The sequence below is a fragment of the Erigeron canadensis genome, chromosome 8 (genome assembly GCF_010389155.1).
Source record: "Erigeron canadensis isolate Cc75 chromosome 8, C_canadensis_v1, whole genome shotgun sequence".
Classification (NCBI taxonomy): Eukaryota; Viridiplantae; Streptophyta; class Magnoliopsida; order Asterales; family Asteraceae; genus Erigeron; species Erigeron canadensis.
In genome coordinates this window covers 22428214-22538026 of record NC_057768.1, presented here as the reverse complement: position 1 = coordinate 22538026, position 109813 = coordinate 22428214, and the positions used below count along the sequence as shown (strand labels likewise).

Below are 109813 nucleotides of genomic sequence, written 5' to 3'. Positions count from 1 at the left end.
TATCAAGTATCAAGCATCTCAAACTCCAATATAAGTATCAAGTATCACAGTGCACATCATACAGTACAGTCAATTAGCCATAAATGATGATAGAGTTAAAGGCACGAGTATCCTTCCACCCCAAAACGTATTAAAAGAGGGGCTACGAACTAACCTGACTACTAGCAACAAGATCAAGCTACACAAGATATCAGAAAGCAAGTAACCGGTACGCAATCAATCTATTACAAGTTATCACAATTAAGTATTCATTCAATATAGGTGAACGTGCTCAAAATTGTCGCCAAGTGTTGACCAAACTGTCCAAAAGCTTACTAGTTTGACTTTGACCAGATTTTACGAGTTTGACCAAAGTTGACCAAATTTCGAGTTTGACTAAGTTGACCAAATCGACTAAAGTTGACCAAACCGACCAAAGTTGACCAAAGTTGACTAAACCGACCAAAGTTGACAAAAGTTGACTAAATCAAGGTAGTTATCAAAATTCGAGGTCTCAATTGAAAGTTGGGGTCTTAAATTGAATTCGGGGTCTTAAATTGAAGTTGGGGTCTTAATTGAGAATTTAGGGTAGTATTTCACTAAAAGACAAAATGAAATTGAGAGGCTAAATTTGAGAGGCTAGTAAATTTGGGGTAGTATTTTCCAAATACGAGGTCTGGGGTAGTATTTTCCAAATACGAGGTCTGGGGTAGTATTTTCCAAATACGAGGTCTAGGGTAGTATTTTCCAAATACGAGTTCTGGGGTAGTATTTTCCAAATACGAGGTCTGGGGTAGTATTTTCCAAATACGAGGTCTGGGCTAGTATTTTCCAAATACGAGGTCTGGGCTAGTATTTTCCAAATACGAGGTCTGGGGTAGTATTTTCCAAATACGAGGTCTGGGCTAGTATTTTCCAAATACGAGGTCTGGGGTAGTATTTTCCAAATACGAGGTCTAGGGTCGCAAACTGGGATGTTCTTCCCCAAAATTCATTATAGAAAACCCTAATCGTATCTTTCCATCTAGAAGGTGTTTTTATCATCGGTTTGTACTTTAGACTCCCTAATATGACGCGAAAACAATACTAAAGTCGGAAATTCGATAACGGACTTAAATCTTAAAGACCCATTTGAACAAAGTTTATAAAAAGTGTACAAAAATTCTTATATCTCAAGATTTGTTTTTGAAATCACACGAAACTTTGACAAAAGTTGTAGTATATGATTCTAAACGTTTTGGACGTAAAAAGTTTGATACTTGGCTGGTGTAGTGTGTGTATTATAAGAAAAACCGAAAATACCAAAAAGAAGAGCATTAAGTGGGTTTTGATTTTATACCTTAAATATGTAAAATACGTGTTTGTAAAGATGTTTAGAACGTAAAAACACTATTGTTAAGGCTAAATCTAACAAATTAAGGTTGGATTTTCATAAAACTTGATGTAAAATGGGGTAATAATGGTGAGGTAGTAAAAGTGGGTTTGTAAAGTGAGGTAGTAATTTGGGGTAGAAAAAGGGAGGTAGTAAAGGTTTGTATGTGTTTTCTTGGAGGCTAAGTTGATGGAATGAGAGTTTGTGAAAGAATATGAGTATTTATATGTAGGGTAAAATAGAGGTGCTTCCTTGCTAACACATAATTACGATGCCAACAGAATACGATCCAGACTCAAATACGAGGATACACCAGAAATACGAGGCCAAGACATAATACGATGCCGAATTTAAAATACGAAGTCGATACACAATTATGGGGTCGTTACACAAGTACGAGGTCGTATTACAAATACGACGTCGATATAAAATTACGGGGTCGTATTTTCAAGTTTTAAAATTTTGATTTGACTAAAATTTTTCGTGGTCAACTCACGGGTATTATACAATCCCAATTTTAGTTCACCAATAATGATAGTCTTATTATCCCTCCGTGTTAGATAGTGTTAAATATTACTCGTATTACTTTGTGAAAAAAAACTATAATTTACTTTTTAATAAAATAATTTACGACATGAAATTATTAACGTATAAAATAATTATACTATTACTTTTACATCAATTGATTTACAAACATGCTTCTAGTCCTAGTATGTATATGTATGGTAATGCAAATGGGTTGGTGTTTATTGGTAAATTTTTAGTTTTATTGCGTTTTTTGTTCTACCTTGATTGTTACTTCTAAGATTTGTAAGACTGCAATAGATTGAGATATATGAGGTATTTTAAAAAAGTATTATGTTTCACTTTAAGCATTCGTATAGTTTCGGAGTAAGAGTCGGATTATTTGTCCATATAAAATATGTATAGTCGGTTGTATTAGGTCAAACTCATTACATATAACATTGAATAGACATCCAAGAAAAATCATACTAAACAAACATTTACTTAGAAGATTATTAGGGATTAGGCATTCCTCTCGTCTAATATATGAAACTTGAGTCGGGCTAATATTATTGTCATGTTTTCCAATCATAGTCAGTTTATGTAGTTATAACCTCTATTTCTATTTATGTGACATAATTAGTTATTTAGGAGCTTGTGTTTTTATTTATTGTGACATAATTAGATTGCTTCAAAATCGTTAAATTATCTACAAATTGGTTAATTAGTAAAAAAATTGCCTTATATATGCTCAAACTTTATTAAACCAACCCACACCCAAATTTTAAAAAAGTAAGAAAACATTTGGTTATAAAAAAAATATAATAAAGAATGAAAATAGTAGAAAAAAAAAATAAGTATTTAAAAACATAATTAAAAAAAAAAGAAAAATAAAAAATCTATCTCTTCAGACAAATAGATAATATAAAAATTTTTTTAACTTAAAATAACTAAAACTAACACATATAACATCTTCAAATATTTGTTTTTTTTTTTAAATTTTCACTCGTTATGAAAATCATTCCATATCCTCATTTTTAATAACATTTTCCAGTGTAACTAAGTAAAGGAAGTGATGTGCAAAATCGAGCTTTAAATTTATAAAACTAGAACTACTTAAAAACTCACTACTACGCACTCACGGGCAGTGGACCCGATCGTTTGTAATATAGTTAAGAGATAAGTCCGAGTTTGTTCTTAGGGATTGGAAATGACTAGTCGCTTATGAAATGGTTTGGAAAACGGGAGTTACTTTGAAAATCCTCTTGACAATTAAAGTAAAAATTGATTTGCAAGTCAATTGCATAAAATTAAAAAGAACTTTAGACAATATAATTAAAAGTCATCCACCTTGACTTCCCTCGACTTCAAATGTGATTGCATTTAATTAAGAACAAATTCTCTAGAGTTTAAAGATAATCGTGACAAGATTAAGGTGCTCACATGGTACCACCAACCGTGAACAAAATATCGAATCACCTAACTGCTAGTTAAATTACCCAAGCCGGTACCACCAAAGCAAAGACAATTCTTCCAACAATCAGTTTTATTGACTATCAAATTATGAATTGAACCTAAGTGACAATAACGTGGTACCACCAACTGATATCAATCACGTTGACAAAATTAATCTTTTCTTAAAATGATATTCACTATCATACCATGAACTAGTGATAATTACTCATAGACAAGTAACCGTTTTAAAATCACATACGCATTCAACTGGTACCACCAACGAAGAATCATATGCAACCAATACCAAAATTAATTAATAAAAAGAATTAAAGTCATCAAGATCACTGAACAACGATAATTAAATGAACTCTTTTGAATTAAAAATATTGCAATCACATTATCCGTCTCGTTCATCAAGGTGGATGATTAAACGTTTAGCCACTCATGATTAATCCACAATAATAATTAAAATAGAAGAGAAACATGATGTACCAATCGTTTGATGAAAAATAAATTGCAAGACAGTAAGTAGATACGATCTAGATGGGTGCTCGTGAATCTTCAACGATTCCGCCACAGAAATTATCTTGATTGGAGATTGAAGAACCCTTGTAGAACAGCTCCTAGAAAGAATTTTGATAACCTATTTTCGAACTAGGGTTTTTGCTTTTATACTCCTTCAAAATCTAATGCAAAAAACGATCCAACTCTTCAGCCCCCGTGCACCCACTGCGGCGCAGTGGGTAGTGCATCCCCTCACTGCAGCGCAATGAGGTAGGTTTGACTTTGACTTCAAGGTGACTGCGACGCAGTGGGCTTACGCACCCTCCACTGCGGCGTAGTCTGATTCCTCGGCCTTCTTTCCCTTTGATTCGACTGCGGCGCAGTCGTCCTAGTGCATCCCCCACTGCGGCACAGTGGGGTGTGTTCCACTCTTTTCTGTGGATATGGACTGCGGCGCAGTGGGCATGACAACCTCCACTGCGGCGCAGTCACAAGCTCGGTGACTAAAATTCTTCTTTCGATCTTTAAGCCTGCTGAACTCTTCAATCTTCTAAACTTTATCAACTCTCAATCTCATAAATCATTGTCCTTACCAAAAATCATCCGAAAATGTGCCAGATAAACGCGTAACCTATTTAGAGCCTGTAAACACTAACAAACACCATAAACGCGCCAAATGCACACAAAATAGACTTAAAACACTTGAATAAACGGTCAATAACGATGTGGGTAATGGGTATAAATTAGTCACATCAGGAAGTCATCTTATTTTCGAGGGATTATGACCTGGGAATGTAACTAATATGCCAAAATTGCTATGTTATGTAACTAACTACAAAAAAGTTTATGAAATGTAACAAACTACCTATATTTGTCTATAGCATGTAAATTACCGGTTACCATTGAAATGTAACCGGTTCTGCCTAAAATTATCCAGGTCAGCTGCCACGTAATACCTTATATTGCCTATAAAATAAGTATTTCCTTCCCTTTTCACACAATAATACTTCCGCTTATTTCTCTCTCTCTTTTCACACAATAACCTTATCTATACTCCTTATTAATAAGAATAGACCCCCTGTTGAAAGTTACAGGGGGAAAAATGTCAAAATTGTCCTCCATTAAAACAATACCTTCTAAATACAATACAACCCCACTCTAAATGAAACAAAAACACCATTAGTCCCTCAACCTTTAAAATAACTATACTAACCATTATATTAATTAGATTTACATAATAGTCCACACTATTCGTTGTCACCACCGTCAGTCGCCACCGCCGCTGCATTTGTGCGGGTACCATGCTAGTATTTTTATCATAATTACATTATGTTAAGTTTCGTTAATATAACAAACTCTGCAACAAACCGCGGGTGAAAAAAACTAGTATATACCAAATAGTTCTCATATATTCATTTATTTGTTATTTTTATTTTTTTACCAATAGCTATATCCGAAATCAGTTTTTACAAATTTTTTTTTTCTTTTTTTTTTGACAGCAAAAGTTTTTAGTTAATTAATTTGGAAATAGCCCTATCATCTTTCATATATTTTGTTTCATGATATAATGATAAAGTTTTTAACATGCTAACATGAGTTAAATTGGTGAAACACGTATGATGTGTTCAAATGTGTTCAATAAAATGTCTAAGTGAGTGTAACATCCTATATTTTTTTAGACCAATGAAAATTAACCTTTATTATAGTTTTGACATTAAAATAATTTCCTAGTATTTTATTTTTAGATATGTGGTTAAATTAGTTGGAACATTAGCGGATAACAGGCGAAAATACCATTTTTATGTATTAGAGGCGTGACACTCAGGAGGAGTGCCAACCATTTCTCATTTCATGACTCACCCCCATTTTCTTCCAAATTCTTCTACTCATTATTCTACCAAATTTCTTCACCTTACATCTCATATTCATCTAGGAACTTTCATAATTCCAAGTCAATTAATCAAATTCCTATGTAAATAATAATAATCTTAACATCAAATTAAATAATTTGGGAGAGATTGAGAGTATGGGATTGTGTGTGTATGGGCTGAAAAATAAAAGAGAGAAAGAAGATGATGATTGTGATTTCCATCTTAATTTCCAATTTCCTAATCTTGAAGGTAATAATTTTTCCTTTAACCTAATTCTTGTTTTCCTTTAGAAATTAGGGTTCATGCAACTATCTTTTTATTTAGAATTTGGGGGTTTTCATAAAAATGAGTTAATTGCTATAATACAAGTTAGGGTTATTGTAATTTAATCAAATTTAGGGTTTTTAGTTTGGTTGCATGAAGGTTTTGATGAATACTAGTAAGAACAATGTTGGACAGATTCTGTCCCTGAGTTTGAAACGAGTTAAACACCTTCATGACAGCATTTTCACTTGTTGAGTCCTAAAAAGAAAATGTAGGTTATTGTGTTAAGTAAATTTTCCCACTGGAATGAGTTAAAAAGACGAAGTAGAACTCTAGATTTGAATTTTTGAATCCAGTGGCGCAATGCTGATCTTTCAGCAAAAATGATTCTGATGTCTGTTGTTAAAACGGGTAAAACACATTCTTGCAAGTTAATTCATATCTTGGTCACTGAATATAAAATGTACCTAAATGTGTTAAGAAAAAGTGGCCACTAGAATGAGGTCAATATATGGTGTAGAACTCAAGTTATGGTCATTTGAAGGCAGTAGGGTCAAAGCTGTTTAACAACAGCAATTTTGATTTTTAAAACGACCAGAAGTCACCTTTGAAGGACAATTAACATATTGGTCACTAAAGATAAAAGGTAGGTGTATGTGTCATGAAAATTTGGCCTCTGGAATCATGTTAAAAGAGTAAGTAGAACTTGAGTTATGCTTGTTTGAAGTCTGCTAGGTCAAATATGTTAAGGACGATTTTGATACGAAAGTAACTCTTGGCCAATTGAAAATGATATAAGAGATACATGTTATGTGAACCAACCCAAGATTAATATAAGATTGTAAATGATGGTTTGGGTGTTGAAATGTTAGTGATTATGGCTAGATGGCCTAGTATGTGATTCATGATCCTATATGCGTTGTGATTTGTTGCTAGGTTGAAGCATACATGTTTTGTGTTCATGCGGTCTTCTTGAGTTATGATTTTGGTTGTCGCGGAGGAGGTGAGTATATTTGCATACCTTTATGTATACGTTGGGCCAATTACCATGAGATGTGAATGTTCCAAGCATGGTAATTGGTTTGGCGTTAAGCCCATGTGGGGCATAGTGTTTATGAGGCCTAAGAACCTCCGGGGCCTAAGTATCCCGATAGTTAATCATGTTGATGATTGTTTAGCGTATGTGGATCCATGTATGTTTTGTTAGCGCAAAAGTGAGTACGCAAGTGATGATATGACGGTATCATTGGCTACATGCGAGAGTCTTTTGTGTTTTTGCCCTCCTTCGTATGTATATTTGTATGCAAGTTTATTCACTAAGCATTCGCTTACTTTTTAGTTGTTTACCATTTTTATAGGTAGTTCCGGAAGAAGGAACTAGTTGTTGATTTAAAGCTTGAAGTATTAGAAGTAAGGATTTTGCAAGACTTTGAGGTATTTAGGTCATTCATGGATGAATGACAATCTTGTGGTTTAGAGGCTTAGTCATCCCTCTCCTTATGGCTCTTGGTACATTTTGTTTTGATGGTCATTCTATTGTCAAATTTCTGTAAATGGTCAAGTGTGGTTCCATGAATTTGCAAAACTTGTATTTTGACTTAAAAAGCGTCAAAATGGGTAAGATGACCCATTTACTTGTATAAACTTGGTTTGTATAAATGGATGGTATGGAGACTTTTGGAAATGTTGTGTTAGTTGATTTATGTCAAAACTAAGTTGCTAATCAGTCGTCGGAAGCTCGGTTTTGAGAAAAAGGGTCGAAAGTTGTTCAAAGTGTCAAAAGTACGAAACCTGAAGAGGACGGCCTTTGTGCAAAGGACGGCTCTTGTGGACGGCCTCTGCAGGACACAAGAGCCGTGCTCCTCTGTAATTTTTTTACATTTTTTTACATTTTTTTACCGAGGCTTCGTTTGACCTTTCCGGGACCTGAAACTCATACAATAGACTTATATTAACATTCTAAGGAGGTTCAATTTGTGATTTTTCAAATTTGAGAACTTTGATTTTTGGCAAAAATTGGCTTAAATTTTATAAGTATAAAATTGTCTAGCTTGTTTAACATGAGTTTTCAAATGATTGTATGCCTTTCGAGTTAATATGGTTTGGGGCGTTTCAGTGAGTATGTTTTCTATTTGTACACTAGCTAAATGCAAATTATATGGGACTTTATAGTCTAATGTTTTATATTTATGATATGAAATAGGTAAATACTCCTTTGAGATTAGTTAAGTAACACAGAATGGTGTTTCACCATATACAAGAACTTTAGAATTTATAAAGAATGTTGTTTCATAATTAAGTGTTTCACCATATACAAGAACTTTAGAATTTATAAAGAATGTTGTTTCATAATTAAGTATTTTTCATGTGGTATATCTTTCACATCTTTCATTTTTTCGAACATTCAGTTGGGATACGACGTCAGATAAACCTCACCGTATAATGGTGAAGCCTTGCATGTACCTTAGACAACGAGAGATTGACCATGGGGCGTTACAAGTACTTAGAAGAAAAAACCTCAAGGTTTGTCATCCATAAGAATCGAACTTAAGATCTTGAGTAAAACACCAGCTGAGCTGACATCTATGATGCATATATATATATATATATATATATATTAACTATCGTAATCAACATGGTTTGCATTATATTATGTAGTTTGTATTTGCTATTTGTGTCGCAATCAACATTTGAGAAGAAATAAACTTCATATTTGTGCAAAAAAATATAATAATTTTTGTACATTGAAAACAAAAAGTCTATACAACCGCACATCGTGCGGGTAAAATACCTAGTATATATATATAGGGAAACGTGAATATATATATATATTTATATATATAGAGAGAGAAAAGTGAATATAAGCTTAGATGTGAAACACCTCATATATACTAGCTTTTTTAAATATTCTTTGTCTAATGAATAAATGTTTGGCCCCCATGAATTTTATAGATTAAAAAATAGAGCTTAGATACCTAACAACCTTATAGAACCATCCCCCCCCCCCCACACACACACATATATATATATTGTTCAAGTATATTTTTTATAAATAAAAGAAAGTTTAAACAAGCTTCATCACCTTCAAAAATATTATTAAACGATCGCTTAACCCACATATATGGTAGAGCCGCTCATGCTACTAACCATTAAAAATGAGTACGGATACACGTTGGTTTCACATCGGAATGTTGTGTTTTGGGTAGAATCATTTTGGAATAGTTATATTTTTTTGTATTCTTTAAATTTTGAAGTCTAAAGCTAATCAGGGTATAACTTTACCCTTTTACCTAATTTTTTTTGAAGTTTAGTATCTTGCATGAAAACTGTAATAATTTGGAGGGGTTGGGGGGGGGGGGCTGGTTAAGTGTACTATGGGATAAGAAAGGAGTGTTTGTTAATATAGAATGAAAAAGGAGAGAATAGAAAATAAGATGACTTCTTTTACTTAGTTGTAAATGTTTTTGAAAATGAGGATATGGAATGATTTTCATAATGAGTGAAAATGAAAAAAAGAAATATTTGAAGATGTTATATGTGTTAGTTTTAGTTATTTTAAGTTTTTTTTTTTTTGTATTATCTATTTGTCCAAAGAGATAGATTTTTTGTTTTTCTTTTTTTTATTATGTTTTTAAATACTTATTTTTTTCCTACTATTTTTATTCTTTATTATATTTTTTTTAACCAAATGTTTTCTTACTTTTTTAAAATTTGGGTGTGGGTTGGTTTAATATAGTTTGAGCATACATAAATGTTAGGTCTAGATTTACTGGACTCGCTCCAGACGTGACTACTGGAGTCCTCTGAAGATTTGTCCAGAAATTATGTGAAGACCAGTGAACAAATTACTTGTATAGAAATCTGGATTCCATCAGATTTGTTCACTGGACTTCACTCCAGTCAAGATCTTTCCACTGAAGAACATTCTCATTGAAGTCGAAGACTGAAGTCTGAAGAAAGAAGTCTGACAAATAACGGAGCTCACTGGAAGACTTACCAGATCTCCTGACTGGAGTCCTTGTCAGTGTTCTAGACCTTACAAGTCTGAACACTTATTACGAGGAATTGACTTTATGCCTTTACATGCCTTTAACCGGACAATCCATTTGTCTTTTGTTAAAAGCCTTACACGCATGTAAAGGTGGTTGGTTAATTAGAAGACAAGTCACTATCATGTGACTTTATTCTTGTACTTTAATCAATGCTTTTAAGGAATTAAAGTAATTTCTTTAAATGCATGCAACCATATTTGTACGGCAAAAAAAATATTATATTTATTCTTTTTGCCTATAAATACCAAGTCACTTCCTCGTCCAAATTACATACTTTTGCAATTTGGTGCCTTTGTTCAAATACTCTCGATCTAAACAGTCATAATTCACAACTTTAAGTATTTCGATCAAAGAGTTTATTTAGCAAAGATTAGATCACTTGTAATTCATAGGTTGTTTAGATACTTACTTTGTAATATCTTGTTCCGCAACAACCTTGTATTTTATTTAACATCAATAAATAGAATACACTTGAAAATTACATTGTGCCTCACCACTTACTTACTTGCTTATCTTTATATTGCTTAAGTACGTATTACTTTATATATATTCTTGCATTTATATTTCTCGTAATACTAGTCCAAACTAGTGCTTACTTGAAATTTCATACTAGTCCTACCTAGTGATTACTTGACTTGTTATTCTACACTTGTGGGTTAAACCATCGAGTGAGGGACTTTACAATTGGTATCAGAGAAGAAGGCTAACATACTTGCCTAGATCTGCATTCTCTCGATGGCCAACCCAGAGAATACACAAGGAAACCCTTTAAACACTGGACCTCCACCCATAAATAAATTTGAACAAACCAATGGCCATGCTAACAATAATCCACCACCACCACCTCCTATTCCTGCTTCTCCACACGTGCATGTGCACTACTCAAACACTCCTGTTCCCAAATTCAGTGGGAATGGTGATGAATTTGGCACGTGGAAAGCTAGGATGTTATTACATGTTACTGGTATTGAGAGGAATATGCTTAAAATTTTAAATGAAGGACCCTATATTCCTAGAAGTCCTCTCAATCCACTTCTTGATCCAACTGGAGCAAGATCTGGGAGGGAAAAGAGAGAGGAACACTGGTCTGAAGAGGAAAAGAGACTGGTCAATATTGACACTACCCTAAAAGTCATGATCCTCGGGGCCGTTCCTGAAGCTCTTATTCCCACACTAGTGCTTTATCCCAGTGCCAAAAGCATGTGGGATGAACTAGTGAACCTGTATGAAGGTGGTGATGATACTATTGTTACCAGGAAAGTGGCTTTAAATAAGAAGTACGAGTCATTTTTTACCCTACCTAATGAATCATTAACTGGTACCTAGACCAGATTTATGTCCATCATAAACTAGTTGAGAGGGCTTGGGGTAGAAAAGGACAAGGACATACTTCTTGAAAAATTTTGTGATATTCTTCCTTCAAAATGGTCTCATATGATCGTGGTCTTGAGACAAGGTAAAACCTTGCATTCCCATACTCTGTCATCTTTGTATGGAGCCTTCAGATTCACTGAAGAGAATCAAGCCCGAAAAAGATGTTATTAATCATGCTTCCAGTAGTTCCCCTGTGGTTAGTCATACTGAACCACCATGTGCAGCATTAATGTCTCCCGAGAATGTATTTTCGATGAAGAAGATGATGTTTGAATTAATGGATTCTGGAGTCATGAATAACATCTCTCTAGATTATGATGAAACTGATAGTGATGATCTGATGGCTATGATGGCTAAAACATTTAACCGTTTCAAAGCCATAGCTAACAGACCCCTAGACACAATGCACCCAGTTCTTCCACTGACAAGACCAATCTGACATGCTTTAAGTGTGGCAGAAAAGGTCATTTCATGAAAGAGTGCAAGTCCAATCAGTTTGTCTCACAATCTAGTCCATCAACTTCGTATAACAAGCCTAATGATAGCTACAGATTAAAATACAAAAAGCTTAAGGCTCAAATTGCTCTCATGTCTGCAGAATAAGATAATAATAAATGCATGGTGGCAAAAGAAGAATGGGTTCCCTCTGATGACTCATCAATTGATGATGAAGAGGAAAGAGATTGTTGTTATATGGCTCTAGCTGATGAAGAGCATCTGGTGAAAGAAGATGTCATATCTGGAAGATGGGTAGACATTGTCATTAAAAAGGTAAGATCGAAAATCCCTCACAAAGACTAGAAAAAGTCGTAATCTTCTTCTTCTATTAATAGATTATGACAAAGAAACTGATCCTGAATTAAAATTGGACATTGCTGAAGCTTTAAACTCTGATTTAATGTTTGTGGAAACTGTTCGTTCAGAAGTGTCAAATAATTTTGAAACAGATTTTTCTAAAATGACAAACTTACAATCTAAGTTAAAAGAATTGCAAGATATTGAACTTGCTTTCAAAGCACAAGTTTTGGTTACTGAACAACTGATCCAAGAAAAAGAAAAACTGGAAAATCTTTTATCAAAAGAAAAACATGTTATCCAGTCATGGCTTGAGACCAAGAAACCATATGATGCTGCACGTAACCAGTACCCTTCCCAAAAACGTGCATATCTGGGGGGTGATGTTAATGTTGCTGCATTAATACCTGTTGTTGACCGACTGCCTGAAGTGTTAAAACCTAGCACTATCTATGATGAACCAACAACACCCAAAACTTGTATTATTCCTCCTGTTCAATTGTCTGAGGTTAAGACTGGAGCTCCCCAGATGAATGCTCCAGTCAAGAAGGTTAAGCAGAATAAACCTTTGCCTTAATCATCTTCTAAAGAATCCCAGGTTCAGAAAAAGAAGAATGTTGTTCCTCCACCTAAGCCAAAAGTACAGTCAACTGGAAAGGCTTTGGTGTCATCTGAAGAAAATATTTTGTTAAAGCTGGAGAGTAAGTTTCAACTACTGGCTCGTCAAGTTCAAAGTTGTAATGCAAGAATTAACAATTTTGAGGGTACTTCATCTGGCCCTAAACAAAATACAAAACCTTTTTCCAAGAAAGAAAAATCGAGCACACCTTTTGACAAGAAAAAGAAAAAGGTTTCAAAACTGTCAGTTCCAGTGGTGTTTACTGAGAAACCCACTATTTTTGAAAGTGAAATCAACCAGATACCAGCTGGGATCCATCCTCGTGGATCTAGAGAACCCATCAGTCGATGGGTTCGCAAACCTTTAAACTAATAATCTGGTGGATGTGTAGGGCGATCGAAAGAAATATATTTGGTATCCTGACAGCGCTGCTGACAGGACAATGACCGGATGTAAGACCCTGCTGGAGGAGTTCGAAGTTTCAGACGGACCTTCCATTACTTTTGGAAATGATGGTTTTGGAAAGACTGAGGGATACGGTGTTCTGAATAATGGTCAAGTCAAATTCAGAAGAGTGGCTTATGTAAATGGGTTGAAATATAATCTCATAAGTATGAGCCAGTTATGTGATGATGGCTATCAAGTGTTATTTAACATCTCTCAAGACATCGTATTTAATAAGGATTGGAAGGTAGTATTGATTGCTCCCAGAAAAGGGAATGTGTACGTAATGGATATGGAAAGCTCTCCTTCAGAGCAGTGTTTCTATACCAAGGCTGATGAAGACACAAACTGGCTATGGCATAAAAGGTTGTCCCATTTAAATTTCAAAAATATCAACAAGTTGTCCAGAAAACAACGTGCAGATGGGATACCTTCTGTCTCCTTCAAAAAGGAAAAGCCATGTCCAGGATGTGAGATGGGGAAGCAGAGACGCACCAGTTTCAAGACCAGACAGAATTTTAGCATATCTGAACCTCTTCATATGCTTCATATGGACCTCTTTGGTCCAATGAATGTTCAGACTCGTGCTGGTAAGAAATATACCCTGGTAGTTGTTGATGAATACTCCAGATATTGTTGGGTAATATTTCTTAGGTCAAAGAATGGAACTGTTGTTGAAGTCATCGCTCTTATCAAGCAAATTGAACTCAAATACAAGTGAAAAGTGTGTCATTTAAGAAGTGATAATGGAACAGAATTCCAGAATGCAACTCTGGAGAAATTCTGCACTGACACTGGCATCTCCCAGAATTTCTCATCAGCACACACTCCAGAGCAGAATGGAGTTGTAGAAAGAAAAAACAGAACGCTGATAGAAGCTGCCAGGAGTATGCTTGCTGAATCTGGTCTTTCTAAAATATACTGGGCTGAAGCAATTGCAACTGCTTGTCACACTCAAAATCGCTCAGTATATGTGAAGAGACACAAGAAGACATCCTATGAAATATTAAGAAATAGAAAACCAAATATTGGTTATTTTCACGTTTTTGGATGTCCAGTATACATCCTGAACGACTCCAGTCAGTTAGGCAAATTTGATGCCAAAGCTGATGAAGGATATTTCTTAGGATATTCAGCCATTCGCAAAGCCTTCAGAGTCTACAACAAAAAATTGGAAAAGGTCCAGGAGTCAATTCATGTCACATTTGATGAGTCAAATGAAGCAATCAATAAAAAGCCAACCCTTAATTCTCCCCCAGAAAGTCCAATTATCTTTGGTGAATCTGATCCTATCAACTTCAATAAAGATTCATCTGAAGATGTTTCCAGTCATCCTGAATTGGAACCAGTGCAACTTGAAAAACCTTCCAGTAATACTTCATTCTATTATTCAATAAGTTTCAAACTACCCTCTAAACTTGTTATTGGATCAGATGTTCGTACTACTTCTCCAGTATCAGATTCAATTGATTTTGAGCCAGTAATCCAAGAAATGCCTTTAAATGAAGAATTTCATGATGCAAATCGTGATCTTACAGATTCTGATAAAGATGCTGAAGTTGTCTGGCAAGATCCTACTCCAAAAAAATCAATTGAACTCTTGCACTGATATTGTTGTAAGAAACAATCTTGGTCAATACTCTAAGTGGACAAAAGTTCACCCAATCAACCAGATTATCGGTGACTCCAGTAGAGGGGTTCAAACCAGAAGTGCCTCTAGTGAACAATGTTTATATGTCAGCTTCTTATCACTGATTGAACCGAAGAAGATTGACGAGACAATGAATGACCCAAGCTAGGTGATAGCTATGCAAGAAGAGCTTCACCAGTTCGAACGAAATAAAGTTTGGAATCTGGTTCCTCCTCCAGTTGGCAAGAAAGAACCAATTGGAGCCAGATGGGTCTTCAAGAATAAGGTTGATGAAGATGGTCATGTAATCAGAAATAAGGCCAGATTGGTGGCACAAGGGTACGTCCAGACAGACCTTGACTTTGAAGAATCATTTGCACCAGTAGCAAGGTTAGAAGCCATCAAAATGTTTTTAGCCTTCGCTGCTCATCATAAGTTCAAGGTCTACCAGATGGATGTAAAAAGTGCATTTTTGAATGGAGAATTAGAAGAAGAAGTTTTTGTCAAGCAACATCCAGGCTTCATTGATGAAAAGCATCCACATTGGGTATATCGTCTGGACAAGGCACTGTATGGCCTCGGACAAGCCCCTCGAGCCTGGTATGACACTCTAACCAAACACTTATCAGACAACGGTTTCAAAAGAGGTGCAATTGACAATACCTTATTTATTCTTCGTGAAAGAGGTAATCTTCTGTTGGTACAAGTTTATGTTGATGATATTATTTTTGGTTCTACTGATGAATCTTTGTGCAAGAAATTTTCAAAAATCATGTCTTCAAAATTTGAAACGAGTTTAATGGGTGAATTAATATTTTTTCTTGGACTCCAGATTAAATAAACCAGTGATGGTATTTTTATTAATCAAGAAAAATATGTTAGAGATATTTTAAGAAAATTCGATATGAATTCTTCACCTTCAAAATCAACTCCGATTTCTGCACCTTTAACAATAGATTTAGACCCTGATGGGAAGCCAGTGAACACCACTGCCTATAGAGGCATAATTGGTTCACTAATGTATTTAACTGCCAGTAGACCAGATATAATGTTTGCTACATGTCTTTGTGCCAGATATCAGTCTAACCCAAAAGAATCTCATCTGGCGGCTGTAAAGCGCATTTTGAAGTACCTTAAGGGTACTCCCAGTCTGGGTCTTTGGTATCCCAAAGGCTCAGGCTTAGATCTAATGGGTTATTCAGATTCAGATCATGCAGGTTGTAAGATAGACAGGAAATCCACTACTGGTGGATGTCATTTTCTTGGTGGCAAACTGGTGAGCTGGAGCAGTAAGAAGCAAACTTCAGTTTCTTTATCCACTGCTGAAGCAGAATATGTATCTGCAGCCAGTTGTTGTGCTGAGATACTCTGGATGAAGCACCAGTTGCTTAATTATGGTATTAAGTATTCAAAGACTCCTATCTTTTGTGACAATACCAGTGCCATTGCTATCTCAAACAATCCAGTCATGCATTCCAAGACGAAACACATTGATGTCAGGTATCATTTTATTCGTGATCATGTAATGGTCTCTCCTCTTCTTCTTCAACCGAGGTCCAAGGCCTTTTTGATAAGGTGGCGGACCTGGAAAGATCACTTCAGGTTTCTTCTCAGGTTATTTCTGACTTCAAAACTCTAATCTCCAATAATCTTAAGTCAGAAATGAACATATTTGCTGGAAATAAGAAGATAGTCTTTGAGAAGCTGGATGAACTTGTCGTGGCAACAAATAGAAATTCTGAATCAATACAAGTTGCACTCCAGGGAATCAAGGGGGATGTGGTGAGAACTGTTCAGGTTGCCATTCAAAGTGAAGTTGCTCAACCTCTGGCAAGTCTGACTGGTGATGTTCAGAATTTGACCACCAGAATAAGCTCTCTGGAGAGCAGGCCAACCCTGGAGAAAAACTCAGTGGTCAGCACCCTCAGTGATGAAGTTGTTAGAAAATTCAGGGGAGATATGTTGAAAGAAATCACTGAGGAGGTGTCTGAAACTCTCCTTAGAAATCTTCGTGATGGGTTGCTGCCTGAAGTAATGAAGATGATCGACGCCTAGTTGCCTCGCCACTTTCCTCAAGATCTTGAAATAATTAAAAAGGAAGTGATGTAGTTGAGGAAAACTGTGAACAACATTGCTCGAGTGTCTGGTCGAACATTTGACTCTGCTGACAGACATAAGCTGGATCAGGTATGGAATCATCTTCAATCTGGAGATGCTTCCAAGGGGGAAGGTTCTGGTTCTGGTACAGAGAAGGTTGTTGATCTTAAGAAGAAGATCGAAGTCTGGAAGAAGGTTATTGGAGAAGATGTCACTGGTACTGAAGCCAGTGGACAAGTTGATGAAGAGGTTGCTGGTACTGATGCCAGTGAGCCAGTATTTGAAGAGTTCCCAGACATCCCTACTACAATGAAAAGTCTCAAAAGAAAGAAAGTGGTGTCTGGAGAACCAACAGATGAAGCAAAAGAGGAATATGTGTCTGCTGATGAGGCCAAGGCAAAGAGACTGGAGCAAGAGTGCATCTTAATTGAAATTTTCAAGAAGAACTTAAAAGATGACTTGATTGCTCACCAGTTAGATATGGCCAGGCATGGGACTCTGGAATCTTACAACGCTGGCAGGTTGGGCGTACAAATTGAAGTTTACAAAAAGATGAAGGATGATCCCAGGCTGAAAAAGTGTCTGGATGCCTTGGATGACGTCTATATTCGATCCATGTATGCTCAGGATGAACAAGTATATGATTCTGAAATTTATGGTGTGAGCATACTAGATCTTATTGCCCAGAGAAGAGAAGAATTGAAAAATCTCCAGCAACAAGTAAGGAGTAATGCAACTGCTCTGGAGCATGAATATAGGAAGAAGGTTAAGGGTTTGCCCAAGGCACCAGCCAGAAAATCCAAAGCTGCCAGAGATACAGATCTTAGCACCTTCATTCCCTTGAATACATTTGAAAGGATCAATAAAGAAAAATTTCAACAAGTTGCTGAACAAAGAAAGGTGTCCAGGGAAGTGGATGAAATGGTGAAAAGGGCTCAGACAAAGGAAAAGTATGAACATTTGTCACAATTAAGAGCTGATGTCCGATCAATACTGGGTGCTGAGATCCATCTGGCAGAAAATCATGACAACTTCTCTAAGTTCCATGTCAAACTCTTCAGAGAAGGGAACTTTACTGATGAAAGAAAAGACACTTCAATCAGGGCTTTTAGGTGGTCATAATTAAAAGAGATTGGTCTTTCATTCAGGGGTAAGGATGTCTCCCAGGATGTTAAATACTTTATGAAGAGGATTGGCAAGGAATGGATGAGGAAGGAATTGATGGAGATGGAGCTGGGCTTAAGGACTTCTCTTACTACGTCTTCATCTCTAGGTGTAAAGAGGAAGGCCACTGAAGAGCCAGCTGGGCATGCTGAAAAGAAAAAGGCCTGACTCTGATAATGTACTTGTATTTATTTTATGTTGATAAAATTGTAACTTTCCTCCAGTTGATGTCTGTAAATATAAGTTGCAATTCCTATTTTTTTCACAAGTACTTATCCAGATTAAGTCTAGAAATTAAAATGTACAAACTGGGACCACTAATGATCTATAAAGTGCTCTCCAGAAATTCAAATTAGACTTAGTCAAAATTTTCAAGGATTCTTCAAGCACAAACTTGTATAAATAAAAGCTTGAAAATTCTTGCATAATTTCTAAACAAATAGGGGGAATTTGTTAGGTCCAGATTTACTGGACTCGCTCCAGACGTGACTACTGGAGCCCTCTGAAGATTTGTCCAGAAATTATGTGAAGACCAGTGAACAAATTACTTGTATAGAAATCTGGATTCCATCAGATTTGTTCACTGGACTTCACTCCAGTCAAGATCTTTCCACTGAAAAACATTCTCACTGAAGTCGAAGACTGATATTTGAAGAAAGAAGTCTGACAAATAGCGGAGCTCACTGGAAGACTTACCAGATCTCCTGACTGGAGTCCTTGTCAGTGTTCTAGACCTTACAAGTCTGAACACTTATTACGAGGAATTGACTTTATGCCTTTACATGCCTTTAACCGGACAATCCATTTGTTAAAAGCCTTACACGCATGTAAAGGTGGTTGGTTAATTAGAAGACAAGTCACTATCATGTGACTTTATTCTTGTACTTTAATCAATGCTTTTAAGGAATTAAAGTAATTTCTTTAAATGCATGCAACCATATTTGTACGGCAAAAAGAATATTATATTTATTCTTTTTGCCTATGAATACCAAGTCACTTCCTTGTCCAAATTACATACTTTTGCAATTTGGTGCCTTTGCTCAAATACTCTCGATCTAAACAGTCATACTTCACAACTTTAAGTATTTTGATCAAAGAGTTTATTTAGCAAAGATTAGATCACTTGTAATTCATAGGTTGTTTAGATACTTACTTTGTAATATCTTGTTCTGCAACAACCTTGTATTTTATTTAACATCAATAAATAGAATACACTTGAAAATTACATTGTGTCTCACCACTTACCTACTTGCTTATCTTTATATTGCTTAAGTACGTATTACTTTATATATATTCTTGCATTTATATTTATCGTAATACTAGTCCAATCTAGTGCTTACTTGAAATTTCATACTAGTCCTATCTAGTGATTACTTGACTTGTTATTCTACACTTGTGGGTTAAACCATCGAGTGAGGGACTTTACAATAAATCAATTTTTTTTAGTAATTAACCAATTTGTAGATAACTTAACGATTATGAAACAATCTAATTATGTCACAATAAATAAAAACACAAGCTCCTAAATAACTAATTATGTCACATAAATAGAAATAGAGACAATAACTACATAAACGGACTATGATTGGAAAACATGACAATAACATCAGCCTAACTCAAGTTTCATATATTAGACGAGAGGAATGCCTAATTCCCGATAATCTTCTAAGTAAAGGTTTGTTTAGTATGATTTTTCTTGGATGTCTATTCAATGTTATATGTAATGAGTCACACCTAATACAACCGACTATATATATTTTATATGAACAAACAATCTGACTCTTACTCCGAAACTATATATGAATGCTTAAAGTTAAACATATTACTTTTCTAAAAACCTCATATATCTCAATTAGACCTGGCAAAATGGGCGGGTCAGGCGGGTTTGGGTAATGGGTCTAAGCGGGTCATTTTAGGAATGCGGGTCAATCGGTGCGGGACAAAGCAGGTCAGGTGCGGGTCAACCCACAATTTTCATTAGTTAAACTTTATTTATTTATTTTAATTATTTAATTAAAATATCTTTTTACTGTAAGTAATATTTGACATTTGATATATAAATAAAAATACTTTTTTTTTATTATAAACTATTTCTCATTTTGAAATAAAGAGTTAACATAAACAGGTAAATAATCATTAAAAAAAAATTGTATTAATATATTAATGTCGTATGTGTACTGAGTAAGTAATACACCTATCCCAATGATTTCATCTTTCATTCTTTATTTGATTTGCCAACACTGCACCCTATCTTCAACTTCATCTCTCTCACTTTTTTTTAAAAAACTTTTCTTCAATCACATATTTATATATATATATAGATCTGTTATTTTTCGTTTCAATCATATATTTAGAATTTAGATATAGGTTTATATGTGTAAAATAAGGTTTGGGTTACGTGTGACGATGGAAACCGGAGGTGACGGCGGTGACCAGAGGCGGCGGGGGTGACTGGAAATGGCAAGCGGCAGTGGGAGTCAGAGGTAACAGTAATGGCTCAACCCATAATCGGTACGAAATAAAAGTTTCTGTTTCTGGATTTTTTTTAACATTACCCATATAAAACCCGCAATTGAACCCACTCGACCCACAATTACTTCACTGGAGATGTTGAAGCTGCCCAATTGAACCCGTTTCCTTGATTTTAAGAACACCCGCTACGCTCATGAGCCTTAAAAATTTACCCAACAAGACCCGCTTTTGCCTTTGCGGGTTGAGATTGCCAGCCATAATCTCAATCTATTGCAGTCTTACAAATCTTAGAAGTAACACACAAGGTAGAACAAAAAAGGCAATAAAACTGAAAATTTACCAATAAACACCAACTCATTTGTATTACCATACATATACTAGAAGCATGTTGTAAATCAATTGATGTAAATAGTGATAGTATAATTATTTTATACGTTAATAATTTCATGTCGTAAATTATTTTATTAAAAAGTAAATTATAGGTTTTTTACAAAGTAATAATATTTATGGTTAAGTGCATCGAAATGTGTATGACCAAATGTCTACAGTGAAAACTAACTATTAGATTGGATATGGTGTGTTGTTTCAAAAAATAAAAATAAATAAAAGTTAGATATTGTGTGTTAAGAACTTAATAAAAATGTCACATGGCATATACCATATTACACATGATTAGAAAAATTTATCAAGTTATTAACCTATAATGTCTAAAACCTAAGTTCATTTTTATTCCTCCCTCCGTCTCGCTAAATGTGTCCACTTTTAAATTTTCAAAGTCAAATTTTTGCAACTTTGACCTTGAATATCTTTGTTTGTGTTATATAATCTTTGATGAAAATTATATAAGTTAATTGAGTTTTACATACGTTTACATCAATATAACTTTTATCGGGTATTATATAACACAAACAAAGAACAAGAAGGGAGTATAAACATTTGGATCCATGGTAATGTTTTAGAACCCAAGACAAGGGCCGGTTTTCTTTGAAAATCAGCATAACAAAAAACCCACCAATTCTCTCTCTCCGTGTTTATTTCTCTATTGTTATCTCCATCTGTTTTAACAATACCAACTGTTTCAGGTTCCAACAACAAACACCAAATCAATTCATTTCTCTTCAATTCTATCCTTTTATTTTCTTTCTTTCTTGTTCACTATATCTATTATATATATATATATATAGGGAAGTGATATTAGTACCACGCAACTTGATTAATTTACCACAATCATGCATTAACTGTTTGTACAGTATGCTGTAATATTTGTATTATGTGGTAAATTAATCAAGTTGGGTGGTACGAATATCACTTCCCATATATATATATATATATTATATATATAGGGAAAAGTGAGTATGGGATTGTTCCCCATCTAAGCTTAGATGGAGAACCCCTCACATATGGTTTTTATAATCATGAAAATCATGGGGGGCCATGTATTTGTTTTAAATTCAAACAAATAATAAAATATTTGTATGTGAAGGGTTCCCCATCTAAGCTTAGATGGGGAACAACCCCATACTCACTTCCCCATATATATATATATATATATATATATATATCAGTTTTGATATAAAATCTAGTTTGTTAGTGAAAAAAATAAATAAATAGATGAAATGACAACTAGTGTTGCTTCTTCTTCTTCCTGAACACAACATTGTTGTTTAGGTTCTCAGTATAATACTTATCTAAATAATAAATTCTCAAATTCTTCACCATCAAATATTGTTTTTAATAATAATAATGGGGAAGTTCTCAAAATCAGCTTCAATTCTAGATCATCATCAATTTCTTCAAAGGTTAGTAGTACACCCTTCTGATAAATTGTTTAGTTAGGTTTACAAATCTCTTTCCATGCAACCTTAGACTTATCTCTGTTCAAAACTCCCTCACACCATAAGAACCCCTAAGAATCCTTTCAATCTATTTCAAAACAGTTTTGGGTATTAGAACTATAAAGGCCCAAACAATGTGCATAATTGAAAGAACAGAAGTTATTAATTGTAACCTGCTAGCATATGATAGGCGCTTGTTCTTCCAATCCAGAATTATATTTTTTATCCTGTCTATGAGCTCTTATTATTATTGCCTCCATTTCTAGTATCATAGGGTTTCCCAATTTATTAGGCAATCTTTGGTTTGATTTTTTATTAGACATTTTGGGTAAACAAAATGGAATCAATTAGTAAAGAAATTAATTAAGGGGATTGGTTGGAATCAAAAGGTGAACACAATGATAGGATCAGGAATCGAATTTTGTAATTATTGGTAAAGTAATTGAAAAGAATATGTATCCCGGGTTTGTTTGTTTGTTTTATTGATAAAAATGTTAATCTTGCTACCTTATATAGTTTGACTACAATGTGTGGGACGAAATTCATTTATCTCATTAGCATCGCTAGCATTGTGATATTGTTTCTCTTTGGTTACGACAACTTTCAGGCTGAGGAAGCATTGAAAAATCGTACAATGATAGTCGATTATCCTAGATATACTGCTAAGTGGAAAGTACCTGGGTTAACTAATATACCAACAAATGAGTTGTGGTAAGTCATTATAATCATTGTAGTTAATCTTTATATTCAGAATAAGGGTTTGATGGGCCATAGAGCCAATTCCTCTACTCAAATACTGAAAATAAAAAATATCTGAAAAGTAAAAAGTTACATTATCAAATGGTTTAGAGATGTTTGTAATTGTATTAATATAGTTTAGAACTTTAGATCTACTATTCATGTAATTGATTTCTTCACCTTTTTATATGTTTTTTGTCTTTCTTATTTTTATTTATTGTCAAATTCTGCTAGGTTTGATTTTAGTTCAAATGGCAAGGAGCAGAGTATGACGGTTTATGAGTACTTCAAAAGGAAGAATAGACCTCTCAAATTTCCATTTTTACCTGCAATTGATGCAGTCCAAGACGGGAGGCGGAATAAACGACAAGCAAAGAGCCAAGATAAACGCACCTACCTCCCGTTGGAAGCATGTTTGATTTCAACTTCAGTTAAATCATTATCAACATAAACGCACATAAAACTATAAATGAAGGAAATACTATCCTGATTTTTAACTATTTTACTTTTATCAATGAAATAAACAATTGAATGTCAATGCCAAATAAAACTATTACAATTGCCTAAGAATTTTATTATTTCAATAGATTATATAAGCATTTTGTTATTTCAATAGATTATATAAGCATTTTATTATTTCAATAGATTTACATATGTGCTTCTCTAACGAAATACTGATACTATAATGCCCGAAGATTTGCAAGTTAAAGCTAGTGAATAATGTCGATATTGCAAAGGAACTAAGCACTCCAGAAAAAATACTGGATTTGGTTATTTGTAAAAATGCTAAAGTGTGACATAATCATATACCTTTATAATCAAATCCAGTATATTGTCGGGAGTGCTTAGTTCCTTTGCAATATTGGCATTATTCACCAACTTTAGCTTGCAAATCTTCAGACATTATAGTATGAATATTTCGTTAGAAAAGCACAGATGTAAATCTATTGAAATAATAAAATACTTATAAAAGCTATTGAAATAATAAAATGCCTAGCCAATTGTAACAGATTTATTTGGCAATGACATTCAATAGTTTACTTTATTGATAAAAGTAAAACAGTTAAAAATTAGGACAGTATTTCCTTCGTTTATACTTTTATGTGCGTTTATGTTTGTAATGAATTAATTGCAGTTGAAATCAAACATACTTCCAACGGAGGTAGGTGGGTTTATCTTCGTTTTTTGCTTGTCGTTTATTCCATCTCTCGTATTGGACTGCATCATCTGTAGGTAAAAATGAAAATTTGAGAGGTTTATTCTTCCTTTTGAAGTACTCGTAAACGGTCATACTCTCCTCGCCATTTGATCTGAAATCAAAACTAGCAGAATTTTGACAATAAATAAAAAATAAGAAAGACAGAAAACATACAAAAAGGTAAAAGAAATCAATTACAAGAACAATAGATCTAAAGTTCTAAACTATATTAATACAATTGCAAGCATCTCTAAAGCATTTGAAAATGTACCTTTTTGGTTTCCAGTTCTCTTTTTATTTACAGTTTTGAATAGAGGAATTGGTTCTATGGTCCATCAAACTTTTGTCTGAATATAAAGATTAACTAACAATGATTATAATAACTCACCGCAATTGATTTGTTGGTATATTAGTTAACCCACATACTTTTGAGTTAGCAGTATATCTAGGATAATTGACTGTCACTTGTACGATTTTTCAATGCTTCCTCAGCCTGAAAATTATCGTAACCAAAAGAAACAATATCACAATGCTAACAATGCTAATGAGATAAATGAATTCCGTTCCACGCATTCTAGTCAAACTATATAAGCTAGCAAGATTAACAATTTTTATTAATAAAAAAAACAAACTCGGAATACATATTATCTTCAATTACTTTACCAATAATCACAAAATTCGATTTTTGATCCCATCATTGTGTTCACCTTTTGATTCCAACCAATCCCATTAGTTAATTTCTTTATCAATTGATTCCATTTTGTTTACCCTAAATGTCTAATCAACAATAAAACCAAAAATTACCTAATAAATTGGGAAACCCAATTATACTAGAAATGGAGGTAATAATAATAAGAATTAAGGAGCTCATAGACAAGATAAATTGGGAAACCCAATTATATATATTTATGGCTCCCAGAGCTGAGAAAAATAATTATTTTGAACTTTAAATCTAAACCGTTGAAATTGATTGAACAAAAAAATCCTAACCTTTTAAATCAAAAGTCAAACTTACTAAAATTAACATAGTTCCAAGTTGTCTGATGTTTAAATATACTGACATTAAAAACAAATTCTGTACATGTGTTAAACTAACATGCGAGGAGTTTATATATTCAAGCTTTAATTACTATTTAAAAAAGTTACAAGACAGTGTAATGTTTAAACACTGGGTTGTTGTTTCTCAAGTTCATATACTTAATTAACTTTCTAATAAAATACCGTGTCATATTAGCCTTTCTTTAAATAAATGATCAAGTTAGTTAATGTCATTATCATTTTACACCAAACATTAACAAAACTATAAATTGTTTATGCACAATAAATATATTAAATTTTGTTTTACTTAAACTAACACGATACCCGCACAGTGCGGCGGTGTTCGTGGCGGCGACGGTGTGGTGGTGTGGGACGATGGTCAGTGGTAGAGGCGGCGTCGAGTGGTGTAAATAATTGATGTAAAAGTAATTGATGTACATGGTTAATAAAAATATTTTAAAAGATAAGTGACTGAATCATTAAGAGTATATTAGACATTTTTCCTCATGTAACCTTCAACATGATACTATTCTTTTTATAATATAGTATAAATATAGAAGTATGGATAGGTTGGTTTTGAGTCAATTTAATTTAATTTTAATGCTTCTAAGTGGGTTGATTTTGTTCAAATATGTCAAATGAGTTGTTTTGGGTGAAGAGGGTTGACGTTGACTAATTAAATAGATCAGATTGATAGTCACAAGAAAAAATCATTATCTGAGTTTACATTTTAAACTTTTCTATACAAATTAAGAAAATTAAATTTCTTCATATCAAGTCAAGTTTATATTAAAACTATCAATGGCACTAAACAAGTTATTGTGACCGACTTTATTGTTATTTTTGGACTTTGATAGATATTTATGGGTCAAATATTTAAAAATGAAAATAATCATGTAAAAATTAAATTGTATAAATAACATGAATATAAAAACTCAAAAAAGGAGAGAGAGAGAGAGAGAGAGAGAGAAAAGGGGGGGGGGGTAATATAGTAAAATGCTTATACTGGAGATTTAAAAGCTAAGATCAAACCATATACTTTATAATATGACTGTCAATCAGTTTGACACGGGGTTGTTGGATTGAAACTATTTAACTGTAACACACTTACTAAAAGTTTAATGCATTATAGATGTTGAAGTTATTATTCCTAGGCTTATCTAGGTATATTTGTGAAAACGGGTGGCGACAATCCACTTCATCAATCATCGACTTTAAAATTTCCATTGCACGGGTAGATAACTTTATATAGAACCCTAAAAGTATAATTATAATATAATTAAAACGGGTTTAGACTTACAGGTTCGGGTTGATGGGTTAAAATACCCAATCCGAACGCTACTTGATATCAAAATCGACTTGGAAATCTCAAACAAAACCTACCAGCCCGTCTACCCGAACCCAACCACAAATCCCCAAAAAATCAAGTTAGAAAAATAATTGGTTGGTGAGTAGATTTTAGATCACATAGGTTGGTAGGTTGGGGTTGGTGGGATATATGGGTTGATGAGTTGATTTTAAATCAAATGGGTTATGAGTTTTCAGATCAAATGAGTTGGGCCAACCTAATAAAAAACATTAATTTAAAAACCATTGAGTTCATGGGTCGAGTTATTAACCCAAAAGATCAACCCAGCCCCGACCCAAAAAAATCAAGTTGGCGGGTTACCGGGTTGAGATTCCACTACCTTAAGTCTGTTTTCCAGGTCGGATTGAAGTCAAATTTCGGGTAAGGTTGAGTATTGACAATCTTAATATATATCAAACCGACTTATGTTATATTGAAAAGTGTACAAGATTTAAAACTTTATTTTCACATTATGCTGGATTTCATAATAAACTTGATTTTTGAATAAAAATTTTTAAGTTTACTTGGTATCCGATCACCGACCGGGTATTAATCTAGTTATACTAGAAATGGAGGCAATAATAATAAGAATCAAGGAGCTGATCATAGACAAGATAAAGAGTAAAATTCTGGAATGAAAAAACAGGCTCCTATCATATGCTACATGTTACAATTAATAACTTTGGTTTTTCAACTATGCATATTTTTTGGGCCCCTATAATTCTTATACCCAAAACTGTTTTGAAATAGATTGAAGGGATTCTTAGGGGGTTTTTATGTGTGGGGGAGATTTGTACAAATGTAAGTCTAAGGTTGCTTGGAAAGAGATTTGTAAGCCTAAGAACAGTGGTGGATTAGGTTTTAAAAAAAAGTTGCAGAAGTGGAATGAGTGTGATTAACTAAACATGTGTGAAATATTTGCACTAAGCAAAATTTTTTATGGGTGAGATGTGAAAGATTAAAAGGGAGGTCTATATGAGTTGTTAGTGATACCTTACACGCATTTTGAAGTTGGAAATGAATTTTGAAACACATAAATGTTATGAAAAACTAGGGATGTGCACGGGTCGAAACCCGGCCTGACCCGCCCCGAACTTGCGTGACCCGTGACCCGAGATTACATGAAAAACGAAACCCTAACCTGAACCCGTTAGCCTCCTGAGCGGGTCGGTTTGAGCCCGAGTGAAAGCTGGTCGGGTTCGGTTTTTAAGAGTTGACCCGAAAAGCAACAGTTTTAGCCAAAAGCTTGTAAATGTTTCATCTTTGAGTTTTTTCTTCAATCATCTTCTTTCATCATGCTCTCCGATTAGTTTTTTTTTTTTTAGAAATTACGTTATGAAAGAGATATAAAATTGGGGTTTTGCGTTGATTTTTTAGATGTTTTAGACGTGGGAACGTTTTCAAAAGTTTTTGAGAATGATGAGAAATAAGGGGAGATGAAAGGGTAGAGTGAAATGCTTTGGAAATGAGATCTGTCTATAGTCAAAGTATGAAAATAGTATATTTATTCATTTAATTAGTTGATATCTATTTAATATAGAGTTGAATTTGTGTGACTTATTCTTTGTCCACGTATGACATTTTATATTTACATGTATCTATGTAACAACCGTCTTAGAAATGTTCTAAATAAGTATTTTGAATCGTACTTTCGCCATTAGAACGGCTAGACAGTTCAATTTATTTAAGTTCTTGACGTGCTTTAGACCAAAATATGTGCTTATATGAAGGTCAATTTGATCTTAAATCTTGATTTATATGATGAGTTTATGATTAAAATACAATGAAATATTAATGTTCGGTTCGTAAACGTTCATGTTCATAAAAGTTCTAGTTCAAAATGTTGCAAATAGTCCTTGCACTATTAAGTTCATTTAATATTGGAAAACTATAAATAGAGAGTTAGAGAGAGAGAAACCCCATTCTCCTCATCTTCTCCATCTCACCACTCTCTCACTAAAACACACACTCAGCCACCATAAAACACACACAAGAGCATCTTTTGATTTTGATACATTTAATCGAAATCATTTGTACTTTTAGCATCCTTGTGATAATCAAAACACACTTCTTGAATCATTTCTCAGGTAACAACAACATTTGATGAGTTTTTGATCAAATTAAAAGTGTACTTTTCAAGTTCATGTTCTTGATGATTTGGTCCAATTTTTGAATGAAAATCGTGTTAATAGTTAATGGGTTTGTGTCTAAATGTGTTTAATAACATTTGTGTGAACAAATTTGGGTCATAACATGCTTTAATCTACAAAACCCATTTTTGAAAGTAAAGGTACAACTTGTTCTTGAAGTCACAACTTGTTTATGTGATATTTGATCTTGAAAACTAGTAATGGTGTTAATAGATAATGTTATTGTGTGTATATGTGCATGTGCAATGTCCAACCAAGTCCTGAAAATCGATCTAGACATTCGTTTGTATACTTGTGCTTGTTCAAACCCATTTTGAGGCTAGGACGGTCCTGAGGGGACGATCTTGAAGCCAAGACCGTCCTAGGGCAGCCCCTTGTTCCTTTGGTGCTCGCTCGTTGGATCTTGTGCTGTGTTGTGATGTTGTTTCGTTGTTGTGGTTGGGAACCATGCACTTCTGCGTAACTCATCTTTTGAGATTGGTTTTGCTCAATCAGTGTTCGTGAACTAGAAATGATCATGTACCTCGTTCTTGTTCTTAGTCACTTGAAACGATCCTGAACCCTAGGAACCTAGGACGACCTTGAACCCTAGGCACCTAGGACGATCTTGAGCCAACATGTAGAACGATCTTGACCTAGTAACCATGAAACGATCTTGTACTTGTACATCTATGAAATGATCTTGGCCAGACTGTGGGACGATCTTCACTTTGTTCAACACCTAAAACGATCCTGATCTTGTTCAGATATCTAAGACGATATTTGTCCTAGAAACCCTAGGACGACCTTGAACCTAATAAAACCCTAGAACGACCTTGACACTCATGAAACACTAAGACGACTCTGAAACTAAGAAGATCTTGAACTCTAAAACGAACTTGTCCTATAACTTATCATACTTAAACTTAAAACGATCTAGAGCTATGTACATTGTGCAAATCCTAATCGAGTACATTGAAGTCATGATTCACCGTAATCATTAAAGTGCAAGTTCTATGAACAATTAAATTAAGTTCTTAAGGCTAAAGTTCATTATTAAAGACACGTTCAACTAATTAACATTGTAATTACTTATGTGTGAGTTCAAAGACGTTCAGATCGAGTCCATTTCAAGTACCTAAGTTCATTCAAACTCATTTTGAGTCAAAACGCTCAAAGATCATCAAGGACCAAATCATCAGTTCATCAAGGACATTTTAGTGAATAATTAATCACATGAACTAATATACGTACTTATTTATGACCAATGACATGTACATAGGCTTCCATCAAGACGTGTTTGGATTTTGATAGATACAACTTATCTATCTCTGTACTTGTTCTCTGTGCTTATAAACTGTGCTTGTGCCAGATCACTATGAGTTCATTAATCCCCCTTTCGTACATTTTGTTCAAGTTCTTTTATCGGGGACTGAAGAGCATGAAAACTATTTCGTACTTGTACATATGTTCTTGAACTATTTTACGTACTATTATATGAACTTATGAGATACTCATGACATGATTTTTAACTGTTTAAAAGAGTATTTAAGTCTTGAATGGGCAAGATCCTTAAATACATTTATACTACTGTATTTGTTCATTATCATGTTCTAGTTCTTATTTGTACTTGTACAGTTCTTGTTCACTGCTATCAATTCACATCCCACAGTTCAGGGATTGAACCGTAGGTAATTATGGACAGCGCTGTTTAGGGTAGGCCCACCCTCATTGTCCGCAGTTCTAGAGGATGCATATTATATGTTCTTGTTCTGACCTAGATCTTACTTGACGTACTTGAATATTATGAGTATATCTTTACATTACAGTTCAATCGGGTTAGCAGTGACAAAATATACTTACAGTTCATTATATGTTCTTGTACTGTTCTTACTATTACAAAGTACTTATGTGAACGTACAGATCTTATGACCTAGTTCTTACTTTTCTACTACCACAAAGTACTTTTTTTAAACGCACGAATCTTGTGATCTTGTTCTTACTCTACATATTATTTATATGTAAACTAAATCGTATTTTATGTGAATCTCACCAACTACTTTTGTAGTTGACCTTTTGAACTTACATGCTTTTCAGGCTAGACTAGTAGATTTTTTAGAATAGGAGTCTTCCTCTTTTAAGCTCATCTCATTTGGCATTTGTTCGAGCATTCAAGATCAGGAGCTGTGAAGACTTTCCTTTGCTTGTTCAGTTCAAGACTTGGTACTTTAAGACAATTGTTCTGTCTTTCGAATATTAGCTATTCTGGGTATATCCCATGTCCTGTAATAACCATTATACTTCTTCTCTTGTTAATGTTATTGGCTGTGTTGGAACTTGTACTGTGTGCAATTGTGCTTATTTGTACATCCCGTATATTCCGCTTTAGCGGGATGTTACAATCTACCTTTTTAAATTCAACAATCCAAGAATCCTATCCACTTATCCAGGCCACTATTCATTACCTACCTTTTAAAATCCTAATCCCTTTTATTCTCTCACTCATTCACATAATACCATATCTTTATTATATCCAAGTTATGTCTTAAAAACTTAATTTAACATCTCTTTTGTCTTTTATTTTCACACACCAATACATACGTGTACCTTACCCTTCACCCCAAAACTCCATTACTACACATACATCGAACATATATGTATACATACTAGATTAAACTCATGCGTTGCATGGTAAGTCAATTAGTTATGATAAAATTTTATAAATAAATGACTCGCATTATATTGTTATACAAACAAAGAATGTATCTACCAAATTTGGAGAATGAGATAACAATAGCTAATAACATCAACGACAATGTATACATATTTATAATTACTTTTTAATATATAAAATGCAGTTAATAATAGATTTACATAAAGGAAAGTTCAATTTAAATGCATAAAGCTTAAATAAATTATGATGTGTATTTTCTAGTCTTAAATTTATAAACACGAAATACTTAGCTACACACTTGCGGGCAGTGGCCCCGTTCATATGCAGTATAGTTGACTTAGTAAATCCAAGGTCGAACACAAGGACTAAGTAAAGTAATTGCTAAAATAAAGTAATTCAACGGAAGAGGGGGGGGGGGGGGTTGTGACCGAATTGTCACGTTGCAAAAGTTAGTAAATTGTTAGTAATCCCGAAAAATTAAACAAAAGAAGTCCGGTATGACCGGGGCTGGGACCATCCTCAAACGATAGTAAAGAAATGATTGTATGACAATATTAATAAAAATGACACCTATTTGGATTACCTCACATGCCAACATTGGGTCTAAACATTACTTGTATTTGTTGAACGACTTAAAAGGTAGACAAGACGAAATTCTGTTATACTTGAAACTTTAATTGCAAGAAATATAGTTATCGCTTCCGCGAATAATTTTTACTCAAAACAATTAAACATTAAGAACCTAAGTTGATTTTTATGATTTAATCTTTAGAAGCTTTCTTCCGAACTGCTTATTCACCTAATCAGATTCCTCTATAATAGATGTTTACACACTCAAAATGAATTTAATTGTTTAAAATCTTTATCGCTAGTTTCTTCCGAACTCCAACGACTTAAGGTTAATTATAGACAGATTAACCGTTTCATAAACCAATTGATATTGACATAGATTTCTTCCGAACTTGTAATTACAATCATCAATCAATAAATATAAAAGATAAAAACAATATTTAAACTCAAATAAATATGGTTCTTTGATTAAACATAGAAATCTTATTCAACAATTGCAGGTAACATCAATCGACCCTATGACATGTTCACTGCCCAAGCGAGTGCTAAGAGATTTAGCCTTTCATAATGAAAAGAGAAGAACAGATTAAATAAACAATAATCAAATAGATGAAATCCTTAATGATAATTGTATGATGATAAAGTCTCACAATAATAATATAACTAGTAATAACGAAAAAAGTAAAGAGTTCAAACGATGTGCGCGATCGTGGCTGCTGTTATTGATAGAAATTGAAACGTAGAAATCCTCCACGTAAAACCTTCTGCCTGGACAAAAATCAAAGAGGTTTTTGTTTTTAGCCTTTTTGTCTCTTGCGGCCTCAAATCGCACACCCTCTCCTGAATGTATATCTCTACTCCTTAATAAAAGAAACCCTCTATTAAATATTTCTATATTTGAAATACCTTATTTACCTTTGAACTTTTTTTTTTTTTTTCTTTACGTAACTACCCAAAATCTCTAATAAAGCAGACCATCTTCCCCACTACTACCGCCACATTGCACGGATACCATGCTCGTATTTTATTATATATATGTTGAATTTTGTTGTGCCAAAACCATTCTGCCGACATCCAAAATTTGGCCCACTCCAAATTGCAAAATATAAATCTCCTTGGTAGTACATACATAGATGCTAGGGGTGAGCAAAAACCGAACCAAAAAATCAAAAACTAAAAAAAACCGACAAAACCGAATGAAATCCATTGGTTTGGTTTTTGTTTTCCAAAAACCGAACGGATCGGTTCGGTTTTCGGTTTCATATGTTAAAAAACCGATCAAAAATCGAACCGAACCCATTATATTTTAATTTATTTTATATTTATATCATATTACATTTATATTTATTACTTATAATTTGTAAATATGTTAATATATTTAAACTTCTTGTCTTTTTAGTGTACAAATCTATATAAATTATATGTTTTAGATGAAAACGTATAATAAAATCAATTCGTTGTATAAAAGCTATATCAATTTTAACACCTAAAAAGTATAATTAGTTACTAAAAAGCATATCTATATTTTAGTTTCTATATCATAATTTTTTTTGTTAACAATTGAAAATTAAATATATAACATCATAAACAAAAAAGTAATTTAAAAGAAAAAAGAACAAAAACCGAAACCAATCTAAACCGAACAAAAAAACCGAAAAAACCGAACCGAACAAAAACCGAATCCAACGGTTTTGATTTTCTAAAAACCGAATTGATCAGTTCGGAGGTCGGTTTTAGCCAAAAACCGATCCAAACCGACCCATATTCACCCCTAATAGATGCTTGACTGCTTGAGATGGGCTGTTCACGTGAAGCCCAATTATTTGGCCCTTTGCTTTTCTCGGCTATGAGGCCACACGCACCACATACACTCTTCTTTATTTTTGGTCCAACATTGATTAACAAATATATATATATGCATCTTATTTACAGCCAAGCCGCTCCAATCTTCGTATTCTTCGTAATTAATCTTTATTAAGCCCTCTTTCATCATATTTCATCTCATAGATCTTTCGTAAGAACTCATTTCACTTTAAAATATCGTTTTCTTCAGAATTATGCTCAAGTACATGTTAATATCCTGAAACACTAACAAATACCATTAACGCATCAAATGTATGGAAAACGACTCGAAAAGCACTAATACGATGTGAGAAATGGGTATAAACATATCAGTATTATCATTGAAGGGGACCAACAAAATTGTTAATAGCTTTTACTACATTCGATGGCTGAAACCAAATTTCGACATAAGTGTATATATCCATATATCAAAAACTTTGCAAAATATACGGTATAAGATTTGCACAATATTTTATCTGCAACATGTTTGAGAATTTATAGTCTATTAATACACTCATTATGTATTAAATTTAAAATAAAATTATTACTAAATATATATATGTTTGAGAATTTATAGTCTATCAATACACTTATTATATATTAAAATTAAAAGAAAATAATTACTAATATAGAATAAGAATATATCATCATCATTTTCATGTGTATAAATTAACTTGAGTAAAAATTGGCACAAAGTTCTATCATGTTTGAGAATTTATTTTTATTAATTAATGATTAAGAGTAACATAGATAACATGGTTAAACACATGGCAACTAAAATTTAAAAATTAAATGGATAATGATAAATCATACATAATCCAATGTGGCATGCTCTTACAAATGCCAAGTAAGCGAAAACATATCATCTTTTAGTTACGTAGAGATATATAAAAGGAACAACATGTTTGAAGGCGAGACAAAGTATAGATTTCGGGTTTGGCCAGGTTAGCCAGGTTTTGGACCGACCCGCCTCGAGAACCGATAATCCATTAAAAGTTGAACTGAAACCTGACCCGTTAAGCTCTCGGGCGGGTCTGCTCGGGTCGGGTTCAGAGGGTCTGGGTCGGGTTACAAGATTTTAGGTCATTTGCCCATGCCTAATGTGATAAGGATTAATTCTGATATGTATCAAGAGGTGGCAGGGAGTTAGGTTGGGTTTGCTGTTTCATATTTACTAGGAAGATCTACGCGCGCGTTGCGCGGCGCTAACTTGTCATATTGTTGATGGTTTGTCCGACGTCATATAAGAAGTATATATGTTACATACAGTAAACTACGGGATGATTAGATGTGGATATGAGTTTTTCACAAAAGTTAGTGTTCCACTTTACTTACAACCACTATCATGTCATGATCTTTGTATCTAACTGATCATGAATATGTTTACAAAAGATTTGTTGCAAGTTTTAGCTACAGAGTGTGCCATGACTTTCATATGTAACCCATCATGGACATCTTTACAAAGGGTTTGGAGCTAGTTATGCTAATGTTGAACTATTTTCACGTCTTGTGGCAGGCATATATTTGTATCAATCATTGTTTTGTGCCTTTTTGAGCCTTTTTGAAATGTTGATCTTATAATCTGCATTAGATCCAAACAACCATAAAACAGCCCCCAAATATCTTTCAAACAACCCCTAGAAATCAGTAAAAAAAACAAAAAGAAAAAGTTTCAATGCAGCTTCCAAACAACCAATGTATTGCGAAAATGTAGTATAAAACTATAAATAATACCAAAATAGTTTGGAACATGGCGATGACATACAACATGGCTTAAGGGAAAACATGGCAGCAAGTTCTATTATTGCCAAAGAGATTGCAGAGTCAAAGTATCAATTTATCATTAGATTTTACTCAACATACTAAACCTCCCTAAAACCACAACAAAAGCTAATATTTTAAAATTCATGTATTTAAGTACGATGGGTTTGACCTGTTTAGAAGGTTTTCAGTCTCTGGAATTTCTAGATCGAGGAATAGAAACATGTTGGTTGTCGACTGAAGTTGCGGCCTCTCTGCATTTAGTTAAAAAATTTCGGTTACTGTATATAAATGTTTTAATGCTAAAACTCACCTTCTTTTATTTATTATTAACTTATATGTGTGACCTTACCTGAGTAGCTGATGACCCTCATTCCGTGATAATTTGTTTGATCATCTATGGTGTTTGAAGCCCATGCTCTGCAATACATACACGAAGAATGGTCGTTGTGAATAAAGAAGGCCAGAGTAAAACATATATCTTATTCATAAAATAAGGTAAAGGAAACTCTAAAATGACCTTTTTTATAACATTTTTTGTGCTTTATAGAATGATTAGTGCTTTACATATTTGACTATTTGTCAATAGTGATGTGTGTTTGGAATCGTGGAATCCATCTTTTTAAAGCTCTGATGCGTATTGCCTTTGCTGTGATTCCTGACCTAAGTGAGGTGAAACTTTCATCTTCCATTCTAATAGAGTTTCTTATGACATTACAATATCAGTAGTGTTAGATACAAAAAAAATATAGATAGTGACCAAAATTAAATAAAGTCAAAGACATAAAAGAATAGTTCACAAAAAACCTTTTTTGCATTTATCTTATGACTTTGTGACAGATTTCTCTAAAACCAGCCGATATGAAATCTGCAGAAAAAAGAAAACATATAAACTGATTAACTTGTGACAATGCAGTATGTACCTATACCTATTGAGCTAAGCAACTAATGAGACCCATCACAACCAACTACAATTTATTTGGTAAAGTTGAGCCACTAATGCAACTATCACATCATCTAATGTTTCCTGCAGATGGTTTCTATAAGTACAAAACATATGCCATTCCCACCATAATATAAATATGAAACGCATTACATACTCAGAAGCACATTGAACCTAATTTCAAGCATATGCTAATTTTGGACATTTTTTGGAGTTTGGATAATCTGAGAAACCTTTTGCAATGACCTTTATATCAAACAAAAGGCAGCCCATGCATATGATGATGGTGAATGAGGACAATTACTTACATCATGGCAATTTTCAAGTGCCAAAGTTATTAGAAAATAATTCTGGTCCAACCATATCAATTTTCTCCCCTAATAGGTTAAACAGCTTCCACGTGGGTCTTTTACATTTAAAACAGACAGGTTACTATATTGGAATAAATGCCACCAGCACTCCAAAATTTTCACCATCATCACTCTTATAAATATTTCCTAGTTCTTTCATTCCATAGGCGATGAAAACCTCTACAAAAAGGTCAGTTATTATACTACACTTTGAAATTTTAATTCATCTTATTCTAACGTTTTAGCAAAAATGATGTATTAATTATAATGGTATATTGTAACCCCGTATCAAATCTTTGTTAATAAGAAAATCTCAAAAATAAAATAAATGTTGAATGTAAACGTATCATATATTTGTCCACCCAATATCAAATCTTTGTTAATAAGAAAATCTCAAAAATAAAATAAATGAAGACACATATAGAAAAAAAAAAGAATATGTTGTATGTTAATTGATGAATGAAAAGCATAAAGAATTAAAGATGAATGAGATATAAAAATATTACCTAAATAATAATGTTGGAGATAGATGACAGAATTAGATGAGGTAAAGAATCTAATTTAGATAAGAAAGAGTTGTAAATTAAAAGAAAATAAAGAAATAAAGACAGGTGGCAGTAAAATATTAACCCTGAAAAGGCAAAAACGAATTAAAAGGCCCTTGGAGTCGAACCAGGGATCACAAAATCCAACGGCAGAATCTCAAACCACTTTTTTCAACCTCTAATTTGTTTACAAATTACGTAACTTTATATAAATAATGCTGATGAACAATTACTGTTCATAAACATCGCCGTTAATGAGATTACAATTGTGTTGTTTGCTGTTTATTTGCTGCTATATTACGGTTGTTACCTATTAAACCAATTAATCTAACGTTTTGTTTCCTTACAGAGGAACTTAAATGCCATCGACCATTCTTTCATTTAAGGTGCCTATTAATTAATACATGTTAGTAAATAATAAAATTAAAAATACAAAAATTTTCACGTATTTAACAATAAAGCATAATCTTAAGAACTAATCAACAAGATACGTCATATCAGATGGTACATGTCTCTTTCCAGTTTCATCTTAAGCCCAAGGCATCGATATCTTACCTAATTGGAAGTCCTTGTATGCCAGTGTCGCTATATCTTTGTAAGCTTGCCCTTTAGCCTATTCTTTTTATTTCTCATGATATCTAATAAAATATGCCCAAAAGATTGCCTTTTCATTCTCATTGAAACAATATATAGAATATTTATTTACACTTAACTACCCTCAATCAATACATAATAACACGTCTAATATCTATCTATATCTATATCAGCTAATTTACCCCCTCAGGATAAGGAGGTAACCGAATACTTACACTAGAACGAAAATCATGAAAAAGAAATCTTGGGAGCCCTTTGGTGAAGATATCTACCAACTAATAACGTGAAGGAACATGAAGAACACGAACAAGTCCCTGTTGAACCTTTTCTCAAACAAAATGAATATCGATCTCAATGTGTTTAGTGCGTTGATGTTGAATTGGGTTGCCAGACATGTAGACAGCGCTGACATTATCATAATAAACAATAGATGTCCACTTAGGAGGATGACTGAGCTCGAGTAGTAAGTTGCGTAACCAACAAATTTTTGCTACAACATTAGCCACACCTCGATACTTGGCCTCGACATTTAAACGAAATATAGTAGGCTGCCGTCTAGAGGACCAAGAAAGTAAATTGTCACCAAGATATACAGAGTACCCAGACGTGGAACGTCGGGTATGATGTGCGTTTTTAAATATATAAAATGTTGTACAAGTAACTATCTGAAAACACACACACTTACGAGCAGAGAACTCGGTCAGTGTAGTATAGCTTAGTGATAAGCTACAAGATTGTTCGCAGGGACGCTTTGCACTACCTAAGCTAGTAATACGTGTAATTCTATTAGTTGTTGGGGTTTTCACGATTTTCTAATAACTAATTAAAAATAAAATGCAAATCCGGTGTTACCGGGGCAGGTCGTTTATGAAGAAACAACGTAAATATTGGAAAAACCTAATAACAGTAATTAAATTAGAATACTTGTTTGGTATCTCCGATCTCATGGTACGACCAAGTACTATTCTACCCGTTTACTAGACTGTTGGAAACTTAATCACGACTCAAATTCTCGTTAGATTCACTTTGCCTAATTACTAGTGTTGTCGCTAGACTCACATTAACCTATAAACAAATTCTCGTTAGATTCATTATTTAAGCATTAATGACCTAAAGTTTGTGTTACTAATTCATCTTTTAGTTACTCGGCTCTTAAGCCATGACCAGATAATAATGATCTCCGGTGACCACAGTGCTCGTTTCCAAGTCAAAGAATCGCGTCTGACATTGTTAAGCTTCATGTTTTATTCATCCTAATTACTATGGTTCTGAATCCATCGGTTACAAGTGAATCACCTTTTACAACTAGTTATAGACCGACTAGTGTTTTTTTCCATCCTTATGTATTAATCCTAGTGTATCATTATAGACCGATCATCAGAATTAAATCAATACATTGAGATATAGAACCAATAATAATATGAAAAATTTGTAAAACATGAATTTACGATAAAGAGTAAAACACACTCCAACAGCTTCTAACAAACAAAGAAAAACAATAAAGTATACATGATCACATTGATCCAAACAAGTATTCAACCTACTAGCCTGACGTTATAAAAGGAATAACAAAGTCTGAAAAGATGAAAGACATTGTTTACTAACTTAAAGTAAATTAAAAGAGTAGATCTAGACCGAGGATGAAGATCGGAAGGTGTTAGAAGCTCCAAAACCTCCTTGGAATCTGCAAAGTCTATCTAGGGTTGAATATGGGCGGATAGGGTTGCTAAACCGACTCTCTCTTAAGATTTTGAGGGTTAGTTTGACTTAAATAGGTGTTTAAGTCGGTTGCTAATATGGGCCACCTAGCGGCGCTGGCTGTGGATCAATGACGGCAGCAGGAGCAGCGACCGGTGGGGGCTGTGGTTGTGGATCGTGAGCAGCAGCAACAAGAGTGGTGGGTGTGGTATTCTGAGTAGATTTTCTAGCTTCCTCCAATATTAATTTGGAGCGTGCAGTAAAGAAATCCAGCAAAGGACCGATTTTTTTATAAGAAAGTGGCAATACCTTCATAGGAAGAGCCGAGACCAGATACAAGTTGTAAGACCAGTTGTTAGTCACCAACAGGTGCATTGACATTGCCAATTGATCTGAGAGGTTCTTGAGTTCTTGATAGTAGGCAGCAGCAGAAGAAACAGAATCCATTTTTATGGTTGAAAACTTGTGTTGTAGTGCGAGGGCTCTAAAAGGTTTGCTGTCAACAAAGATAGTTTCAAGTGCTTTCCATGCTTTTGCAGCAGTAGTGTTTTTGGCCAGAATGGTAATGAGTAGATAAGAAGAAATCGTGCTATAGATCCATTACAAGACAATGGCGTCAAGTCGTTTCCATAGTAGATCGATTGCCTCATCTTTCCCGTTTGGTTTTTCTTTGGGTGGTATGATATAATGAAGGACTTCAAACGCCGTACAATGAATCTGGAAGACTTCAACCCAAGAAGAGTAATGAGCGCCTTCAATGTCAAGAGTAAAGGGAACATAATTGCGGATGTTTGTGACTGTTAGTGCAGGATGAAGGGGGAAGATCAACTAGAAAAACCTATTCCAGTCATGATGATGATGATCAATCAAAGAAGAAAAGGGGATGCTGTGTTTTAGAGAGAAGAAAAAAACAAAAAATAAAATTTGGGTTTATGGTGGTGTTAGTCGGGAAGGATTTAGGTCGACAGAAAGGCTGCTCAGATACCTAATTGAATATGACCCAAAAGATTGTCTTCTCATTCTCATAATATATAGAATATTGATTTACACTTAACTAGCCTCGATTAATACATAATAACACATCTAATATCTATCTATATATATGTCGGCTAATAATATCTTAATGGGCCTAGAGTAGGCGAAATTTTTTTCTTTCATGCGTTAACTTTCTCTTTTCACGTCTCGCCTTTTTATGGTAGTAAAAAGAAGTATTAGAAACATATTACAAGACTTTAACAAAATATTCGAGTATAAAGACGATAAACCGCTCTTTTTCAACTGTGCGGCCTGTACCTCTTGTACGATGAAAGCATCCCATGTATGAGGTTTTATAAGTGAGTTAAAATTGCAAGGACTTAATCCATGATTCATATTCTTACTTCGAAGTCTATTCTTGAATGTCTTCCACATTTCATCCCCTTGTCGTAGAGCTTGTTTTTTTTTTTTCTATTTCATTTGGATTTTATAGTATGCATGCTATTTGTGAATGAAATATAATTAGATTTTGATACATACATGTATCTTATAATTGAAAACACAACTATCAATCTTACGTTTATACCTTCAATTCTAACCAAATTTGGTTATTTACTTTTGTATCTACCTTTTTTCATGTTTCATGATTAGATGGAACCTTAGTTCTAGTGATTAATCCATGTTTTTGTGCTAGGGAAGGGGGACGTCTGAACCCTGAAATTTTTTTTATGATGTAGGGTATATATTTTTTGAGTATAAAATTTTTGATATATTCAGTTTCGACCTCATTTTAGTTGTGAATTTTTTTTAAAAACCAAACAATACACAAGCTCACACAAAATTAGTTAGCTCAAACTAAAACCCATTAAAAAAAACAAACCGCTCTAAATAAAAAAAAAACAATCTCGTTCCCTCCATCTCTATCCCTCCCCCCTTCTGTTCTGTCTTCTGCCAAACGCCACCCACGGGCCACGACCACCTGACCTCCACTAGTCCACCTGCAGTCCGGCCACCCGCCACCGTCCTCTCCGGCAGTGGAGCCGCCGCCGACCACCAGGTATGTTTCTTTTTCTTTTATAGTTTTATTTAGGGTTTTAAATTTTCAATAGAAATTAGGGATTTAAGTAGAAATTGTTATTGAAATTGGGTAATCTTGTTAATTGTTAATGAAATTGGGGTTGATTACTTGATTTATATTTATTAACTTGATTTGTTGATTATTATTTGCAATTTTTGTGGTTGTAGGACATATTTTAAAAGAAATAATGAAGAACAAAACAATAACTTCATTTTTTAAAAGAAAGAATCAAGAAGAACAAGTAGAAGGAATTGATGATGAAGAACAACAAGAAAGTAAACGTCAAAAAGCTTCAACAAGCGAACCGGTTAGTAGCCTAGAAAGAGATCCCGCTAAACGACTTGAAATGTGGAAATATCCGGTTAAGGTACGTGAACAAGTAAGGCTAGCATATATATCATTAGGAGTGTATCAACCTAATTTTGAAGTGTATAAGCCTAGAGGTCCAAAGAATAATCTTCGTCGATTTAAATATGCTTGGTTTGGTATGTTCCCCAATTGGTTAGAGTATTCTCCAACAACACACAAGGCTTATTGTTTTTTATGTTATTTGTATAAGGATAAACCAAATGAGCAAAGTGGTCATAGTGCATTTAGTTGTGAAGGATTTGACAATTGGAAAAAGGTTAATGATGGAAATAATTGTCCTTTTTTGAAGCACATTAAATCTTCAACACACAAAAAGGCATTTGTGTTTGCTACTAATTTAGTGAATCAAGAAGCACACATTGAAAATTTCATAGAAAAAGAAAGTGAAGAGCAAAATTTTCTCGATTATTATAGAATCTATAATAATCGAGAAAATTTTCCCAATTGGTTGCCCATTTTGATCACATTGGGACATTCATGCTAGTATACTACCCGTCTTTCTTTTTGTTGGGCCTTTCTTTGACTGTTTTTGTTTTGGTTCTTGTTTTGCATCAATTTTCTCATCAGGTTCTTTATCATGCTATATATGTTCTTCATGATCCTGTAATATGAAATATCAAAATGTTTGCAAGTACAATCACTTTAAAATAATGTCTGATTTACTTTTTATATTGCTCAACTCGGACAACCTTGACATCAAATAAGCTGGCAGCAGGTTGACTTTTAGTAGTCTGATTTACTTTTTATATTGCTCAATAAGCATGCTAGTCATGTCTTATATGTGAGCCTATAGTTACCTATAATGTTCGTAACATCTTGATCAACTGGCCTGTTTATATGTCGGTATATAGTTTGTTGCTGTTGCTAATATAATAGAGATTTCAAAATTGGCAGGTCTAACCAGTTGGCTAATTCCATTATTTGTATTCTTTTGTCACTTCGATCACAACTCAGTTAAATTGGATTTTATATCAGGCCCATAATCAAAGACTTATAGCTTTTAGCTAAAAAATTTTGCTCTATATATTCATGGGCTATTGAATTTTGGCTTCAATAGAGTAGATGGGATCGCTGCTTACATTTATCACTTTGTGGTTTTTGTTCATGTTTATTACATTCAAAGTCAGAACCTTCAAATTTTAAAGCATCAAAATACACTTTAACTTATTGTACCTACAGGTTGCAAATTATATACCGGCATATTAAGCTATAACCCTTTCTTTCCATGTTGTGAGCAACTTATTGTACCACAGAAATGTATGTTGACTTTAGACCAAAACTCAGCTATTATTGGTATGCCCACAAGCTTAAATGACATGAAGCAGATTATAACACTAGTTACGCTACTTTCGTACCTGAAACTTGAGGCGTCTTTAATAAGCTTTTGGCGATTGAGTTAGCGGCTTTGAGTACAGGGTTCTTGTTGACTAAAAAATTTGTGGTGTTGACTATTTGATCAGCCAAATCTTTTGGCCACTAAAGATTGGTGACTACAAATTGTGCTACATTCCCCACTAATTACAGGGTTACCTCCTGATATAGACTTGGTTGTATCCAGTGTTTTGTTTGCCTAAATGCTTTTGAAATCTGATTATCCCAACCCAGACATGCATCGTTGACTTTTTATATATGACTTTCCTCTGTTTGACAAATCTTTTTAGTTTTATTTTTAGTTTTGTGTTTTATTATAATAAGTTAAATTTGGAATAATATATTGTAGAATATTTTTATTGGTATTCGATGTACCAACAATAATTTATTTTATTGACTTTTCAAACTTACTATTCTATTTGAAGATATACGCACATATAATATAAATTCATATATATGTATAACAAACCATGACACAATATTATTTTCTCAAGTTTTATCATTTTTTTTTCTCATTCCTTACAACTATGTTCACCTTCAAGCTTCCGTGCTCCCTTCTATGGCTTCCTCATTGTCTGCTAATGCTGCATTTCATGGCTGTTGTTCGTTGTGACGTCGGCACAGCTAGCTTGTATAACCCACCTTACACACGTAAGTTCACATCTTGTGCGCATGTAACTTTTATATATGGGAGGTGGTCAGTACATCATCTTTTTTTAACCGTACACCACCAAACATGTATCAAGGTATCGTGCAGTATAACACTCTAATAAAAAAACATTTGGTGATGTACGACAGAAAAAAAAAATAAAAAATGATGATCTGTAACAGATCATCACGTCCTAATATTATATAAGTATTCAAAATGTTGTTCTATTCTTGAACATCCATCTGAATCAAACTCTCACTAATCACATATGATATATAAATTCACATGTACAGCTTCGGCATGTTATGGAAATGATGCTTCTCAATTTCCAACTAGTAATTTGTTTGCGGCGGCTGGAGAGGGAATATGGGACAACGGGGCTGCTTGTGGGAGGCAGTACTTGGTGAGATGTATAAGTGCAACCATACCGCAAATATGCATTCCTGGGCAAACGGTTCAAGTTAGAATAATCGATCGGGCTCAAACCTCTGTTTCAAGGCCTACAAGGGAGGGTACGACTATGGTCCTTTCAGATACTGCTTTTGGTATCATAGCAAATCAAATTGCATCAATTAACATTGAGTTTCAACAGTAAGTTTTCTGTTGTCTTCATTTTTCATATTACTGTACTAGTATATAGGTTTCTTGTCAAATATGCATATAAAAATTCCTTAAGTTGGTAAACTAAACAAATGCATATAAAAATTGTCATTTACAAATAAATATTGAATATTAATAGGTAGTACCAATAATCAAAATAATATTAATGTAAAAGGAACAACATTTTTTTTTAAACGGCAACAAAATAAAAGGAACAATATATGATGTTCTCAGTGACGTTCTATGATATGAAGGGATATATATGAATATATGATTCCCTCTTAAATTTTTTTTTTTTATATATTCTGATTATGCCATGACGTAGACATAAGCATATTTGACCAATTTATATGATACATTGGTGTATGTTCAAATGAAACTTTTTTTAATGCGAAATGAGATTTTTATTTTTTTTTAAAAGCACATGAGATGCTCGATCTAGAGGTTCCAACCAAATCATTCGCCTGAAGTAGAGTCGTCCAGCTAAATGCACCACACGCTAATTAATTCACACCTTTTTTTTTCCCGTTATTTTAAATGCAGAGTATTCACCAAGGTGTATCATTAGACAACTTAAGATACATTTTAAGAAAAAGGAATGTTATACATATAAAAAAAAATCTTAATACGCAATATTAATTATCTTTATCTTTATTTTTCTAACAATTATATAAAAATTATCCACCCTCCCATTTAAAAAATAGTTATAAAAAGATTACTTCAGAACTAATCCAATTATCTTTGATGATATGGAAAGAGTTTTAAGAATTTATTCAAGTTGTACTAATGAACTAATTTAAATTAGAAATCTTCATTTTACTAATTTACATTAAAAACCCTTATCTTTTAAAATATCTTTAAAATCACTGTTATATTAACATACACCACTCGACGCCGCTATCACCGGCCACGAATAGTTGCCGCCGTCACCAGACCACTGTCATCACCGTCACTACTGCTGCATTACACGACTACTGTGCTAGTGTAGGTTTACAAATTATTGTCATTAACCTAATATTTAACAGGAATTGTTTTGTTAATTTACATAATATATATATATATATATATGGAAAAGTGAAGGTGGTGCTGTTATAAATCCAAGTATATATATATAAATATATATATATATATATTTCATTGATGAGATTTCAAATGTTTCACATGCAGGGTGTGAATATTAGGATCGGACGTTGTTTTTTTCTTCATTAATTTGAGCGGCAATACTTTGATATCCATATTTAATGAACGACATGACCGATTCTTATATATAGCTTCTGGAGAGCACCTACTTTTTAGGTTTGTAAAAGTCAAATAGTTTTGACAAATATGTAGTTGACATTTTGTATCACATATTTGTTTGAAGTATCTAGATCTAGTTTAAATTTCGTATATTAATTTGTTTTCTAATGCATGGTCATGACGTATGTAGCGCAAGTAATCGATCGATCTTGTTGCTAAGTTGTTTCAGGTGAGGTGATCCAAATATGATCAGTGTTTAAGTGTACACAACTAAATGTATTTAATAATATTATATTGTACAACACATCACGCATTCACGTGTGTCGTTGAAAAAAATGAGGTATAAATCATCGACTTAATCGAAAACTTCGCTCAAGTCCATTCCGATTATACTATTTATTGAAAAACTGATTGCTGTTTTATATTTATCTAATCCAACTAAAATAAAATTATACATTCTTATCAGCAACCTAATTAAACTCGATTTTTTATTAGATTAATTAATTCAGTTTTATATTATAAGTGAATTCAAATTTATAAAATCATTGAATCACTCTACATTGATAAAAATATTAAATAATACAAAATTAATGTCCAACCATAATTTATGGACCAAACAAGTCCATGGGATTTTGCAAGCATAAATTAAAATAAAATATAAATTCTAACAGACCGACTTTATATTCGGGGGTAGACTTAGCCAGCTAGTAACTAAAACACACGAAAATCTATGTACAGTATGAGGCCGGCTTCATGATGTACGTTTTGTATGGGTTGTACTTTTATGTATAAATATATTATATTATTACGTCTGAGAAATCAATAAGGCCGGATTCCATTTTGATGGGTTTAAACTTCGTCAACCGGGTCACACATATAGACAAATTTATTTCTAGAAATCATCTATCTGTAGATATTTTTCTAGAAGATCACATGTTATAAAGAGAACTTTATACGCAACTGGTCAACAAACGAAAAAGAAAAGTTTTTTTTTAATAGAATGTCCGTATTCAGCATCAGAGGACACTCCGCATAATGGTGAAATCTTGCACGTACTGTAAACAATAAGATGTAAATCATAAACCGTTACAGGTGATTAAAATGAGATCATAAACCGTTACAGGTGATTAAAAGGAAGAACCCCCAAGACATATCAATCTAGAGAATAAAACCCATGATTTTAGGTAAAACCAAGAATGACTTCCGGTTTATTATTATTATTATTATTATTATTATTATTATTATTATTATTATTATTTACTATTCCTTCCGTCCCATTAGAATTGTCCAGTTTTAAATTTTCAAAGTCTTTATTTTTTAACTTTGACTTTAATTACTTTTTATTGCATTATATAATAGTTGATGAAAATTATATTAAATAAAACATATTTAAAACTTAATCAATTCATATATTTTTCATCCAATATTATACAATACAAACAAAAATATTTAAGTTTAAAGTTAAAAAAAAAAAGATTTTGAAATTCAAAACTAGACTAGTGGGACGTAGTACTATTTAGTATGTTGTGTAATAACGGTAAAGTCAAGGGTTAGTATGTCAATAAGATGAATCACAATTATAGGAAGTTAGTGTGTCAAGTCTACATTATTTTGACCTTTATATTATTGTTGAATAAACAAGTTATCCATACATGATACTACAAATGATTCTCTTGATTCAATCCTCAGTTTGTCACTAAAATTATCTACCGGATACAATATGACAATAAGAAATAAATTACTCATTGCTAGTTGTGCCGCTGGTGATCTAAGCAATCATTGAAGTATGGTCTCAATGGCTATAAGTATATTTGTGTTACCGTGTTTGGAAGTTAAATGCCTTGATGGAGTATGCAAAAATGAATGCGAAAAGGACAGTAAATCCAACGATGATTATTGCAACATAACCTACAAAGGCATGTTCAAACCCAAAGTAACTGTTGATGAAGTCGGAAACCGTTTCCCCTGATTCTAGTTTGTCTGACATATCTCCAAATTGTGAAGCAACTAAGCCATATAGTGTCCAAGCAACAGGGCAGATGTAGTAGTACCATCTCCACCAAATGGGTATCCTCTGTTGAAAAGGACATTAGTGTAATTTAGGAGCAGGGGTAGGATAGTATGCCGTTATAAGTTTTTTGACTGAACCCTAATATTAATGCTTAAAACATCCAAAATGAATATTTAAGACAAAATATATACAACTATTTACGTTACAAGCTAAAATCTTGGAGAAAATTGAGTTTCTAGTCAACCCAGCCCGAACCAGAAACTAATTGTTTTGAGTCAGGTAACTCGGCACAAACCACAATATTTCCAGTCAAGTGATAATAATTCAATAGTATACTTAAGCAAGATTTTTGGTACTTACCGTGCGTGGAATAATGAATCCCGAGAATAGGTTCCATAATGCAAAAAAAGCAGATGAGATTATAGCTGCGATATTGTGGTTAGGGGTGACTGCTACGGTCATCATCCCATAAAATGTGAAGTACAGCAATGTGAAGTACATAAAGAAGAGATGCCAAAATAGCTTCACAACCGACCACTCGTATCCAATCATCGCGTATACAATAATGCCATAGACAATCGTTTGAACAAAAATGTATGGTATCTCGATCATAACCTGCATAAGAGTTCAGCCACAATATTTGTTAAATTCTAAGTTGGCTCCAGATTACGTGAATACTAATTTATGTTTTTGAAAAAACAGTTAAGATACTTGTCCAAAGGCGTATGGGAAAGCCGAGTACATCCCAGCAGCTCTTTCCCTGTAAAAGACTGTTCTCTCAATGGAAACAACAGGCTGTACTGAAACAGCATTTTGTACCCCAATAAATGTTACAGCAGCATACATAGAACCCATTGCATTAAAAAGATCTTGTTTCTTTTCCCTGGAAAACCAACGATTTTTTGAATTAGAAACAAGACATCTCCGTTCTCATAAAAACAGAAGTAGAGAAAGAAGACACAGGTTAAATGGGTCAGAGGTTGTTCAATTCGCATTTTTAGTACCTAAAACTTATAAAACTTCTGCCATACTATGTACAGAAAAGTAGGAGAATATGAGTTTCGGGTCATCCTAACCCAACCTGGTTTGACCTGATTAGGTTACCGCTTATGAATTAAGCCCGATTTGGACTGATTACTCAACCATCCTGACCTCTAGAAGATGGTTTTAGTATGAGGCGTATACCTTTTCTTAATATTGCTGGCTTACCTTTTGGAACCCATATTCCAGAAAATTGTGCCAAACATTATGGCTATGAATGTCGTGAAAAGGAATCTGACTGCAGTGTAGGGCGGGTTTCGCCAATACGACCAATTTTGTTTCCATAGACATGCTATACATTGTGTCCAAAATGATTGTGAATATTGAGTACGGAAATGTATATCAGTGGAACCAGGTATAGGCTGACTATTTATGTGTATCAACTCCTTATTTCTCCTGAACCAATCAAGTGAAGTTTTAGTTAGAATAGAGTGACAGTTATAAAATGCATTGAGTTATATAATGAGTGCTGGGATTATCTTACCTGTATAATTCCGAGTTCTTGTAAATTTGAGCGAAGTCAACACCTAAAGCTGCTTCTTGTGCTCCAGAGGTCACTTCCAACATCCAAGTTGCTGGATTGTAACCATCTTTAATCTTATTCACTCCATCCACATCCTTAAATTTTATTGATTGATGTTAATTGCTGATATGATGATATATATACGGGTCGAAAATTGGCATTTACTCACCTCAAAGTACTTGATCAGTTGAGAACAATGACGGCCTAATGGACCAACATATATTTCTTCTCCTCCTCGTTTCAAAAGAAATAGCTACAAGTGGAAAACTTATTTATTAGTTTTTTTGTTATCTTTGATTAGAGGTAGTAATTTCGAACCATTTACTTAGCTAACGGTCAATTCAATGAGTCAACTAGGAGATTCCATCATGTTGGAACAAAACCAACAAACCTTAAAGTTAGTCGAACTGCAAAGAAAACCAAGAACAAGAAGATGCCTGAAAACTAGCCTTGTTTATTAACCAACAATCCCAGTCTAATAACAACAGCATATCCTCCTAGAATATAAACACCTACTTGATTTAGAATCCAAGTACCACTATGTGTACATTACCTAATCTTACATGTAATCAAGTTATCATAATATTCTTTACACATCAAATGAGCAAATGTTTACATTCCAACGGAATTAAATTCCTTCATTTTCTAGACAACCAACGTGATAAAGAGGTGCGTGACACACTGCTGCATGTTGGCACAAAAGAAAAGGTGAAGGGATTTGCGTTGGTGAGTCTGGCGAATGGGATTTTTTTAATTATTTGTTTGTATTCTAATGGATATAATGGAGGTAATTGGGTTTAAAATTGGATTTTAGTGTGAATTGTTAGAAGTGAATAGTTTAGTGTGAAAGGTGATTAAGTTGAGTTCGGTGTGAATAGTTGGAGATGACCCTACCCCACACCATACAAAAATAGTTGTTTGACATGAATTGACCAAAAGTTACCTCGTCAAAAGCGTCAAAGATGTCGATGCTTGGCTGATGTATGGTGCAAACCACTGTTCTACCTGTGTCAACTGTGTTTCGCACCGTTCTCATGACTATTGCAGCTGCTCTTGCATCCAATCCTGATGTGGGTTCATCCATAAAAATTATAGATGGGTTTGCCACTAGCTCAACTGCAATTGTCAGCCTCTTTCGCTGCTCAGTTGAAAGCCCATTCACACCAGGTAATCCCACCAGTGCCCCACTAAGTGTATTGAGTTCCACAAGCTCCATGACCTCCTCAATAAACATCTGCAAATCATAATATATTATTATATATGTCTAATATTCGCAACGGGGTTCGGGTTAAAACAGGTTGGATGGGTTTGGGTTGACCGCTTACTCACTCTTTTAATTACATCATATAATTAGTTGAAACCTTATCAAGATCACTGAGGTATATGCATAAAAACAATACACTTTGCGACTTTGAGTGACATTTGGAAAAAATGTATATTTAAATTTGCTCTTTGACCTGTTTGAGGTAAAACACAACCCTATCCAACCCATTGATAAGTAAACTGAGGTAAAATGCCACGTCTAACTATTAGTACTGACTTGAAGAGATTTTTACCTCTCTGGTTGCTGAATCAACTTCAGGAGGTAACCTTAGCCATGCAGAATATTGCAAGGACTCAAAGACTGTGACATATGGGGAGTGGATGTCGGTTTGCTCACAATATCCTGCTATGCGAGCAAATGTTTCTTGCTTCTTTGGGTAACCAGAGATACTGATCGTCCCCTGTATGTACCCTCCTGTCTTGCGCCCGGCTAAGACATCCAATAAAGTGGTCTTTCCAGCACCACTGATTCCCATTAGAGCTGTGAGAACTCCCGGCCTAAAACAACCACTAACATTCTTTATTAGTTCTAGTTGGTCTTCCGCAACACCTTGTGCTTTCATTTCCTGCAACATCATGTTATTTTGTTTGAGAATGATGGAACTACAGCTACATTTATTCCAAAATCTTTGATATTTTGAAAATACGGTCAATTGTCCTTTCACCAAGTTACCTGAGGCATATCCACTGCATATCTGATTTCATCAAATGTTAGGGAAAGGGGAACAAAAGGTAAAACCATCCCGCGCTTCTTTTTTTTTTCTCCTTCAACTACAGTGCCTACTCTTGATGACATTGACCTTGATGATACACTTCTTTGAACTTCATTTTTTGTTTCTGCATGTATATATATTTTCTTTCAGAATGCTATAAGTAGAACTACGGTGACCTCAGTGGTTTTTGAGGACAAACCTGATAACTCGATTGGATCTCCTGATTTTATAGCATTTCTTGCCGCCAATGTTTCTTCAGACAGAATTGCCTGAGGCGTCCCAAAGGCTGCATCCAATCACCCATTTCATCATCACAAACTTTTTTCAGTCCATCATCTCAAATTTAATTTCGTTCAAACAGTAATACTTCAGAATATAAGGTATAGATCATATCCTTACGGTTCAGGTATGTGAGAGCCAAAACATTGAAGATATTGAAGAGGAACACATATCCAACTAAAGCACCTACTGAGATCCAATACCATTTTGGTTCTGCAAATAGTCCACGGGACTTTAGGACAGCAACACCTACTGTTTCTGTGGAGTTCGGTAAAACCTTCAAGAGAAAATTACTCCATAAGCTAAGATTGTAATAACGTTTTCATAGAATACACAACCATTTTGCAAGATTAAACAAACTCTTACCTGTTTCCAACTCTTCCCAAGGAGTTCGTTGACAGCCAAGCCAGTTTGCCCATACATCAGAGGTGAAAGCCAGTAACCCCACGCCCAGTAGCTTTTTATGTCATCTGAGGTGCAAATGGGGTTGATCATAAACGGATTGAAGTGTATTTTAACAATATATAGGAGTAGGCTTAGGTAATTGACTAATACAAAGGCTATCATGAGGGGATGCTTAAATATGATCATACCATGGATACTATTCTATCGATGATAGCTGACTAAAGATGGAAACATTCTGTTTTGTTAAAAGAAACATTTTACAGGCCGAAAGTTCATGAACAGGATTCAATTTAAGCCATATATGATTACCACGTGATAAGACGAATCCACCAAGCACAAGAATGGCAAGAAGTGAGACTGAGCCAAATGTGTTGGCAACAATGATATTTCGTCCTAATGCTGCCATGAAACGAAATAGTGCAGAAGCCATCTGATGAACACATATGAGCAGAAGCAACTGTCTGAAAAACCTGCAAAGGTATAATGTTTTCGTTTCTTTCTAGCAATAAGAGGTTTGCACTCAATTTCCAAGTCTAAGTTAATTCAGATATGGTTACCTTCCAACATCTGAATCATACCCTACGACATAATAAGACATGATTACCCAAGTCGCAACTTCAACAAACGTGACTGGTATCTTGAGGACCCATGTGGGTAGTGCGTATATCCAAGCAGGATAGAAAAGAAGGTCTCTTTGCTTGTAGAACACTGGAAGTTTAATAATGCTCAACCCAAGCTCCGAGAATCCATTGAATGTAATCGTTAGTAATGTGAAAAACAAAGCACCCATGTAAACCGTTCCATCCAGTACTGTTTTCTTATGCATCTCGGTGCGTAGGAATAATGTCATTGATGTAGTCGCCAAGAAAATAAGCTAACACATTACAATGGTAATTAAGAATAATGAAATTGTAAATGGAGATGACATTTCACTTTACATATAATGTAGTAGTACCTACTAACCAATCCAGGTCACATACCTGGGTCATCTTGAATATATAAACGAAAGAATTCCGTTTCATTAGCAAGTATTCTCTAGATATGCATGCTTTCAACAATTCCTTTCTGCTAACACCATATTTTTTTTTAGTCAAAGCGGAAGGGTGGCTTTTGCTTCTATCAAATGGAACAGCAAGTTCATCTCCTAGCCTTCTCCCCACATGGAACAACTGGAATGCTTGTGCAAATTCTTGTACCGTAACAAAACTGTAATGTTCATTAGTTCTGACCCAATATTGCTCTTGGTCTTTCTTTGAGGTTACCTACAGTTTCACACATTAGGATGATCATATATTGAAATCCTATAATTCCAAACAATACTCTAGTAATATGGTAATATGAACATCCTAAATGTGAATGGGCAGACTCGGGCCCTGTTATATCTCCAATGGGTCAATCAGAGTGTTTGATGTTATCTTGGTTGAAAGTCATCAACAGTGTATTTTAGTTCATGAAAACCTCACAAGTCTTTTGATTCAAGAAACAATAATATTATTAAATTAAAGTGATGTTAACATGCTTATTTAGATGAATAACTATGGACAAAGAAAATTTTGAATAGAGCCAATCTGACATGTCTTGATCCGTACCAAAAATACCCAATTTGATTCGTTACCCAACCTGCCCGACCCACACATTTTGCAAAAGTAAATGGAATTAGAGAGGTAATATTACTTCTTGTAAAAAGTCGGCAACTGCTTTTCTCTCGGGACATTTGAAACCCATGTACTCAAAAAACTCTAGCACATTTTCTCGAGGACCTTGATAGACAACTTGTCCATCTGAGAGAAGTATCACATCATCAAATAAGTCGTAGGTTTCTGGTGCGGGTTGGAGGAGTGAGATAACAGACGTTCCTTGAAGAATATGAATTGATTGCCTAATTGAATTCACTATTTGGAACGTTGTTGAACTATCCAAACCAGTAGATATCTCGTCCATTAAAAATGCTCTTGACGGCCCAACCATCATTTCACCAGTTGTAACTCGCTTCTTTTGCCCTCCAGAAATACCTCTGAACATTTCATCTCCTACTATGGTATCAGCGCAGACTTCAAGACCTAAAATCTGCATATGTCAACACCAGAGCCTCAGTTATATATTCTCAATAAGTTAACGAGTATTCTACATTTGTAATTTATTAACCTATTACCTTGATAACATATTCAGTGACAACACTGGCTTTTTGTCCTTGTAGTGATGCTGCCTAGTTTATAAATCAAATTAAAATATCAAATTCTAGTAGGTTGAAAAATCTCTGCTTCTTATGGACATAAAAAATGATGGTTTAATCTCTCACTTTCATGTAGACGTCAAGATCGGGATCAGGCTTGATGTTTGCTTCTTTTTCTCTCCTTGCCAGGTCGGCCAACATTTCTGGAAAATTTCCATAATCATATGAACTTAATTGAAATAGAGGCGGTCATCTTGTCATATGTAATCACCTCAAAGGTGGTGAATTTTGTATTATGTAGGAACATTTGTTAACTTAAGATTTGTATAGTATATTAACCGACCATAGTTTGCTCCAACTCCTTGGCATCTGGCAGAGAAAGCTAGTGTTTCCCTAACTGTCATTTCTCCGATATGCAAATCATGTTGACTTATGTAAGCAGACGTACGTTGTGGAACAAATTCGTTCATTTCATGTCCATTGTAGGTCACTCTTCCGGATACCTGGATAATGTTTTGATATAAATTCTGAATTTTTTAGTGTCGATGATCGAAAAACAGAATTAGATTCTGTTCACTTACATGTAAATCTGACCCAAGCTTTCCAGCCAAGGCTAAAAGCAATGTCGTTTTCCCAGAGCTTGGTGGGCCTAAGAGCAATGTCATTCTGTAGAAGCGTATATATCACTGACAAGCATAGGTTGGTAAAACGGGGGGGGCAGGTGGGTTATATCTTAATGGTCAAAAAGGGTTGGGTAAGGAAACTGCCAATGACTTTTGTGCATAATTAGTGATTATTAAATATGTTTAAATAGCTATGTATACAAATAATGATTCTTTAAATCAGAGGTTAGGTGGGTGTAAAGCATATATTACAAGTATACTAACTCACCGGCCAGGCTTCACGATTCCACTCACATCATGAAGGATTGGCAATGATTTCTTTCTGTTGGGAAGAAAATGCAAACAATTTAAGGACCCCTGTGTGTGTAAGAGATAAAGAAACATTTAGTTGAAAGAAGAGTAACTGGGTCTGGTCGTGTCAAGACACGAAAATATTTTGTCATTAATAATGTGTGGTTTTCATTTTTCAACCCAATTTTGCTGCTTCCCAAATTATGTGACTTAGACTCCTGATACATGTAGGGGTAAATATGATCATGTTGAGAACTAGAATTGAAAGAAGAAGAACCTCTAAGATGTTAACTACAAAGTTGAAAATAGTAGGCAATGCTCTGCCACCAACATATGCTTCTGCATCAACATTCAAATGCTCAAACCGTATCTCGATAGTGGGAAGTTGAAGTCCAACTCTGCATTCATTCACTCGAACCTCTCAGATAAACAAAAAGAAAAACACGAAAATTTCACAAGTTAATTAAGTTGAACATAAATACCGGTCAATTCGTTCCTTAAGTTTTAACAAGAACTTCTCATTGTCTTGCTCAGCTATTCTAACGAGCCTCTCAAGTAAATTCATTTTGTCCACCAGACTCAGGTTCTTTATATCGATTTCTTTGGGTTGACCCTTTTCTTCAGTGAGTATGCCTCTTTGTATTCGAAGATTGGTTGGAAGTCTCTCGATTGCAGCCCATTTAAGCGCTTCTTCATCATCATGTTCTTCATGAAAAGATCTCGAAAAGAAATCTCTGCCGCTGTTCCTCCAGCTAAAACTGTTTACACGCGCACTGCTGACTCTATAGACTTCCCCACTATCCATCATATTATTATCACATAAAACTTCTGATCAAATCAAGAAAATGTGATTTTGTTGTAATATAAGTAGTTTTCACTTGGGTGCTAAGTATAATCACTTTATACTCATGCTTAAAGTTGTGTTTTCTTTTTCAGTAGTAAATATAACACATTGTGGTTAAGGTTGGTGAAACTTGTGTATCTGTTTTGGAATAATGTTGTCAACAATGTTTTCATGCAAAGTTAATTTCAAGTTGTTTGGTGGAATCAATCATCACCACAATCCTTTCTGTTTGTAATATATGTCATCCTGACCACATAATTAGACCACTCACAATACCCTTCCCACCACTAATTAATGATTGACTAGTCTTTGTCAACGTCATATCATAACCAAATCGGACACAACCACCCTCCACACCACCACCCCAAAATCAGTAATACCATACAACATCCTCAATTCATCACTAAACAAGCACTAATCTCGGTTCCACTTTTTCTTTTATATATAATTAATAAAGATTAAGTCTTATATTGGTTGTTGTTTTGAAAATTTGGTAAAAGACCTCCTAATTAAGTTTGCGTGTGATAATTGTTTATCAAAAAACGGGTCATTTTAATTAAACATAACTATAAGCAATCTTGTTGACGGTCTACTTACGGGAGAATTACATCCACTCATGGTCAGGCCGAACACCAGTGGGTGATGAGGGAGTTGTGACCCTTACCTCTACTTATTCTTTAATGTTTTATACATTTCTCCCTCCTCTCTACCTTTATCTTTATATTATATATATATGAAACAAAGTACCCGCGCATTGCGGCGGTGATATGGTGGGTGATAGGTCATAGGAGGTGATAAGTCATAGAGTGTGATAGTCAAATGTCTTAGCCGAGCTCTACTACCGGATTTAAAAATTCGTCGAAAGTATATCGAATGACATCTCTAATGAAAGGGCATTAAATTTTAAGAACACCCACACAATTTTTATAATTTATCGATCTACGGTTTTTGAGATAAAAGATTTTAAATGAATTAGAAGAATAAAATGATTTATATAGGAGAGAGCAAAAAATTAATGGTTGAGATTTGAAGAGATAAAGAAAAAATAGGTGGTTAAGATTTAAGGGTATTATAGATATATTAGGTAGAGATATTTAAATTAGGGAATTAAGAAGGGGTAATTTTGGTAGTTCAAATCATCTTTTGAGATTTTAAAAAAGGGCAAAATACTTTATAAGATAGTATAGAAGTATAGATATAGATATAGATATAGATATAGATAGAGATAAGTATTTTGGAATGTAAATGTTTATAGTGTGAAATAACTAAAATTGTATTTATTGTATGTAATACATTTTGAATTCTGTCTATTGCATGTGTTCAAACATACATGACAACTATATAAAGTTGTCACTTGTTAGTTTTTATTAGTCGGATACACATGGATACAAGTGTATGCTTGCATAAGATTTTACAAAAAAAAAACACTTAACATATACTCGTAGTTATAAGACTAAATTACACAGAGGGTACCTATAGAGATATTCCAAATGAAAAAGTGTAACTTTGGGTATGATCCGAATATATTAAAAAAATAAATTAGGGTAGACTTTAAGTATCATTTGTGTAATTTATTCTAGTTATATAAAAAAAAATTTGGAAGGTGAATTTCGCTTGAAACTTCGTGTTGCGATTCGACAACGAGAGGTTTAGCATACGTTGTCTTAACCGGGTCCGCGCTAGAGAGCTCACTCAAAATAGAAATGTTATTTCAAATATTCAATGGGGGAAACACCCTACTTTTTTTTTTATCCGCCCAAAAACATGACGATTAATAGAGGTAAACTCCGTCACCTCTGACTTAAACTTAGATATACCCAAGTCAAAGTCTCGTAAAAAAACTACTTATATCTCAAAGTTGTTCGAATAGAGATTTGAACTAAGTCACTAAGGAAACCATTACACCAACTCATCTAGTTAAATAAATAAGTTGACCAAAATAATAATCTATTCCAAAACCCATCTCAGAAGCATAATGCACTTGTGTGACTCGTCTTTTATGTGTCATGCCTGGAAAGCCATATTTGTCGAGAAGAATCTTTCAATAAAACGCATATAACAATTTCATCGATAAAGACACTACTATTTGTTTTTTAAATTGTATTAATACAAATCAAACTCGGTTACCTTCTCAGGAATCATGAATGTATATTTTTAGCTGAGAACACCTCTAATATATATATTTACATCCATACGTTTGCAACATTTTAACGTAAAAAAGAACTTTTTTAATATAGTGCCAAATGCAATGGTTATTAGGCCGCTCGTAGTAGGGAGGTCATCAGCTCGTCCAAAAGTGTTCCAAGCTCATCGAAATTGGAAGCTAATGCTAGCAATGGTTAGTAGCTCGTCGAAATCAAGGTTGTTCGGAAATAGGAACGGCTTGGACGAGCGGTGTGGGGCCATGGTTTTATAAATAACGTGGTAACTTGTTTTCAAATAGAATAAAATAAGTTTAGGAAGAGGTGAGAAAGATGTCTTAATGTTAGAGGTAGTTCTTAAATAAGAACATGCTGACGTGGCAATGAGGATAATGTGATGACGAGATTTAAGAAATGACTTTAGTAAAATAGGCCTTATATATATATGTAACCGAAATAAAAAAACTTGCAAACTAACAATGTGGTGCCACACATATATACCCACATACAATAACCAGAAACTCAAAATATGATAAATTATGTAAAGTTATTTACATTTTGAAGTGCTAAACACAAACATATATCGTCATATTTGAATTTGAGATCGACGGTAAGTTTTATTTTAAAGTTTAGAGTTAAATACATGAATGATGCTCGTAGTTTGTCCGATATTACAAATTTTACTGATATATTTTTAAAGTTACACCGGACATCCATATGATAAGTACTTTTCCACTCGGAATGTCTCCACTCAAGTCTCAAACATATGCTTACACAGGTCATCCCTGTCGTTTGTCAAATATTATAAGTAGCAAATATTAAAGAAAAATAATTCGTACTGTAGACTTTAACTAAATTTAAGTATTGTCATTTTAAAAAAAGTTACAAATTAAACCTTTGAATTTAGATAAACATACATAGCCTTCTGAATTTTACATAACCTCCCCTGAATTTTACATAATCCACCCTGCTTTACCTGAAATAGATATTATATGCTTTACCTAACATTTCCCCTTAAACTAATATGTTAAAAAGACCAAACTCCATAGTTCTTAAATTTGTAAGAATAAGGAGTCTACTCATATAAATCGAGTCAAAACGAGCTGACTTGGTGGATGACTCAAATTTGCTTCAGACTCGTAGCATGACTAGTTTTTTGTGTTACGAATCGGTCCGAGTCGTGTTCCGATTCACGAGTCACAAAATATTTTATTATTTTTCTAATTGTTTTAATATTTTTAATTTATCTTTAACTTGAAATATAATTCTTAAATAAATATTTGTATATAATTATAAAAATTATATATATATTATCAAATATTCTGACTCTTACGTTTCGAGTGATGTTTCAAGTCACAAGTCAAAAATAAGATTTTCAGAATCGAATAAAAACGACCAGTCAAACAACTATGCCAAACTCTAAATTGAACTTTCTATATACTCTAACTTAATTAATCCAGATAAACATAATGTCAACAATGGCATTAAAAACGACAATTGCACATTTGCACCTACTCTTTGAAGACCTTATCGATCGAAATTAAGGGTATGATACCATCATGTAAATCGCTTCTAAAACATCTTTATATTTCTTCGATACCATCAGTTCCGAAACCCAGTAGAGGCAATCAAACTTATTGTTCTTTAAGAGCTTCTTCCTGATGGCTAGCGGTTTTTCAAATTTCCGTACATGCTCGTTATTAGCACTAGATATATTTAATATTAGCCTATGTTTTATATGGGCGGCACACCATTGATATTGACATTTTAGTGCATGTTTGAGTTGTAAAAATAAAACGACTTTTTGAGCATGGGAATCAAGAATTGTAATAGACCAAATTATAACCTTAGGAAAAAGTAAGAAGATTGTTTGAAAGTGGTTGCACTGTCATCTCTAAATGATTAACACCGTATCCGCGTAATGCGACGGTAGTCGTGGCGGCGACAAGTGTGGTCGTGGCGGCGAGTGTTGATGCTGCAGACGACGTCGAGTGGTGTAAATAGTTAATATAAAAGTAATTGATTTAAAGGGTCAATGGGAATATTATAAAGATAAAAATCTGATAGTGTAATTCAATCATTAATGTTAAGAGGATAGTGTATTTTAAAATATTTGAAGGAATGTTAGGTGAAAATATTCAATCTCGAAAGGATGTTTCGAGATGAATCTAGATTGTGTAATTGTTGTATCTCTGGGTTGTTGTAATTGATCACTAGCACCTTGTCGTGCTAGTCGACTTTATTATTTAATATACTTCTATTTCTGTCGTTCAAAAAAAAAAGATAAAGAGGACATTTCAAATATTTCCTTCCATCCATATAACTTTCAAACAATGGGAAAATGAAATATGCAGCTAACAGTAAAAATTATTAATGTGGCAAGGAAGGTTATTTCCAACAATTTACAAACTAACTCTTTTAATTTTCAAATATACACTTTTGCCTTCTGAATTTTACCTTTGTTGCAGCCAATTAGATGTAGCTAACAGCATGGAATTTTCCCCTAGATATAAATATGAATATCATTCTCTATTTTTTACTTAATTTTCCGTCTACATATGCTAACAAATAAACTCATTAATCACGTAATACACCCCATAAATGCTTTCTTAGTTAGGGATCTTCTTATGTTTTCCTTTTATTAGAGCATCCCAATGTCTCTAGTATTGCTCAGTATTGGGTTTCGAATACGCCCACATCATTGGGTGCGAGCTGTATTCCCGGCATATTGGTTGCATATTGAAGGGCTCCGTGGTGGCTAATACGGACGTATTCGAGAGTTTTGAGCCTTTCTTTTTGTTTTTTTAATCTTTATATCTATATATATATATATATATAGATATATATATTATATATAAATTTTTGTGTGTGTGATGTTACAGATTTTCGTGGGTGCATTTTCCGGCCACCAAACGTAGGTGATGAGAGTTTGGGAATAGGATTTCTTTTCTATATTATATTATTATTACTAGATTATTTTTCCGCGTAATACGCGGAAGAAACATATTAAGTTTTGATAATAAGATAATTAATAACTGAAAATTACATATTAAAATAAATGTAATACCATAACTATAATATCCATAATACGTATTTCACATAAAAATATTGTAAATATTTTTTTGCAAAAAGTAATGATTTTTGTAAATGCATGTCATTTTTACTATGAACACTTATTTGAGATAAATGGGGTAAATTTATCGACCTTGGACATTGTAATGTAAACTATATTGCGAATGTCAGATAGTTTTATTAGATATATACATGGGATAATTATGTCATGCACTACTACGTTCAGCAAGATTTGAGGATTCACAATCGCTACTATACCATGTTTAGCATATCCAATAAATACACAATCAACAGTTTTTGGTCCTATTTTTTGAACCTTTGGTGGTGGAACCACCACTTTTGCTAAACACCCCCATACTTTCAAGAACTTATAGGATGGTTTTCTATTAAACCATAACTCATAAGGTGTAACATCCTTTTTCTTGAAAGGAATTTTGTTCAAAAGATAGTTTGCCGATAAAATGACATCTCCCCACATATCTTGGCTTAAACCCGAGCTTATTAACATAGCATTCATCATCTCTTTAAGAGTTCGGTTCTTTCTTTCAGCAATGTCATTATGTTGTGGGGTATAAAGAGCTGTTTGGTCATGGATAATACCATTTTGAGCACAAATTTCAGCAAAATGAGAAACGTATTCACCTCCTCTATCGCTCCTTAATCTTTTAATCTTTTTGTTGAGTTGGTTCTCAACCTCATTTTTGTACAAGACAAACTTGTTTATTGCTTCATCCTTGCTCTTTAGCAAGTATACATAGCAATATTTAGTACAATCATATATAAATGTGATGAAATACTTGAAAGGACTAGACTCGATAACCGAAGAACACGACTTTTTTTTTTTTATAATACCCTACTGCGCCGCAGTGGGAAGAAAATCATTCTTGGCCGTGGATTGCCACTGCGTCGCAGTGGGCAAAACCACCCCCATTGCGCCGCAGTGAGCAACAGTCCAGCAACCTTAAAACCATTTTAACACTTAAACCAAGTTTCAACCTTCTCATAACAACATGAACTTCACAAACTACATTCCAGAAGTTACTAACAACATTATAGACACATTTCAAACACAGTTACAACATAACTTGTTTCAAATCCCAAGGAAACCATCAAATGGGTCATTTACCCATTTTGACATAATTTTCGCCCAAAATTCAATTTACAACCTTCTCAAAAGACTTTCACTTGACCATTTGCACAACTTTAACAGAAGCAAGACCATCAAGACAAAATGTATCAAGAGCCAAAGGGAGAGGGACCTCTAAGCCTCTAAAACTAAAGATCATCATTCTTCCACGAATGACCTAAATACCTCAAGTCTTGCAAAAACTTCACTTCAAGCTCTAGATCAACACTTTCCAACTGTCAATACTAGTTCCTTCTTCCGGAACTACCTATAGAAGGGTAAACAACTAAAATATAAGCAAAGGCTTAGTGAATATACCTGCATACATTTACGAATACGAAGGAGGGTAAAGTACAAGGACTTTTACATATAACCTATGACATCGTCATGTCACATTTACATATTCACCTTGCACACTAATAACACATATATGGATCCATATAAGCTAAACAATCATATCTATCGGGATTCTTAGGCCCCGGAGGTTCTTAGGCCTCATGAACACAATGCCCCACATGGGCTTATGCCACATCAGTTACCACACATGGATTTACAAACTTCAACATGAAATGGTCAAAACCACCATGGACAAAAGGCTTCAACATGATGTGGTCAATTGATCCAATATAAACATAAAGGTATGCAAATATACTCACCTCCTTCGCAACAAAGACAACGCTAAAACGAATAAGCACAAGCAAGCTTCAACCTATGATCATATCGTAAAATGCATAAGCTTACATTCACAACTTGACTAGTTCAATCTAGCCATTCTCAATCACTAGCATTTTCTAAACCCAACCCATTTGTCATTGAGTTATTTCCATCTTTAACTATAACATTAGGTAGTTCAACTTACCATTTTTATTCACATATCAATAACTAGTAATATTCATCTTTTCTTACAAACTCAATTTATCACATTGAACTCATTTATTTTAAGATCAAACACATCATATAGCTCAATGACATCTAGGTTAACTAAGGAAATTGGGGATAAATTAATCATCATTCATATTCTAGCAAAAACCCCCCAATTTGGTTCATCCATGAACCCTAATTTCAAAAGAAAGATAAAAAAAACTAAATTAAGGGAATTCAATACCTCAAGATTTAATGAGCTAATTCAAGACTTAAATTGAAAATCCTTCTTTCCCTCTCTTCTTTGAAATTTTCGACCACCACCACTCAAAACCCACAAACCCTAGCTTTTCAATTTCTTGAATGAAGATTATATGATGGTGATGTTTAGTATAATGATTTCCCTTTTTGAATTTGAGAGAATTAGGCTTTTGATTTTGAAAGAAAGGAATGGAATTGCATAAGGAAAAGAAGAAGAGTTTAGTGGAAATATGAGTAAGGAAAAATGTATGTGGCTCGCACTCTCTATGGATGCCACGACCCACCTCCAAATTTGTGGGTATTTTACCCGCTATTCGTTAAAGTTCCAACTAAATTAACCCCATATCCAAAAATAAAATACTAGGAAATTAATTTAATGTCAAAACTATGAAAAAGGGGATAATTTCTTTTACCTTAAAATCTTTGGGGTGTTACAATACTTGTTAGTTGTTACCACCGCGAGTGAGAATTGTTCTAAAATCACATACATCGGTATGGACTAAATCAAGTGACTCGGTGTTTCGTTCAATTGATTTGAAAGATTTCGTGGTTTGTTTTGATTCAGCATAAGTTAGACATGGAAAAGCACTGGAGTAAGAGAAAGTTATGTCATATGACTCAGGCTAATTTGCTACACAACCCAAGAAAAAGAAAGTTACAACGTGTGTTAATCCAAATAAACGAAACATATACAATATATATAAATAAGTCATCGTTTGTTGCAATGTTATCCAAAAACTATACATTGGTTTGATGTTTCTACAATGACTACAATCAAGTAAATATATTTGTATCTTTATATATGTTAAAATACAACTTTCCTAACGAATTATTAACCAACTAAAATATTTGTTTAAATTATATATATATATTATATTATAAAGCAGATTTTTCCTACATTTTCAACATTGAACTTGAAATTTTCAATATTGATTTTAAGTACTTCCCCAAAATGCCCCTCCTATCTATTCTATATTTATCTAAAATAACTATAATATCATTTATCTCTCCTCAAATCTCAACCAATCATTTTTTTTTTCTCTCCTCCATAAATCATTTATTCCTCCAATTCATTCAAAATCTTTTATCTCAAAAACCGTACATCGATAAATTATAAAAATTGTATGAGTGTTCTTAAAATTTCATGCTCTTTCATTAGAGATGTCATTCGATATACTTTCGACAAATTTTTAAATCCGAGGGCGGAGCACGTACGGCTAAGACATTTGACTATCATACTTTATGACACATCAACTCATATAACCTATCATACTCTATGACCTAGATATCACCCCACCATCTCACCTCCGCAACGCGCGGATACTTGTTCTTTTATATATATATATATATATATAACATTTCAAGTCTTGCTTAGCTACAATAGCAAGACTTAAAATGAGATATTTGCCCTTGCCTAAATCATTTGCATAGGATAGAGAATCGACTTTTACATCTTCATATTTATTAATTTAAGAGCTATTTAGATTTAGTTTTATCAACTAATAATAATCATATGTTTAAGGTCATTTCCCGTTCATTACACGTAATTTTACACAATCCGCTTGTTTTAGATAAAAAAATTTTCCGAGTGATATGAAAAGATAAAAACTTATTAAACCAAACTAAAAAAAATAATCTAATGATAAATATTTTATATAATGTTTGTAGCCCCATATGAAAAAAAAAAAAATAATATTCGATTTTATGACCATAAAATAATGTTATTATACAAAAACATACAATAACTTTTTTTTTCATGTTATAAAATATTATTGTAGATAAAACCTTTAATTACATTCGTAAACATTGTTAAAGGTTGTAATAAAAAAAAGTCCTCAATTTTTATTTTATATATATATATATATATGTGATAAATAGATTATAATTATAATTACTATAATTAAAAACTAAATAAATATTTTAAAAATTGTAAACAAATATAAAATAAATATAAAATTTCTCATTGAGCTACTATATCCTTAATTAAAAAAATAAACAAATAATATAACTTTCACAATTTTGTAATACCAATCACAATCTTAATTTAGTTCTAGTATAGGAGTTCGGCTAACCAATATATAATGTTATTATATTATATATCAATTATTTATATATTATTTATATGGTATATTATAATAATTAAGAAGAGTATATTTTGAAAAATCATATAAAGTATTGAAGGGTATATATATTTTGACAAATAATGTAAAGTATAAGTATTAATATTGTCTTTTAATAAAGATAAAATTATTAAATTTGATCTAATGGTTATAAATTAAAGATGAAATTCATCTAAGTGTTTTTATGTAAAAACATTATTTTTTTCAAATTCCTTTATAATAGTAATCACAATAGTCATGCATATTTAGAAGTTAAATTATATATCATTAATTTCGATAAATTATTTTATGTTGTCTAATAGAGCGTAACTTTTTCGTCACCACATGCTCCAAAATTGCAGATCAATGTTAAAGGTTGACATTCCCAAAGTTGTCACTCACCTAAGCTAAACTCTCTCTTCCCAACATTGTTGTTGATAATTTCTAAACCCAACATTATATATATATATATATATATATTGTAGATATAAGGTGTTACGATATTATTAATTTAATTTTATATTATTATGGTTTAAAATATAGCTTACTATATTTTTATTAATAGAAAATTGATCTATATATTTTATATGAAACATATTTTAAATATTTCAAATTAAAATATGTTTTTTTTTTTTTTTGATATTAACTTTTATTCTATTGGATAAGATATAATATAGATAGTATTCTTTTATTATTAGGATATATATTAGCTATTAATATATTGAATATATTATATTAGAATTTATGGGTAAAAAGTATAAATTTGTGATGAAAAATCAACAAGTGTAAATTAAATATAAAGGAGGATTTTTTTGTATAACTTAAAAAGTATAAGTATTAATATTGTCATTTAATAAAGATGAAATAATTAAATTTGATCTGATGGTTCTAAATCAAAGATAAACAAGGATTCTTGTTTGTTTAGTAATTAATTTAGCACCTTGTTATATAAATATTGGTAGATTGTTATATTTTTATATTAGTCCTTATGATTATACAGTAATTTTAAATCTAACCTTATAGTTTCATATAAATATTACTACCATTATTATTATTTAATAATTATTATTATTATTATTATAATTATTACTATTATTTTATAAATAAATATGATTTAGTTTTATTTAATTAAAAGTTTGAAAATAAATATATTGGAGTGTATTGGATGTATTGAATGTATTGGGTATTGAGTGTGAATTGAAAAAAATATATTGCAAAGAGGTTTTCTGATGTGCCGCTGATGTGACAGTGTATTGGAATGTATTGGAGATGAGCATTGTGGGTGCTCTTACATTAGAAATGTTATATTTTAGATTTTCAAAATCTTTATTTTTGAACTTTTATTTCAAATATTTTTTTGTGCTATATAATACTTGATAAAAGTTATATAAATTGATTGAGTTTTAGTTTTAGATATATTTTCATTGACTATAATTTTTATCAAATATTATCTATACTATATTGTAAAGCAAAAAGTCGATGTCTAAAATTTTAAGTTTTAACATTTACTTTCCCTAAATGCCCCTTCTAACAATTATTGTTTCATACGACCAGGGGGATAGAAGCCCACGGAGGGGTAGGCTAAGCCGGAAATAGAGAGAGATGTGATTAGATTAGCACGAGGAAGGGAAACCAAACACACTTTCCCTCTCCTCAATTCTCAACCAATCATCTTTTTTCTCTCTCCTTCATAAATCATTTATTTCTCCAATTCATTCAAAATCTTTTATCTTACAAATCGTTCATTGATAAATTATAAAAGTTGTATGGATGTTCTTAAAATTTCATACTCTTTCATTAGAGATGTCATTCGATATATTTTCGACGAATTTTTAAATCCGGGGGCGGAACTCGTATGGTTAAAATATTTGGCTATCACACTTTGTGACCTATCACCCACCATCTCACCGCTGCAACGCATGGGTACTTACTCTCGTATAACATAAAAAGTATATTTAAGGTCAAAATTAAAAAACGTGTTTGAATATCAAAATGTGACACTTCTAGTGAGGCGAATGTAATACTATTCAACGTAATCAAAAGAAGGTTAAAGTGATTGAGGGCATTATACTCACGGCTTAATGGTGCATTTGGAGCGAAAAACGGGAAAGCTTTTTCTCAAACCATGGTTACAGCTTGCAAATTTTTTGATCGGCAAAGAAAGTCCACTAGAATATATACTTGTGTATGTTGTAACGACTTGCTGTGAATGTTGTAGTTTTGTTCGCACTAAGCTGGTTTCTTAAATAAAATTTGCACTAACAAATTTTTTTAATGATGAATTTCGCTTGAAACGCTATGGTTTTAATTGGGTCCGCGCTAGAGAGCTCCTTCAAAGTAGAAATGTCTATTTCAAATACCGAATGGGGGAAAAATCCACTACTAATTCGTCCGAAGGCACGACGATTAATAGGGGTAAACCCTGCTCCCTCAGACTTAAACCTGGTTATACCCAATCCAAGCCCTCATAGAAAGAATAAATATATCTCAAAGTTGGTGGAATGAAGATTCGAACCTGAGACCTATAACCAGGGGACTCCAAACCATTCCACTAACTCATCATTGATGTAATTTGCACTAACAAATTGAAAACATAATTTAAGATTTCATTTTGACTTGACCAGATTAAAAGTTTTAATATATGTATAACGTAAAATAGTACTTTTACGCTGGAGGGTGCACATTTTAATCAAAGTGCATAGTACATGACTACATGGTGTTACACTATTACTCTATTATATATACATATTCATTAAAGTACTTTCCAAAAGCATTCTTCTTGCATATTAATACTCATTAAAGCACTTTCCAAAAGCATTCTTTTTGAAATTGCATGGTGGCCATCTTAGGAATTTGGCATATCAATTATTTGATTTGTAATATGTAAAATATCACAAAGATGCCGCATATGAAACACGAGTTATTAGTACTAAAATGATAAATCTTCTTAAAATAATAGTCTAAAAATCCTCCTAATTATTAGATTGAAACATGTGGCAAAATCAGAGGGTGAGATTAAAAAAGAAAGTTAGTGAATAACACTTTATGTTTAAAACCTTTTAAAAAAAATTTAAACTAATTTTTAAAAAAATTAGTCATTTAAACAATCTTATCTTTACGTTGACAAAAAAGACCAACAATCTTATCTTTACATTAAACACTTAATCATTTAAAATGTATGGTGTTCAATGATTGAAATATTTAGATTTTATACGAATCAATTCATAAATTTAACTACTAAATATAGTTAGGGAAGAAATTCTTTTAATTATTTAACTTTACTAGACAAAAATTGGATAGATCTTAACCCTTAATTTAAAATCAAGGGTTAAGATTAAAAGATATTTGAAACTAATGGTTAAGATTAAAAGATTTTTTAGTCTTAACCTTTGATTTTAAATCAAATGTCAAGATTGCTCTAATTTAACCCTTTGAGTTATTTGTAACTTAAAGGGATCTTCACCTATATAGCTAAGAGTGTTGATGGTTAGGGACCGGCCATCACCTTTAAGTTATATAATACATAGTTATATTATATACTAGATTATTGACCCGTATAATACGTAGAAAACATATTAAAAAATATACATTAAAATTTATGGTAGATGAAAAACACTACATAGTGAAAGCCTCTGAAAACTAGTGATTTGACTTACATGGGTGAGGTTTTTTCTCATGTTTTATTTTGTAATTGACACTAGTTGTTTATCTTTTTTTCACTCCCCACAATTCAAGCCTCAAAAGATATTTAGATTCCGTTGCCATTGTTTATCTTCCTAGATAATGTAATTGTGATTGTAACTTTGGTTTGCTATCTAGATAAAACTATATTAGTTTTTTAAAAAATATATCAAAAGTAATAATAATAAAAAATCTTAAAACTCATAAAAAAAACCTCATATTTATTTTCTTTTGTCTGCTCAAATTGTAATTGGGGAAGTTCTCGTTCCTTCCCCTTTACAATTCGGTAAAGCGGCTTACAATTACAAATCATTTTTTCATTCCTTTAGGTATCCAATTTTGTTATATAATCCATAACTATATTAAGAGGTTGTATAATCCATAATTATGAAAATGATACAATTTAAAAGGGTTGGGTGGGGAATTGAACCCGCATCCCATTGTAAACTAAACTATCTCATCCAACATTAATTTAGGTTATTTTTGCTGTTTATAAAAAAGTATTCGCAGTAATACTAATAGGAGCAATATTAAGAAAGGCATGTGCTATTGGTATTGTTATTGGTACACACAAAGGCCAATATTAACATTAGGAAGACTTGATGATCAAACATTCAAACCTTAGGAAGACTTGCATATAAAATGACATAAATTGACGCATAAACATTAGCAACTAACAGTAAAGATTTACAAATAACGATACCTAAATTGACCTGTAAATATTAGCAACCACAGCTCTTCACATCAGTCCATTTTAGACACTTTTATTAACTGGATCCAAAACTTCTGTCTTGTACAGAGAAGGGTGATACATTAATACTTTCAGTCAGACCGATAATATAATCGTTACAAACTTCAATTTTTTTCAGTCAGGCAATTAGTGTTGATGTCTCTTCGATCTGTTCCGCTGTCGTTATTCTTATTGAAAATATGACGAAGTTGAATGGACGATGATATAATATTGAAGTTTTCAAACATTTCAAATTGGATTTATGGAAGTAAAGCAGAAAGTATATGAGTACCTAAAAATTCTAATTATAAAACCAGTTTCCATTCTCTCAACACAGTAAACACACAATAACATATTGAACTGGTGATCTAAACTCTAAAATAGCAAGAGATTAGTTACATGCACACCTCTGGTGCAGTCACAAATATTCTTAAAAAAACCAATATAGCAAAAACTAATGGCATACTTTAATTTTCGCATATAATTACTTCATACACATTGCCTTGACAACCACTACCTTTAGCAAACATAGTGCTAGAAATTAAAGGACTACTCACTGAGGCATTTCATCATACACTTGTCATGAGATTAAAACACAACATTTTTCAAGCCTAATTGAACGTCTTGTAAAAACCCAATGAACTATAACTAGTCCGAACTATACAAGAGCTGCAACAAACGTTAAGAAAAAGAAGGGAAAACATCAAAATTTGTAATTAGGGCATATCTCTGGTATATCTCAATTTAAACGAAATTATCCCTAAAAATGGAAGACACAATCGATTAGATCTTTATCTTCATCTTTATGCCCTAGAAAAAAATTGACTGTAAAAACACCTAAAGAAAAACCTAAATAACATGATTCATATAGGAAAAATTCAAAAGAAAAAAATATTTATATTTAAATCATTGTGACGACGAAATTAGAACAGGTGTAAATCATATCATCTTCTAATTAATATATTAGGGATTTTCTTTAGGGAAAAAGGAATGAAAAAAGCGAAGAAGGAAGAAAGAATGAAAGGGAAAAATCTGTCGGTCAATTAATCCAAAAGTTCAGTAATACTCGTAGTAATTTTAAATTAGGACAATGATGTAAGTCAATTAATCCAAAGGTCACAAACCAAGATCCTTTTCCATCCAAGGGTTGTGATTTTTTTAAAAATGAATTAAAGGAGCTATTTTATTATGACTGGGAGATTGTGTTTTCACACATTGATAACATCTATTAAAATACATATAATTGACCAAGATTACTAAAAGGGTTCGTCTGGAAGTGTAATGAACTTACATAAAGAAAAATCCATTAAAAGTAACATTCTTACATAAATTTTTTATTATGGAGAATATATTCAGTTTTTATCTATTTAAAGGATCATATTTCTAAAATTTTTGCAATAAAGAGAACGACATTAGATTTTAACACCATCCCCCGTTATGCGTCATGTTACCACTGTCACGTTATTAAAATTGCTTAGGTGGCCTTTCACTGAAAATACATATATATGTGTTTTTGTGTATGAAAAAACACATTCAAATCGCGAAGTTTTCAGTCAGAACTCCTTTTATACACAAAAACACATATATATGTATTTCAAAAAACACATTCAAAATTTTCTTTTATATACAAAAACACATATATATGTATTTTCACATAAAGTCAAAGGCCACATAAGTAGTTTTGATCGCATGGCAGTGATGATGTGACACTTTACGAAGGGTTGATGTTTAACCTAATGACGTTTCCTTTATTGCAAAATTTTTAGAAATTAAAACTGTATGGTTGATTGTTGATAGATGAGAGATTAAGGCTCTGTTTGCAAATAACCAAACAATAGTCTAATGAGTAATGATCGAATACATTGCAGTGTAAATCAGATGTGAACCCTTGAAGAAAATACAAAGCTAGAAAAAGAAAAAGGAAGGGGTTAAGTAAATGTGAGTTTATGTAACTTAAATCTTTTTTTTTTAAGTTTATATATATATATATATATTCTTTTTAATTAAGGATGAGATAAAGATAAGGGTATGATAGGGATAGTTTTTGGATGTATTTTGAAGAGAGAAAGTTGATGTGACAATGAAGATAAAGAGATGGCCATACAATGAAGGACATTAAAAGTTTCATTCATACAATAGAAAAAAAAAAGGATTAATCACGGAAAGACCAACGTATTTTCCCAGTTGTATACGGTTGCTCATTATACTTTTTTATTGATGAGTTTTACTCACAAACCTTTTTTTTGGTACACGGTTGACCCATAATTGACTGGTTTATCGGTTATGGTCCAACCATATACAAAAGAAAAAGTACATTAGTCTTCTAGTGATTAAATCTGACGTTGTGAATCCATGTCAGCTTCATTAAACATCCACGTGGTTGCCACGTCATTAAAAAAGGTGATTACAGGTAATATGGGTTAACCGTGTAAAAAAAAAGTTTGTGGGTAAACCTCATCAATAAAAAAATATAATGGGTAACCGTTTAACCGTTTACAAATGAGAAAGTATGTTGGTATTCAGGTGATTAATCCCTAGGAAGAAAACTTAAATCATATCCACTCCCATTTAGATCGCAGGGATTTAGGGTTAAAACTATATGAGTTTCTTGGTTTAAGATGTTTCGTATACTACTTCAAAGTTAAATTGTGTAGACTAGAATTGTAGCACTGTGAGGTACCATCATATCTCTCGATTGACAGTGAGTTGGAAAATTGGTCTCCTCTCCTTGAGTTTAAGAGAAGAGACATTGAAGAGAATTCTCAAGAGTGAATTGAATCCAAACCTAATTCCCGAGAGCGGGGTGGGGTTGAGCCGTAGACAGTATTGCCTCTACCCGAAGATAGAGACTGCTTCCATAGTTACCATACATGTCTGCCGAAAATAGCAAAAGAAGATATAATATGGAAAATGGAAACATCAAAATGTTGTTTTCTAAATTTAGTTTATAACAAGAAAAATAGTGTTCTCCGTTTTCTCTTAGAAAACTTGTTTATAAACTCCAATTTGATCACGGTTTTTATTTTATATGTCGTCTTGTGAAAATTTTCTAAATAACAATGGATGTGATACAACTAAACAAAGCTCTGCCCTTTTTTATAGCCTGAAAACACGCAAAAGCTTGTTACTGCAATATCATTTCATTATTCTGTCTCTATACGTACAAGAGAGTAGTGTTACTCACAAATTTTCATAGAGCAATCTACTGACATTTACTGTTCAAACTTTGTTCTTGTCTTAATACAATTATAGAAAAGTATAAAACTACAAATGGTTTTCGTGAGACAATGCATGCTCAGCTGATCACTAAAATTATCGTCCGGGTGATCCATGAGCAATGATTGAAGTATGGACTTAATGGCAATAATAATATTTGTGTTACCGACTTACCGTGTTTGGAAGTTATATGACTTGATAGAGTACGCAAAAATGAATCCGAAGAGGACGGTAAATCCAACAATGATCATTGCAACATAACCTACAAAGGCATGTTCAAACCCAAAGTAACTGTTGATGAAGTCGGAAACTGTTTCTCCTGATTCTAGTTTGTCTGACATATCTCCAAATTGTGAAGCAAGTAATCCATAGAGTGTCCAAGCAACAGGGCAGATATAGTAGTACCACCTCCACCATATGGGTATCCTCTGTCGAAAAGGGGAAAGATAGGTTTTAGTCATTTTGTGGATAAGTAGAGGTGAAATCTTAGACCCATTTAGGTATGAACGGATAGGTTCAGGTTTGTTTTATCTTTAACCAGTCAAATTAGTTAAATAAAAAACAGGAAATTAAAAAACGAGACGTGTGTTCGAAGAGGCATAAAATCGACCAAACTGTAATATTTAGAACATTATAATCCTATTTCGGTTTTGAATCTTTTATGACATGCCTACATTTTTAGTATGAAGCTAAATCTTTGACCCGGGCAACTCGGCAAAAACCTCCACATTTCTAGTCTAGTGATAATACTTCTATAGTATACTTAAGCAGGTCCTTGGCGTGTACTTACTGTCCGTGGAATAATGAATCCCGAGAATAGGTTCCATATTGCAAAAAAGGCAGACGAGATTATAGCAGCGATGTTGTGGTTAGGGGTGACTGCTGCTGTCATCATTCCAAAAAATGTGAAGTACAGTAACGTGAAGTACATAAAGAAGAGATGCCAAAAGAACTTCACAGTCGACCACTCGAATCCAATCATTGCGTATACAATAATGCCATACACAATCGTTTGAACAAAAATGTATGGTATCTCAATCATAACCTGCATAAGAGTTCAGCCATATGTTATGCTCATTTCTAAGTTGGTTTCAGATCACGTGCATATTAATTTTAGTTTTTGAATAACTAGATACAGTAGTATACTTGTCCAAAGGCGTATGGAAAAGCAGAGTACATCCCAGCAGCCCTTTCCCTGTAAAAGACTGTTCTCTCAATAGAAACAACAGGTTGTATGGAAAGTGCGTTTTTCATTCCAATAAACATTACAGCAGCATACATTGAACCCATTGCATTAAAAAGATCTTGTTTCTTTTCCCTGGAAAACCAAGTATAATTTGAATTAGAAACAAGACAATTGGGTACTCGGCTGTAAATTGTATAGTGAAAACAATAGTAGAGACAAAAGACACGGGTCAAATATATATAAATAAACGTAGAGAAAAAGGAAACGGGTCAAATTGGTCAGATATTGCTCAATTTGCATTCTTAGACCATCCACAACAAGAATGTCCATAGGAAATTTGTGGTAACATGGAGGGTGTTTGTAGGGAGACTATTGATGTAGGTGATGACATGGAGGATGTCCATCCATGGTTGTTTGTAGAGAAGGATGGGGAAGGATGAGGAGAGATAAAGGTAAAAGACAAAAGTTACTTTGGAGTTTATTTGGCTGTTTGTAAGAAGGATGAATATATTATTGTTGTGGGTAAAAAGTGTTTGTTGGAAGGATGGATGAAAAGTTGACGTAACATGTTGATTAAGATGTTTGTTAGAAGGATATCCAGAACTGATGCGGATATAAATTTCTGACTCACTAATTATGTACAGAACGTAGGAGAATACGAGTTTCGGGTCATCCTAAACCAACCTGATTTGACCCCACAATGTCACCTGTTTTGTCTTAAACCCAATCTGGAAGATTACTCAACCAGCCTGACCCTCCCAATTTGCTACCTCTAGAAGATGTTATTAGTATGAGGTGTCTGCTTTTTTTTTATAACTTTTCTGGCCTACCTTTTGGAACCCATATCCCAGAAAATTGCGCCAAACATTAACCCAATGAACGTTGTGAAGAAGAATCTGACTGCAGTGTAGGGCGGGTTTCGCCAATATGACCAATTTTGTTTCCATAGACATGCCATACATTGTGTCCAAAAAGACTGTGCATATTGAGTACGGAAATGTAAATCAGTGGAACCAGGTATAGGCTGACCATTTACGTGTATCAACTCCTTATTTCTCCTGGATCAGTCATGTTTAGTTATAGTTAAAATACACAATTATAAAATTCATCGAGTGTAGATAATGAGTGCTTCGATTATCTGACCTGTATAGTTCCGACTTCTTGTATACTTGAGCAAAGTCAACACCCAAAGCTGCTTCCTGTGCTCCAGAGGTCACTTCCAACATCCAAGTTGCCGGATTGTAACCATCTTTTATTTTATTCACTCCATCAATATCCTAAAATTTGATAAATAGATGTTATTGGCAGATATGAAGATATATATAAGGGTCGAATATTGTCATTTACTCACCTCAAAATACTTGATCAATTGACAACAATGACGGCCTAATGGACCAACATATATCTCTTCTCCTCCACTTTTGAGTAGAATTAGCTACAGTTGAGAACATTAGTTATGAGTTTTTGATTATTTTTTTTTTGGTCTTTGATTAGAGGTACCAATATCAAACCAATTATGTAGTAGTCAATTCATGTTATGTTTTCTCTTACAGGTCACGACACGTCGATTGCTAAAAAGGAAACGGTTCAAAAGTCATTTCAAGTGATATTTTCAAAATACTAGATTCTGATTGTAATACTTTAATTATGTTTTGGGATAATGTATAAAGATCAAAGGTTATGAGATTAACTTTCCCGCTCTATACCACTTGCTTTTTAAGTGAATTTTATCCCACTTGCTTTTTAAGTGAATTTTATCTCAGACGCGTATGATGTGTGCTAATCGTACAACGAAAGAGTCTCGTACTAAGCAGATCTTAAATAGCCTTTCTCACCATACCGCCTCCTTTATTGAAAATACCGTCGAGGAGAACCTACCAAGGATCGAACTCGAGACCTTCGAGTAAACTCCCCCGGAGCCCCGCATAGCAGGTTTAGTGAAACACCCCTGGCCACTAGGGGTTTAACCCATCTATACCACTTGTTAGTCCCGAATTTTGTGATAAATAAGTAATTAATAGATTAGAAATACAACAAAAAGTATTACTTGTTGGCATTGTGTATTTGTGTGTCATCTTCCACTAATACTACAAAAAGGAGAAGAAGTTTAAAGGCAACAAGCCTAGAGCATGAGGAGATCCAGAATGCCATTTCAATGTCACATCAACTTTCATCATTTCATCAGTTTTAATCTGCTATGGATGCAGAACCATCCAGAACGCAGAACAACACTTTTATTTTCATTTTTTTTTTATTACTTTCAAAAATCACATAAATTATTTTTAACTATTTTTTATCCAATAATATGATAATAAAAAGAAATGATAATAAAAACTAAAAGTCATTATTATGAAAAAAATACAATATATACACTAAAAAGCCTAAATTAACCTTCTTGTACTACTTAAAATACTATTATTTTGGACAAATATAAATCATACTTTTCAAGCCTATATCTTTCGAAGCAAACTTTATTTTTGAAAGTAAACTCATATTCTATCTATTATTGTTGAAAATAATATAAAAGAAAAAACATAATACACAAAAGTCTATGTTTTCCTTTTACATATGGGCCACATTTACATATACCCGGTAATAGTAAGTGATATAATTTTTTTTTGAACAACATAGTAAGTGATATACTCATATCTATCCTCTCTCATTTGTTTTTCCTCATCCCTTAATAATTAAATATAAAAAAATAAAATTTCTCACACATATTAAACTAGATAAGCAGAGCAACATGAAAAGTCCGGCTGAATCATCGGTCCTATTTTCCTTATACAAACACTCAATAAAGGTTATTGGTAACTTTTAATCCTCTTGTAATAATATTTAATCTCATAATATTTTTTTTCTTCTCGTCTATTTTAGCAGCTAAAAGAAAAAAAAGAAAAGAAGAAAAGACAAATGAAAAATGCACTAAACACCAAAAGAAACTATGAAGCCGAGCATCAGCTTCACAAAAATCTCGGGTTCTTCATCGTTGCCGAAAGGGGGAGTTATGGAGCAGTGGTCGGCACCGATTTCCATGTCACTGTTCGGGGTAGGCGTCAAAGCACCATACCTAATGCTCTTACCACTTAGGCTATGTAAACCGACCCCTTCAACCAATTAGGCCTGGATTGTGGGTAACTTGGAGACCAAGTTTTGCAAAACCTAATTGTAGTCTATATATTCTTTTATCTATTGGGCATGTATTTTGTGGAAAAATTAACAAGAAAACCTTTTTGCCCCTGTCAATTAGTTCACACACTTTAGAGTGAAATATCATGCTAAATCTCTCGTTTTCTTCATTCTTGTATTTTCTCCTTTTTGCATATGTGTACGAGTTTATTCCTAACACATATCAGAGCACAGGTGTAGGTTTATGCAGATCACACAACCGTCATCCAAATTAGGGTTCCGACCAAAACCAGCCACCACGCCCGCCGTCGCCGTTGTCAGACGGAACAACCTCAATAAGGCCGGACTTAGGCAGAATTAGGTCTGATTTGGACATAATTAGGTCTGATTTTGGTAGATTAGGGTTTCATTAGGAAGATTGTGGTGTAATTGTGCAAATTAGAGCTCGATTGTTATATTAGGGCTTTTCAAACTAGCATCTGATTTTCAGAATTCCAGGTCAGTAAGCTTTGATTTAAGGTATATTGCATTAATTATTAGTCGGCTTTTGGATACACGGTTTTAATCCGCAATTGATTTGGGAATTCGATGTGTTAATCATCAGCAGAATTACAATTTTTCTCTTGTTAGGCGATTTCTTCTCAATATTAATTCGTTTGGTCGTTATAGTTATTGTAAAGATACTTAACGGAAAGATTACGACTGAAAAGTTCAACGCAAAAGATTTTGATTGGTGGAAAATGCAAGTAGAGGATTTGCTGGTTCAAAGGGATTTGGACGTGGTATTGTCGGGGGAAAGACCCGAGATGAAAAACCAGACTAATGGAAAACTTTGTATAACAAAGTTACGGCAGTTATTCGGTTGACATTATCAAAGGATGTTGCACTCAACATTTTGAAAGATAGGACAACAAAGGTAGTTATTCAGCAATGCCAGCCCAGTGATGTTCAACAAGATCAAATCCACAATACAGCCCACACCGCTCCTCCCCGAATGTCTCCCCCACCACATAAAGCCTAGATTTGTTGCCACTTAGCTATGTTAAACCCTAGCGATTTTGTATCCATCATTCGCCTCAATAAGATGCTATTGTCTACGTGCACTCTGCTCTCACCACGATCAAAGCAGACAAAGATCTGGGTGTCACCACCATCTGCCACTATAAAATTGTCATATCTTTAATATACCTATAGAGACAAACGTCTCATTTCTTTATTTAGTACAACTAAAGCCCTATTTCTTTTTTTCTTCATGAACTTAATGATTAAAAATTTAATGCATTTCAAGTTGTATGTTTATTTTTTTTACTTAATAAATAAATATAATTGTCAATTCTTAATTTTTAATTAATACATGCAGACATAATTTATGTTTTAGTGAAATTATTAAAGCTATATCTAATTGTCGGTTTGTCGGATGTTGGTTAACGGCATCCGATAACAGTTGGATTCTTTTTTTAGTACGGATAATCTCTTCATTTATTTCTCTTTTAAGGAAATTTTGGTTTAAGACCATTATTAAATCAAAATTTATTGATTTGATTTTATGTAGGCTATAATGCCTTTATTACTAATGGATGATAATAACTAATCATATCCTATTTGTGGCTTGTCAGGACAGTTGTTGCATTTTGTACGTTTTATTTTTATAATAAATCAAATACAATCATTGATATTGTTATTATGGGGTTCCCACAATCCTTTGTGGCTATGCCATGATTTAAATTGATATTTTGCGTATTCGTGATTGACTAAAGTGTCTATATATAATTGTTTGTATTAAACTTAAATTTTTTTAGTATTAAGGAGATTATGTAAATTACCTTAAATTTAGACAACAGTTATGATTAACATACCTTTTCATTCTATTATCTTTTGTTTCTCAATCTTATTCCTGCAAAAGACTAACCCAACTGATATTTCCCAAGAACCACTTTTCTGAAATGCTACTCTTTATAGCTCTAGTACTCTCTTAGTTTAAAAGCAACTTTGTTTAGCAAAAAGATAGATTAATAGAAAAAATTTATTTATTACATAAATGTTATTTCTTACCCGAAGATGAGAAAGATCGTGATATTTTACATTATTGGTACTACTCACAACTCGTAAGCAAAACTATAATTAGGTTTTAGTAGAGGAGTTGGTAACTAGAGATAATGTAAACTATGAAATCCTACTTCTTTGTATAATAGAAATGGATTTTTATAAAATACAATTAAGTAGTCGTCAATCATGAAGTTTTTTGCTTGAGATACCCATGTGTTAAGTCTATTTTTCTTCATCATTGGTACAGAAAGCTTCTTTATTAGTAGAGGGACTACTCAAATTGTTTTCTTCAATAGAAATTTTTTTGCAATGTTTGTAGTCATGATTCTCAATCATCGGTTTTAGCTTCTAACAAAGCTTGTTTATGGTGATGGGGTTTTTTCTTTTTTGCCATTTTTTCATTTGTGAATTGTTAATGAACCCAACTCATTTGTCGACTCTATGTAATCTAATATTTCTCTCACGCATCAGTTCTATTACAAGTTATCAAACCTATAAATCTATTCACCCTTTTTTGCTTCAATATTATTAAAAGCAATTTGTTGCTCGATTCTTACTAAAGCTTCTTTTATGCACCGGTAATGGGGTTTTGCAATAGCTAGTAATAATGCAATGGTCACTGCAATAATTTACTCTATTAAAGCTCCCAACTTTTAATCCTTACTTATTATCTAGCATTTTAAGACGGATTTTTTTCCATGAAGAAGCTATAATATTAGTTTCTATCACAAGAATAAGTCAACATAAAAAAGATTGTATGATAAACACAAAACACAAGGCTCTTGCCGTAAATAATTTCAAAAGAAGAATTTTCTCTTCTAAAGAAAAATTTGCTATAAATAGCATTCCAAAAAATCTATAATGGGGAAAAAAGACATTTATTTCCAATTTTAGATTGGGGGAATAGTGGATGAGTTAAAGGCATTACGCTTAAAGGAAAAAATTCCTTTAATAGAATTGAAAGCTATCCAATAATAAATAGGTCTCTACAACGAAATTCCAGCAACCGTTAATTCAGAACATGAATCCACAAGGATGAAATCTGAAACCATTCCTTTACAAACTATAAGGATAAGGACAATTAAGTAGTTGTCATCCATGATGTTTTTTACTCGACATACCTTTGTGTTAAGTCTATCTTTCTTCCTCCGTATAAAAAGCTTTTTTATTAGTGGTGGGGTCACTCAAAATTTTCAACCGTAGAAGATTCTTTACGGTGTGTGTATTCATGATTCTCAATCATAGGTTTTAACTTCTGACAAAGCTTTTCTTTGGTGATGGGACTTGCTTCAAATTATTAAAGGTGATTTGTTGTTCCATTCTTACTAAAACTTCTTTTTCATGAACATGTAATGGGGTTCCACAATAGGTAGTAATAATGCAATATAATTTTTTTATTTAAGCTTCTAGATTGTAATCCTTTTGGGTCATTTAGGATTTTAAGAAATACTTGTGTTATAATATCGACCCAATTCTCAAGATCTTTATAATCTTCATTAATTTATTTGGAAAGATTGACTGTTCTTGTTTTGGCAATGCCAATCTCTAAATGATCGTAGTTTTGGAAGAACTCTCCTTGGTACCAATATTCAGGAGCGGAGCCAGGATTTCGGATTGACGGGGGCCAGGTGATGAAAGATACTTTTGTGCGTAAATTTTTTTGTAAGTTACAACTTACTACACTATTATAATAAAATTATATATTGAAACTTATATCCAAATTTAGAAAACTTAAATAAGAAAGGAATTATATTGAAATGTTTGAAAAACTAAAAGATTATAAATGAAAAATTAAAATAAAAGCATCTATGTTCTGGACCCACATCCAAATAAGCATTCATATCTTTATCTTCAAGAATACTTCATCCGCCATTTTTGTACTTTAACAACTCCAATTTTCATCAATTTTATACACATTAAAAGGGGCTAAACTATATAAATTTTGGAAAACCTTCGGCTAGACCACTCGCTTTTACGCATGTTGGGGGAGGCTTGGCACCACCTAGCCCCCCCTTGTCTCTGCCACTGCCAATATGGGAATGTAGAGTTACACTTGATGAAGATGTTTGCATCTTTTGCAGCAACAAATTTTTTTTTTAGAAGTTTTTAATGGCTTTTCTTCATTCTATCTAGTAATAGGCTAATTTATAACAAATTGGGAGAAGATAATGAACTTTATTAGTCTAACTGAAAAAGCTAGAGAAACAAATTTCGGGCTTGCACTAAAGACTTTTAATAGTTTAATCTTCTGTGTAGATTTGTTCAACCCCAAAATCATTTTGACTTAGGGATCTAGCCTTCGACCAAATCTTCTTAAATTCGTCTAACGAAATAATATCTCTTTCTTCTTTTTCTTCGTTAAATGTAGGTTTTGAGAATGGTTGCTTGAATTCAATGATTCTTTTTTTCTTTTTTTTTGATATTCAATATTTCAGGAAAAATTGTTACCTTTAGAGATATTTCTTTCTGTCCAAATTTTGCTGAATAGCGATTGACTTCTTGTTGAGCTTTTAACAACATTCCAAACTTTTTATATGGAAAAGAATTTCCTATGACATATTTGGAGACTATTCTCCCGGTCTTCATAAATGCCTTTATATTCGCATCAACCTCCTATACTATCTAGAATTCGTTTTAATGGGTTATTGAATGATTTGACAAGAACTTGGTCTTAAGGAGACCATTTTAGTTTTTGGCAAACTATTAGCGATCAATGGATTTGATATGTCTTTACCAACGTCGTTTGCTTCTGGACTAGATGAAGATTTTAGTTCTTAATTAACTTTACTTTTTCTTTTTTCCAACCTTATACCGTTTGTATAGGAACAGATACAAATTTCATCCTTGTAGAATCATGTTTTGAATTAATGGTTGTTAGACTCTCTTCGTAGAGAACTATTTTTTCTTGGATAGATATCAATTCTATTAAAATAATTTTTTCCTTTACACGTAATGCCTTTAACTTATTCATTACCCCCCTTCTAAAATTGGAAATAAATGTCTTTTTTCCCCATTATAGGTTTTCTGAATGCTATTTATAACAATTGTTTCTTCATAAGAGAAAATTTCTTTTTTTGAGATTGTTTATTTAGAGCCTTGTGTTGTGTGTTTAGCATGTAATTTATTTTATGCTAATTTATTCTTGCGTTGGAAACTAATATTATAGCTTCTTCATTAAAAAAACATTTTCATCTTAAAATCTTAGATAATTAGCAAGGATTAAAAATCTGGAAGCTTTAATAGAGTAAATTATTGCAGTGACCATTTCATTATTACTAGCTATTGCGAAACCCCATTACCGGTGCATGAAAAAGAAGCTTTATTAAGAATGGAGCAACAAATTGCCTTCAGTAATATTGAAGCAAGCCCAATCATCAAAAAAACTTTGTTAGAAGATAAAACCTATGATTGAGAATCATGACTACAAACACTACAAAGAATCTTCTATTTAAGAAAACAATTTTAGTAGTCCCTCCACTAATAAAGAAGCTTTCTATACCGATAACGAAGAAAGATAGACTTAACACATGCGTATGTCGAGTAAAAACTGTCATGGATGAAGACTACTTAATTGTTTTTTGTAAATATCCACTTCTATTATATACTTATATTATATAAAGAAGTAGTATTTCATAGTTTACATTATCGCTTATTACCAACTCTATATCTCTATGCTAAAACCTCTATATAATTTTCCTATGAGTTGTGGGTAGTACCTCCCTTAAGGAGGAATAATGTAAAATATCAAGAAGTTTCTCATCTTCGGATTAAAAATATTTATGTAATAAATAAATCTTTTCTATTTATCTATTTTTTTGCTAATGAAAGTTACTTTTTAATCTGGAGAGTCCTAGAGCTATATTATTGTAAAACTTAGTTAACAAGTTTAGGCTAGCCTATATAACATAGTCTCTTGTATTCTCTTGAACACAATTCAAAAATACAAAATCACAAGAACTTTTATGGTATCAGACCCATAAATCCGGATACAATTCCGGCCAAAAACTCCGACCAATTCGGCTTATATGAGAAACGTGGTCATTAATGGCACGTGTTCTTGGAACAAATATTGTTGATTGCAAATGGGTTTATAACGTTAAACATAATCAATGGGGTATTATCCCTTGTTATAAAGCGAGACTTGTTGCTAAGGGTTTTCATCAACAACCGGATATTGACTACACTGACACTTTTAGCCCCGTTGTCAACACTACAATTATACGGGTTGTTTTATCCATTGCTCAAATCGTTGCCCCTTACGATAGTTAGATGTCCACAATGCATTCTTATATAGTGATCTTAAGGAAACTGTGTATCAACCACCAGGTATTTCAGGTATTTCAGACACTTAGATTTGTTTCTTTCTCAGTACAAATACATTACAGAATACAGATCTTTTGGCACACGCAGGTTTGTCCACATCCAAACCAGTTTCATCTCCTCTTTCTACATTTGTGGTTTTGTCTAATGGTGATAGCTCTACTTTCTTGAACCTGGTATAATACTAGAGTACTGTTGGGGGTCTCTTTCTAAGCCTGATATTGCCTTTTGTTGTTAACAAAGTGTGTCAATACATGCATTTACCCACCGAGAATCATTGGTCGGTTGTTAAGCATATTCTTTCTAATTTATAAGGGACATTTGATTATGGGTTACTCATTTTTAGCAACTCCACTGCTCAATTACATGCTTATGCTCATGTTGCCTTCAATGATATTAATGCCTATTCTTGATACTGAGTGGATTGGTTGCCAGGAGGATTGTCAATCCACGGGGGGATTTGCTATATATCCCGGATCTAATGTTATTTCTTGGTCCGTTAGAAAAAAGCACATTGTATTTCGGTCATCCACAAAGGCTGAGTACAAGGCTACAGCTTTCATTGTCGTGGAGCTTACATGGCTTCAATCTCTTCTTCAAAAATTGTGCATTCCTATGTAAACTACTCTAACAGTATGGTGTAACAATCTAGGTGCTACTTATTTGTCAGTTGAGCCCCTTTTTCATGCTCGCACAAAGCATGTAACAATTGATTTCCATTTTGTTAAAAAGAAGGTTGCTCGAGTAAATTTGTCAGCACAATTTATATCTTAACATGATTAGATTGCTAATGTGTTTACAAAAGCCTTACTGTCTGATCTGTTCTTGTTGTTGCGGTCCAAGCTAACAGTCACACCGGTCTTAGCTTGAGGAGGCATATTAGATTAAATTATATGATTAGTTTCCATATCTTAGATTTCTACTTTCCATATATTATTGTAAAACTTGGTTAAGAAGTTTAAGCTTGCTTATATAACATAGCCTCCTTTAATCTCTTAAACACAAATTAATAATACAAAATCACAAGTTCTTTTAATCAAGAGATTATCCGTACTAAAAATTTAATCCAATTGTTATCGGAAAACCGACAGTTAGATATAGCTCGATAATGACACTTTAGAAACCATTACAACGACAGTCTTGTCCATATTGAGAATATCACAATGCTTTCGGTTTTGTGAAAGGGGGATACAATCTCGAATGATAAACAAAAAATGTGGTGAAGATATCTTAAACGGTTGTGGAACTCAAAGGTGAGGCTCTTATGAAACACAAAACCCTAATTTGAAGAAACAAAAAAAAATCGCATTTTTTGCACAAAAGAAATGATATAAAAAAAATCCTAATTTGCACAAAAAAAAACTAAAGAGTAAAAGGCATGGAAGAATGGGATGCAAGGGCAGATCTCATCAAACAAAAACATTGTCTTTTACGAGAGGGGTACCCGCACAATGCAGCGGCAGAGTTAAGTAGCGGCGGCGGCGAAGACGGGTGGCGTTGGTGGCGGTGACAACGGTGGGTAGCAATGTGGTTATTAATGTAAAAGTAATTGATTTAATGGAGGTAATGTAAAGTTATAGTTAATTTTACTAAGGGTATTATTGGTTATTAGGTGAAGATATTTAAATTTGTAAATAAAGGAAAAGGATAATTTAGGTATTTCAAAGGCTGAAAGTTTAAAGACGGGGAAGGGGTGATTTGTTTTATAAGAGAGTATAGATATTTAAGGTTGTTATCTTTTTATGTTTCAAGGTATATAGGGACGATGATATTAGACTAAATTGAATATTGTGATCTATATAAACCACTCTTATTGAAACCCTAAACACATCACAACTATTATCAATACAATTTGATCTTTTAGTTTAGCAATATAATGGGAAACTTAGACACTCGTGTTAGTACTTATCTTATAATATGTGTCTCATATTTCTTTTATAATATGTGTTAGTATTATGTTTTTGTTTTAATACCGAGTAGAGTGTTCAACGGGTTATTGTCCCAATACAATATAGAATGGTGTATGAGAGAGGTTGAGATGTAGACAACTCTACCCTTACCTAAGAGGCTGCTCCAGGTTCTACTTAAGGTAAAAATAAGGACTTCCGGACTCACGATTGAGTATGGATCAAACCTTTGACCTGTCTCCGGAAACAAGTGTGTTAACCACTTGATCAATTGTTGTGTTAGTATTATGTATATAGTTCTCCCCGACTCTTACCGATACAAAAGTAGTTTCAGATGAAGCTACTTGTGATTAAATTTTGTGACCCTTAACGAAAATAACCAAACGTTACCTCGTCAAAAGCATCAAAGATGTCGATGCTTGGCTGATGTATGGTGCATACCACTGTTCGACCTGTATCAACTGTGTTTCTCACCGTTCTCATGACTATTGCAGCTGCCCTTGCATCCAATCCTGATGTGGGCTCATCCATAAAAATTATAGATGGGTTTGCCACTAGCTCAACTGCGATTGTCAGCCTCTTGCGCTGCTCAATTGAAAGCCCATTTACACCAGGTAATCCCACCAGTGCTCCACTCAGTGTATTTAGCTCCACAAGCTCCATGACCTCCTCAATAAACATCTGCAGATCATAATATATTCAAAACACTTCCAGTAGAAGATCGTAACAGGTTCGTGTTGAAGTATACTTTCAACCCAGTTGGAAAAAATGTATACTTAATTCTTTCCCTTGACCTGTTTGAGGTAACACGCAACCCAAACCAACCGAACCCAACCCATTGAAGTCAAATGCAATGTCTAACTATTGGTACTGACTCTAAGAGATATTCACCTCTCTGGTTGCTGAATCAACCTCAGGTGGTAACCGTAGCCATGCAGAATATTGCAAGGACTCAAAGACAGTGACATGTGGGGAGTGGATATCAGTTTGCTCACAATATCCTGCAATGCGAGCAAACGTTTCTTGCTTCTTTGGGTACCCAGAGATACTGATTGTTCCGTGTATGTACCCTCCTGTTTTGCGTCCCGCTAAGACATCCATTAAAGTTGTCTTTCCAGCACCACTGATCCCCATTAGAGCTGTGAGAACTCCTGGCCTAAAACAACCACTAACATTCTTTAATAGTTCTAGTTGGTCCTGCACAACACCTTGTGCTTTCATTTCCTGCAATGTCATGTTTTATTTGGTATAAGAAGAATAGAATTAAATTCAGATGGCATTTCTGACCCTAATATATGATTGATTTGGGTTGTCTTTTTTTCTAATTGGTCAATCATATAAAGGTTTAAAACTGAGATAAAGTGGAACTTGGTTTAAAGTCACCAAAATGGTTTTCAAATGCTTAACTAATAATTTCACTAGAAAGTTTGGTGATTACTGTTCTAATATAGGATCAAAAAGAATGCGTTGACGCGTTCTTCCAACCAACCCCTAACCATTTGGACCTGTAGAAAATATATATGCGCTTTAACCTATTACTCATCCTGTCACGACCCCACTTTGCCGAGAATAAAGTTTGGTGATTACTGTTCAAATTGGACTTTAGCTTAGCAAAGAAAGGTTTTGTGTAGGGTGTGTGTGAATTTGTGTTATAACTTATAAGAAAGTAAACAAATAAAATTACTATAGTTATCCCAAAATGTTTGATTTTATAACAATACAGTCATTTGTCCTTTCACCAAGTTACCCGAGGCATATCCACTGCATATCTGATTTCATCAAATGTTAGGGAAAGGGGCACAAAAGGTAAAACCATCCCACACTTCTTTTTCGCGTTGCCTTCTGTTTGACCTTCATTTTTCGTTTCTGCATATATATATTTTTTCTTTCAGAATGTAAGACGTCGAACTCAAGTGACCTCATTGGTTTTTGTTGACTAACCTGATAATTCGATTGGATCTCCTGATTTTATAGCATTTCTTGCCGCCAACGTTTCTTCGGACAGAACTGCCTGTGGTGTCCCTAATGCTGCATCAAATCACCCATTCCATATAACAAGTTTTTGTTTCATCATCTCAAATTTTATTTTTTTGAATGGTAGTAATAATTTGGTATGTAAGGTATAGATTGTATCCTCACAGTTCAGGTATGTGAGAGCCAAAACGTTGAAGATATTGAAGAGGAACACATATCCAACTAAAGCACCTACTGAGATCCAATACCATTTTGGTTCTGCAAATAGTCCACGGGACTTTAGGACAGCAACACCTACTGTTTCTGTGGAGTTCGGTAAAACCTTCAAAACAAAAGTACTCCATAAGCTAAGATAATGATACATACCCAGCCCTTATGAAAGTTTACTCAAGGAGAAAAAAATCATATGAAAACGGGTCAGCCCAAGGATACTTTGAGCAGCTTTACAATATTTATGGTCTTGATTTGACCCATTTAAAGCTGATCCAGAGTTTGGGGAGATAGAGGGGTTAGGATGCCAAATAGTCTACTGTATTTAAGATGAGGATGCTCAAAAGTTGGAGGGACATAATTGCTTCATCAAAGCTCAGCTTTAGATGTTCTGTTCTTGTGTCTAGTTTCTTTGTTTTGTTTTTCATGTTATTTTTTAATCAGCAAACTAGCATGTTTATTCTGCAGATTTGTCTTCTCGAATAGGCCTTATCATGTGTTTCCTTTCAATTTCAGAGATCTAACTTTATATGTGGTTTGTTCCATTTGTTGATTATAATTACGTTTTCATAGTATACACGACAATTTTGCAAGATTAAATAACTCATACCTGTTTCCAACTCTTCCCAAGGAGTTCATTGACAGCCAAGCCAGTCTGCCCATACATCAGAGGTGAAAGCCAGTAACCCCACACCCAGTAGCCTTTTATATCATCTGAGGTGCAGATGGGGTTGATCATAAATGGATTGAAGTGTATTTTGACAATATATATGTGTGCATATGTAGATTCTAATAATCGTGTAATAAAGAGGCATATGAGTTAAAAGAAACGTAGCAATCATGTAGATTCTAGTAATCTTTCTATAGAATTTGTATAAACCCCATAGCTCTTTCCTGCACAAAAGTTATGGCTGTATAGAGTTACATATTTGGTCATGGCCCCGTACTATTTCATGTAAGGAAATGAGCCCACTCAAAATTCTACACTTTTCTGTATTTATATACGCAAGAAAACGGCTAGGCGTATAGAGTTGTCTAGCTCATCCAAACCTAGTTTAATACTTAGATCAGATACGGCGAAAACTTTCTGTTTTGTCGAAAAGAATATTTCAATAGGCGGAAATTCATGACCAGGATTCAGCGTGAGCGATATGTAATTACCCCGTGACAAGACAAATCCACCTAGCACAAGAATGGCAAGAAGGGCGAGTGAGCCAAATGAGGTGGCGACAATGATATTTCGTCCTAATGCTGCTATGAAACGAAAGAGTGCAGAAGCCATCTGCTGAACACATACAAGCAGAAGCAATTGTCTGAAAAACCTGCAATGGTAAAACTTCATCAGATTGAAGACACATTTGGATACTACAGACTGGTATCTAAAGTTTTAAAGGAAACATCTAAGTCGAAATGCTGAATCATTGATACTATTCAAAAAGTAAACTTACATATATGTGCAAACATATGTGTTTGAAAAGACTAAGCTATTGTTTGGCATGACTTTTATCTTACTAATGTATTAAAGTACGTAGGAAACATAAATAAATAAATAGATAGATAAAATATAATCTTTACCTAAGCAAAATTACTATAAAGATGTGTGTTATAATACACAAACTAGTGCATTTTTAATAAATAGTCAAAATGGTTACCTTCCGACATCTGAATCAAACCCTATGACATAATACGTCATGATTACCCAGGCAGCAACTTCAGCAATTGTGACTGGTATCTTGAGGATCCATGTCGGTATTGCGTATATCCAAGCAGGAAAAAATAGAAGGTCTCGTTGCTTGTAGAACACTGGAAGTTTACTAACACTCATTGCAAGCTCTGAGTATCCATTGAAAGTAATTGTGAGTAATGTGTAAAACAAAGAACCCATGTAAACCGTTCCATCCATTACTGTTTTCTTATGCATCTCAGTGCGTAGAAATAATGTCATCGATATACTCGCCAAGAAAATAAGCTGAAACATCACAATATATCAGTGGTAAATAAGAATAATGAAATTGCAGATGGAAATGATATTTCACTAGAGTACATTGTACATATGATGTAGTTGTTCATAGCAAATACATAAATGCTGTAAATTCTGCTTGGATGTTCGTATTACATAAGCAATTAAACGCACATTGACTAAATGATCATGATTACATACCTGTATCATCTTGAATATATAAACGAAAGAATTCCGTTTCATAAGCAAGTACTCTCTAGATATGCATGCTTTCAACAATTCCTTTCTGCTAACACCATATTTCTTTCTAGTCAAAGCAGAAGGGTGGCTTTTGGTTCTGTCAAATGGAACAGCAAGTTCATCACCTAGTCTTCTTCCTACATGGAACAACCTAAATGCTTGTGCGAATTCTTGTACCGTAACAAAACTGTAATGTTCATTAGTTCTGACCCAATATTGCTCCTGATCTTTCTTTGATGTTACCTACAGTTCACACCTTAGGATGAGTATAAATGGAAGTCCTATGATTACAAAACAACTATTAGTAAAATGGTAAAATGACCCCCACCCCCACCCCACCCCCGCCTTTCCCCCAACGCGCTTGTAAATGGGCAGACTCGAGGCCTATTATATCTTCATTGGGTCAATGAGTATTAGACTAGGTTTTATATTAGAGGGTATAGAGTGTAATACTATTCATTATACATAGAACATAGTTTCCAAAGAACCCTAGTTGTCACCTCCGCGGAGGTCGTCTGAGTACCGCCCAACGCCTCCTAAAATGGGTGCCCTCCAAATCTGACCACCTAAAACACATACACTACCTTTTTCTACAAAAACGACAAAACCCTAAAAAGCTCCTACCATCGCCATCGCCATCGCCTCCGGCGATTCTAACATCCATGTTGCCACCATCCGCTTATTCCTTAAATTCAGATCAAACGCATTTAATCAATTTCCCCTTTGCTACCTTCCACTGCCGTACGCCACTTCACCACCGCTGGCCACCATTTCACATCACCAATATTTAATAAAAAAAGGTTCAAAAAGAATTGCCTAGATAGGGTTCAATTCCAAACCTCTTTGTTGCCTAAACGTGTTGCTCATATGGCACATATAACAACCTTTGGTTTACAGACTCTATCTGGTTGCTCCACTTGTTCTACGGCTAGGACGTGTCTCACCCACCCATAAGTGTCTTACACAAATCACTAACAGCTTTAGCATACATAACAACAACCCCAACCAAAGAGGACGTCGAAACTCATTTTTGTCTAGCTTTCTATATAAACTTATGGGACGTGTAACAAGTGTGGAGTTGTTCATATTCCATAGAAATGCCTAAACCATGACCCATCCACTTACCGGACAAGGCAACCTCATTTATTGTTCCGTTTCATCTATGCGGTGTGATTTCTGGCTTCTGTTATATTTTTTAATAGTAAGGGGAACTTTGGTTGCGCGGCTTTCTCTTATACTTACAAGGGTCTATTTTCTCTGACTTGACCTACTTGACTCAGCGGTTAGAGTATCGCTTTCATACGGCGAGAGTCATTGGTTTAAATCGAATAGTAGGTAAAACCAACCGAAAGCCCCACTTTTGCCAGCATGACAGCAAGCACGGACTGGCAGCAAGGAGTCAACTGAATGACCAAAGCATCGGTTGCTTCCACTTGTGACCTTCTTCGAGCGCCTTGACACCTTAATATCAACTCACCCCCCTCTTCCACAAGTAGGTGGAGACCAGGAGAGCCGGGAACCCGCTCACAAGCATCTCCTTCATTTTCCCTATACACCGGATCAAACAACCACGTTGCACGAATTTTTCACTTCTTGATATCTATCCCTTACTATGGTGAGACAAACATAGGTGACAATAGGGGCTTATCCATTTTGCATATTGGTTCCTCTCGTTTTTATTCACCCAAAACTTTTTCTTAAGAAATATCCTCTGTGTTCCCGAAATTAAACAAAATCGCTTGTCTTAAAAAAGTTTGTCGTGACAACCATGTCTATTTTAACCTTCACCCTATGTAAAATACATACATAGACACACCTCATGAGAGTGATGGAAGACTTTGCAAGCTCAATTTTCCAACCAATCAACCAATTCCTAGAGTTGTCTCGTGTTACATACCAAATGGGAGAACACAACCCAAAAGACTAGCCTAATAGGTGAGAGAACCCATTTGGTATATAAACCCCACATTGGTTTCCCATACAACCGATGTGGGACAAGTCTCATACCTTACAAAGGTGTCGACCCGTAACAATCGTCTCCTCTTAGCAAGGTTGTAGAACTCGTGGATCGGGATCGGATCAGAGAGGTGGGGAGACAGAAGATTTTAAAATATCGGGGAGATCTCAGATTAGCTAATTTATAAATAAAAATATAAATTTATGAAATTTATATGTAATAAAAATTAATAATATACAAAAAAATCAAAAATGACAAATTTATTATCTAAAAATACTAAATTTTATAATTTTATAATCTTTGTATAAGCTCTAAGAATGAAACAAACAAAGTTAAATAGGTATATTATAAGGTATAAATATGTATGTTATAAGGATAAATCATAATATAACTTATTGGGTAAAATCACAAAAAACAAAACATCAAAGGGTGTCAAATGAAAATATGATATATAAAGAAGTACAAAAATAGGTTGTAGATTGTAAAGCTGTAATGTTGTACTCTGTCTCTCCTCTATCACTTTCTTTATCTTTTTCTGTTTTTTGAAAACTCTATCTTTTTTTTTCCTTTATGAACAGGCCAACGTCCCCATTTCTCTCTATTTCTTCTTCTTCTTTAAACCACCGTAGATCCACCATGGCACCATGATTTGAAACAACCATGTGGAAAAAAAACTTTTGTCGACTTTGACCCGATCCAAGCCGATATTTCGAGATTTGACCCGATCCAGCAATTTTTCCAACGTTGACCGACGTTGACCCGAGATATGTCCGATCCTAGCCATCTCGTCTCCTTGACTGCCTGATCCCGATACGAGATCCGATATCTCGGCCGATACGACCGAGATTTACAACATTGCCTCTTAGAGACCGACGTCCTCGTTAGTCACGACCGGCTCCGTCTAGGCCACCACTCCGAGTTGGCTCTGATACCATTGTTACATACCAAATGGGAGAACACAACTCAAAAGACTAGCCTAATGGGTGAGAGAGCCCATTTGGTATATAAACCCCGCATTGGTTTCCCATACAACCGATGTGGGACAAGTCCCACACCTTACAATGGTATCGATCCGTAACACCTCGATTGCTCAAGCCTCTACAACTACATAGCATTAACGACTAGGACATCCTCATTTTGGTTTTTCAAACTATGCTTTCTAAATATTGTTTACTTATCGCCTACAAATAATTTGATTTCCATTCCACTTCATATTTAGTTGAAAATCTTCCAAACTCCACTTATCAACATCTGACCATACAAATACTCATGTTTTAGATCTTCTCTTCTGTGATTATTTAAAGGTCCGTACCACTAAATTTATATGTTCGTCATCACTCCTTTTTCTTATATGTTAATGCTCACTACTTTCCCTTTCTTTCACAAGCAAATTAAGTTTTTACATCTATCCAAATCGAGCCATATTTTCATCATATCCAAATCTCATATTAGATCTGGCACTTAAAACTACTCAAACGCCAATCACCTCCATATGTACACCTCCAAACATAACCTCGGATGCTACTTCAGTACTCCTACCCCTACAACATTCCTCATCTACTCGACACTTTAACAACAAACAACTCTACACCCGCTCCCTCTATTCTCACATACCAACGCAATCATAAGACCAATATTTCTGCCTTTCAGCAGTCATCGGCTAACACTGCAGCAGTCTACAACTGCCACCATTCCACAAGCACAACCTTCAAACATACCTATTCCACCATCCTCAAACCATTCCCAACCTCCAAAATTAAGACAATCCTAAACCTAACACATTATACAATATGAAGTCCTTTACAACCCTCGCATCCGATCTTAACACAATATCAACCGCCCACTGTCACCGCTGCCAACATGTCTCTTCAATGGCGCAAGTCATATATGCCACGCTTATAAAAAAGAGAACATGGTCTTTAGTTTCCCACTTCTGAACACTAATTTGGTTTACCGTAGGTGGGTCTATAAGTTGAAAAGAGATCAAACCGCGGCTATTAAACGTTACAAAGCGAGCTTGGTTGCCAAAGGGTTTCGATAACAACCCAACATTGATTATTAAGGGACTTTCAGCCCTGTTTTTAAAGACACCACCATCCGTCTTGTCAATTCGTTAGCTGTTTGTATAGAATTGGTCATTATGATCATGATAGCGGTTTGTAAACGCTCCTTTGGCCACTACTTTCCAATTGAAGACATGGGCAGACTCTCGGTGTTGAGATTACTACATGTGGGGATGATATCATTCTATCACAACAAAAAGTACATTCTTGAGCTTCTTGATCGTGCAACACCGACTGCTATTAATGCATCAGTTACCAAAAGGTTAGTTGAATGTGAAATTTGTTGAAAGTCATTAAGAATGTATTTTAGTACATGATATCTCCTAATTTTTATATTTTTAAAGAGATTATATTAGTATTAAAATAATTTGATGTTGACATGCTAATTGTTTCTAATTAAATATGAATAATTTTGAACAAAGAAAGTTTTGAATAAACCCAATCTAACATGTCGTGATCTATACTCAATTTGATTTGTTACTCAACCTTCCCAACCCACACATTTTGCCAAAGTACATGGAACTAGTAATGAAACTAGAAAACTAATATTACTTCTTGTAAAAAGTCGGCAACTGCTTTTCTCTCAGGACATTTGAAACCCATGTGCTCAAAAAACTCCAGCACATTTTCTCGGGGACCTTGATAGACAACTTGTCCATCTGAGAGAAGAATCACATCATCAAATAAGTCGTAGGTTTCTGGTGCCGGTTGGAGGAGTGAGATTACAGACGTTCCTCGAAGAATATGAATTGATTGCCTAATTGAATTCACTATTTGGAACGTCGTGGAACTATCCAAACCAGTAGATATCTCATCCATTAAAAATGCTCTTGATGGCCCAACCATCATTTCACCAGTTGTAACTCGCTTTTTTTGGCCTCCAGAAATGCCTCTGGCCATTTCATCTCCTACTATGGTGTCAGCACAGACTTCAAGGCCTAAAATCTGTATATGTAGACCAGAACCTCAGTTTAATGTTATCATTAACTTAATCCCAATTCTACATTTAATAACCTATTACCTTGATAACATATTCAGTGACGACACTGGCTTTTTGCCCTTGTAGTGATGCCGCCTAGTTTATAAATCAAATGAAAATATTAAATGGTGGCAAAACCTCTGATTCTTATGAATATAAAATTTGATGGTTTTATTTCTCACTTTCATGTAGACATCAAGATCGGGATCAGGCTTGACGTTTGCTTCTTTTTCTCTCCTTGCCAGGTCGGCCAACATTTCTGGAAAATATTCATAATTATATAAACTTAATTGGGATAGAGTAGTTCATATTCTTATATGTAAAAATTTATTTTTGTATAGAGTAGGAATATATGTTAATTCAAAGTTTTTAGTAGATTAACCGACCATAGTTTGCTCCAACTCCTTGGCATCTGGCAGAGAAAGCTAGTGTTTCTCTAACTGTCATTTCTCCGATATGCAAATCATGTTGACTTATATAAGCAGATGTACGTTGTGGAACAAATTCGTTCATTTCATGTCCATTGTAGGTCACTCTTCCAGATACCTATAGATGTTTAGATATAAATTCTGAATTTTTTAATGTAGATAATCGAAAAACAGAATTAGATTCTGTTCCCTTACATGTAAATCTGACCCAAGCTTTCCGGCCAAGGCTAAAAGCAATGTTGTTTTCCCAGAGCTTGGTGGGCCTAAGAGCAATGTCATTCTGAAGAACCATATATATCACTGACAAGCATAGTTTGGTAAAACGGGCGGGGCAAGTGGGTTAAGTCTTATGGTCAAAAAGGGGGTCGGGTAAGGAAACAGCCAATAACATTTGTGCAACTTGTATAATTAGTGATAATTAAATATGTTTAAAGGGATATGTAGAGATATAATGGTTCTTTTTCTTTGAATAAATCAAAATTTAAGAGGGTGAAAGCATACTATTAGTATACTAACTTACCGGCCAGGCTTCACGATTCCACTCACATCATGAAGGATTGGCAATGATTTCTTTCTGCTGGGAAGAAAATGCAAACAATTTAAGGATCCCTGTGTGTGTAACAGATAAAGAAATATTTAGTTAAAAGAAGACACAAAGAATCCACAGGTTATGGTCTCGCCGGGTTGAGACACAAGAATCTTTTGTCATGAAACTAAAAATAGTTAATGATGCAAGACTTTCAGCCCGTTTAACGTTCGACCCATTTAACCACTTTTGCTTCCATTCAAATTCTCTGACTTAGACTCCTAACCCATTTGGCACGTTAGGAATAAAACACAAGTAAATTCGAACCAATAATAAATAATTTGGTCTATATTGCTACCTTATGGGATTGACTTATATATGTAGGGGAAGAATATGAGTTATATGACTCACATGGTGGAGGAAATATGATTATTGTGAGAACTAGAAATGAAGAAGGAGAACCTCTAAGATATTAACTACAAAGTTGAAAATAGTAGGCAAGGCTCTGCCACCAACATATGCTTCTGCATCAACATTCAAATGCTCATACCGGATCTCGATAGTGGGGAGTTGAAGTCCAACTCTGCATTCATTCATTCAAACCTCTCAGATAAACATAATAACATCAAGAAAATATGACAGTTCACAGTTAACTAAGTTGAACATAATTACCGGTCAATCCGTTCCTTAAGCTTTAACAAGAACTTCTCATTGTCTTGCTCAGCTATTTTAACAAGCCTATCAACTAGATTCATTTTTTCCACCAACCTCAGTTTCTTTATATCGATTTCTTTGGGTTGACCCTTTTCATCAGTGAGTATGCCTCTTTGTATTCGAAGATTGGTTGGAAGTTTTTCGATAGCAGCCCATTTAAGTGCTTCTTCATCATCATATTCTGCGTGACAAGATTTCGAAAAGAGAACTCTACCACTCCAGCTAGAACTGTTTATACTGCTAACTCTATATACATCCCCACTATCCATCATATAACCACATAAACTTCTGAACAAATCAAGAAAATGTGATTTTCTTAATATAAGTTCCTGAAATGTTTAAGTAGTTTTCACTTGGGTGCTAAGTTTACTCACTTTATAGGCATGCTTAAAAAAGTTGTGGTCTCTTTATCAGTAGTAAACCATATCTGTACGAATCCAACACATTGTGGTCAAGGTTGGTGAAACTTTTGTGACTGTTTTGGAATAATATGGTCAACTTAACAGTTTTTTCATGCAAAGTTTATTTTAATTATCACAACAATCCCTTCTGTTTGTATTCTGTCATCCTGAACTCATAATTACTCACCAACTACTTATTATGTTTTCATCATTTGAAGAGTGAAGAAAAAGATGCATCATATTACGATACAAGTATACAACCTACCAAATTCATATACAGGCTAGAAACCAAATTCATCGTTGAGGTCTTTTATTCCTTTTAGGGGTGGGTTTTTTTTTTCTTCTATTTGAGCGAAAATCAAGTATTATTTATATATCAGGCCCCCTCTCTTCCCGCGTCTAGTGAATTGGAACCGCCAATGCGCGCGGGGAAACCTAACCCATTGCAAGACTTGAACCCAAGACCTTAAAAAAAAAAAAAAAACCTCTAAAGCCCTCATGCGAAATACCATCTAACTCAAATGATTAATTTGTGATTTATTAAAGCTAGCATTGAGTGGAGTACACACAAATGTCAATCACTTCAAGGCCAACTTCGTCAACTAGAAAAAGAAAGGTGTAAAATTACTTCCACTAACTTCCTCTTTACTTTCCCCATGGTTAATCAACATGTAAGAATCCCTCCAAATAAGATTTAATTATTTTGGGTGAAAATCTTGAAATTTATATATACATTGGATATTAATTTTTTGTCTGCAATTTGCACAGGTGACTTGTCACACCCCGTTAAAGCGGAAACACGAGGCACGGCAGTGGTATACTGGTATACACGCATAGCACATGAAATACAGATCATAACACAACGTGGCATATATTTACACATCAGAAGTTACATTATACCAGGAGTTACACTCCTTGACATGAATCTCATGTTCAAAATAGTATGCTGCGCCAAAATTTACAGATTTGTTGTAGACTTGTAGTTGTTCATGGCATACTATACGGTACGCCATATGAAACGCCCATTGCAAACTAGGTTGAAAACAGCATGACACTTTCAAAAGCTCCAAGTACTATACTTCAAAAGACAAGATTAATGCTAGACCAAATACCCGACCTTAACTTCCGTTGAGCTGAAAAGCATGAGATCAGAGTGAACTACAAAAAGTAATTGATTCATAGGTTTAGTTACTTATTCTTGAGTTTTTATTAAAAGAAAAGAAAGGAGAAAATTGGATAGGGAAAGAAAAGATGAAAAATTATATAAGAAAAAAGCATTCTTGAGTTCAAAAGAAACCAAAAGAAAAAATTATATAATTTTGATATTTTAAAATCATCCACACACCACCACCGACAGGAATCATCATCATCATCAGGTTTCTTTCTTTCTAGGGTTTCTTTCTTTCTTTCCTATTATTCAATACTAATTATAATAAATTAAAAATTAATAAAATGGAATCATCATCATCACCACAACAAGAAGTCTGCTTTCACGATGGTAATATCACCGACTTCAATTCATTCATTAGTATTGAATAATATCACGATGGCAAGATCAAGAAAAAATCATACCTAATGATCGCAGATCGAAGGAGTCTAGAGTTAAAGTTCTAATAAACCCTTTCAATCAAGAATTAATTACTGAAAAGAATTGATACCTGATGAGTGATGATTAAGATCGAATGGGGAGTCCAAACTGAGGGTGGCTTGAAGGGTGAGAAGACAATCATAGAAGTTTTCCATTCAAATCTGGCAAAAAATGGCTAGAAAGTTTTTGGAGGAAAAAGCCTTAACTTTTCCTTTCTTACACTTTCTTTTCCATTACAAAAAAATCTCAAGAATGCAAAAAGGTAAAATTTTTTATCTTTTTCTTCCTTTTCCTTAAAAAAAAAAAAATCAAGAATACAGTGTAAGTCTTAAAGTAAAGTCATAAAAAAAAATCTTTAAAAAGATACCAGTAGATTTTACCCAAGTTTTTGAATTCAATCTTTAAGGAAGACAAAACCTTATGGGTCTTGACTACGTGCAACGTTTCACCATTATACAGTGAGGTTTCCCCAATGTCGTATATTCATATACCGACTGAATGTTCGAAAAAAAAAAAAAAAAAGATATCAGTACATTTTTTGGACAGATTCTTAGCAATTCATCATTGTTTAAGACATGTAAATCTCGTTTTGGATGGTGCTGTTTAACATATGTAAAAGTTTCGGATTTTTGCGCCTTCGACATTAGATCTTACTTTTCACTCGTTTTTCAAAGAAAGGGGAACCATTAAGAAATTAAAGCTTTGTGATCAACAACAATGACTTTTAATGAATTATAAAAGCTGAGTCTGTAGGCTATAAAAAAAAAAAAGTTTTTATTGCGGCCAAAACCACCGCCAGCACCCTTTGATCAATCAAATCGATCACTTCTTTCCTGCACTCAAATAATGAACTTTTGGACCTACAAGCTACGTAGAGGTCCATAATAGATCCTCCACAATTATAACGTCCATATGACCGAGAGTTGAAAGACGAGTTGATTGTAAATTTGTAAGGGAAAATACTAAATGATGTTAGCAGTATATATACTGCTCTCACATTCATCTTCTTTAATTTTTGGAACGTGATTAAATACCCAGCCCCCCCTCCCCCCCTCCACGATTTTCACCTTTGCTGTATCTAATTAAATACTATAAACAATATGCAAGCTTTCCCCAATTTGTAATTGTTTCTTTTACACTTTAAAAGTCTTTAAGCAAATGCAATTTGAGTGATTATACGAATGCAAATGAGGCTTTAATTATCTATAAGCATTTTTTTTTCCAGAGAGATCGCCTCACAACTTCAATCAAATCAACCACTCGTCAATATGCCTATACGTTACGTATAGGCATATGCATGACGGTATAATGATATAACATTTTTTTTTGAAGAGCGAGTTAGTAGTTAATAGTTAACAGTTAGCATTCGAAACACCACAATGACATCTAATTGTGTTGTATGCGGTGCGCGAACCACGCATGCTTGGGATAATATTCAGGACTCTCGAAAACCCCCTAATAATCTACTCCTACAAATATAGGAAGTGAGATTCGAACCCTGATGGATTTCCTAATATCAAATACCTTACCAATGTCCACAAACCCATTGGCATGATATAGTATTTATATGTGTGACGTATAACCATATAGGATTTATGAATGATACAAGGGCTAGGGAATGTCGCTCATGAAAAATTGGGAATTCTATACGGGTTACAAGAGGTGTTTATTTTAGAATTAAGATGTGCACCTAGGCCGTAACACACCCGAATGAATATTGCAGATGATTTTTAAGTTTATATACTTAATAATAATAATAATAATAATAATAATAATAATAATAATAATAATAATAATAATAATAATATTTTTATTTTTTTAAATTGTTTTAGAACGGCACTTCAAAATATAGATATGCACTTAAGATACTATTAATCACATATTAATATACAACTTCCATTTGACTTGACCAAATTAACAAATAGAAATCAGAATTCTCAAACTTAGAACAAGCTATTTTTAATGTTAATGTGTATTTGTATACTACTTTTTCTCTCTAAAAGGTGCGACTTTAAAGTACATAGTAGATGGTTTAATTGCATTTGCATATTCATTAAAGCACTTTTCTAAAAGCATTTATTTTTGTTTATGGCCATGGCCCTCTTGGGAATTTGACATATCAATTATTTGATTTGTAGCCAATGATGACTAGTCTAACTGGTTAGAGGCATTCCAAGTTTTACTTAAGGTCTTGAGTTCGATCCTTAGGGATGACAAGTCTTGGTATTTTTTTCTCCGAATATTTGTAACGGTCCATGGTCAACATCTAGTTGTCTAAGGTACGTGTAAGGATTCACCATTATACGATGAGGTTTCCCTGATGTCGCATACCGACTGAACGTTCGAAAAAAAATTATTTGATTTGTAGTATGTAACATATTACAAATATACCACGTATGAAACACGAGTTGGTACTAACAAAAGAAACTTAAAATTATGTTCTAAAATGAATATGCACTGATGGTACAATCCAATAGCTAAAATCAATTATGTGATTGGATATTTCTGTTGAAAAATAAGACTAATAATCTTATCTTTTACTATATTATAAAGCATTTACTTGTCGGAGGTATAGCGTGCATATAATCTCATACCATTTTTTTTTGAGAACTGTTGCCTGATGTTTCAGAAGTGAAAATATAATACTATTTGTTTTGTAAGCTAAAAAATATAATACTACCAAAGTTTTTTTTTTCCTTCACAATTTGTGAAGAAAAAAGAATCGAATTTCTCCCATGAAGTTTATTAAATATAAAAACTGAGCCTGTATGTGAGAGGAACAATACCCAAACTTAAGTATTGACGCAGTACCTATCATATGCCCTTTTAATAAACAAACGGTATTCAAAATAGGTTTAGTATCCGAAAGCGTAAGGAACTTTTACACATTTCCTATTGTATGAATGAAACTTACATTTGGTGCATTGTAGAAAGAAACTTTGTAAAACTGTTCAAATAATGTAACATTTTTATATGCACGAATCAGAAATTTACACATGGCAGCTCATATCATTTGCCACGTATACAATTTATATTATTTGAACAATTTTCAAAAGTTTCTTCCTACAATACACCATATATAAGTTACATTCATACAATAGTAAAAGTATAAAATTTTCTTTTACTCTAGATACTAAACCCTTTCAAAATATGGTTGTGTGCCCACATACATAAAGATGCCTTCCAAACCTTTTTGAGTAAAAACAAATGAATCCAACTAAAATTCATATGCCTAAACAAATTTAGAAAGAAAATCAAGACACATGGTAATGTTTTGACTTATGTATCATTACCCATATGTTTTTAACTTCATAGTTTGTATTTGAAGGGGTCTGGTTCTTTTGAGTCCATTTGGCCAATTAAACTAGATTGAATCGAACCCGGTTCAAAGTCTGATTTGGTTTTGAAAACATTGGTTTCAGACTAATAAGTGCAACATATATCATCAACCTTCAAATCAAGACCAACAATCCACAAAGATATATTTTGCATGATTTCGGTTTTAAGCAGGAATCTATATGGTTAGATATGGAGAACTTCAAGCACTGTTCTATACCCAATACTATGCAAGTAAAAGTTAAAAACTACAAAAGCAACCATACATCTTAAGTATTTTAAAGATCAATGTAACTATTAGTCAACAACATTCAAGCTACAAAACAGACAGCATTAATCTTTCAACTAGATTGAAACCAAGAATAGAACATCAAAACTCCGGTAAAACTATGTTGGCCGCATATGTTACAGTTCAATTAATTCTCTCTCAACATCTAATTAAAAATAAAACTGTATAATTAACAAAACTGAAACACGACCCCTGGAGAAACAAAACACAGAGAAAGAGACGAACGGACAGAAAGAAATACCATCTTTAAGTTTCCAAACCATCCAAAAAGCTCTGCAACTCCTTCAACCCCTCAGCAGATACACTCCTCTGTACTCTCCCCCGTGGAGCAATCAAATTCGGGGGCGGTCGAGATTGAAAGCAAACCACAACAGCAGATAAATTATCTCCACTTCTTCTTTTGAGTGCCTCATCGACTAATTCTTTGCAACATAAAACTGGATCATTGTGTTCTTGCAGTTTTCTTCTGGCAAAGTCAACTGCATTTTGACTCATGAAAACGTCCCATATTCCATCACAGCCAATGATGAGGAACTCATCCTCTTCAGTCAGTTTTGTGGTCATGAACTCAGGTTCAGAACTGAGGGGGCCGCCATCTTGGTTCTTGAGTCCATCCATGTGCCAGTCTCCAATAGCACGAGCAACATTAAGTTGCCCATTGAGATACCCATCATAAACATATCCTCCAGAAGCTTCTATACGCTTTTTTTCTCTAATGCAGATGGGTTTGTGGTCCCTAGACATGTCAATTGCTTTACCACGGCGGCATAAAACTGCTCGACAGTCACCAGCATTTGCCACAACCAAAGAGCTGCAGACATGCATATATATGTGTTAGGGCAGCTATTCATGTCTACTTGACACTAGATGGAAATGGCTGCAAATACCCCGTAAGCAAAAGGAGGTATCCGCCCAAGGAGGCTAATTTGTTATGGGTGCAGACGTATATGAGCTCCTTTAAACATATACAAAAATAGTCACATTTTCTGGTTCATGGCATCAAATAGGTGGCAAAATGGTTTGTTCAGGCAGGTCATTTAAGCAGTTAAAAAACAAAAGTTAGGTTGAATTGACCTGCCACATTTTTTGAATCCTATAAAATTGCTCCATGTATAACAGATGATTGACAAAACAATAAAAATAAGATAATAAGCTTAATATTGTGATTTAAGATGTTGTAACCATTTGAATAGGAAAGATGTTAATATATATTTTTGTTTTCATGAGGTTTTTTTAAAGACAGAATAAAAAAGGAAAACAAAGAAAGGGGATGGCAGATTTATTAGTTTTTACTTAAAACCTTCCCTTCCACTTTGGGGGTGATTGGGAAGACAAGAAAGTATACTCCTCCCAATTTCTCTTCCATCCCCTTCTCTTCTTTTCTTTTCCTTTAGAAATAAACTGAAGAACACATTAGTGATATTCACCCATTTCTATTTTTACCAAGGTTTTTGTACATTTACCCATTTAACTTGTTGGACAGTTGGAGACATAATTAATCTAGATCAAACCTTTAATAGGTAAAAGGGATCAAGGTTCTACCCATTTACAATGTCTATCTAAGATAGAAAACTTGCCGACCCAAGTGGATATAACTATTCATAAAGAAACTATATGCTATATAGTAGAGTAATCAGAAAATTATCAACTTGTAAAAGAAACGTACCTCCCAATAACAAGAGCTGCCAATGCAGTTGTACCAGATGCAAGATCAGCATCCAAAGTGCAAGCTTCAGCAAAAGAATTGTCAGTCTGAGCAAATGCAGATGCAATCACCCTCTCTATCTCCATAGGGAAGTCATCATCCTCAAAGATAAATCTTGGTAGATGGTGGCATGCAAAGTCAGCTGCATGTTTTCCTCCGTGTCCATCGAAAACCTGTAAAAACCATTAGTATCAAAACAAAGTTAGATGGTTGGGTTGCATCTTCAACACGAAATGGTTCATATTTGTAGTGGTGAAATGGTCATGATGACCCAATATATCATAATCTAAATTTGTATGTTAAATAATGTCGAAAACTTTATGCAACATAGATACAACTTGGTTTTAACATTTGACGTATTCAACCATTTTACTTTGTTCCCTTTTAGCAATGGTTATAACTTATGATAGACCCATCTGACCCATTAGAAGGGAAAAATAACCCATACTTTCTACTAAATAAACTTGATAATTAAGAACTTAATCATTCAATCAAATTTCATGTTTCTTTTTTGACTTAATAAAAATAACCGTCAATTACCTATGTTTTTACTTAATACATACAGACATTATTTATGTATACAGCCACTTAATACACTCAGCACTTAATGACTAAAAAAAGAAACGGACCCTTTCAGAGTTGCCATCTCTACATCCAAAGAGAAAAAAAAAATCCACGTGGTGTGTATACTTTATACTGCCAATCCTACTATATATGGTTCCTTGACTCTTCAAGTAAATAAAATGAATATAAAAAAGAGCAAAACCAAAAGAACATAATAAAAAGAGAAATGGAAGAAAAGCATATCTAATGACAATTTGGACAAAAAAAGTAACAGCCTGGGTAGTCATGTATGACATACGCTCATCATTAAATCAAAATATTACATTCTGCCGTTGTTTTTGCACCACACTTTTTTTTTTTTTAATACTTAAATATATGTGAGATGATGAGAAGCAAAGACAAATCAATTATTAGTCGCAACATTATCAGCTTATTTATCCACTTGAGTTCACTTCTTAAAATGATTGAAGTTTGGACACCTATGTAACTGAATATCCTGTGATACGTAACTTTTCCGACTAAACAATAGATAATAGGAATTCAGCCTCTGAGACCCTAAGAAAAATGTTGATACAATATGAATATTCTAAACATCCTCTAGTCCTCTTAGAACTTCTCTGCCATTTTAATTGCATCTACCCAGCTTCGTAGAAGACAGCTTTTCAGGGTTCCATAACCCAGACCACTATTAATGGGATTAGAGCCATAGATTCTTATACAATACCCCTCCCAAAACATAATGACCAACCCTTTTTTGTATTGATATTTAGATAACTATATCACCCCAAAAGCATTTTTTCAATTTCTTTGTGTTTGTGTTTGTGTGTATAAATATTGTGTTTGTTGCTCTATATTACCAATTTTCTTCACAATCACCATCACCGACAGCAGTACATACCATGCTACAACGAGAGGCTGGTTAATGTGTCCAAAACCACAGACTCCAAAAACTAAACAATCTTTAGACAACAAGCGAACTAGAAAACAAACTTTAACAGTTCAAAAGGGCTGGTATGAAAGTACATAGAAATTTTGTAGCATAACCAACAATTGTTTAGCAACTCTTGGAAAAACATTGATCAAAGTTTCCAATCACGCGACAAAATGAACATCACTACAGAGGTGAATTATTCAGTAGTCATATTTTGACATGCGCATCAATTATGTTTGGTCCAAAAGAATTGAAACCTGAAAGAGCAAAACACTTCCAAGTTTACTATATACCAGTGTTGTCAAAGGCGAGCGCCTCTTGCGCCTAGGCGCAAAAGGCGGGCGAGGCGCACCTCCAACGCCTGAAACCTTAGGCCCAAGACGACCATGAAAAAGACGATCAACAACGGTCAACTCTGGTAGTCAACGGCGATCAAATTGGTTAAATGGGTCAACATTCGACTAAATCATTCAATATCCGGCCCAATCGTGGCTAGATCTAATGTTTTCCGGCCAAAATGAGTGACCATAGTTGTTTAAGAAGATAAAAGAAGAGATAGAAAATATAAAATGAAGACACAAAGTAGTGACCATAGTCTAATAATTTGAAGTTTTTGGTTGAAAAGTTTGTATTTTTTGAATGATATTTGATTTTATAAATGACATTTGATTTTTCTTTTACTATTAGTTTTCACTATATATAAATATTTTATAATTATTTACTTAGTGCGCTTTTTTTTTCCCGGGCGTGCGCTTTTTTTTGTGCCTCTCGCCTTCGCCCTATTTGAGGTCTTTGCGCTTTGACATCGCCTTCGCTTTTGACAACTATGCTATATACAAAAACTAACTCTGAAGATCCGTTGGTTCTAATGAAATGTTTTGGGAAGCTAAATCTAGCTAACGATCAAAAGCATTTTGAGCTAAACTAATATCACCTAAGCTTTTCATTTCTTTTCATTAAGACCGATATGTCCTGCTGCAACACTTGATATGATCATCCCACATTGCAAGAATGCAGATGCATCAATATCAAGAGAACATAGAGACTACAGACACAATGAGAAGCTTTCGGACTACACTGCAACACAAAATTTAATGTTAATATTATGCAGTTGTTTCTAGCATTAGAGAAACAACCACAAATTGATACAGTAAAACATGTGTATAACATAAATCACTTTTGCATTTGCATTTCAAACCACTTGTTGCACCTAACAATCATGTGACAAAAGCACCGGTATTTATTGCTCTAATTGACAACATCATAGAAAAGCAGCAGGTAAACCAATCAATTAATCAATTTATTATGTAAACGTGAATGCTCCAGTCCAGCTATAGTGTCACTTTCTCATCATATAACCACCAGTCCACCACTCACGGTAGTAACCAAAATTTAAAGAGATGGTACAAGCCATGATAAAAAAACATACCGCATAAAAGGCACCAGGTCCTTCAATTGGATTCTTTCCACCATAGTCATGCACGTAGCTATCCGCACAAATATATACATCCTCCATGCTCCCACGGAAGCCTATGTCTGCCCATGCTCCTGACCGTAGTAGCGGTAAGAACCCAGATTTACAATCATCAGGATTAATTATTGGTTCAACAGATGCCTCTGATATCCTTCTCCTCACCTATATAACTTCTGGTCAACATCCATATACAGAATTACCCAATGACTAAAAACTAAGAACAAAACCATTAAATACTAAACGTAACAATAACAAACTTGACAGCACCATCCAACATATAACTTTTAACCTTGAAGACAGATAAAGTTGCATTCCGAATCAAATCATGATCATAAATACAGGATCTGAAATTCTGAAACATTGTCATTGTCAATCTAGTGCATGCTTATATATTTGTGCAGCTAAAGTTGTAGATATTTAACCATGAAAACAACGGAATATGAATCACCTAACAATTCTAATCATTAAAAACAAACAACGGTAGTACAAGACGGTTATCAGTGTGCTATTATCATTCTCCGAAATGCCATATAATAAGTGTAAGTTTCCTAACATAATTTTCCTAGAATGTTCAAAATATGACATCTTTCTTAGCAAGCGAGCTATAAGAAAATTTTGGAAACTTTTAAAGATTAATATAAGGTAATTCACAGGAGATTTAGGAGTGCTCTTGAGTCTTGATAGAAGAATATAAAATATTAAAGCTTCCATAGGAGAAGCCATAACTGCCCACACCCATAAATAAAGAGAAATAACTTGGTAAAAAAAAAAATTCAATAGAAAGTTAAAGTCTGGTCTGACGCAGTTGCTAGGAAATTGATCACGATAATGAATTAAAAGTCAATTACAGTAGTATCATTCATTACATGCATATCAAGACCACACCATATAGCTTCTTTAAGAAATTTTGTCACCTACTCACCTGTATTTCAAAGCGATTCTCAAATGGTAAGTGAGCTACGAGGTTTTGCTTATCTCCTCATAAATAGAGATGCATGAAAAAAAATAGGAAATTAGGGTAGTTGAAAATGGGAAATTATATAAACGAACAATCATATCCATGCCTCCATGGTTCCAATTTGCAGTACCACAGAAAAATAGATACAGTATAAGATAATAATACAATGATAAATATACATTTACTAAATAAAACAACATACTCGTAATGATGTACAACAACTTCACTTATTACGAAAAGCATTCATCCTATCATCATTAAAATGTGTAACCTTTATTTTAGTTAAGGACTTAAGGTGGGGGCGAGGAATAAAGGGGGGGATCTAATTTTAAATTCTAAAGAATCCACCTATCTATATCAAAATAGTAACAAACCGTACCCAATCTCGTCTTCCATGAAAGATGGGAGAGGTCAGATATAGACAGTCTTACCCCTATTTATTGTTCCAGAATGCCATTTTGTATGAAGTAAAGATCGAAACTTTAACCTCTATCTATAATGACAAGAAATTTTTCACTTGATTCAACCCTACTTATCTATATCCATCTATATCTATCTATATCTATATCTATATATCTATATCTATAATTCAAAACTCATTCATTCATATTCATAAAACAAGATGCAATCATGATAATAAATCCCCCAAGACACATATTAACAAGCATTTAATGAACTCAATATATATATATATATATACTTACGAGAGAAGGGTGACGCACAAGAGATTTATTAACAGATTTTGGAGGTTTCCCATCACCACCAGATGATGATGTTGATGCTGCTGCTGATGTGGAATTTCCATTTCCATTTCCATTTTTATTATTATTATTATTATTATCAAAAATCACAACTTTTTTACTTGTAATGCCTTCCATTGTCATCCTCAATCATCACTTGCCCCTTTTTTATTATATATCTTTTCAAAATAATTAAAAAAACCCTAGCTACCTCACCTATCAGATATAGCTCCTAGGATTTTTTTTTATTAAATTATTTATTTTTAAAGAGGATTATTTAAATATTTATTAATGTTTTTTGGTTATTAAATTGTTAATTGTAAAATGCAGAAACAAAGTGAAGGATCTCTGTGATGTCTGTATGTGGTGGAGACTCCGACTACGACACGATTTTGCTAATTGCCGTCGGAACCACGCCGTATTTAATTTTTATTTAACACGTGTCTATTTCTTACCTTTACCACCTGTTCTTTCTTACTTCTAGTAAAAATAAAAATAATAAATAAACAGGTGCTATGTCATCATCTCCATTGGTAATTGGTAAATACAGTAATTTTTTTCGTTAACAGGAAGAAAAAAAAAAAATGAAAGTATTCGCTAAATTAGAATGTATTTTTATTAAATACATTTTCGTAAAT

General features: G+C 33.7%; 4 protein-coding genes and 1 long non-coding RNA gene across 7 annotated transcripts; 2 read left to right on the top strand and 3 right to left on the bottom strand.

The window, feature by feature from the left end:
* The first annotated feature begins 5829 nt into the window (after nucleotides 1–5829).
* Nucleotides 5830–7559, top strand: LOC122609724. Its single transcript, XR_006325375.1, has 3 exons — nucleotides 5830–5934; nucleotides 6886–6952; nucleotides 7308–7559. It is a non-coding gene; the product is annotated as an uncharacterized LOC122609724 (long non-coding RNA).
* A 34138-nt stretch (nucleotides 7560–41697) lies between these two features.
* LOC122578746 lies at nucleotides 41698–46290 on the top strand. Its single transcript, XM_043750773.1, has 5 exons — nucleotides 41698–41891; nucleotides 42080–42279; nucleotides 44195–44303; nucleotides 44595–44892; nucleotides 46069–46290. The coding sequence occupies exons 2-5, from the start codon at nucleotides 42100–42102 to the stop codon at nucleotides 46073–46075; spliced, it is 594 nt and encodes a 197-aa protein (XP_043606708.1). The 5' UTR covers nucleotides 41698–41891; nucleotides 42080–42099; the 3' UTR covers nucleotides 46076–46290.
* Nucleotides 46291–47717: 1427 nt separating this feature from the next.
* On the bottom strand, nucleotides 47718–56464 carry LOC122611276 (pleiotropic drug resistance protein 1-like). The gene is made up of 23 exons (XM_043784275.1): nucleotides 56005–56464; nucleotides 55800–55920; nucleotides 55500–55588; nucleotides 55190–55274; nucleotides 54952–55111; nucleotides 54735–54811; nucleotides 54588–54641; nucleotides 54110–54502; nucleotides 53416–53697; nucleotides 52993–53309; nucleotides 52745–52905; nucleotides 52397–52500; nucleotides 52151–52307; nucleotides 51951–52037; nucleotides 51712–51875; nucleotides 51272–51604; nucleotides 50659–50949; nucleotides 49885–49968; nucleotides 49677–49810; nucleotides 49361–49588; nucleotides 48863–49034; nucleotides 48512–48766; nucleotides 47718–48214 (listed from the first exon to the last, which is right to left on the bottom strand). Exons 1-23 carry the CDS (start codon nucleotides 56328–56330, stop codon nucleotides 47957–47959), a joined length of 4332 nt encoding a protein of 1443 aa, XP_043640210.1. The 5' UTR covers nucleotides 56331–56464; the 3' UTR covers nucleotides 47718–47956.
* A 16997-nt stretch (nucleotides 56465–73461) lies between these two features.
* Nucleotides 73462–97534, bottom strand: LOC122611277 (pleiotropic drug resistance protein 1-like). Of its 2 annotated transcripts, XM_043784276.1 has the most exons (23): nucleotides 97148–97534; nucleotides 96938–97058; nucleotides 96470–96558; nucleotides 96145–96229; nucleotides 95908–96067; nucleotides 95704–95780; nucleotides 95564–95617; nucleotides 95095–95487; nucleotides 90484–90765; nucleotides 89975–90291; nucleotides 89484–89644; nucleotides 88933–89036; nucleotides 88278–88434; nucleotides 88080–88166; nucleotides 87886–88004; nucleotides 87030–87362; nucleotides 86529–86819; nucleotides 76091–76174; nucleotides 75883–76016; nucleotides 75570–75797; nucleotides 74700–74871; nucleotides 74344–74598; nucleotides 73462–73981 (listed from the first exon to the last, which is right to left on the bottom strand). In XM_043784276.1, exons 1-23 carry the CDS (start codon nucleotides 97459–97461, stop codon nucleotides 73724–73726), a joined length of 4275 nt encoding a protein of 1424 aa, XP_043640211.1. In that variant the 5' UTR covers nucleotides 97462–97534; the 3' UTR covers nucleotides 73462–73723. The 2 variants fall into 2 exon arrangements, with proteins under 2 accessions (XP_043640211.1, XP_043640212.1); XM_043784277.1 differs by lacking the exon at nucleotides 76091–76174.
* Nucleotides 97535–102763: 5229 nt separating this feature from the next.
* LOC122578612 (probable protein phosphatase 2C 57) lies at nucleotides 102764–109555 on the bottom strand. Of its 2 annotated transcripts, none has more exons than XM_043750606.1 (4): nucleotides 109140–109555; nucleotides 107433–107639; nucleotides 104470–104681; nucleotides 102764–103614 (listed from the first exon to the last, which is right to left on the bottom strand). In XM_043750606.1, exons 1-4 carry the CDS (start codon nucleotides 109317–109319, stop codon nucleotides 103050–103052), a joined length of 1164 nt encoding a protein of 387 aa, XP_043606541.1. In that variant the 5' UTR covers nucleotides 109320–109555; the 3' UTR covers nucleotides 102764–103049. The 2 variants fall into 2 exon arrangements, with proteins under 2 accessions (XP_043606541.1, XP_043606542.1); XM_043750607.1 differs by having other exon boundaries at nucleotides 109158–109555.
* Nucleotides 109556–109813: the final 258 nt, after the last annotated feature.

What these genes read in the sequence shown, in the direction of transcription:
- LOC122578746 (XM_043750773.1), top strand. Translation starts at nt 42,100, where the DNA reads ATGAAGAACAAAACAATAACTTCATTTTTTAAAAGAAAGAATCAAGAA. An exon ending in TGTGGAAATATCCGGTTAAG is followed by an intron (nt 42,280 to 44,194) that starts GTACGTGAACAA and finishes TTCACCTTCAAG; the next exon opens with CTTCCGTGCTCCCTTCTATG. An exon ending in GTATAACCCACCTTACACAC is followed by an intron (nt 44,304 to 44,594) that starts GTAAGTTCACAT and finishes TCACATGTACAG; the next exon opens with CTTCGGCATGTTATGGAAAT.
- LOC122611276 (XM_043784275.1), bottom strand. Translation starts at nt 56,330, where the DNA reads ATGATGGATAGTGGGGAAGTCTATAGAGTCAGCAGTGCGCGTGTAAAC. An exon ending in AACTGATCAAGTACTTTGAG is followed by an intron (nt 49,811 to 49,884) that starts GTGAGTAAATGC and finishes ATAAAATTTAAG; the next exon opens with GATGTGGATGGAGTGAATAA. An exon ending in TCCCATACGCCTTTGGACAA is followed by an intron (nt 48,767 to 48,862) that starts GTATCTTAACTG and finishes ACTCTTATGCAG; the next exon opens with GTTATGATCGAGATACCATA.
- LOC122611277 (XM_043784276.1), bottom strand. Translation starts at nt 97,461, where the DNA reads ATGATGGATAGTGGGGATGTATATAGAGTTAGCAGTATAAACAGTTCT. An exon ending in GGAATCGTGAAGCCTGGCCG is followed by an intron (nt 96,230 to 96,469) that starts GTAAGTTAGTAT and finishes ATGGTTCTTCAG; the next exon opens with AATGACATTGCTCTTAGGCC. An exon ending in TGGATTTGTCTTGTCACGGG is followed by an intron (nt 89,037 to 89,483) that starts GTAATTACATAT and finishes TCTGCACCTCAG; the next exon opens with ATGATATAAAAGGCTACTGG.
- LOC122578612 (XM_043750606.1), bottom strand. Translation starts at nt 109,319, where the DNA reads ATGACAATGGAAGGCATTACAAGTAAAAAAGTTGTGATTTTTGATAAT. An exon ending in TTGTGCGTCACCCTTCTCTC is followed by an intron (nt 107,640 to 109,139) that starts GTAAGTATATAT and finishes GAAGTTATATAG; the next exon opens with GTGAGGAGAAGGATATCAGA. An exon ending in GACCTGGTGCCTTTTATGCG is followed by an intron (nt 104,682 to 107,432) that starts GTATGTTTTTTT and finishes TGGTTTTTACAG; the next exon opens with GTTTTCGATGGACACGGAGG.